We start from the raw sequence: 144,179 nt of genomic DNA on the forward strand, positions 1-144,179 counted from the left end.
ACCGACATAGCTGTGCCAATGTGGCATGCACTACAACCTGCAGTGGGGAGGCAGTTAAGGGGGCTCCTCAACGTAAGGGCATGTTTATTACCTTACCTTGGGGCTGCATTGTGGCTAAGTCAGTGCTCAAAAGTTGGTTAGGATTGCACCCTTTGAGGTCCACTCCATTGGCTTGGTTGAAACCAATGGTAGTTTCGCTCCTTCCCTCCAGACTTGTCTTCTTCAGCAGCCCTTCTTACCTGGCTGCCTCTGAGAGAGAAGCAGACAGCAACACTCACTCCACCAACGGTCATTTGGCCCCTCCCTCTCTCAGAACCTTCATCCTCAGTGGACATTCCATCTGGGCATTAAAACAATTGTGTCACATTATATAAGAACCGATAATTGTATTTGCTTGCTTCCATATAGGGCTGAGGAATGCATATATAACACTGGTTAACACAGTGTCAAATCTTGGAGGAAACTGACCTGCTACAGTAGCTCATTGGCTTGTAGATCTGCTTACCATGAAGGAGTGTATAGGAGCACAGGGACACAGTTGTGGGACTACAGCTGCTGCAGAAGTATGTTTTGGTACACATAGGACACTTTCCATTCTAGTGTGAGCCTAAAATACGATTCTGCAACTATTTTGTATATTTAATAGATTTTAGAGAGACTTAAGAGTGTGTTTTCTGTATTACTGTATCTAGGTGCCGATGCTGTGGGACACTGGGAAGCCCTGTAGACCTAGTCCCCTAAAGACTTTTCTGGCTGTCACCATCCTCTCCCTGCTCTGTTCTGCTCCCTCCCACCCTTTCTGCCCACCCCTGTCACCAGCCTTCCATTCCCCCTTTGCAATGGGGTCCAAAAGAAACTTGTACCTCCTGATAAAATTCCTCTTGGAGGCCCTGTTCCAATGCCTTTGTCTTTGATGAAAAGCAAAAGCGGGGAGTTCACTTTAGACTGGGGCATGTTGTGATTAACCCACTTCCTCCATGAAGTTTCAATTTAAATCACCCCCAAGCTGTTAAGAGCGGAAGGGGAGAAAGCATTTTATAGCACCTGTCCTCTCCACTACCAACAGGTGATCAGAGTGGGTCAAGTGGCCGTGCTTTCCAATTTGAGGGATTGTCACAGGCTCAGGACAACCTTTGGATGAAAAGGCATATTGTAACTGTAGTGACTAAAAGACAAAGTTTTGAATCAGCAGTTCCCTGCTTTTCATCTTGCTCTGTACTGAACTCACTGGGTGGCCTTAGGTGAGCCACTCTTATCTCAGCCTTGGTCTTCCCCTTCTGCAAAATAGAGACAATAATATTTACATTACATGATTTTTAAAACAATTACATCCAGATAACACACATGGAATGTTCTGCACATTCTGAAAGTGCTGTATACATGGTAAGTACAGCAGCCCCCCCCCCATCCATAATTTCACTTAAAGGAGTTTCTCAAATCCTCTGCACCCTCCTTGCACACTTCATTTGCATATCTCTCTTCATTTGCATACACTTTGCAAAAGGAAACTTTTTCTTCCCTTTGTTTTGGAACACTTTGGGAAAGGAAAGAGACAGCAAGAACCTAGAACCTAGAACCTAGAATCATAGATTCTAGAACCTAGAATCATATCTGTTAGAGCAGCGGTGTCCAAACTTTTCATCAGGAGGGCCACATCATCTCTCCAACACTGTGTTGGGGGCCGGCAAAAAAAATTAATTTATGTTTCAAATTTGAATAAATTTACATAAATAAATATATTAGAGATGTTGTTGTTGGCAACCTTCAGTCTTGAAAGACTATGGTATCACACTCTGAATGGTGGTTTTGGCACAGCGTCTGTGTGGCTGAAAAGGCCGATTCGGGAGTGACAATCCCTTCTACACTGGGAGCAAGTGTAGTGTGTCCCTGGTCTGTCTCCCTGGCTATGGGCCTTCCTTCGTTGCCTCTTTGCCTCAGACTGTTGGCCAAGTGTCTCTTCAAACTGGGAAAGGCCATGCTGCACAGCCTGCCTCCAAGTGGGACGCTCAGAGGCCAAGGTTTCCCATCTGTTGAGGTCCACTCCTAAGGCCTTCAGATCCCTCTTGCAGATATCCTTGTAGCGCAGCTGTGGTCTACCCATAGGGCGCTTTCTCTGCACAAGTTCTCCATAGAGGAGATCCTTTGGGATCCGGCCATCGCCCATTCTCACGACATGACCAAGCCAATGCAGGCGTTTCTGTTTCAGCAGTGTATATGTGCTAGGGATTCCAGCTCATTCCAGGATGGGTTTGTACGACCTCCTGATTTTAAAAATAGGCTACCTCAGAAGGCCAGGTGCCAGGGAGTGATACCAGGATGCAGGCATCATGTTGTCTTGTGTGCTCCCAAGCAGTGTCATACCTAGTGGGAGCAATGGGGTCAAATGCCCTGGGCACTGCACCTGTGGGGGCGGTGCCACCAGCCTTTCCCCCTCTATCTGTTTTTCGTGTTTTTTTATTAAGAGAAAGAAGAGAAAGCTCTGCTAGCTTCTTTCCCTTTTTTAAAAAAAACAACAAAAACCTCCTCCTGATGAAGGAGGGGGCGACCCAGAATCCTGGCCAGAGAAGCTACGAGTTGCTTCCTTCTGACATGCTTCTGAGCCCGGGAGACCCAATGGATCTCCTCAAATCTGTGCCCTCTCAATAGTGGATACAGATCCAAGGAGACCCATCAGAGCCACCTGGCCGTTACATGGGATAAGGGAGTGTAAGTTCCTTTATCCTGTGTAGCTCTGGCACTGCTTCCCAGCCCAGCTGAATGCAGCGGCAGCCATTTTGGAGCCGCTGAAGCCCTGGTGCTGGGAATCTCAGGACTGGGCTAAAATAGCTTTCACTAGTGCCAGGCTTCATGTATGGTAACTTTTTCTGCTCTCTCAACAAGATCATTTGGCTACAGTGAACAGTGTTGGGAGGGTGAAACGAGGGTGGAGAGTGGGTCCAGAGGGGTGGGCAGATGGGGGGGTGATGGAATTGAGGATGGGTCCTTTGTCTCAAACATTATTTATTGGAATCATGGCACAAAAGTTGAAGGCCACATGTTTAATTAGTCTGGTCCCATTTTTTCTTTATTTCGAGCATGCTTATCCTCACCAGTATTAAAGATGCCATCTTGCCATCAGTGAGCAAGGTTGTGAAAACAAAGCCATGGATGTTTCTGCCTCATATTCAGTTGTGTCCATCACCACCACCACCACCCCCTCCGCACCTTCCCTTTGCCCCAAGTCACCCACTTTCTCTTCCCCCTACCCCGCCTTTCTCTGAGGCAAAGCAAAGTGTAGAAATAGGGTGTGCTTGTGAGTGTATTCCTCCTCCTTCTCTTGTAACTTGCAGCTACTTCCATTTCTTCTTCCCCTCTGTGACTCTTTTTCCTGTTTTGTAGACTGGTTTCTGGGAACAAGGAGCAGGTTTCGAAAAACAAACCTACGAGAGAGAGAGAGAGAGAGAGAGAGAGAGAGAGAGAGAGAGAGAGAGAGAGAGAAGAAAGAAACGAAAGTGGCTCCCAGTCCCAGAGGAGGAACTCCAGCTCTGCTGAAAGTGTCCAGGGTGCACTCCCCTGTCTCCACCCCTCCCCTCTAGCTGAGTTGTGGTTTCCTGAGGTAAAGCAGGCACAGGAACCAGAGTGCTTTAATTTCTGCCCAACATTGCATATACACAACAGGGATCAAATGTGTACAGCTGCAGGCTAGGCAAAAATGGGTTAACTGTCTCCTTCCCTGATGCTGAGTCCTGGGAGCCGGTTACTCAATCAACTGAGCATGTTACTGCATGCTCAGGAGTATGCTCTTAGGAGACAGAACAATTATGGGAAATCAGTCCCTATCTTAGTTTCGTTTCTTTTTGTTCCTGGGCGGAGAATGGAAGCAAGATACTAAATAGAGGGTATGGGATAGGGACAGGCATTTCTTCGCTCAGGAGGATTCCGGCAAGGTAAGAACTTAACTTCACCCTGCCCTGCAGTTGCACTGAGGCTGCAGTCCCTCACCAAAGGCTGCTGAGAAAACTTCACAGTCAGGGAAGAAGAGGGCAGTCATCTTATGGATTAAGAATTGGTTGAGGTTCAGGAAACAGAGACTGGGTGTCAATGGGTTGTTTTCCACAATGGAGAGAGGTGAAAAGCAGTGTGCCCCAGGGATCTGTCCTGAGACCAGTGCTTTTCAATTTGTTCATCAATGACCTGGAGACAGGGATAAGCAGTGAGGTGGCCAAGTTTGCAGATGACACTAAACTTATCTGGGTGGTGAAGACCAGAAGGGATTGTGAAGAGCTCCAGAAGGAGCTCTCCAAACTGGGAAAATGGGCAGCAAAATGGCAGATGCGTTTCAGTGTAAGTAAGTAAGTGTAAAGTAATGCACATTGGGGCAAAAAACCAAAGCTTCACATATAGGCTAATGGGTTCTGAGCCGTCTGTGACTGTTCAGGAGAGAGATCTTTAGGTGCTGGTGGACAGCTCGATGAAAGTGTCAACCCAATGTGCAGAGACAGTGCAGAAGGCGAATTCCATGCTAATATTATGATGCCATTGTCCAAATCAGTGGTATGGCCACCTGGAGTATTGTGTTCAGTTCTGATCACCACATCTTAAAAGGGAAATAGTGGAACTAGAAAAAGTGGAGAAGAGAGCGACCAAAATGATTAATGGGCTGGAGCACCTCCCTTATGAGGTGTGTACTTATGCCAATAAGGGTTTTGGACTCATAAATTCAGAGTCCCAGTGATAAGCCCCACCTTTGAATCAGACCTCCTGTACTGATACCAGGTTTTGTTCGAAATTCAAATTTGACTTTTTCTCGGTCTAATATCCCTTTGAATGTATTCATTTGGAGGAGTTTGGTTGTAATCCTATACACACTTGCCTAGGCATTAAGCCCCATTGGACATGGCAGTGTATTGTTTGAAACTGACAGCAGAATGATTCTGGAGATTGAAGCGTTCCCCAACTGGTTTCTGGATGTTGCTATTTCTGATGTCAAATTTGTCTTTTATTATTTTGTGTAGAGAGTAATCTGTTTGTCCTGCATTGGAAGTGTTGCTAGATAGTAGTGTATATCACATTGGAGGATGATAATTTTAAGAAGGGAAAAAGAAAACAAACTCCTGAGTTTGTATCCAATCCTATCCAACTTTCTAGCACCAGGGCAGCTGCAATGCAGCCCTGAGGTAAGGGATCAAATGTTCCCATACCTTGAGGAGGCCTCTGTGACTGCTTCCCCACCACAGGAAGCAGTGCCTACCCCATAGGCACTGCAGCATCGGCAATGGAAAATTGGATAGGATTGGGCCCTTTATCTCCCCAATTTCAGCCATCCACCTCTATAGTTCCTTCCCAACCCACAGTACCACTTTGAGTTTTCTTATTAAATTCTTCTTGATATTGCAGGGGTAACAGCGCTCAAAGTTGACTATCACTTCAGGATCAGGGAAAAGCAATCAGTGTGAATAAAATGTTCAAGGGTCGTGACTGGCGTACTTCTGACTCTGACAGCCGTCGGCGGAAACAGCGTTCATTGAAATTTTCACCAGAACAGATGGCTACTGCAGACACTTTTCAGAACCAACAGCAACCCTTGAATTTCGACCTGTTATCAGACGAAGAAGAACCAGTACCATCGTTTGCCATCGTACCAACTTCTGCCATGGTAAGCATAACCATGAGCTCATCCAGTTACAAGAAGGCATGATTACTCATCTTACATAGACAATTACATGTGAGCTTACCCAATTACCAGTAGAAAATGAGCATATGAATCCCTTGGAATTATAGACTAACATCAATCAGATGTTTTGAACCTATCACAGGAAAATTGTAGTATTCTTTGTAATAATAATAATAATAATAATAATAATAATAATAATAATAATAATAATAATAATAATAATAAAACTTTATTTTTATCCCGCCCTTCTCCCTAACGGGACCCAGGGCGGCTAACACCATATTAAAAAACAATAGAATTTAAAAAACATTAATACAAACAGATAAAAACATTTAAAAACACACTACAGGGCCATAAAAACAGTAGTCAGATTAAAAGAGTAAAAGAGCAGATCACCGAGGAATCAAGCCTGTAAAACTAAAAGATGTATAAAAAGTTAAGAAGGCCAGAAACTTGTAACTTTGTAACTTGTGAACAACTGCAATTTAGAGCCTAGATCTTATTCTGAGTTTTTTTTTAAGTGTGTACAGCCTCTGTGACACAAAGAGCTTTGCCAAATTCCTCTTACTTTGCATAACTTGTTAATAAGTAAAATATTTTTTACTTCTGGCAGGCCTCCTGATTGCCCCCTCCACCACCATTGGATGCAGTGCCCACCCCACCAGCACAGCTGCATTGGGACCAGTAGTGGTGGGAGGGGGTAGATTGAGTAGTAACAGCCTAGTTCTGAGCTGCCTGGGGCGCGCAGCTGCAGCGGCGCCGAGAACGGCTCCTGCCGCATCCTGTGTGCCTCAGCCTGCCACAGGCGGCGCCTTGAGAGAAGAGGACTTAGGTAAGGTAAAGGCATTCGTGTAGGGCACCGAGCCCCACACAAGCGCCTTGGATCCAGTGGAGCTGAGTTCCATGGGACCCACCTCCCTCCCTCCCCCAGCACACCTCCCACCCACCCTTTCTCCACCTCCCACCTCCTGATCATGCCTCCTCCCCGCCCTCTCTCCACCCTTCACCTGCCTCCCCCCTCCCAGAATGCCTCCTCCCCGCCCCCTCCCTGCCCCCGCTTACTGTGCTGCGGCTTGGCGGTCTGTGTGACCACTGAGCAGTGGAGGACAGGCACTGGCCCGGCGCTATCCCAGCACCAGCCAGCCAGCCAGCCAGCCAGCCAGCCAGCGCTGGGCTAGCACGGGTGGTGGCCCGGTGGTAAGCCTCACAGACGTCCCTTACGGCACATTTGCGACAGTGTGCTCTGGCAAAAAGCCGGAGCGCTGAGCTCAGGATTGGGCTCTAAGTCAGTAACAGAAATCTAAAGTGTTCCAAACACTTTGAAGTGTTATAGAAATGTTTGTCATTTCTATTATTCTCTGCTCCTCCATGCTCTGAATTTAAAACTGCAGTTTAGTTAAATCACATTTTCAGGAATTTGAATCACTGTGCTCTTGTAATTCAGATTTCCTCAGTGGGAAAATTTAACTGTACCAAGATATTGAGCATACTTCTTTTCTCTTCCCAGCAGAAAACAAAACATACTTTATACAACCAATATGAGGAGAAGATCCGCCCTTGTATTGACCTTGTTGACTCTCTGAGAGCCCTCGGAGTGGAAAAGGACTTGGCGTTGCCAGCCATTGCTGTAATTGGAGATCAGAGCTCTGGGAAAAGCTCTGTTCTCGAAGCATTGTCTGGAGTCTCTCTCCCCAGAGGCAGTGGTGAGAATTTCCCCTTTCCGAAGGTTTTTCCTTTTGTTGAGTTGTGAGATTGCACTGGGCTATAGTGATATGATCTTTGCAAGTCTGGAACCATATATGTGGGCCTTACTGTGAGACAAACACATTTACTTTCATTTCCAAGATTCTCTTGACGTGCAGGCATATCTACTAATGGAAATGAGGTGTTTGTTTACTACCACAAAGACTCTTGATAGTGAAAATATTCTCTTATTAAGAAGAAATTCTCTTATTCATTTGTGAGAAACTAAATGAAGTTGTTAGAAGTCATAGTCTTATAGCCATGTAGATAAATTACACTGTTTTAAGATTAGGCACAAATAGATTTTTAGAAATTTTTGAAATGCTCTTAATCAGAGTTGCTTACAGGTGGAAAATTGTACCAGTCTTCTGCTATTATTTGGCAAGTTCTATAAATCTAATGATAACACCTGTGACATTGATAGTTGGTCTCCTTATGAACAGGTATTGTCACCAGGTGTCCCTTGGCACTCAAACTGAAGAAAACATGTCACAGCCAAGAATGGAAAGGGAAAATTCGTTACTATAACAAAGAGAAGGAGCTCCAAAATCCTTCTGAAGTAGAAAGAGAAATCAGAAGCGGTGAGTGCCACTGATGCCTTTGTAATCAATATAGGTATTTTCTTCGTCACGTATTTCCATCTGCTACTAAATCCAATAACTCTTTGTCCAAGAACTCTGCTGGATCAAACTAGAGGCCCATTTTCTCCAATCTCCTTTGTCATGGTGTTTGCACTTGAGCCTATTTCTTCAAATCCTTAATCAGGCCTACTGGCTTTTACTTTAACTGCTCAGTTGCACAAGGCTGCCTGGTGGTCTATAGGTTTCTTCCAGGGATGGGAAAGTCCAGCATGGCTTGACTCGAGTTGTGTCACCGAGTCATCGCCCCTGTGACCAGACTCGAAAACCTGATAGTGACTCAATAGGACTCAAGTTGTCCCCCCCCCCCATTAAAAAGCCTACCTCGGGGAAAAATGGGACTGCTGCCAGGGAATGTGTGTGTCAGAACTCTCTTTAAACACTGCCCTGTTGTCCCCACCCATCTGTAAACAAGGTGGGAGGGGTGGGAGGGACTGCGAGAGAGCAGGGACAGAAGTGGCAAGAGGGAGGAGGGTCACACGCAGCTGCTGCAAGGCTTACCAGGATGACCTGATCCTTGGCAGCTCTACTCAGAAGTAGTCCCATTTCAGCTGGTCATTCAATGAGGGTTCCTCCCCCAAGTAACAACAGAGCCATACAAGCCGTGAGGTTTGAAAGTGCGATTACTTTGAACAGCTTCCTCCCTGCGTCCCCCCTCCTTTTTCCAACCAAGCATAAGGCAAGAACCCCTTGGGTTCTTCCTTCTGCCCTCCCTCAGGCACAGACAATATGAGAATGCCCCCTTCCTCCAATTAACATTGCTTCTTTCACAGATGGGCAAGACAGTCTGGTCCCGCCTCCCTGGGCTTCTGCAGCCAATTGTAAGGCAAGAAATCCCTTGGTCTCCCCCTCCTGTCTTCCCTCAGCCACAGAAAATATGAAAATGCCCATCCTTTGTCCAGTGATCATCCGTTCCTTTCTTCCTATCAGAGATGGGAAGAGAGAGCTCAGTCCTCCTGCTCATATTCACCCTTTCCTGCCTCCCAGCTGGAACTTCTCTGCTGCTCGCCTGTCGAAATGCTTGCCCCATGAGGTTTTCCACACTGCGAAAACATTAAGCAAGCACTCCCAGACACAGGCAAACTCGAGTCAGCTTGCATGGGGACGAGTGCCAAGTCGGAGCGGGGGGGCTGACTCAAGTCTTTTTCAGAGTCTTCCATGCACGTCACTCACAAGTCACCAAGTCACCCAAAATCATGCATTTTCACGACTCAAGTTCAAGTCACCTCACTCAAGTTCCCAACTCTGGTTTCTTCAAACCTACACCTGGCATAAGTCCAAAGAATGAAAAGCATAAACCTGGCATAAGTCCAAAGAATGAAAAGGGTAGGGATAGGTTAAAAAGGGGGATAGAATTCTGGCATACAATGGTGTACCTAGGATCTGCCACATCCTTCCCCCTAATGGTCTCCTGCCCTTCCTCTCCCCAAACCCTGTCTGTTCTCCCTGACCCCACTGCCAGCTTCTTGAGATCTGTGGCGTCTCTGGGAGCTACTGCTGCATGCCCCACACCTCTGCAAATTTGCAGCAGTGACCCAGAAATGGGGTAGTTGCCCAGTTTTCACATGGCTGCAAAGGGTCTTATGCTACTGTAATGAATGTTCGGGCAGCACAAGGCCCAGATAGGATTGGGCTGTAAGAAATGGAACTGCAACTCAGCACTTCCCAGGTTGAATCTCACCTCTGCTCCCCCCTGCAACATAGGGATGGCAATAACACTTTACTGAGATGATGTAAAGACAGAGTCATTGGTAATGAGGTTTCGGAAAGCACTACATAAATGCTAAGTAGTGTATCATGTAGTTGGCTAACGGCTAATATTTTCTTGGGATCCAGTTCATGCTGCTATCAAGTCCTTCAGTGAAGGGTTGGTTATATATGCAATAAATACTGAAATATTTGCATCTACTGTATATAAGGAACAAATATGAAGTATGGATTAGAATTCCATCATTCTTCAGGAAAATGGAGTTGCTATTGTTTGAGCATTAGCATACAGAAAAGGTGGAAATGTCGGAGGAGTTTCTGTGATATAGCTGTGGGTTGCTTGTAACTGTTGACTTGGTCTTGATTTGTATAATGCCATGTTTGGTTCCATGAATTTAGACAAAAAACTGACCAGAGAAGTTATATTTCTACACAAAATTTTTGCTGTTGAATGTCTAAGCCTTGCTGTTGCCTTTTTCTCTTGCCTCCCCAGCTCAAAACGCAATGGCCGGTGACGGAGTGGGCATTAGCCATGAGTTAATTACCTTAGAAATTAGATCTCCAGAAGTTCCAGACCTGACACTCATAGACTTACCAGGGATTACCAGAGTGGCTGTGGGTAATCAGCCCCAAGACATTGGAGATCGGGTAAGAAGGCTGAACTTGTTTTGGACTGGAGAGGGAAAAGGGTAAGACCAATACAGAGAATCCATGCCAACTTGGAGAATTTTCTGGCAAGACATTAGAAAACCTTTCCATGACTGTTCTTACGAACTAGAACAGTGGTGCTCAAAGTTGTGACTGCTACACACCAAGAATGCGGTCCATGACGCGACCGGTACTTATAGTTCTGGCGCACTGCAGGACTTCATGTCCCCAAATTGGGATGACGCAATGCTCTGGCCAGTCACATTTATGGTGCAATGCCGCAGTAGGCATTGCGCTCAGATTTCCATGAAGACACAACGGCCCGGAGCATCGCATGATCTGGGGACATGAAGTTCTATGGCACACTGCAACTATGAGTGCCAGTCACGGGAGGGAAGGATTCACCAGAACCCTGGATCTGGTCTTCGGGCTGGGGTTTGACTAGCCCTAAACTAGGAGAATGGAAGGTTGTATTTTGGTGTGAAGATCCCTGATTTTGCTATCTTAGTAGGCATATTGTTGCACTACTGTACTTTAATCAAACTCCCAGTCCTGGTCCTTCTGTGTTGACATTCTAAGCTCTAGTTTGGCCTACTTTTTACCTTGGAACTAAGCCAGTGTTGACTCCTCCACTAGATCCAGCTTTGTCTAGCTGTCTTTCTGCCCGAATCAACTCATGACAGTTTTTTGCTTGTCACTTGCAGAGCAAGGTCTCACAAATCTAGTAACTGTTCTTTCATGGTTATGTTTTTATTACAGATCAAAAAGCTGATCAAAACCTTCATTGCTAAGCAAGAGACCATCAGTTTAGTGGTAGTTCCAAGTAATGTGGATATTGCTACAACAGAAGCACTGAAGTTGGCTCAGGAAGTGGATCCAGATGGAGAACGAACACTTGGTAAGGAGAAAAAAGTTTGTGGTGTATGTTGGTTATTTGCTAATTTCTGTCATAGGATAGATACTTGTAGCCCAGTTCTAACTAATGGCCTGTGCTGGTGGAATGCTTTTTCTGCTGGTGTGCTCTGCTGGAAAACCACCATTAATTGCTTTGCGAGAGCACAAGGCCCAGCCATGCCAGCAGGAAGGCTGAAGTCTTTCCACTAGCACTGTTGGTCGTTGGGAGGCCTGCCACAGCACATGAATCCACCATAGAAGTGAGGGAAGGGTAGGGATGGAGTTGAACAGGTTGGAGGATGGCAAAACAGGGCAGTGATGGGGGTGGGTGGTGGGTGGATCAGGCACTTTAACCAGACCACTTCCAGGACCTGATCCGCTTGTGTGGATCAATGTGGACTTGCACTAGTGATATTGCTGGCGCAGGTCTGTGTTGACCCATTGTGGCTGCTGGGGATTACCCTGAGGAGACCTCCAGCTACCAAACATCCCCCACAGGATGCAGCATAGCCTGTGCTGTGCCACTGCATTACTGCATGGGGATTGGAATGTAACTTCCTACATGGTGATGCAGCAGCTAACCCAGCTTCCGCTGTATCCCATGGCGGGCATAGTTTGGTGCTGAACTTCCTCAGGGTAAGGGAACATTTGTTCATTTGCCTTGGGGTAAGCCCCAGCAGCCACCATGGGTCAACTTGGACTGGCACCAGCTCTAGACCTGGTGCAAGTCTGCATTGACCGACCTGTGAAGGCCCAGGAAGATTCAGCAGGCACTGCTACCACTTAACACGCCACCATCCCAGGCCCAATCCTCCCCTCCCATGTTGGTTCCATTCATTCCCCACCCCGTTCCACTTACTCCCTCCTGATCTCTACACTGCCTTATCTGCTCCAGTGGGCATCCAGCATCTGTCTTCCTACGAACCGGGCTACTCGCCTCTTACAGCGATGGCCAGGCTGTCTGCACTGGTGCTGTCTCATTTGTGACAACTGCACTGGTGCTGTCACGTTTGTGGCAGAGCTGTTTGAATGGCCAATAGGATTGGGCCATTAGTTTTCTTTATTTTAAAAGTATATGTCACACATTTTTTCTCTCTCTTTTATTTGAAAAAAAAGTTATATACTGAATTGTCTCCCACTAGGGAATTCAAAAAAGAAACCAGAGTCTATTATTAGGAGTGCTTTTTTCCTGTGGCCATCACAGAACAAGAAATAATGAGAATTTCTGCTCAAATCGCAATATAAAACGATATGATCAAAACATGAAAAACTACTCATTTCATGAAATAACACCACTTTTGCTTACTTTTGAGGAATCCACAAGTAGTTTTAGCTAAACTTCAGGCAGTGAGCACCTGAAGAGTTTGCAGTGGTGGAGAGGCTGAGTAAATGTATCTGCTAGAAGGTGTGCACAAGTGTAGCAACTGGGGGAGGGCAGGGAGAGACTTGAGTGGGTGGGATGCCCAGGTAGGATATCAACACTTTACTATAATCCAGAGGTGAGGCAATTGACAGTCCAATCCTGTGCTTCCCGGCGGCTGGGAAGCAACATGGGGTCTACTTGGGGTATATTGTATATATGTATATTGTATGCATATTACATGTACATAATATGTATGTTTATATGTATGGTAATGGTCTAAAATGATACAGAGTTCACAGTTGAAAAGTTCATTGTGCTTTATTGCACTATTTATACAATTTTGAATAAGAATTTGTATAAAAACACATAACACCACAATTTGCTATTTTAATCAAGAAATTTTTGAAAAAATATTACTAAAAGAAAAAAAACACCCCTATCTATTCTGCATACAGTAAAGCAAAAATCAAAGAGCAGCAGCAAGCACTTCAGCAATAACAGGAGGAGTAAATTATGTCAGGAGAACTGAGGAGACTGTCAAGCAGATCAGATGTCCTTGACACCCCCCCCCCCCCAAAAAAAGTCAGCAGGGAAGAGGCCAGGTGCACTTTAAGGGGGAGGGAGTTCCAAAACATTCCTGAGAAGCCATCACTGAGAAGACCTTTTCACGCATCACTCATAGTCTAGCCTTTGAAAGTGTCTTCTTTGTACAGTGGGTTTTTTCTAACCGTCTCCTCATAACAGGGGTTTTGACAAAGCCTGACCTGGTGGACAAAGGAACTGAGAAGGGTGTTATTGGCGTAGTGAGAAACGAAATCATCCACTTGAAAAAGGGATATATGATAGTGAAATGTCGTGGACAGCAAGACATCCAGGACAACATGGCCCTGTCATCAGCAATCCAGAAAGAGGGAGCATTTTTTGAGGATCATGAACATTTTAGGTACTCTTAAAATACAGAATTCTACTTTGTTTTCTATACATTGTGTCCTTTTGTTATGGTGTGACGGGATAGCCGAGGGATTTAACAAAACCCTGTTCTCCCACTTCCTCCCTTTGGTTTCCTTGCATGAACACTCAACATGCCAGACTGTTGTAGGGAACAGGATCTCTGCACACGACTCTTGTATCTCCATGCAGACTTCAACTCCCTAGACAGTCAAGAAGGTATATCCTTGTGTTCCTTGACAAAGTGGAGAGGGCAGGCAAGAATTAAGACATGGGAGGTACACTCTGGCCTCCCATTTCCTGGACTTCAGCGTGCATACATGTGCATGTGCACTTAGGAAGGTGGGCATCAGGATTCTGTTATGCCCCCTGAGAATCTATTCATGCCTTCATCAGAAAGTGCCAGATTGATTAAGATTGAATATTTCAGTGGCTCAAATTAAAATAAATGAATTTTTCTTTCTGGAGAAAATCAAAAGAAACTTTGTAATTGTATAGCAGTTTCTGAGAATCTGTCCTTTTGCTTTGAGCATTTCACTGTCAATACATTAAATCATGCCTTATTTTAGATTGTTGGACAAGGGATTATAGCGGCCCAGTCGTAGCAAAATCAGTGCACAGCAATGCAGTAGTGCTGGCACAGCTTCTGCTATATCCTGCAGGGAATTTTTAGTCACTGGAGGCCTCATTGATGTAAGGAAACATTAGTGCTCTTGCCCTGGAATAAACCCCAGCAGCCACCATGAGTTAAATTGGCACCAGTCCACATTGACCTGGGAAGGTCGATCAGTCCTAGGAAGAGGAGTCAGGATTGAAATGCATCACCACCAACAAACCTACCCTCCTGCCACTCCTGTTGTCACCCTGTTCTGCCTAGCCCTCTCAATTTCACCCTATACCTACCCTCCCCCTAGCCCATTCCACCTGCTGTGCAGCCCTACCTGCTTCAGCGAGTCTTCAGCCATCCACTGGCGCACAGCAGGCGACTCTGCCCTCCTCACTGGCAGCACACATCAACAGAAGCTGCTTTGTGATTGCCATAAAGCTGCCTTAGGGCCTAATCCTATTCTCCCTGGCGTTGGTGATATTCTGCTACTACCAGCTTTGGGTGTCACAAACCTGCTGTAAAGTGCTAATGGACCAAATGTTCCCTTACCCCGAGGAGACTTCTAGTGCTAGCCGGGCGCCCATAGGATACAGCAGCAGCAATTTCAACCCCTGCTAACTGGTTAAGAGGCACTTTTTCAAGTTGGTGCTCCTCTTTTATTTAGCAGGGGGAGAGCAACTGGCCCACCTCACCCCAGCAGTGTCTTTTCTAGTGGCCGTCTGCTGGTGTTGCATCTTTTTAGATTGTGAGCCCTTTTGGGACAGGGAGCCATTAGATATTTGATTTTCTCTGTAAACCGCTTTGTGAACTTTTTGTTGAAAAGCGGTATATAAATACTGTTGTTGTTGTTGGGTGGAGGATAGGATTGGGCTGTCAGTCAGCTCAATGGATGACACTCTGCCTGCATATGATTGGGCCATAAATCAAATAGAGTTTTCAGCTTAACTCACCTTGCGTGATTAGTTGCCTGTTCTTGGCTGTCCATGGCCATTTGCTGCAGCTATCACCATTCTGAAGCTCTCTGCAGCCATCCTGATTCTATTTTCTGCTTCAACATGGCTTTGGTTTTTATACATTAACACATATACACATATGTGTAAGACATATGAGGATTGCCTCATTCATTTCACAGCAGGCAAATCTTGGTGAGGAGCTGCTGCAACTCAGTTTTATTGCATGAGTATTGCATGCAGAAAGTCCCAGGTTCAGTCCCACAACAACATCTCTGGAAAGGACAGAGAAAAAACTATGTTTGAAAATCTGAAGAGCTGTTGCCAGTCAGTGTCGAGAATACTGACCTAGATGGACCAATAGTCTTACTTGATGTAAAGCAACATCCCATGTTCATGCATTCAGATTTGCGGCCTCCATTTATATGAATGGAGCAGCCCTATCTTGCCTGCTCAGTTTTTACTGAGGATGTAAACTTTGTAGTTTAGCCATTTTTATTTTCCTTGTTCTCTTACAGAATGCTTTTGAAGGAAAAAAAAGCCACGATTCCCTTACTGGCTGAGAAACTTACCAGTGAACTTGTGGAGCACATTAATGTAAGTTAGCAATTGGTGATAGATCTGCTGTTTGTCATCAGCATCTGTCCCCAGACAAATGAGAGCAAGGATAGGTTCCACTCAACCAAAAGGTCTCAGGAGTCAGTATTTACCATTTATAACTGATTCTCTCTTTCTTAGAAATCTTTGCCTGATTTGGAAGAGCAAATAAACTCTCAGCTCCAAAAAGCAAATGAAGAATTCCGCAAGTATGGGAGAGGTGTACCAAACACGGAAGGCGAGAAGCTGTATTTTTTAATAGATGTGAGTAAATGTATGGTGTTCATATGTGTGCACAGACTAGATCTTCCTGCCCTAATAGTGTTGCTTTGTGTCAGCTTCTATTGATGTAAGAATGTGCCCATCCTGGGGCACACAGTGTTGTTAATGAGCCTGAGAGGTCAGAGATTTGTGTAGCTAAAGAATATTTGGTTACAGATCAAAGATATATTATTGCATCATGTACATACCTGTAATTTAGCTGCCTTTCTATCCTGCAGTCTTTCAGTATTGAGGCTTTCCATTGGGTGAATAGTTGCATGGATCCTTGGGGAGATCATTTGACAGTTGTTTGATCAATGTGATTTTTGAAACTAGTTATCCGGATAGCAATGAGGTTAGAAATTAAAGGAATATTTAACATTTTTGGCATCTCATAAAGCAACTGTTCATTGCTATCACTGAATCCATATCTTAGTTGTGGTTTTCTAACTGCTGAGCGCGTACATAAGTTCATTTTGATAATCAACAGCTGTGTTGTACCTTTTAAAAAATGTGCCTTTGTAGAAACTCAAACTGTTTAATGAAGATATTACGAATACAGCACAAGGGGAAGAGCAATTGTTTGGAGATGATTCTAGACTGCTCACCAAAATTCGTAAAGAATTTCAGGCATGGGACAAAAAACTTGATCAGAGTGTCATGAAGGGTAAGTACAAAACAGCTGATGTAAGGAATAGTGCCATGATTATTAATTGCTATTTTGATTGAATTCAAAATAAAGTGCACACAAGAATTTGAAAATGATGAAGATGTTTTCAAGATCCATGTTGTTGTTGGAAATATTATTAGTCATAAAATGAAATGAAAGATGTATGTTATTTGCGGGCATAATTAAGTTATAGTAAGCCTTGACACGGGGAATGTAAATTATGTAAAGGATTCCTGGTACATGAAAGCAATGAATAATCTGCTCTTCCTGATAACACAAAAATTATCTATAAGGCTTCTCTGTTGGAAGGCAGAAAACAGGAAGAGAACTGTGTTGGGTTTCAGGTCCTGGCTGGAATAATGCATTATCAACTCGGGTACAACAGCCAGAAAGGGTAAGGGCTCCAAAGTAACTACAGAGCCTGAACTATGGTAGAAAGCACAATTTCAGTGGGAACTACCCAAAAGACCGGAGGGTGCACCATTTTGTGAATGGAAAGGGAGTGTACAAGGGGTCTCACTGTTGTGCAGCTTGCAGAAGCAGGACTCTCCTTTTGTTCACAGAAGGTACTTCTGCTGATGGGGCACTACTGCTCTGAAGCTCTGGATGCTACCCAACAAGTTGAATCTAACCGCATGACTCATTCTGCATGCCCAAGGGAGATTTACACTTGTGTGTCTTGCAGCAGCTCCATCCTGCTAATTATGTTGAGAACCCATGCTCTGAGGCAAAGATTTGACATCTGAATGGTGTCTAGTGTACTCTCCAGACCAGTAGTTCCCCAACTCTCTGTTTGGGCTTCTCTGTTTGTGGGGGCGGGAGATGGTGGCAACGTGATCACAACACCAGTGGGCACAAATAGGCTTTTATTTTCCTTACCTCTGCCAGTGCCAGCCTCCAGAGGTGAGGGGAGCCTGCTGACCCTTCTGAAGGACTCCCCGTACCTCAGAAAACTTAAAAAGAGCAATTGCGACCCACTTCCCATTTCATGATAGGAAACGGGAAGTGGTTCTCAATCACTATTTTTAGATTTTTGGAGGTGTGGGGACCTCTCCAGAGGGGGTCTGTGGGCTCCCTGCACTCCCCCCCCCCAAGGCCTGTGCTGGCAGAGGTAATATTTTTTTAAAGCCCCTTTGTCCCCAGGAGCAGTCGTGATGCCCCAGTTTAGGAACCCCTGCTCTAGCCCAGGGGTCTCCAAACCCTGGCCTGGGGGCCAGATGCAGCCTGCAGCAAGCCTCTTTCTGGCCCATGGCCAACCTCTTGTCCCCTGAAAGCCTCTGGCCCACTCAACTGAACATGACCAGAACTGTGCTCTGATTGGGTCTAGAGGATCTTCTGAGGGCCAGAGAGGTTGAATAAATGAGCCCATTCATTCATTTAGTCACTCATCTATGTTCCATCTCTAATTTATTTATTTAAATTTTATATTTAATTTTTTTTTTCCGGCCCTCCACACCACGCCAGATATTTGATGTGGCCCTCTGGCCAAAAGGTTTGGAGACCCCTGCTCTAGCCTAAGGTACACTGGGTTGGCCACTCAAAGAAGCCAGATGCTGGACTAGGTGCTCTTATGGTCTGATCCTGCAAGGCTCTTCTTATGCTATATACTCAGGACTCTGCTATCTTATTCTGCTGCATGGTCTTAATGCCATCATGCGTGTGTGAAATGATAGCTGACACTTCAAAACCTAGGTATAGATTAATTACCACTATTCAGAAGTTAATTAATGTCTCCTAACAAGAAGTCTCATTACACTGAATTTACAGCATCCGTCATAAATTCATGAGAGTATTTTTTCATTCTGCAGTTAAAAATGGCCTCTCTCTAGACATGTGGCAATTTGAAGAGCAGTTTCGTGGTCGGGAGCTTCCTGGGTTTATCAACTACACTGCATTTGAGAACATCATAAAGCAGCAGATAGAAGGACTGGAAGAGCCAGCTTTACAGATGCTGAAGAAAGTAACAGGCATGTACATTTGTTGTTTATTTTTTAAGTAATGGAGAAAATATTTCTTTTGACTTTTGAAACCTTTGTTCTTCACACATTGGAAATGAATATTTAATAACAAAGGGCAATAGGTAAAAGGAATGGAATCACTGTTTATTCAGGGTTAAACTCATACTAGAGGGAGCAGCTACTAATAAATGTGTGGGAAAACCAGACAGTCTGGTACACGGTCTGACATCTATGCACTTTCCCTTCAGAAATCGTGCAGCAAGCTTTTACGAAGGTTGCTAAACAACATTTTGCAGATTTTCAAAATCTTTACAAAGCTGCTAAGGTAAGAACCTGTTGTATCATTTCACTTGGGGCAGATCTTACTTTAATCAGGGAAAAGAATCATTCTGGAGCTGTTACCTGCTCAGCTTGCACTTGCAGATTTCTCCCACTCTCACATTTCATCCATGAATATGAACCCTTCTTTTGTAATCATTATCAAATATTTCAACATAAAGAAGGAGCCCAGCAAACAGCATTTGACACCAGAGTCTGCAAGCATCTTACCATTTGTCGTATTCTTATCACTATGACCTGGGACTAAACAACAAGCTAGTGGGCAAGTTGAACTTGGAAAGTTCCATCCATCGTTTAGGTGCTCCTGTTATTACATGTGTCTTTTTGTGAATGTAGCTGGCTGTATTGTTTCTCTTCTCTCTCTTATGCTCCATTTTTTTACATCTTCTTTCTCCCAACTAGCTCCTCGGGATTTTTCATGATAGATCAGCTGCTGCTGTTCTTTATTGCTTCTTCTTTCTTTGAATTGTTTTGTCTTCATTCAGCAGCAAAACTGCTGCTTGTACTCCTGATCCTGTTCAAAGAGAAAGATGGTCTCAGCTCTCTTTTCTTCACCTCTTTACATTCTCAGTCTTTGCTTCTTGCAGTTGGGGGCTGGGTGCCTTTTAATTTCTCATGTGTTTAAAAAATCTACTCTTAATTTTCCTTGGTGCTATTTTTCACGTTCTTTTGTTCCCAAATTACTCAAGCATATTGTTTTGGCTCACCATTTTGGCTTTTCTTTTTTCTGACTTTCTTTTGGATCCTTGCCAATATGGTTTCCATGTCTACCATTTAGCAAAATCTACTTTCACTTATATTCCCTATCTGTCTAATGCAGTGCCATGTTCTGACCTTCCTAATTTCTCAATCTATGCTCTCCCTTCAGTCCTTTTGATTGCTTACTTCTTCCTTCTCTGTATGAACTTGGTTTCTGTGGTTCTGTTGGTTTTCCTCGTACCGTTCTCACTATGCATTAGTTGCAGTTCTATACACTCACCAGGGAATAAATCCCACTGAAACTCAATGAGATTGACTTCTGAATAGACATGCCTAGGATTGGTCTTTTAAATCATGCTTCTATCAATTTTTTTCTTATTTTCCTCAATCGATTGGGATTTCTTAAGATTCTACTTTAGGCCCTAAACTTTATATTCTTCAGCCTCATCCGTTAATTCTTTCATTCAGCATATTAATATTATGTCTTTGCTAATAATACTCAGCTTTTCTTTTCTGTTTTCATGCTGCCTCTCCCACTCAATTCTTTCATGTTGCTTTCATGCTATTTCCATCTGTTCATTCTCTGGTTCTTGTAAAGATAAAATTTCTTTGATGATCTCATTTCTCCTTCTCAGACTAAGCAATTTAGGGTGCAATCCTAACCCCTTATGTCAGTGCTTTCCACACTGACATAAGGGTAATGCAGCTCTGAGGTAAGGGAACAAACATTCCCTTACTTTGAGGAGGTCACCAATAGTGACACGCAACTGCAGGATGCAGCACATGACCCATTGGCACCACTATGCCAGTGCTGGAAAGCACTGACATAAGGGGTTAGGATTGCACCCTCAGTGTTATTTTTTTTAACACCCCCCCCTTGTCACTGTTGGCTAAGCAAAGTGTTGTCATTGTCAAATATTGCTAAAATTCATTGTTTTAATTCTGTTTAGTTCATTCTCTTATTTTGTCCCAATGAGATTATTGTAATGCTTGTTGATGTTCTATATCTGCCCTCTTGTTTCTGTTTTACATTCTGCTAGCTGCAGTGGGTGCACAAGATGTGATCTTATTTCTCTGCATGTTTCTTTTCAGTAGTTTGTTTTTCCTCTTGAGTAAGAATGCTTAAGAGTCCAGTCATCAGACACAGTAAACCAGTGCCAACTGACCGTGTTGCTATTTTGACTTAGTGATGGGGATCATGATATTTGCCAAGATCTTCCCTAGGATGTCTATTTGTATCAATTGGAGACAACACAAATGGAAGAGATACCCTACTCTCTTTACACAACTGCAGCAAAGCCTAAGTACATGAAATGATTGAATATTCTTCTTTCATGAACCCTGGCTCCCCCTTTACCATCTGTTTTAGATTAAGAGCCCCTCAGTGCAGGGCCTGGCCTTTCTTCTAAAGTGTTATGTGCATTGATGGCACTATATAAATAATAAATGTTTCTCTCAAGCAACTAAAAGCAAGGAGTTGTTGTACAAACAGAACATCACCAGTGACTAGGTCCTCCCTGCAAGCTTACAGTGTCAATTGACAGACATAAGAAAAAGGAGAGAAGGGGAAGAAAATACAGTGGAGAAAGAGTAGTAGGGAGTTATCAGATGCCCTGTCCTCATTCATTTTCAAAATGTCTTACTTTTATCCATCACAGAATAAAATTGAAGGTATTAAAGAGAAACAAGCTGAAGAAGCTGAAGCTGTGGTCAAGGCCCAGTTTGCAATGGAACAGATTCTGTTCTGCCAGGATGCTGTCTACAGTCAAGACTTGAACACTGTAAGGGAACAAACAGCTAAAGAAACAGGCCAAGCAGCAACATCTAAAAGGCTCCCAATCAATGGCTTCAAACATACTGAAGAAAATGCTTCCTTCACTGAAATGGCTTATCATTTGAAGGCATACTTTAATGTGAGTTCAGACTTCCTATCACCTCCCAAAGGTTCAGGCTGGGGCTTCTACACATGGGACACTTTTATTTCAGCTATCTACTGGACTGTGTAAAGACTCCGCAGGCACTTGTGCAGAAACTATGTGTCTGCGCATTTCCTATCTACTTTACTTGAGATTAGGAACCAGGTATTAGGCAAGTCTCAAAAAAGTAATATATTTAGTAGGGATGTCATCTACAATAGTCATGCTAGGCTTTTAATGGTGTAAGGCAGGGGTGCCCAAACCCTGGCCCGGGGGCCACTTGCGGCCCTCAAGGCCTTTCTATGTGGCCCTCAGGGAGCCCCTAGCCTCCAATGAGCCTCTGGCCCTCCGGAGATTTTTTGGAGCCCACACTGGCCCGATGCAACTGCTCTCAGTGTGAGGGCAACTGTTTGGCCTCTCGAGTGAGCTGTGGGATGAGGGCTTCCTCCACTGCTTGTTGTTTCACGTCTGTGATGCAGTAGCAGCAGGAAAGGAAAGGCCAGCCTTGCTTTGTGCAAGGCCTTTTATAGGCCTTGAAGTACTGCAAGACCTTCATTCATTCATATAAGTTCATCTTTAATATATTCATTTATGTAAATTTATTCAAATTTGAAATGTAAATTAATTCGTCCCCCGACACGGTGTCAGAGAGATGATGTGGCCCTCCTGCCAAAAACTTTGGACACCCCTGGTGTAAGGTCTTAGAGATAGGAAAGTTGGCAGGGTCAGGATGCAAAGGGCATCCAATACTAAGGTACATGAATGACAGAGTCCTATTAGGGACGTGCCAATCTTTTCCAGCCAGAAGGTACTGGATTGAACAATCAGTCACTTACAGCCCAATCCAAAAGTAGAAAAGGGGTTTTCCTTTCTAGAAAGGTAGAAGAGAGGTTCCATTATTGTAAGTGGTCATTTTGGAGTTGCCATGGTGGGGTTGGCAGCCTGCCCCCATTACCAGTTACCCACAAAAGCATGGTTAAGTTGGCAGAAGGGGCATGTAGTGGAACAAACAGGGCAGGGAGGGGCATAAACAGGGGAGTTTCTGGGCAGGAAGAGAGATGATGGGTGGTGGAATGGGGAAGGTAGTGGATCCTGGTGGCATCAGAATCCTGTCCCCATTCCCCCTCCCCTTCCCTTCCCTTATTCTCCTTGGACATGCCAGCAGAATAGCTGGCATAGATCTGAGGAGACCCATCAGAAGTGGAGGCTTACCCCATGCTAAGTTCCCTTACCTTGAAGAGGCCCTCCCACTGCCAGATGCAGGCCCCATTGGCTCATCAGTGCTGAGGGAGGTTGGATTGATTGGGCCTTTATACAATGAACTGTTTGATTTGGCTTGAATCCAAAGATGCCATTCCGCTAATGGAAAGCTTCTGCTACTCATGACAGGGCCATTTCTGACTTAACAGAAGAGGGTTGTGTGAGAAATAAGACCCAGATCCAGATAAATTCTTCTCTGTGCAAGACTTTGCACAGACTCTCTGAAACCCCCTCTGCAGCCCAACTTGGAAATGTTGTAAAAAGAAAAAAAATCACTTCCTGTTTTGGAATGAAAACTGGAAGTTGGTGGTGGTTGTTCCCCCTTTTTCACAACATTTCCAAGTCTTGGGAAGGGCTGCGGAAGGGGTCACAGGCTTCTCAGACCTTTTGGAAAGCCATAGCTATCCCCATGTAAGTTTTTTTTTTAAAAAATAAACCTTTCCAGCCCAGCAGCAGCGCCTGGCTTTTCCAGTTCCCCTGGGTGCGTCGTGACTCACCAGTTTGGGAACCACTACACTAGAGCATGTTGCATTTAAATTCCTTATTGACTGTGTTTCTCCTACTGTAATGCAACCCCCAATACGTGTTGTGTTGCACTACAAGAAGTTCTGAGTTAGTATTTGAGCAAGTGCTCACAGAAAGACACTAATCAATTTTTTTTCTTTCTGCGAAGGGATTTTTGGATCCAAGTCATAATCTCCAGCAATATCCTCTGAGCAACTGTCATTGGAATGGGATACTGCCCATTTCAATGCAGCTGACATTCAGTTGTTTCTGAAATAGTGTGCATCTTAGTTACAAACTTGTCACCACCAGTCAAGGTGTCACAGGGCATGCATGAGGTGATGGGATCCTGAGTAGGCTGGAATTGCCTCTGAGAGCCCAAGAGATATGGTGCTTGCCTGGACCCCAGGCAAGGGGCTCAAAGACAAAGAACAGATTTCTTTTTGGTCCAGAGGCCATTGTGTGGGCTGCACTTCAAAGTTTCAACTGTGGCTAACCATTGACTTGTCCCTACATGCTACTTCCCAGTTTTTCCTCTCAGTAGACTAACATGCTCACCACCATATTGACAGCCATTTGGGGGGGGGGGCGCAAAGGGGCTCATTCCAACTCAATGCTATTTTTACCTCACAAGGGGATTTCCTCACCAGCTCTGCCTGACTGCCCTTCTCCTCTCCACCACTGTTTCTTCAGGGATTCAAACAGACATAGCTAATAACTTTGGGTGATCTTCTCATTTCAGAGTGCAGGCAAGCGTCTCTCCTGTCAAATCCCTCTGATTGTTCAGTTCTACATGCTGAAGAAATATGGAGCTCAGCTGCAGAATGAAATGCTGAAACTGCTGCAAGAAAAAGAGGAATTGAACACTTTGCTCCAGGAGCGCAAAGACGCTGCTGAAAAGAAGCGGTGTCTCAGCGAGCGAATCGGCCGTTTGACCAAAGCTCGCCGCCAGTTAGCCATTTTTCCTGCTTAAAACGTTTATGTCTTGAACTACACCACAACTGAAATTAGCAGGACTGGTCACACTTCTGTGAGAAAGATGAATTCCATATTTTGTAAACTCTAGTCATGAATATAATCATATAGTGACTGTTATACAATTGTCTGTATATATTGAGATAGTGTGTATTTTATGCACAAAATGTTTCCAACCATGTTCCTTATCCTTTATGCATCCATAAATATGATAACTTTTTGACAGCTGCCACAGATTTCCATTCACTTCCATTGCATTGTTGGGCCATACAAATGTTGGGGTTTCATTTATTATTCCCCTCTCGGGGCCCAATCCTATCCAACTTTCCAGCTGCAATGCAGCCCTGAGGTAAGGGTGCAAATGTTCCCATACCTGGCGGAGGCCTCTGTGACTGCTTCCCTACCACAGGATGCAGGGCACACACCATTGGCACAGCTGCACTGGCACTGGAAAATTGGATAGGATTGGGCCATCAGTTCACTGAATGAAGGGCACGGACAATAGAGCTGTGGAAGTCCACAACTGGCTACTGAGACAATTACAACTATATTATAAGCTGCTTTGCAAAATCACAAGACAGTATAAAAATAATTATATAAATATACTTCAGTGGCAGCCCTCCCTTAGCGACTGCTAGAGACTAAAATGTGTTCCAAGATAGAAAAGTGATATATCCTATAAACACACAGTTTCATCATGTTAAGAAATCGAACCTGGACTAAGCTTAGCAGCTGCCTTGATTGAATTAAGAATTCAATTAATTCTCAGTTGCTCCTCTTGATTTCCTTGAGACAAATTGTGCAAGGGCAATCTGGAGTACAATGGAGAGGGGCAAAACCTAATACTTTGCACATATATTCCCAGATATAAAAGTCACCAGGAACAGGTTTAGCCCTTTCTCTAGTTGTTTCCACACCTCTCCCCTCCCTCTGTCCAAACTATGGACCATATTGTAAAACCCACCCCACATTCAGATGGTAAATTCACTAGCCTTTCAACAGGGACCCTCCGCAGAAACAACTTGTGCTTGTGTGTGTCTTCACAGCTCCCCCGGGGCCTAGTGCCCGCTTAAGGCTGATTAGTTTCCCTTGGTTGACTCACCAGTACAGCAAGCAAAAGTCAGAGTCAGTTCCCAGTCCAATCAACAAAAGTGGCCAAGTCAGAGTCCAGAGCCAATAAGCCGAGTCACAGTCGGTATAACTGTTATGAAAATAGTATATTTTACTTCAAGCAAAAAACACACACACACATTGTTATGTAGAGAAGCAAGGCTTTTTTCTAATGGAACACAGGAGGACGGAGTTCCGGCACCTTTTTGCAGGGGGCCCTCCCCTTCGGAGGCATTCCAGGAGGGGGGGAGCAAAACAGAGGCATTCGCTGGGTGGGTGCTGGGGGGGAGCAGGGTCGGCGGGAGCCTGGCCCCTGCCTGACTGCACAACGACCCCCTCCTGCCCCCATATCCAAGCTGTTGCCTGAGCCCAGCCCACCTCCCTTCCCCTCCCCCCCCACTCTGTTTCCCCGCGCAACTTCCAAGCCGGTGGAGGGCATGGGGGACATGTGCCGACACTGAGGAGGAGGATGGACAGCCAGCCAGCCAGGGAGATGGACTGCGGCACCCATGGAACGCCCGAGTACTGGCTTGGCGGAGGAGGAGGGGAAGGAAGCTGGCTGGTGCAGCCCCCGTGCCAATCTGCAGCATGAGCCTAGACGTGTCTACTCAGAAGTAAGTCTCATTGTGCTCAATGGGGCTTGCTCCTGGGAAAGAGTGCATTGCCTTGCAGCCTGAATAGACAGGCAGAGGAGGGGCTCTGAGGCTGCAGCCCTCTCCACACCTTCCTGGGAGGAAGCCCCACTGCCTCTAGTGGGACTGACTTCTGAGGAGACAGGCAGAGGATTGGGCCCTGAGGCTGCCATCCTATCCACAGTAAGCCCCATTCACTATAATGGAACTTACTTCTGAGTAGACATGCACAGGATTGGACTCTAAGGTTGCCATCTTATCCACAGTAAGCCCCATTCACTAAAGTGGACTTCTGAGTAGACATGCATAGGATTGGGCTCTTAGGCTGCAATCCTAGGCACTTTCCTGGGAGTAAGTTCCACTGACTAGAACAAGACTTACTTCAGAGTAGACATATCTAGGATTGGGCTCTTAATCCAGGCAGAGATATATATCTGCACCCGGTTTCACATGCTAAGGCAGGTGAAAAGGGATTCTACGTGTGTACAACATGCTGTCCAGCCTTGCCAGAGATCCTCCTCATCCTTCCCCCACAAGCATGCCCTCCACAGCCAGCATTTGCAGCTCCTCTCGAGCAATGCACAGCAGCTGCTCAGGGCAGCAGAGAACATACAATTGCATGCCAAGCGACTTCCCAAAGACACAGAGTATTCTGATACCTGAATCAGACCATATTTAATCCCTTGTTTGCAAACGTAGCTGTTTCTATGTGCACCTAAGGACCCCTCTCATGTAAGAATTCCTTTTTTATTCCTACTCCCACAGTTGCTTAGAATAATTTTACTACATGGAACTCATGTAAGCCATTTTTTGGAATCCATTCACTGCTTCCTCTCCTCAAAGTAGTGCCACACTACATACTACACGCTACAAGTGCACCTGTACAGTATTTTTCCCCATGTGTAGAAAAAGTAGCTAGGGGGAAGGGGATGTGGAGATGACAGCCCAATCCTATGCATGTCTACTCAGAAGTAAGTTCATCTTTAGGGGGGAAGCACATAAAAAATATTTTATTTCTCCAATAAAAAATGGTAAATAAATAAATAAATAAATAAATAAATAAATAAATAAATAAAAGATTAAGAAGTTGTGAGTTCCTGTACCTTTTCTTTTACAAAAAAAGCACTGTAGAGAAGGATGTATATTTGCTTTCCATTACTCCATAAAGGATTACCAGTTTCTTGAGATATTAGTCATTATTATTTATATAATAGATTTAGGGCCCAATCCTATCCAATTTTCCAGTGCTGGTGCAGTTGTCCCAGTGGGATGTGCGCTGCATCCTGTGGTGGAGGGGCAGTCATTGGGGCCTTCTTAAGGTATGGGAACATTTGTTCCCTTACCATGGGGCTGCACTGTAGCTACACCGGAGCTGGAAGGTTGGATAGGATTGGGCCCTCATTTGGCATGAGCAGTGTGTATTTTCCATCCATTTAAAGGGGTACTTTCTACCCTCCCTTATTTGCAGAATCCTGGTGGTAGCAATTGTTTGGTCTTAGTTGATGAGTGTGTGGGGGTGGTGTTGGTTTTATAAATGTTTTGTTTTTGTTTGTTTCGTTCTTTTTGATGATTTTCTGGTTATAATTTTTCTGAATAAGTCATTTTAAGGGCCCCTTTGGGGTCAGAAAAGTGGGGAAAGTCCCCAGATAAATACATTGTAAAATAAAAAACAAAACAAAACAAAACACACACACACACACACACACACACACACACACACACAAAGTAACTTATGGTGAGCTGTTGATAATTGTTGGTCCACGCTTTGGCACACTTTTCAAAAAGTTTACACACTACTGCCCTATGGTGGTAGCAGCATTAGCCTCAACAGACTATCAACTGGAGGAGGCATTTTCTATTGGCAATCCTACTGCTGGGGTTAAGGGGAGGAGAAGAATTGAGGAGACACAATGGGCTTCTCCAGCATGGTCAGACTGAGAGCCCTGCCAGCTCCTCACCAGAACATTGAACCTTTGGACTGTTTCAGGGGAGTGGTATTTCCCCAGGGCGAACCCAAGGGCAAGTCATTGCTGAAGGGGATGGACACTGCTTTGGGTCACCACTTTAGGTTGCTGCGAGGGCTCTGGGACCCTTCCACTGGTGAAGGCAAGCCCTGGTGGGTGGACCTCTCTTAGTGGTTGGGGGTGGCTGGTGTAGGCCCATCTAGTCAGGCCATAGGCCCATCTAGTCCAGCTTCCTGTATCTCACAGCGGCCCACCAAATGCCCCAGGGAGCACACAAGTCAGCAAGAGACCTGCATCCTGGTGCCCTCCCTTGCATCTGGCATTCTGATATAGCCCATTTCTAAGATCAGGAGGTTGCACATACACATCATCGCTTGTAACCCGTAATGGATTTTTCCTCCAGAAACTTGTCCAATCCTCTCTTAAAGGCATCCAGGCAAGATGCCATCACCACATGCTGTGGCAAGGAGTTCCACAGACCAACTACATGCAGAGTAAAGAAATATTTTCTTTTGTCTCTCCTAACTCTCCCAACACTCTATTTTAGTGGATGTCCCCTGGTTCTGGTGTTGTGTGAGAGGGTAAAGAGCATCTCTGTATCCACTCTGTCCATTCCCTGCATAATTTTGTGTGTTTCAGTCATGTCTCCCCTGAGGCGTCTCTTTTCTAAGCTAAAGAGGCCCAAACGCCGTAGCCTTTCCTCATAAGGAAGGTGCCCCAGCCTTCATTTTGGTCGCTCTCTTTTGCACCTTTTCCATTTCCACTATGTCCTTTCTGACATACCAGAACTGGAGACCAGAACTGGACACAATACTCCAGGTGTGGCCTTACCATCGATTTGTACAACGGCATTATAATATTAGCCGTTTTGTACTCAATACCTTTTCTAATGATCCCAAGCATAGAATTGGCCTTCTTCACTGCTGCTGCACATTGGGTCAACAGCTTCATCAAGCTATCCACCACCACCCCAAGATCTCTCTCCTGATCTGTCACAGACAGCTCAGAAACCATCAGCCTATATGTGAAGTTTTGATTTTTTGCCCCAATGTGCATGACTATACACTTACTTACAGGAAACAGAGAATGGGTGTAAATGGGCAGTTTTCACAATGCAGAGAGATCAAAAGCAGTGTGCGCCAAGAATGTCTTAAGAATGGTGTTTTCAATTTATTTGTAAATGACCTGGACTTGGGGATAAGCACTACGGTGGCTAAGCCTGCAGGTGACACTAAACATTTCTAGATGGTGAAGTCTGGAATGGATTGTGAAGTCCCAGGAGGATCTCTCCAAAGTGGGGGGTTGGGTGGCAAAATAGTAGATGCACTTCAATGCCAGTAAATGTAAAGTGATGCCCATTGGAGCAAGAAATTAAAATTTCACATATATGCTGTTGATTTTTGAACTATCAGTGATGGATCAGGAGAAAAATTATGGGATGTTGTTGGACAAGTTGATGAAAGTGTCAACCCAATGTTTTGATGGGTACGTCAAAACAGTTCCATGCTTGGAATCATTAAAAAGGAACTGAGAATAAGACAACCAATAATATTATTGGTTTGGGTCCCAAACCAATACCTGCTTTGGGTCCCTTCAGGGAGAAAGGTGGGCTAGAAATATTGCAGTAATCATAATCATAATCATGGCACTGTACAGATCGATGGTAAAAGCTACTTCTGGACTACTGCATCCAGTTCTGGTCGCCACATCTCAAAAAGGATGTAATGGAACTGGAAAAGTTGCAAAAGAGAGCAACCAAAGTGATTAGTGGGCTGGGAAAGTAGCATGAAAACAGGGGTGGATCCAGGGGGGGGGGCATGGATGTGCTCCCCTCCAAACTGCCAGCAAGCAAGGGCGCCTGCCAGGCTGGGGAGCAAAATTGGGTGCCAGGGGAACGCACACTGGGTGGGAGCCAGCAAGATCCGCTGGAAGAGAAGCCCAGGTCCACCCATCAGCAAACCTTGGCCATGGCCTGGTAGACATAAGAACATAAGAACAGCCCCACTGGATCAGGCCATAGGCCCATCTAGTCCAGCTTCCTGTATCTCACAGCGGCCTACCAAATGCCCCAGGGAGCACACCAGATAACAAGAGACCTCATCCTGGTGCTCTCCCCTACATCTGGCATTCTGACTTAACCCATTCCTAAAATCAGGAGGTTGCGCATACACATCATGGCTTGTACCCCATAATGGATTTTTCCTCCAGAAACTCGTCCAATCCCCTTTTAAAGGCGTCTAGGCTAGACGCCAGCACCACATCCTGTGGCAAGGAGTTCCACAGACTGACCACGCGCTGAGTAAAGAAATATTTTCTTTTGTCTGTCCTAACCCGCCCAACACTCAATTTTAGTGGATGTCCCCTGGTTCTGGTATTATGTGAAAGTGTAAAGAGCATCTCCCTATCCACTCTGTCCATCCCCTGCATAATTTTGTATGTCTCAATCATGTCCCCCCTCAAGCGTCTCTTTTCTAGGCTGAAGAGGCCCAAACGCCGTAGCCTTTCCTCATAAGGAAGGTGCCCCAGCCCCGTAATCATCTTAGTCGCTCTCTTTTGCACCTTTTCCATTTCCACTATGTCTTTTTTGAGATGCGGCGACCAGAACTGGACACAATACTCCAGGTGTGGCCTTACCATCGATTTGTACAACGGCATTATAATACTAACCGTTTTGTTCTCAATACCCTTCCTAATGATCCCAAGCATAGAATTGGCCTTCTTCACTGCCGCCGCACATTGGGTCGACACTTTCATCGACCTGTCCACCACCACCCCAAGATCTCTCTCCTGATCTGTCACAGACAGCTCAGAACCCATCAGCCTATATCTAAAGTTTTGATTTTTTGCCCCAATGTGCATGACTTTACACTTACTGACATTGAAGCGCATCTGCCATTTTGCTGCCCATTCTGCCAGTCTGGAGAGATCCTTCTGGAGCTCCTCACAATCACTTCTGGTCTTTACCACTCGGAAAAGTTTGGTGTCGTCTGCAAACTTAGCCACTTCACTGCTCAACCCTGTCTCCAGGTCATTTATGAAGAGGTTGAAAAGCACCGGTCCCAGGACAGATCCTTGGGGCACACCGCTTTTCACCTCTCTCCACTGTGAAAATTGCCCATTGACACCCACTCTCTGCTTCCTGGCCTCCAACCAGTTCTCAATCCACGAGAGGACCTGTCCTCTAATTCCCTGACTGTGGAGTTTTTTCAGTAGCCTTTGGTGAGGGACCGTGTCAAACGCCTTCTGAAAGTCCAGATATATAATGTCCACGGGTTCTCCAGCATCCACATGCCTGTTGACCTTTTCAAAGAATTCTATAAGGTTCGTGAGGCAAGACTTACCCTTACAGAAGCCATGCTGACTCTCCCTCAGCAAGGCCTGTTCGTCTATGTGTTTTGAGATCCTATCTTTGATGAGGCATTCCACCATCTTACCCGGTATGGATGTTAGGCTGACCGGCCTATAGTTTCCCGGGTCCCCCCTCTTTCCCTTTTTAAAAATAGGCGTGACATTTGCTATCCTCCAATCTTCTGGTACCGTGGCCGTTTTGAGGGACAAGTTGCATACCTTAGTCAAGAGATCTGCAACTTCATTCTTCAATTCCTTAATAACCCTTGGGTGTATGCCATCAGGGCCCGGTGACTTATTGATCTTTAATTTATCAATGAGGTCTGAAACATCTTCTCTTTTAACCTCTATCTGACTTAACTCCTCGGTTAGGAGGGGCCGTTCGGGCAGCGGTATCTGCCCGAGGTCTTCTGCCGTGAAGACAGATGCAAAGAACTCATTTAATTTCTCTGCCATCTCTAAGTCTCCTTTTATCTCCCCTTTCCCTCCCTCACCACCCAGAGGGCCAACCGCTTCTCTGGCGGGTTTCCTGCTTCTAACATATTTGAAGAAGCTTTTATTATTCCCCTTAATGTTGCTAGACCTGGGCTCTAGCGTTGGTAGTACTCATGGGTCGTCCCCCCCAAACACAAACACGGGATCCGCCCCTGCATGAAAACAGCACCGAGGCTCAAGAGTAGGAACTACAGCAGCTCTGTTGAAAAGCGTCCAGGGTGCCCTTCCTTTTCTCCAGCCCCCCCGCCCCCCGCCCAAGTGCAGCCCATTCCTGAGGTCAAGAGCGCGCAGGAATCGGAGTGGCTGAAGCTGCTCCTTCCCCAAGGCTGAGTCCTGTCTTGCTGCATCACCGCAGGAGGCAGGACGATGCTGGGAAGTCTGCCTGAGTTTCGCTTCCTCCCGTTGCTGGCTGGTGGATGGAAACGAAACTAGAAACCCGCCAGGAGGCATCGCGGAGAGAGAGGGCTGCGTCTTCGCTCCGGACTCCGGGCAGGTAAGAGCCTCTTCTCTTCTCTTGCTCCTGCCACTCCTAAGTTGTCTTAGCAACCAGGAGTGACGCATTAAAGAGTCACCCCCCCTTTTCGTCAGCAGAAGCTTTCATGAAGTGACATCATCAGCAGGGAGGGGTGTGCTTGTGGGGGAGTCGTAGGGAGGGGTGTTTGAAAAGGGTCTTATTTCCCCCAGATTTCAAGAGTTGAAAGCCGGGCTCTGTGATCTTATTCCCAAGTCTCATTTATATTAATTTTAAACACTTTGAAAGCGTCCTGGGTAGGTGATAGTGTCAGCAGGTGCAGCCACAGTATCATTTCTATCTGTTTGGGAGGCGGAATTAGACCTGGAAGATCCAGGTTTGAATTCCCCCCTCAGCCACGAAGCTTCCTGGGTGACCTTGGGCCAGTCACTTTCCCTCAGCCTCACCTACCTCACAGGGTTGTTGTGAGGACAAAAGGAGGGGAGCAGCTGTGTACACCGCCCTGAGCTCTTTGGGGGAAGAGCGGTATAAAAATGTGATAAATAAATAAATAAATAAATAAATAATTTATGGGAAATATCTTAAACCAGTGTTTCTCAAACTGTGGGTCAGGGCCCACTAACTGGGTTGCGAGCCAATTTAAAGTAGGTCCCTATTTCAAGATTTTATTTTTAATATAGTAGACTTGATGCTGCCATGGTATGTGACTGCATTTGGGGAAATGCAACAGATCTATACTTTTAACAGGCTATTGTGTATATGCTTTTAACAGTGATAGTCAATGGGTCTTACTCCTGGGTAAGTGTGGATAGGATTGCAACCTAGAACTATCAAAAATTTTCCTGCTTGATGATGTCACTTCCAGTCATGACATCATTTCCAGTGGGTCCTGACAGATTCTCATTCTAAAAAGTGGGTCCCAGTGCTAAAAGTTTGAGAACCACTATCTTAAACACCCAAATGTGGTGTTTTGTGTTTTCATGTGGCTGTTTAAAACACAAAGTGGTGGTGGTGCTTTAACAAAACGCACATGCACACCTCTAGTTATAGAAGAAAACTTAAAAAACAAGAACAGAATGAATTAGAAGAGAACACGTAAGGAGGCTGATCTGTAAGAAGCTTACAGAGGTTTGCGCTATATCCAGTGCAGGATAGGGGCTCAAGGTGGCTCAGCCAGAGGAAACTTTTCCCCTTACACCTGGGTAAGGCGCCCTGGCCCCAATGGGTCTCCTCCGACTTGTGCCACCTCCCCACTGTGCCAGCTCCCCACCTGCCTGTCCACTGCCTGCCCTCCCCCCACCGAGGAACACCTCCCTCCCACCTCCCTCCTGCCAACCCCAAGGCCTTGCATCAGCCCAGCTGGGCTGACATAAGGCTCATGGAGTAAGCCGCCAAGGAGTAAGCCGCTCCTTGACATAAGGCTCATGGAGTAAGCCGCTCATGGAGTAAGCCGCCAAGGAGGCTGGATTTAGCCTCTGTGTGTCAGGCTTACTCCTGAGGAGGTGCAAATGTGCTTTACTCCATGTTTGCAAACCAACACATTCTCAGGATTGCGCTCTTAAAATATTACAAGCTAATCACAATGGCAATTCACCATTAGTGATACTGACCTCATAGCAGTGCAAAATCTGTAATGTGGTCAGAAGCCAGAGTTGTGATGGAGACCCCCCTCCTTCCCATGATGGTGCCATTTGTGTTAGTCATTTGAATCCAGCATTTTCTCCAATACAGTGTTTCTCAAACTGTGGGTCGCAAGCCAATTTCAGGTGGGTCCCCATTCATTTCATTTTTAAACTATTAGACTTGATGGTACCATGGTATGTGACCGCATTTGGGGAAATGTTACACATCCGTACTTTTAACAGGCTACTATGTTTTAACAATGTTTTAACAATGAGAGTAAATGGGACTTACTCCTGGGTAAGTGTGAGTAGGATTGCAGCCTAGGATTGTAAAAATTTTCCTGCTTGATGATGTCACTGCTGGTCATGACATCACTTCCGGTGGGTCCTGACAGATTCTCATTGTAGAAAGTGGGTTCCAGTGCTAAAAGTTAGAGAATCACTGCTCTAATACTTTTGAAGTTATTTTTTTTTTCCTGTTGGGAGATGGTTGCTTTGTGATCTGCAACAAAATGCAAATGAAATGTTTCCAGGCTGCTTTCTGAGGTTGCCGTATTTGATGTCAAATTTGTATCCATTTGATGGTATGTATTATCGAGAAGTTCTAAAATGTTAACGATTTTGAAACCTCAGTCTTCAATAAACTTTATTTTTATATTACGTCAAATAGGCATGATGTAAAAAATCATAGTCAGGATGTTACACTTTTTTAAAAAATTGAGAGCTTGGTGATGGGAAACTGTTCACCCCCCACCCCCGCTCCCCGTTTTCCTGATGACATATCCTGTTTTTCTACTGCAGTGATTATTTGACTCGGGAAGAATGTGGTAGATCTAATATGAGTTCCTGAATGTTGTTAATTTAAGAAAAAAACAAAAACAAGTAAGTAAAAACATATCTCTAGCATCCTATCTAGTTGGCCTAAATTCAGTTCGGAAACTGCAACTAGTGCAGAATGCAGAATGCGGCGGCTCATGTGGTTACTGGAGGCAGGCGGTTTGACTCTGTCAGTCCGCTTCTCCAGCGGCTGCATTGGCTGCCCATTCGTTTCCGGGCCCAATTCAAGGTGCTGGTTTTGACCTTTAAAGCCCTATACTGTTCTGGGCCAGGGTATCTTTGAGATCGCATACTCCCGTACAATCTGGCTTGCCCGCTTAGGTCATCAGAGAAGGCCTTTTTATAAGTGCCGCCGCAAGAAATAGGGCCTTCTCAGTAGTGGCACCAATGCTATGGAATTCCCTTCCCCTTGACTTGAGAATGGCTCCCTCTCTTGAGACTTTTCAGTGAGGCCTGAAGACCCTTCTGTTTAAACAAGCCTTCTGAGTTCTCGGCCTCTTTAACATCTTTTCAAAACCTTTTAATATTTTTTAAATACTTGGTTACAGGCCTGATTCTTTTATGATTTGCTGCTCTATGCTCTTTTTACTTGATTACTTTTTATCTGACTACTGTCAAACACAACAGATGTATTAAAACAGTGGCTCCCAAAATGTCGAACACTGGTACCCACTTTTTAAAATCACACTCTATAAGAATCACCTAGCTTTACAAGACTAAAAAAAAGTTTCACTTTACCAGCTGCTCAAACCTCTGTTTTTATCCTCTGTACTGGGGTGCCCAAATCCTGGCCCGGGGGCCTCAGGGGCTCCCAATCCAGCCCACGGGGAGTCCCCAGTCTCCAATGAACCTCTGACCCTCCGGAGACTTGCTGGAGCCCTTGCTGGCCCAACACAACTGCTCTCAGCGTGAGGATGACTGTTCAACCTCTCACCTGAGCTGTGGGATGAGGGCTCCATCGACTACTTGCCATTTCGCATCTGTGATGCAGCAGTGGCAGTGAAAGAAAGGCTGGCTTTGCTTAGTGCAAGTCTATTTATAGGCCTTGAGCTACTGCAAGACCTTCATTCATTCATATAAGTTCCATATAAGTTATGTAAATTTATTCAAATTTTAAATGTACATTAATTCTTTTTTCCCAGCCCCCGACACAGTTTCAGAGAGATGATGTGGCCCTCCTGCCAAAATGTTTGGACACCCCTGCTCTGTACTGTGGTGGTGCTGGTGGGGGGTCTCCTTTTGATGCATTTGTTGTGCTCCATGCTCATCATATCAGGACCATTCTGGTGGCCTTGCATTCCCCTTCACCTGTCTTTCAATAAGAGCCAAGACAGAGTCATCTACTCATGAATGAACATGCATGTGTGGCTCAGTTTCACTTTCTATAGGGCTCAATGCATTTTCCTTATCAGTTTGGAGCAGGGGACTTTGGGGGACCTTTTTTGGCCGGAAGTGACTTTCTTGGCCTAAAAGTCCATTCTGAGACCCACAGACCTTCAGGTGGATGCCTGAAGGGCATCTTCAGGTGGATGCCTGAAGGCCTCTGCAGGGCTCAGAAAAACCTCTTCTCCAGAGAGTGGGGTGTAGGGTAGACCACCCACATCCATGGTTAAGTGAAACTGTAGATATGGGATCCATGGTTACGCTCCTCCCCTATACTCCAGTTTTCAATTGATGCTAGAATAACCTGTTTCCAAGTTCTTGCCTGATTCAAAATGATAGTCAAGGTTTTTTGGTACCATTCTCGATAACCCCCAGGCTCATCCAAGGATCACTTATACTCCCCCATTTAGCCGACCACACCTACAGTTCTTCCCCAGCTCCTCTGGCCCCCCCCCCAATGGTTTGAGTTGTCTTATTACCTTCTTATTGACATTGCAGTGGTTACAGCTTTCAAAAATGTGTATCATTTCAGGGCCAGGGAAGAACAGTCACTGTGAATTAAATGACTTCTCGTCAACATACTCCTCCATCAGTCAGACACAGGAAGACAAAGCGTTCAGAGAAACACTCCCCCAGAGAGACAACTAGTCCACTGCCATTAGAAGGCAGTTTCATGAATGAACAACCAAAGTGGAATTTCATCAGAAACACTCTCTTAGTATCAGAAGAACAAAAATCAGTACCATCTTCTGCTATGCCAAGCACAACCAGTTTACCAGAGAATAGGAGCATTGATCTCATCCAGGCACAAGTAGAAAAGGATTATCTAAAGCACCTGGAAGTAAAAATGAAGGTAAATAAGATACCTTGAACATATCATGGGGAAACTGTGATATTCTTTGTGACTGGCTGCACTTTAGAGCTGAAGTTTTATTAAAGGCTGTGCACACTCCACATTTAAAAATTAAGGTGCCACAAAAAAATGAGTTGTGATATATTCCTCATACTTTGCTTAACTTTGTTTTTATTCATCATGGGGAACAGCAAGGGGTTCTACAAGGCACTTTTGTTAAAATTAACTATAAGGAGCACTCTGCCATAAGAGATTCAGGGATCTCTATGTTTGGAGGCTTGGAAGAAAAGCTTGGACAGGTATCGAATATAAAATACTCTGTCTCTCAACAGGGGCTGAACTAAATCAGAAGTGGCCAACTGCTTAGAACTTAGGAATTGTGCGCCTAGGAACCCTAGGTATACAGCTCGAGACTAGGCCAAAAAGGTTTTTATGCAGGAGGAAGTTCGATGTGCATACCCTTGGTGAAGTTGCTTAGGGAGTGGCAATGCGCAGACCCAAGGGAGCCTGCAAGAGTCTGCAGGTGTCCATCCTCATCAAATTCCCAGCACACTGCAGCTGAAAGAAAGCCCTTTAGGCTGAACTCACACTTTGCCATGAATCTGTTGTTGCCTGCACTCTTCCAGTTGCTAGTCAGCACTGGACAAGATAACCCATTCTTGAAATCACTTACATTGAATAGTTGGGGAACTAAATTCACTTCCTCTGCTATAACTCCAAAACCAGGAAGGTGATGCTGTTGGTGCTGAGAGAGCGGACAGCAGCAGTCATCTTTTGGGTAAGCTGGTGAGATCCTTGCACAGTAACCAGTTAAGATCTAAGTGTGGGGCTCATGTTTTCCTGGGAACCTAATGGCTGGCTCCTTGATGGCTAGTGCAGCATAGTGGCTATAAAACTGGCAGATCAAGCCTATCCATGCTTACTCAAGAGTAGGGCTTACCAACTTCTATGAGATTTGCACCCATGTAAGGACCCAATGCTATCCAACTTTCTCATGCTGATACTGTTATGCCAATGGGGTGTGCACTGCATCCTGTGTTGGGGGGGGGGGAGTCATGGAGGCCTCCTCAAAGGAACATTTGTTCCCTTATTTCAGGGCTGCATTGTGACTTCATGCACAAGAAAGTTGGATAGGATTGGGCCCTAAGTGTGCATAGGATGGCAGCCTGAGTTGCAAACCACAAAATCCCCAGTATTGGTCTGTCACGGGTTTGCCTGAGGCAATCCATTTTCTCCAAACAGGACCTCCACTTCTTTAGTTTCTCTCAACAGGACCTCCCCACCTTCAGTTTGCTCAGGTTGCATCCTGAGCAAGCTGTCAAGGTGGTTTTAGGATTATGATGAAAATCCTCCTCCTAATGCTTCTCCCATCGGAGTTTAGGTGGGTGGCAAATGGGGAGACTCCATTTTATAAAACAGGCTTCCCAGGCAGACTCAGCTGACTGCATGTGTGGATCCAGGGGGAGGGCCATGGGGGCGGCCCCCTCCAAAGCTGTCCTGAAGTGGGGAAGGGTGGTGGCAGAGGGTAAGCTCGGATGCAGGTTTTTTATTAAATTGGCAGCCCAGTGCTTCTTCCAGGCTTTTTCTATGAGCCACCTACTGTTGGGGGGAGGGGCAGTGTGGTTCTCCCTCCACCCTTAGCTAGACCTCCTGCTCTGTCATGGCTGCCCCTCCTTTGCACTCCTGTATGTACTTACCTGTGAGTAAGACCCATTGAACACAATGGGACTTACTTCTGAGTAGACCTGCTCAGTGACCCTGGCTCTTTGCCATCCCCTTGTTTTCAAGCTGTGGCAGGAGCCTGGGGCCCCCCCCCCATCAGCCAATATTTTTTTTAAAGCAGCAGAGTTTATTTGCTAAGCTGGTGTTTTAAACGTCCTGGTGCAGAGAGAGATGTCCCTGCACTGAGCAGGTCTACTCAGAAGTAAGCCCCATTGTGTTCAGTGGGTCTTACTCACAGGTAAGTACATACAGGAGTGCAGCCTAAAAGTCAACTCCTTCCACTAAGAGCATTGTCCTCCCTCTCACAGGCTGCAAATGGGGGAGCATTAGCTGACTGGAAAGGAGTTTGCCCCAGCAAAGCCTCGGCAAGGCTTTTAGAGGGTGAAAGGACCCTGGCACAGTGGAAATGGACAGTTGACCGTAGCCTTTCTATGGCCAAAACGGAGTCCTACTGCTCTTTAGGATAGAGACACAGGTTTCCATCCTCTCCACACTCTCCTGGGAGTAAGCCCCATAGACTATAATGGGACTTACACCTGAGTAGGCATGCCTAGGATTGAACTCTGAGGCTGCAGTTCTGTGCACACTTTGCTGGGAGTAAGCCCCATAATGGATCTTAATTCTGAGTAGGCATGCCTAGGTTTGGGCTCTCTTAGGCTGCAATTGTGTCCACACTTAACTGGGAGCAAGCCCGATAGTCACTATAATGGGACTTACTTCTGAGTAGACATGCAAAGGGTTGAGTGTTTCTCAGACAGCAGACTGTCCCCGTCCCCCCATTAGCAAGAACTGCAATTAGCCAGCTGGAGCTGTTAAGGGACACACACACACACACACACACACACACACACACACACTTAGTAGAACCAACTAAAAAGTCAAAGCATGAGCAAACATTCTAGACATGCCAAGGATTGGATTCTCTTAGACTGCAAGGGCTATCCACATGTTGAAGAAGCTGAAATCTGGCTAAATGATCCTGTTTGGAAGTGTTTGTAACTGGTTAGCTACATCTTTGTTTTGAGTCTGATTTAAATTTGAAATGAGGGCTGGGCCACTTTCTGGGCATATTCACATAGGAGAGATCTGAGTTGATGTCAAATACAAAACTAGAAATATAGGGAGCTGAACCCCAGAAGAGAAGGTGGCGTGTTATGACTGGCTTGCAGGATTGGATGCAGTGATTATAGTCCCTGAAAATATCCTATGCAAATGTGCCATTCTTAGCATTACAGATCTCATATTATAATGATGATAAATGGTACATCCAACTCTATGAACGCAAACACCATTAACTTGTATGCAAATTTAAGGGCACCTACTGGAATGGGGAGCAAATTCAGGAGAAAAGGGATTGCCCACTGGGTGGGGCATCTGACATAGCTGTCCGACTGGGAGCCCAGGTCTACCCACACAGCAAATCTTGGCCATTGAGGCCACAGGTTCAACTAGGAGCCCTGGTCTATCTAGCAGGTAGATCAGGGTTCCCAGTCCAGGCAGGAGCCCAGGTCTATCTGCTTGGTTGACCTGGGCTCTGGAGTTAAGCTAGTGCTCATGTCCGTCCCCCCAAACACAAACTCTGGATCCACCCTGGCTGACTGTTCACCTTTCTCACTGGGCATCAGGTCAAGACCTTTTTAATCCCAAAACCGTTCAAGGGTCTCTGGTAGCTGCTGGTTTGAAATGATATTAGGCTGTTTTCCTGTCTATTTTTTAGTGAATTGTTTTAGGGTGTGTCTCCTTTTTATGTTGAATGATGTACATTGATTTAGATATAATTTTAGTAGCAGATATTGTCTACATTTCAATATAATAGTTTAAATATAAGTAAATAACAGAAAGCACATACTTGAAGTGCTCAGAACACTTTAAAGTGCTTTAGAACAGTTTTACTACCACTATTATTGCTGCTGCTGCTGCAGTACTATCTCTGTGCTTTAGATTAAAGACTTATTTTCCTTACTCAAGCAAAATAAGTATTCCTGTGTTGTAAAATTTTTTAACTGTAACAAAGCAAGAGGCACTAAAATTGAGCACACCCTTTTCCCAGCAGAAAACAGAACACACTTTATACAACCAATATGAGGAGAAGATCCGCCCTTGTATTGACCTCATTGACTCTCTGAGAGCCCTTGGAGTGGAAAAGGACTTGGCGTTGCCAGCCATTGCTGTGATTGGGGATCAGAGCTCTGGGAAAAGCTCTGTCCTCGAAGCATTGTCTGGAGTCTCTCTCCCCAGGGGCAGTGGTGAGAATTCCCTCTCGGTTTTTCCTTTTATAGAGCTGTGAGATTGCACTGGGCCATGGTGATGTGGTGAGTGTTTGCAAATCTGGAGCCATATATATGGTCCTTATTGTGAGACATTTTATTCCATTTTCTAGATTGTCTTGACTTGCAGAAATATATAACAATGGAAATGAGGCATTTATTTACTGTCACAAAGACTCTGATGTGAATATACTTCAGAGGAAGAAATACTTTCTCTTATTAAGGGTGCACTGAGAGACACTTATTAAGACACACTAAGGGTGCAATCCTAACCAACTTCCCAGCACCAAGGTAAGTGCAATGCAACTCCAAGAAGAAGGGAATGAAGATTGCAATACCTTGGGGAGGCCTCCGTGACTGCCCCCCCCAAATGCAGGATGCAGCGCATGCCCCACTGGCACAGCTATGCCAGTGCTGGAAAGTTGGTTAGAATAGTGCCCTAAATGAAGTTGTCTGCCATAGTCTTATAGGCAGATAAACTGCACTGTTAAGGCACAAATAGTTTGTAAGATTGTCATTTCAAAAATTTCTTATTTAGAACTGCCTGCGCTTGGAAAATTTTACCAGTTTTCAGCTATCGGTGAGCAAGTTGTGTAAGTCTAATGATAACACCTGTGACATTAACAGTTGGTCTCCTTATGAACAGGTATTGTCACCAGGTGTCCCTTGGCACTCAAACTGAAGAAAACATGTCACGGCCAGGAATGGAAAGGGAAAATAAGTTACCAGGACATAGATGAGGAGCTCCAAAATCCTTCAGAGGTGGAAAAAGAAATAAGAAAAGGTGAGTGTCCATTGTAATCAATTAAGACATTTCCTTCTTCCTGCATTTCCATCTGCTACTAAATTTAATACCTTTTTGACCAAGAGCCCTGCTAGGTCAAGCCACAGACTTATTAACTCCAATCTCCTGTTCCTTGGGCCAACCAAATGTCTGGGGATATCTCATAAACAAGAGGTAAAGGCATAGCCATTTTCTGCTTTTGCTATTGACATTTAGTTACAGTTAAGCTAAAGTATCAGAATAGTAAACTTCTTTCAATGTGAGATCTGTTTAATAGCGACAACTTCATAATGCACCAAGGACACAAAAAATGGAAGTATGCAATTGTCCTCATCTAGCCGTTCTTGCCAGCTTGTGAGTTTCAATATGCATTTGGAGATCCCATTCCCAAGGGCATCTCCCATCATGTTAGCAAATGTACCCCTTTGCAGCATGGAAACAGGATTGTTCTGTCTGTTCAAGTGAACGAGGAAGATTTGCTGCACAGAAGTCCCCCACCCTGCCAGTAAATGTGCCCACCAGTCATTTGTTTTGAGCAGTACATTTTCAGTAACAGTTTAAATTACAAGTGGAAAACACACAATCAAAGTTTATATTTTGTTAGCACATGTTGGATAGATACCATTTGCACAGTGGGAACTTTCTGTCTTTGCAGAACCCTTTCCACCGAAACGAGTCCATCCTTGCAGGTTGGCCATGGGAAATAGTGCACATTGCACAGGATGATGGGACATGTTTTAGAATATAATCTCATTTCATAGGGAGTGCTGATCCACATTATTCTCAGCCTTCCAAACCAAAGAGTTTGGCATTTTCATGAAAACCATTCAGAGAACAGCAATTTAAATAAAGTTGAAATAGTTAAGTTTCTAACACCAAGCATTTCAAACACCAACATCATCATCATTGGCATCCTTCAGTCTCAGAAGACTATGGTATCGCGCTCTGAAAAGTGGTTCTGGAACAGCGTCTAGTGTGGCTGAAGAGGCCAATTCTTCCAGCATCACTATCTAATTTCTTCTTCATCTCCTGGACAAACACATATTAACCCCTGACCCTCTTATGAAGACAAGCACTTTTGTCCTGGAGAAAATCATCCACAATGATAGCAAAGAAAATTGCTGTAACAATATCGCATCATTGTTGTAACTGATCACTGCCGCTACCAATGGGATGGCTCTCCATTGCATTCGGCCAAAGGGGATTTCTGCAGCCTTCAAAGGAGGCTGTGATGAAGCGTCTCTAAGATCAAGGCAATCCACAGCTGCTCCTGCTATATCACAGAGTCTCCTCCGGCTATGACATTTCTACCTTTCCCTTACACCAATGTTCATAAATAATGCAATTCTGTTTTTCGGAAGAATGTTGGGATTCTACTCCATACCCCACATTTCTTCCATTACAGACAGTAGATGTGAACATTTTGGTATCTATTGCATATATACATACAACCTTTCCTTGAAGGACTTCATAGGAGCATGAATGAGGCTCCTAGGCAATCGCATGTTTAGGTACTAGCTAACTACATGATACTCACACTACTGAAGATTTACATAGTGCTTACTGAAACCACTTACTACCTTGATGCTCTTCTTGCGACAACCAACAAAGTATGACCATCAACATTACATGCTGCAGAGCAGAGCCTGAGAGGAAGAGAATGGCTTCCCTAAGGTCACCCACCTAGTGAGCTCCGAACAGAGGTGAAATTCATACCTGGGCAGTGGTGATTCGCAGTTCAGCCTCTTAGCTGGGCTATATGTTGGTGTTGGAGCCAGTAGTTGTTCAGCTGTTACTGAACAAATAAATAAAAATCTCACATTTGTTCAGTAAGCACAGTTGTTGGCAACCTTCAGTCTCGAAAGACTATGGTATCGCGCTCTGAATGGTGGTTCTGGCACAGCGTCTAGTGTGGCTGAAAAGGCCGATTCGGGAGTGACAATCCCTTCCACACTGGGAGCAAGTGCAGTCTGTCCCTGGTCTGTCTCCCTGGCTGTGGGCCTTCCTTCTTTGCCTCAGACTGTTGGCCAAGTGTCTCTTCAAACTGGGAAAGGCCATGCTGCACAGCCTGCCTCCAAGCGGGCCGCTCAGAGGCCAGTAAGCACAGTGTGTTGATTTGAACTCTATTAAATCAGGTTTGCAAAATGCTGTGTTTGGACTCATATCAACAAAAACTGGCCAAAGAAGTTTCTGTACAAAATGTTGCTTTTGAATGTCTAAGCCTTGTTTTTGCCTTTTTCTCCTGTCCCCCCCCCCCCATCCCTTCTAGCTCAAAATGCAATGGCCGGTGAAGGAGTGGGCATTAGCCATGAGTTAATTACCTTAGAAATTAGATCTCCAGAAGTTCCAGACCTGACACTCATAGACTTACCAGGGATTGCCAGAGTGGCTGTGGGTAATCAGCCGCAAGACATTGGAGATCAGGTAAAAAGGCTGAGGGCTCAACCCCATCCATGTTTCCAGCACTGATGCAGCTGCAATGTAGGCCATTCCCTTAACTTGAGGAGGCCTCTGTGACTTCCCTCCCCACCTCAGGATGCCGCAGATGCCCTGTTGACACAGCTGCATCAGTACTGAAGACTTGGGTGGGGTTGGGTCCTGAACTTGATAACATTGATTCTAACAATTCATGCTAACTTGGAGAGTTTTCTGGAAAGGCATGTGTCATACAGTCACTATATTTTATGTGTGTTTCTCTTCCTTTCTCTACATTTTTGGTTCTGGTAGTTGTGTGATCCTCGTAGTTTTGGGCATTGTCACCCCTCTGCAGTGTTTCTGTTAAACCTCACAGAAAGCTGTCTGACAGGAGGCAGGAAATGCAAATTTGATTCAAAGCAGCTAGAACAAGCCAAACTGGTCTCAAGTAGATGAGACTGAGTGACCAATCAGAGAGACAGACCTGATCATTCCAGAGAGACAGATTTCTAATCATTCCAGCCAGGGAAAACAGTTTCCTGGCCAGAAGCATAGTCCTTTCCTCCATCCCCAGATCAGAGAGCCCACCAGCCCTTGTTGGCTGTGAGTGTAAGGGGTTGGTGGTTCTATCGCCCCAGTAAGATCAAATAAGGAACAGTGTAGGTAGGAAATAGCATTTTTTTGTGGATTTTAGTGTGGTCTCCTTGAACATAACATGTTATAACATTTGAATATGTTATAAAGTAAATTCAGCTTTGCAGCAGCAGCCCTGAGTTAAACACATGCATGAGATTCTGTGCAAGGGAGGGCACCAGGAATGCAGGTCTCTTGTTGTCGTATGTGCTCCCTGAAGCATCTGGTGGGCCACTGTGAGATACAGGAAGCTGGACTAGATGGGCCTTTGGCCTGATCCAGTGAGGCATGCTCTTATGGAATCTCAGCGCCATCTGCTTGTGGCATTTATGATTGCAGGAATAAACCCTTTCCCTGCCAAATTCATTTCTCCTTAGTCTTTATTCATTTGGTTTTGTTATCCCCTTATTAAAACTTTTATAAAACTAACAGATTGACCTTGAGTCTTCCTGGTCCCTGGTATGGGAAGTTCAGTGGATTGTCACATCTCTTCGCTCTACAGGTGATCCTGTGTGAGTGATTTTGACTGGAACCGCTGAGGTTCACTATCGTTCTAGGAGGAGATTTCTGCCCAGGTAGCCCCTCTGGCTAGCCTGGTCTTCTGGGCTGGTGGCAGAAGATTCAGTCTACCAAGACATTTGTGCATTCTGCATTCAGCTGTGTGTCCAAACAAGGGAGAGTAGGAAGGGAGTGAGAGTGCTAACCATTAGACCATATTGCCCTAGATCAGTGTGTGGTTGCTGGCAGCCCCTCTCTTGATCCAGTCAACAAGATAAAACTTTTCCAGGATTGTTCTTGCATAAAGGAAGAATGAATGGATTAATGTTGTGTTTTGGCATCCGAATCTTGCTTTGCTGTCTTTGTTGCACTACTATGCTTTAATCAGTTTCTCCCTATCGAAGTTGTATCCTTCCTTAATTGGTTCAACCTGTAGGTAGCCTTATGAAGGGAAGCAGAAGGAAGGTCCTGAAAGGATAGCCAACAATTGCTTGTAGAAGTTCTGATAGTGCCTTGCAAGGATAGCATTCTCCTTGATATTGCATGCCTCTTCTTTCTCTTCTCATCCTGGATTGTCTGCTGCCTCCTTCTAGCAAACTTTCAGTCCTTGTCCTCCTGTGATGACTTTCCAGTCTCTGGTTTGGCCTGGAACTAAGCCTGGAACTAAGTCTCTAGTTTGGCCTTGGAACTAAGCCAGTATTGACTCCTGCACTAGATCCCACCTTGCTTAGCTGTCTTTCTGCCCCAGTCAGCTCATGGCATGTGTTTGCTTGTCACTCACAGAGAAAAGTTTCATTGATCTGGTAACTGTTCTTTCATGGTTTATGTTTTATTTTAGATCAAAAGGCTGATTAAAACCTTCATTGCTAAGCAAGAGACTATCAATTTAGTGGTAGTTCCAAGTAATGTGGATATTGCTACAACAGAAGCACTGAAGATGGCTCAGGAAGTAGACCCAGATGGAGAGAGAACACTTGGTAAAGAGGGAAAAAATTCTGATTTGGTTTTGATAATTTTCCGCTGTTAAATATGTGAGAGATTTTTAGACCACAGACTCTCATTATTTGGCAATGTTTCAAAACAATGACTCATGGGCATTTGCACTATTTTTTAAGTACCAAATGGATTCTTACAGCCCAATCCTATCAGAGTTCAGCACCAGCACTGCAGCCCCAGCTCTTGTGCTGGGAGTCTCAGCCGTGGCATAAGACACCTTTGTGCCACCCTGGAAGTAAATGGTGCTGACAGGGAGGCCACAAAGGAACCCCTGACCACTGCCGGCAAGCAGGTAAGTGTTGAGTGGCCACTTGGGTGGGGAGGGAAGTAGGAGGGTGTGGGGAAGGCATTTCTGGGTAGGGGGGTGGAACGGGGTAGGAAACGCCATGGAGGGGGCGGAGGCCCATCTCTGTTGAATCCTATCCCCTGTGTCAGACATGGAGCTTCTTGAATCTGCACCAGGTCTTTGGAAGCCCCATTGAGCAGGCTGGGGCATTACTTGGGGTGATGTACCCCTCCGCCAAGGAGACCTCCATCCTGTTTGGATCTAGCATAGGATCCAGCAATAGCCATTTAGAGCCACTACTCCTGTGTTGAATAGGATTGGGCCCTAATTTATATCTCTATCCCATAGTATAACCAGAAGACTGAAAATCTCTTGCAGTGCAATCCTAGGCATGTCTACTCAGAAAATATGTTTTGCATTGTGTTTTGGTTGTTTGTTTGTTTGGATGTTTACTCTTCTCTATCCTGAGGGCAGGTAACTACTGTGTAAACTCATGGAAATATATAACATTTTTAATATTAGGAAGTATTTAAATTTTAAAAGAACAACTATACAGTCCAAAGAGTATCATTTCTCAGATCCATTACAATTTAGCCACTTTCTCTTAAAGCTAGTTCTCATTGGTTTACAATGTTTCGGCAAGTTTCTTAGCCAGTCGGTTCTCAAATTCTCAGAGAAGTTCTAAACAGTTGAGCAGTTCTAAGTGCTTGCGAGGGGAAGGCAGCGGCACAATCCCCAGCATTGTGCTGCTATGGACACAGAGGGGCTTTCCCTAGCAAGCCTTACCTGTTGCCAGGGTCCAGGGGATCCAGGGAGCCCCACGCGGGGGGATGGACTCTGCAGGACTCCCTGCAGCATGGAATTATTGAAAAATGCAATCACAACCCACTTCTGTTTTCATATTTGCAACCCAGAAGTGGGTCATGATTGCATTTTTCATTCATTCTACACTGCAGGGAGCCTTGCAGAGCCCCCGCAGGGCTCCCCGGACCCACTGGACCCTGGCAGCAGGTAAGCCTTGATAGGGAAAGCCCCCTCTGCGTCCGCAGCGGCATGATCCTGGGGATTGTGTCGCTGCTGCACCCCCGCCCCTTAAGGGGGCAAAGTCCAGAGCCCTCAGACTGGGGCGTTGTGATGCCCTAGTTCAAGAACCACTGTCTTAACCTTTTGTCTAGCCCTGACTCTTCTGCTCTGCCCACCTCATACTGGGGGAGAGTCACTCTTCTCTCTTATGCCTCATCAAGAAGGATCCCTAGCCAGGTGTAGCATTAATCCATATTCTTCACCTACCACCATGTGCAAAAGCAATAATCTTATGAGAAAAGCTGAGGCAGTCTGATGAAGAGAACATTAGTACCTTTTCTATTGGATCAACTGGAAATAATGTTGTTGGCTATCTCTATCCAAATGTAGAATTGATTGTGCTGTACATCCAGCTTTTTATTATGCACAATATATTTTAAAAATTATTTTGCTCAAGCCTTCTTCACTTTTTGAAGTCCTCCTATGTGTCGGGGTTCCCCTCCTCCCCCGAGTCCCCAGCTTACCTAGGGAGGAGGCTTCTGGACCAGAGCAGAGGCAGCACCCTTCCCAGCCCTCTCAGGAACAACCCTGGCAACTCCAGGTGGGAGGGAAACAGAGACAGGAAGGGGAGGAGTTGTGGTAAGCCCAGGGAAGGGCAGGCCCAGAGACAGGCCCTTTTTATACCATCCCTGTGAGGGAAGGGGAGGGGCCAAGGGGGAGGGGTCTGCTCTACATAAACCTGGAGGCCAGGGATGACAAGGCAGTTGGGAGTTAGAAGAGCAGGCTGGAGGATCTGCTGCTAGCAGCCCCTGCTCCTGACTAATGAATACTGCCAACCCAAAGAAGGGGAACTGGGTGATGCAACCCCCCCTTCTTGTGGGGAACAAGTCTGAGGCCTCCACAAGGGGTCCCCCTCAGAAAGGCTGGGTGGGCCCTCCCCTCCCCCACAGGGGGGCCTCACATATGTCTTTTGTGAATGTTTCAGTTGGTTGGTTAGCAACCTTCAGTCTCGAAAGACTATGGTATAAGCCTACAGCACCTGGTATTCCCAGGTGGTCTCCCATCCAAGTACTAACCAGGCCTGACTCTGCTTAGCTTCTGAGAGCAGGCATGTGCAGGGTATCTTCCCCACTTTAAGAAGCTGTGAATGTTTAAGTAAAGTGATTTATATAAAGTCCTCTGTTGCTTGGTTCTCTCAGCCCATGGGCTTTGGTGGGATGTAAATAGGAAGGAAAGTTCATCAGGTGAGGCTCTGTTTTTATTAACATTGTTTTCTCCACAGGATTTGGTAGGAGCAAAGCAGTGGGAGAAAGCCCTACAGTCTCCTTACATTATATAGTAATTAGCATTGCTGGGGGGGGGGGCAGGAATGGCATTGATTGGAAAGGAGAGAGGCAGATTCTTGTTTGAGGCCCTTTTGATACTACAATGGGGCTCCCTGCTATATTAGCCCTGCTATGATCTGCAACTCTAACCTGGAAAAGATGACGGAGGCCTTGTGAGAAAGAGTAGAGGTTGTAAAAAAAAAGGGGGGGAGTCAGGACAAAGAGAGTGACACATCATCTGTTCAGATTTATGTCATTCTGCCATGCTTGGAAATAGGAAAGGTAAGCTGATCATATAATAAGTATATGAAATATAATAAGTATCATATATAAGTAAAGCTACCTCATATAATTTCCCACTGGTTTTTCGAATGCAGAGTGTGGCCATAAATGCTAATTTCAGTCATATTATAGTGTAGATCAGGGGTGTCCAAAGTTTTTGGCAGGTGGGCCACATCGTCTCTCTGACACTGTGGTGGGTCACAGAGGGCCAGAGAAAAAAAGAATTAATTTACATTTAAAATTTGAATAAATTTACATAAGTTTACATAAATTAATAGATTAAAGATGAACTTATATGAATGAATAAAGGTCTTGCAATAGCTCAAGGCCGCAAGGCTGGCCTTTCCTTTGCTGCCGCTACTGCATCACAGACGTGAAACCACAAGCCGTGGAGGGAGTCCTCATCCCACAGCTCACATGAAAGGGCGAAAGTCGCTCTCACGCTGAGAGCAGTTGCGTCGGGCCAGTGTGGGCTCCAACAAATCTCTGGAGGGCCAAAGGCTCATTGGAGACTGGGGGCTCCCTGAGGGCTGCATTGAGAGGCCTTGAGGGCCGCAAGTGGCTCTAGGGCCGGGGGTTTGGGCACCCCTGGTGTAGATGCATAGTTTATTGGGAAATATTGCATACTACCTATTCTACCACCAGGGATCTCAAAGAGGCTTGCAACAAAAAATTTAAACAGTATCTATAATACATACAATAAGGCAACAATCAAACAGTCGCAACAAACACTTTAGTGAAAAACAGGAGCAGCAAACTAAACCAAGAGAACAAAGATCTTTAAATGGTGGCAAAAAATAAAATAAAATAAACCCAACAGGGGGGCAGGTGTACCTTAAGTGGGATGAAGTTCTAGGAGGTGTGGGCCAACACTGAGAAGACCCTTTCATGCATCATTCACAATGTACTCTTGGAAAAATTCCTCTTTTTGCTGTGGGTTTTCTAAATATGTCTCCACATAACAGGGGTTTTGACAAAGCCCGACCTGGTGGACAAAGGAACTGAGGAGGTTGTTGTTGACGTAGTGAGAAACATCATCATCCACCTGAAAAAGGGATATATGATAGTGAAATGTCGCGGACAGCAAGACATCCAGGACAACGTGCCCCTGTCATCCGCAATCCAGAAAGAGAGAGCATTTTTTGAGGATCATGAACATTTTAGGTACTCTTGGAATACAGAATTCTATTTGTTTTCTATGCATTGTGTCCTTTAGGGCGCAATCCTAACCCCTTAGGTCAGTACTTTCCAGCACTGGCATAGCAGTGCGAATGGGATGTGTTCTGCATCCTGCAGTTGGGTGTCACTCATGGAGGCCTCCTCAAAATAAGGAAATGTTTGTTCCCTTACCTCAGAGCTGCATTACCCTTAAGTTAGTGCTGGAAAGCACTGACATAAGGGGTTAGGATTGTGCCCATAGTTACATAGTGGTGACTTCCACTGGGGATTTCTTTTCAGATTGTTCTGATTAAATATTTTGTTTGTTTATATACATGTAAAGATATATGTATAAGATTTTTTTGCGATTGCGTGCATCTGAGTCAGGTACTAAAAAGCCATTCAGTTAAGCTTGTGCTTTCATTTAAAATGACCCTGTCAATGAATTGTAACATTTCTAAAAGCTGAAAACATTTGTCGTGATCCTTACCTACATGAGCATGTTGCCTGAATTTGGTAGGATAGCAAAAACCCTGCTTTCTTCTCTCCTCCCCTTAACAAAACCCTCTTCCTCCCTTCTGCTTGCTTGCATTAACACTCAACATGTCCAATTGTTGTAGGGAGCAGGAGATCTGTGCACGCCTCCTGTATTGCCATCCAACTCCCTGGATAGTCGAGGGGCAGATGGAATATGTTCCTTGACCAAGTGGAGGGAGCAGGCAAGAATGAAGACCTGGGAGGTGCACACAGGTCTCCCATTTCCTGGATTGCAGAATGCATACTTATTTACTTATTGTATTTCTACCCCGCCTTTCTCCCCAATGTGACCCAACGCAGCTTACAACAACAATTTCAAAAAATACAAAGAACATTAAAAAAAAACACAAATCATACATTAAAACCCTTCACAATTAAGAATGTCTTTAAAAAGCAATAAAGTGTTAACACAATAGAACATAAGAGCAGCATACTTGTACATGTGCACTTTAGAGGGTAGGCATCAGGATTCTGTTATGCCCTTTGAGAATCTGTCCAGGCCTATACCGGAAAGGGCCAGATGGAATATTTCAATGGCTCAAATTAAAATGAATGAAACTTTTCTTTCTGGAGAAGAGAAGAAGAAACATTATTATCAACAACAACAACAACAACAACAATATTTATATACTGCTTTTCAACAAAAAGTTCACAAAGCTGTTTACAGAGAAAATCAAATATCTAAGGGCTCCCTGTCCCAAAAAGGCTCACAATCTAAAAAGATGTAAAAGAACACCAGCAGACAGCCACTAGAAAAGACACTGCTGGGGGGAGGCATTCCAGTTACTTTCTCCCTGCTAAAAAGATGAGCACCCACTTGAAAAAGTGCCTCTTACCCGGTTAACAGAGGATCACGTAGTGATCACATAGTGCAGTGTTTCTGAAACGGTGGGTCAGGACCCACTAGCTGAAAGCAAGCCAATTTTAGGTGGATTCCCATTCATTTCAATGTGTATTTTATTTTTAACGTATCAGACTTGATGCTGCCATGGTATATGACTGCATTTGAGGAAACGTGACAGATTGGTACTTTTAACAGGCTACTCTGTATATGCTTTTATCAATGATAGTTAATGGGGCTTACTCCTGGGTAAGTGTGGGTAGGATTGTAGCCTGTGGGATCTTTGGGGAATTTTTTTAAACATATCAGCAGCTGCTTGGGAGGGTTAGAAGGGATCTTCTTTATTTTAAATAAATTTTTAAACTTATATTTATTGTAAACTTTTGATTTACTTAATTAATTAATGATTTGATTTTGTCATATGGGGGTGTTGAAAATGTTCCTGCTTGATGATGTCACTTCTGGCCATGACATCACTTCCAAGTTGATGACATCACTCCCTGTGGGTCCCGAAGTGTCATTTGTCATTCTAAAAAGTGGGTCCTGGTGTTAAAAAGTTTGAGAACCACTGAGTCGTAGCAGTTTCTGAGAATCTATCCTTTTGCTTTGAGTGTGTTTCACTGATAATATATATCTATTCAATCAAGCTTCAGTTTAAATTGTTGGGTTATAAAGCATAAAGGATTTTCTGGCTATGGCTTAATAGTTAGTCCCATATGTACACCAGTGCACATGCTGTGCATATGCATAGGGATTGCCTCATTCATTTCACAGAAGGCAATCTTGATGGAGAGTGGCTATGACTGAGTGGTACAGCATGTGTGTTACATGCAAAAGTTCTCAGATTCAATCATCAACATCTCTAGATAAGACAGAGAAAGAAAGACCCTTATCTGAAACCCTGGAGAGCTGCTTCCATTCAGTGTGTAGTATACTGTCCTGTAGCCCAATCCAAAGCACATGCTGCATCCTGTGGGAGGGCAGTCCTAGAGGTCTTCTCCAGGCAAGGAAATATTTGTTCCCTTGCCTGGGGGTGGGTCCTTGCTTCCATGCTGAGACTACTTGTACCTGCACTAGCAATTTAGTCTGAGTGGACCTAGGAAGGCAGATTGAGGCTGGGAAGGTGGACAGGATAGGATATTGGTGGCCCATTCTGCTCACCTCCCTCCTGCCCCTGCGCTGATTTATCAGTGCAAGGTACTGTTGGAAGGCCACTGGCATGTGGCTACTCACAGCAGCAGCTTGGCTGATGAAAATAATCATGTCACCTTCAGCACCAGCTGTAAAAGAGCTTGTGCTGCCAGAATGCTAGTTCCAGGAGCCCAAAAGGATTGGGCCCCAGATGGACCAGTGGTTTTACTCGGTGTAAAGCACCTTCCCAAGTCTATGCACAAACAAAAGGGCACTCAGATTTGCTGCTTCCTTTGATATGAACTGAGAAGCCCTGCTCAGTTTTTACAGAGGTTTTATGCAGTGGCGTAGCTAAGGGGGTGCAGGGTGTAGCAGTTGTACCGGGCATCAAGCTTTAGGAGGGCAACAAGCTGAGCCTTACTAGTGACCAAAATTGTGAAAATCTTTGTATGTACGAATAATACCATTATATATCAATGGAAAGGTAATTTAATGCAGAATGCAATGAAACAAACTGCAATGGAATATCTGTATTCTATCAAAAGTTATGGCCAATTAACCAGAAAATGAAAACAAAATTGCCTTATGGAACAAAAAGTGGATTTTCTTAACTCAAAACTGACCTATGAGACTGAGAGCCAATGACATATTATTATGTTATTGGCATGTTGTAATGACATGTTATCATGATACAGCATGAAAACAATAAGGTGTTAATATGAATCAACTCTCATTCCATGTTTTATAATACAGTTATCCCTGCTAACTGAGTGAAAAGGCATTTCTTCAAGTGTGCCCCTCTTGTATTTAGCAGGGGGAGAATAACCATCACTCTTCAACCCAGGACAGTCTCTCAAACTAATCAGGGGCGCATTTTTTATTTATTTACATAATTAAACTTGATTTTGTCTGGGGGGGGGCTACCAATCTTCTTTGACCCCAGGTAGCAGATAGAGGCCTTAGCTATGCAGCTGACTGGGAGAAGGCAGCAGAGCAAGTGGGTGGTGAGCTGCTGGGGGGAGGAGGTGGGTTCCTCCCAATTTTCACTTTTGTAAAAGCCATGACGTGACGTTTCTTCTGATTGTGAAATCACTTCCGGGGCAACATTTTGAGCTTGGCACCAGGTTGCACGATCATTAGCTACGCCACTGGTTGTATGCTTTGTAGTTTAACAATTGTTTTCTTTGTTCTCCTACAGTGCACTCCTGGAGGGAAAAAAAGCCACGATTCCCTTACTGGCTGAGAAACTTACCAGTGAACTTGTGGAGCACATTAATGTAAGTTAGCAATTGGTGATAGATCTGCTGTTTGTCATCAGCATTTGTCCCCAGACAAAAGAGAGCAAGGATAGGTTCCACTCAACCAAAAGGTCTCAGGAGTCAATATTTACCATTTATAACTGATTCTCTTTTTTTAGAAATCTTTGCCTGATTTGGAAGAGCAAATAAACTCTCAGCTCCAAAAAGCAAATGAAGAATTCCGCAAATATGGCAGACGTGTACCAAACACGGAAGGCGAGAAGCTGTATTTTTTAATAGATGTGAGTAAATGTATGGTGTTCATATGTGTGCACAGACTAGATCTTCCTGCCTTAATAGTTTAAGTCTTTCTTTGTATCCACTTCTATTGATATAAGAATGTGCCCATCTTGCGGGCCACCTTGGGGGCACACATATTAGCAACACCCAGTGCTGTTAATGAACCTGAGAGGTAATAGATGTGTGTAGCAAGAGCATGTCTGGTTACAGATCAAAGATATGTTACTATTGCAGTGCATACCTATAATTTTTTGCTGTTTTGCTATCCTGCAGTCTTTCCAAATTGAGGCTTTCTATGAGGTGCATGATTCCTTGGGGAGATCATCTGTCAGTTGCTTGATCATTGTCATTCTTGAAACTCATTCACCAGATGGTAATGAGGTTGAAAAAGAATAAGGCATATTTAACATTGCTGGCATCTCATAAAGCTATTTTACATTGTCATCGCTGAAACAAGTATCTTGGTTGTGATTTTCATACTGTTGAACACACACATCAATTTGTCTTGATAATCAACATTTGAAAACTGTGCCTTTGTAGAAACTCAAACTGTTTAATGAAGACATTGCAAACACAGCACAAGGGGAAGAAGAGTTATCTGGAGATGATGCTAGACTGCTGACCAAAATTCGTAAAGAATTTCAGGCATGGGGCAAAACACTTGATCAGAGTGCCAAGCAGGGTAAGTATAGAAGAGGTGAGTTTCTGTGGGGGTATACATGTGTTGCATGGATGCGAAGTTTAATCCCTATTATCTCCAAGTTGGTCAGTGAAACCTTGGCAAACCACTGCCAATTTGTGTTGACAATACAGGTGTGTGCCGCTTAACAACTGTTTGCTCAGCAATGGACTGTATATATGACAGTGGTGAAAGAACAATAAAGATGCTCATAATAAGGCAATCACATCTCCCATAGCCTGCAGCAGAGTGTCTGTTTACACAACAAAGAGGCTCTTAATGCAAAGAAGAGGCAATCTATCTCCAGGAGCCTGTGCAGTCAGCTAGTGTCTGGCAGGGAGTGTCTGTTTACAGAAAAAAGACAATAGATTGGACTGAATGTTCACTTAATGACCTAATCGCATAACAGCAAAGATCGGAGAACTAGCCCCCGTTGTTATGTGGCACACACCTGTACTAACATAGATAGACCAATATTCTGACAAAACAGCTTCTTGTGAATAATCAGTGTGCAGAATGGTGACATAATTTATTTCAGTTCAAAATAAAGTGCAAGAAATGGAAAACAATGCGTGGTGTCCAAAGGATCTTGTCTTCAGGCAAGATGTTCAGCCCAGCTTGTCAATGTATGGAAATGTTATTAGACCTAAAAATGAAAGAGCTGAAGGAACTTGCAGGTTTAATTAAGTTAGAATAAAGTAAGAACATAAGAACATAAGAACAGCCCCACTGGATCAGGCCATAGGCCCATCTAGTCCAGCTTCCTGTATCTCACAGCGGCCCACCAAATGCCCCAGGGAGCACACCAGATAACAAGAGACCTCATTCTGGTGCTCTCCCCTACATCTGGCATTCTGACTTAACCCATTCCTAAAATCAGGAGGTTGCGCATACACATCATCGCTTGTACCCCATAATGGATTTTTCCTCCAGAAACTCGTCCAATCCCTAGATATGACAATAACAACCCAATCCTAACTAAATCCCTCCCTCCTAAATGCCTTTGAGTTGGGGCAACTCAAATCAAGTCACCACGAATCAAGTGCCTATCCCTGCCAATTACTCATGCTGTTCTGGGAGGGGAGGGCTGCACTCTCCTCTGCAGCACAAAGTGCAGGTAAACCTTTCATGAAACAGCAGCTGCTTTCTGACCAGTGACCTGAGCCACATACATCAAGGGTTGTGTGCTCCCTCTTAAAGCCAATGGGCATTAACCCTGCTTTACCTGGGAGATTGATCATAGGGGGTGACCCTGGATTCCTAAACCACTTTTGGATATCAGGTGGACTTCACAGTCCAAGGAACTGGTGAAAGTTAAGTTCTTTGTTCTCTGGGAAGGGAAGGGAAGGATGCTTCAGCCAAGGGCAGTATAACAGGATAATGGTTACTGCATCAGAAGGACTCAGTGGGCTTTTTAGATGCTGAGTCCTGTCATAAGCTGGTGATGAGAAAGATCCAAAATAGGGGATCTGGGGGCAAAAAAATGGCAATACACTGACATTCATATGAAAACTACATGGATAGTCATAGCTATCTTTTTTACACAAGTGAAACCATGAGCAGAATTCCTCTTCACACCTTGATTAAGGTTACAATTTGTTAGCACCTTTTGAGGGTCAGATTCTGGGCTGCCAGTTAAATCATCCTTTATCTAAATCAGTTGTTTCCAAACTGTGGTCTGTGGCACATTGGAATTTTCACTCTGGGTGCTACCATGGTGAGGCCTTACCATTCTACCCTTCAGTCTCTGTAGCATTTTGGTGCTACTTGAGGAGCAGCTTGAGATGCTGCTTGGTGTGGCAGAGAAGCCATGGCAAGAATTAGACAACATACACAGGTTTCAGAGAGGTTGAAAGTGCTGGAAGCAGGAGCAAGAATGAAATCAAGGGAGAAGTGAAGTGCTGTCTCCCAGCTCCTGACCCAGCTTTTTATTAAGTCTCTAAACACATGATATAAGGCTACGTAATAGGGAAATTTCTAAAAGGATGTTGACATTCATACTGGCTGTAACCCACCAGCTCTAAAGCTTAACCGCAAGCACATTCCATAGATATGATTTCTTCATAACATCTTCAAGGCTAGCTCTTTCCACTTTCCACTATTTTCCAGGGCACTGGCTTTTCAACACTAAACATAGATAACAAAGCGTTTGCGCAGTCGCAGGTGTGCCTGCCAGATTGCCAAATATACAAAGACATCTCAAAGCTCAGCGCCTGTGCATTCTATATTTACTACAAGTCACCATTTGTCGAACCTGATCTTTGCAGAGCCATGCTGGGGAGCCACTTCCACTGCTTTCTGCCCCAAAAGGCTCTGTGCCACAATTTCCTGGGAGAAGCAGCTCCCTTGATTGTGGCTCTGCAAAGATCAAGCATGACAGATGGTGGCTGCGGGACAGAAGGGATAAGGCCTCACTGCACCATGCCATGCACAAAAATCCTGGTGGGCCAGAGTTTAGAGGCCCATGATCTAAATGAATGAATAAATACAGTAGTGCATGTAGATCCTACAGCAGTCTCTACATGCCAGTTCAACATTCAACTCTCTTTTAGCACCTTTGTAACTGACGTCTGTTGGCTTTCCATTTAAATTTGCTGGGTTAAGTTGGCTTAAACTTACAATTTCAGCTCCACTAGTTTTCGGATTTCAAGCCAAGGTGCTTATACAAGTTAAATAAATGCCTTACAACAAGAAATAGTCAATCTTTTGTTAAAAATTTGGCCTGCTTCCATCGTATTTTCATTTGATATTAATCCCCTTAAATACGCTGCAGGTTCTTATAAGCAACTGGGAGCACAGTGAAAGCCAAACTTCATAGTGCTGCATTTCATTGACAGTTTCTGTCATCAGTTCACGAGGCTGTATTTTTTTTTTCAATTTGCAGTCAGAAAGGACATCTATGATGAGGTGTGGCGATTTGAAGAGCAGTATCGTGGCCGGGAGCTTCCTGGGTTTGTCAACTACAAAACATTTGAGGCCATCATAAAGCAGCAGATTGCAGGACTGGAGGAGCCAGCTGTAGAAATGCTGAAGAAAGTTACAGGCAAGTAACATTGTTCAGAGAGTTTTGTTTCTCGTATAGTTGAGCTGGGAAAGGTGCAGAAGAGAGCAACCAAAATAATTACTGGGCTGGGGCACCTCCCTTATGAGGAAAGGCTACAGTGTTCAGAGCTCTTCAGTCTAGAAAAAAGGTGCCTGAGGGGGGACATGACTGAGTCATATAAAACTGTGCAGGGGTTGGATAAAGTGGCTAGGGGGATGTTCTTTTCTCTCACACATGGAACCAGAACCAGGGGACACCCACAAAAATTGAATGTTGGGAGAGTTAGGACAGACAGAAGAAAATATTTCTTTACCCTGCATGTAATTAGTCTGTGGAACTCTTTGCCACAGGATGTGGTGATGGCATCTAGCTTAGATGCCTTTACAAGGGGATTGGACGAATTTCCTCCATCATGGGTTACAAACTGTGATGGGTTTGTGTAACCTCCTGATTTTAGAATTAGGCTACCTATGAATGTCAGATTCAAGGGAGGGCACCAGGATGCTGGTCTCTTGTTGTCTTGGGTGCTCCCTGAGGCACCTGATGGGCCACTGTGAGACAGAGGAAGCTGGACTAGATTAGCTTTTGGCCTAATCCAGCGGGGCTCTTCTTATGTTTAATCACGGGGGGGGAGGGGGGGGCGGAGAATAGTTCATCTGAGTTTTGAAACCTTTGTGCTTCACACTTTAGAAATGAATTCTTAGAAATAAAGAACAATTGAAAACATTTGAAAGCATTGCTGCTTGTTTAGGCTGTAGGATTGAAATCTTGTTGCAGGGTGCAAACTTTTTATTAATGAATACGTGGGGAAACAAGGCCTTGTTTTTCCTACACAAAACCTAACATCGGTATATTCCTCCCACAGATACTGTGCGGCAAGCTTTTACAGAGGTTGCAAAACAACATTTTGTGGAGTTCCACAATCTTTACAAAGCTGCTAAGGTAAGAACCCATTGCAGGTTTGGGCACCCCTGTTCTTGATCATGGCTATCTTTACTGTCTGCCTCTTATTAAGGTTGCAAGCATATAGACACTTACCCTGCAGTTAGTCTAGAGCAGTGGTTCCCAAACCCTGGCCCAGGGCCATTTGCTGGAGGCCATTGGGGACCCCAATCCGGCCCACAGGGAGCCCCCAGTCTCCAATGAGCCTCTGGCCCTCCAGAGACTTGCTGGAGCCTGTGCTGGCCCAACGCAACTGCTCACAGTGTGACGGCCAACTGTTTGACCTCTCACAAGAGTTGTGGGATGAGGGCTCCCTCTACTGCTTGCTGTTTCACATCTGTGATACAGTAGTGGCAGCAAAGGAAAGGCTGGCTTTGCTTTGTGCAAGGCCTTTAATAGGCTTTGAGCTATTGCAAGACCTTCATTCATATAAGTTCTATCTCTAATATATTCATTTATGTAAATTTATTCAAATTTGAAATGTAAATTCTTCTTTTCCCCGGCCCCTGATTTAGTGTCAGAGAGAGGGGCACCCTCTCTCACCCTGAGACACCCTGTTCTCTGTTGCCTCTCAACAGAGAGACACCCTGTTGTACTGCAATGGTAACAAAAACTTCTCTTCTTGCAAGTTTTTGTTTTGAGGAAAGTATGTCTAAAACTGCAGCCTTAGTCAAACTGGGCATAACCCGAAACATATACTATGACTTCTTGTTTCACGTATTTTGCAAGTAGCATGCAGGAGTTGGGAGGGGGACTACGGTGGGGTGGGAGGGACTGACACTTGCTGTGGTTCAAATCCCAGTCATGTCCGTTACCATTGTCTTTTAATTGGGAAAAACACTTCCATTGGCTACATCTTTCAGAAGTCATTGTCGTAAGAGAACAAACAGTGGGGAAGTCAAGGCTGTGTGTGTCTCAGATATATGTGTGTGCGTATACACACACACACACACACATACTGGGTATTGGGCAAAAAGCTCATCATTCTGAGAATTTCTGCATTTCTGTTTGAAAAATCTAGGTGTGTTGGTTTTAGAAATGGACTGATAGTGCTGGGTAAAATAGCTTTATTTGTATATTGTTTATTGCAAATTTTTGTATCCCTCCCCCCCTCACTGGAATATGAGTGAAATTAAACATCAACAGCTACACCTGTGATTATCTTGATGGCACTTTTGTGGATGGGAGGTGGGCTTTTGGAAAAAATGAACTTTTGGAAGGGATTTGAAACCAGGGAGGGAGTTCCAAGGATCTTTCAAAAAAAGGATCATAGTAAGGAAACTACTATTTACTACTAGACAGGTGGGTTGTGAGTTGTGACAGGTGAGGGGGATCATGGTCACTCCCTTGTCAAGGACTGATCACTTCCTGGTAGGGTTTAGGCTTTTTGCAATCCCTTACCTCCACAAAGGCTATGGGCCAAATTATGTAGGCCATCCCTGAAGGCTGATGGATCCAGAAGGATTCCTGAGGGCTCTGAGGGGTTTTTTCCTACTGCCAGGGTTGGTGACTCATCCAAAGCTGTGGTTTGATCTTTGGACTAAGGTAATAACTTAGATCACTCCTAAGTGGCCACTGCCATGTCATAGAACCAAAGTGGCTCTGATTTACTGAGGAACTGCAGGCAATGAGACCACAGGGTAGATGTCTTGTGTGGCAGTGGAGGAAAATGTGTGATGAGTCTAATCAAACATGGGTTATTGCTGATTGTACAGCCTACTCTGTGGCAGTAATAGCAGTGAAGTCTTTTTTTTTTTTTTTACTGTGTCACCATCGCAACTGTGGAGAGTTGTCCAGCTGAACTTTCCATGTAATGTCTACCCTTTCCCTGGGGTGGAGTGTGCAGTTGCTCACTGTGACAGATTTCTTGGTGCTTTGCAGATGAAATTGCTTGCATTCACCGCCTCCCATTTCTCTGCAAAGGTGATCAGGTGAGTGGTAGCATCTTGGTGGATCCTGGAAGAAATCAGGAATGTTTGGTTTTTTCCCCTCTTTTTGTCCTCACAGCAACTCTGTGAGGTAATGACTGAGATATAATGATTGACCCAAGGTTACCCAGGAACCTTCATGACCGAGCAGGGATTTGAACCTGGCTCTTCCAGGTCTAGGTCCAAAGCCATAACCACTACACCATCCTGGCATGCTGGCTCAGGGAAAGATACGGAATCCTCTCCAGGCTTTTCCACATAAGAAAATATTAAATAAATAAAACTCCCAGCTTCTCTGTAGGGAATAGTTAGGTGGCGTACCCTCACCCATTTTTGACATGTCTTGCTTTTGCCCATCACAGAATAGAATTGAAGATATCAAAGAGAAACAAGCTGAAGAAGCTGAAGCTACGGTCAGGACCCAGTTTGCAATGGAACAGATTCTGTACTGCCAGGATGGTATCTACAGTCAAGACTTAGACACTGTAAGGGAACAAACAGAAAAAGTTAAACGCCAAGAAGCAGCAACTAAAGGATTCGCCATCATTCCTGCTAAAGAAAATGCTTCATTCGCTGAAATGGCGTATCATTTGAAGGCATACTTTAACGTGAGTTCAGACTTCCTATCGCCTTCCAAAGGTTCAGGCTTTGGAACATGGAACATATTTTTTAGATGGCCACTGGGCTGTGTAAATACTCTGCAGGCCTTTGTGTCTGTTCATTTCCTGTCTACTTTACTTAAAATTAGGAACTGTCTGTAAGGCAAGTTCCCATAAAAGTAATACAGGCATGCCCCAGTATCCACGGGGGTTCCATTCTGGAACTGTGGGTCAGGACACACTAGGTGGGTCATGAGCCAATTTCAAATGGGCCCCCATTCATTTCTATGTGCATTTTATTTTTAATGTATTAGATTTGATGCTACCATGGTATGGAACTGTATTTGGAGAAACATTACTGATCTGTACATTTAACATGCTACTATATATATGCTTTAGCAATGACAGTCCTTGGGATATTTGGGGAATTCTTTTAAACAGCAACTGCTTGGGATGTTTAGGAGGATTCTTTTTATTTTAAATAATAATTTTAATGAAATTAAATATTAAATTAAATATACAGGTGGAACCTTTTTATGCACGGGGGTTTCGTTCCCTGGACTCGCGCGATTGGGAAAATTCGCATTGTGCCAAATCAACCAGAAACAAGTGATTTTACACAAATTGCATAGAGTTATGCAAATTGCGTACAGTTAAGCAAATAGTGCTACAGCCTGACACGTGGAGATGGAAGAAAAGTAAGGCAGCGGTTCTCAATTGCCACCCCCCTCACCACGTCCCCGCTCCCCTACTGTACTCAGCCCTTCCCTGTTGCCCGCTGTCCCCACTTGTTTCGCAGGTGGGATGCTGAGCTTTTAAGAGCCCAGTTGTATGCATTCTACTTAGAAGTAAGTCCCATTCTAGTCAATGGGCTTACTCCCAGGAAAGTTTGGAGAGGATTGTAACCTAAATCTAATGCTTGGGATTGCTTGGAAGACTTGCTTACTGGGCTGTTTTGCTTGTGTAGGCAGGAGCACAAAGAGCCTGCAGCATCCCTACCCTTTGTACACACCACCCATCGCTACTACCAGGGGTGCCTGGTTTTCCTTCTCATTTTCGGCTCTGAGAAAGGCAAACCAAACAAGCTGGAGGAAAACGCTCCGTGGGTTTTTTTAAAGCAATTCCCCTCTGTTACTACACTCTCTCTCTCTGTGAGTGAGAGAGAGAGAGAGCGAGATCACACGAGCGTTCTCCTCTTTGCTGCACCCGTTCTGGCTGCAGAGATTTTTTTTGCAGTGTTTTGGGCTGCCTTGAAACCAATCAAGGCACTAGTGTGGGGCAAAGGAGGCAAAGGTGTGTGCGAATTTGAGCCCCCCCCATTTGCGTTGAGATAAATCCGCAGATAAAAAAATCAGTGTATAAAAGGTTGCACCTGTAATAAAATATTTTAAATAATTTTACTTATTTAATTAATGGATTTGATTTTGTCATATGTGGAGGTGCTAAAAATTATCTGGCTTTATGATGTCATTTCTGACCATGACATAACTTCCAGGTTAATGATAACACGTCCAGTGGGTCCCAGCAGATTGTCATTCTAAAAAGTGAGTCCCACTGCTAAAAGGTTTGAGAACTACTGAGCTAGTCAATTTCACCCCATTACATTACAGAGATGCTAGACACTATACCCCATTCAGCCACTAGATGGGGCTGAATGGAATGGAATGTAATTATTATTATTAATTATTATTATTAACAGTATTTATATACTGCTTTTTAACGGAAAGTTCACAAAGCGGAACATTCACAAATTCCATAACATTCAGCTCTAGTCAGTGGCTGAATGCATAATAGCATCTAATGTAATGTAATGGAGTGAACTTGACTAGCTGGTAATACAGTAGGCTGAATGTTTACAAAACAATGGAGATCAAGAGAACAGATCCCCGGAGCAACTCACACCTGTATAACAGCCAAGCTTAGCTTTTAATGGTACATGGCCATAGAGATAGAAAAACTGGGAGGGTCAAGATGCAAAGGGCACCAATCTTTAAGATACATGAGTGACAGAGTCCTATGGGGGATCTGCAAATCTCTCACATTATTCTTCAGCTATAAGATGTTAACCAGTTCCATACATGATTTTATTTTATTTGAGCAGCAGATCCAAATAGGCCTTTTTGTTAGAGGAAAGTTTTTTCTACTCAGAGAGAGGCCATTTCCAACTTAGCAGAAGAAGAGTGTTGTATGCGAAGAAATTCCTAGATCCAGTGACTTTCCAGTTTCTAGAGAACGTCTCCTGTTTGTCCAAGAATCTGCACAGGGTCTCCAAGGAGCCTTTTAGGGCATTCTGTACATCATGGCTTGTAAATTCCTTATTCACTGGGTTTCTCATGCTGTAATGCAACCCCCAATGTCATGTCATGCTGCATGACAAGAAGTCTTATGCTATTATTTGTGCAAGTGCTCACAGAAGGGTACTAAACAATTTCATTTCCTTATGCTCAGGAATCTTTCTATCCAAGTCATAATCTCCAGCAACATCCCCTGAACAACTGTCACTGAAATGGGATATTGAGATGGAAAATGACCTGATATTTGGTTATTTCTGAAATAGTGTGCATCTTATTTACAAATTTGTCACCACCAGCCAAGGTGCCACAGGGCACGCATGAGGTGATGGGATCCTGAGTAGGCTGGCATTGACTGAGAGTCCTAGTGATATTGTGCTTGTCTGGGCCCCAGGTGGCTTGAACACAAAGAAAATATTTTCTTTTGGTTCAGAGACTATTGTGGGCTGCACTTCAGCTCTCCAAAGTCTCATCTGTGGCTTGCCAATGTCTTGTGCCTGCAACCTACTTTAGGAATTTTCTCTCTTAATAGAGAATAATACATTCACCACCCCCATTTCCACAGTCATTGCATTTCAGTTACAAATATGTCACCACAAGCCATGGTCCCACAGGTTACATATAAGATGATGAGATGGGAGTAAGTTGCTTTGAGAGCACTATATCCTTTTTGAGATGTGGCGACCAGAACTGGACACAATACTCCAGGTGTGCCCTTACCATCGATTTGTACAACGGCATTATAATATTAGCCCTTTTGTTCTCAATACCTTTTCTAAGGATCCCAAGCATAGAATTGGCCTCCTTTACTGCTGTTGTACATTGGGTCGACACTTTCATCGGCTTGTCCACCACCACCCCAAGATCTCTCTCCTGATCTGTCACAGACAGCTCAGAACGCATTAGCCTATATGTAAAGTTTTGATTTTTTGCCCCAATGTGCATGACTTTACACTTACTTACATTGAAACGCATCTGCCATTTTGCTGCCCCTTCTGCCAGTTCGGAGAGATCCTTCTGGAGCTCTTCACAATCACTTCTGGTCTTCACCACTTGGAAAAGTTTGGTGTTGTCTGCAAACTTAGCCACCTCGCTGCTCACCCCTGTCTCCAGGTCATTTACGAAGAGGTTGAAGAGTACCGGTCCCAGGACAGATCCTTGGGGCACACCGCTTTTCACCTCTCTCCATTGTGAAAATTGCCCCTTGACACCCACTCTCTGTTTCCTGGTCTTCAACCAGGTCTCAATCCAGGAGAGGACCTGTCCTCTAATTCCCTGACTGTGGAGATTTTTCAGTAGCCTTTGGTGAGGGACCGTGTTGAACGACTTCTGAAAGTCCAGATATATATTGTCCACGGGTTCTCCCGCATCCACATGCCTGTTGACCTTTTCAAAGAATTCTAAAAGGTTTGTGAGGCAAGACTTACCCTTACAGAAGCCATGCTGATTCTCCCTCAGCAAGGCTTGTTCTTCCATGTGTTTGGAGATTCTATCTTTGATGAGGCATTCCACCATCTTACCCAGTATAGATGTTAGGTTGACCAGCCTATAGTTTCCCGGGTCCCCTCTTTCCCTTTTTAAAGGTCAGCGTGACATTTGCTATCCTCCAATCTTCTGGCACCTTGGCCGTTTTGAGGGACAAGTTGCATATTTTATTCAGGAGATCAGCAACTTAATTCTTCAATTTCTTAATAACTCTTGGGTGGATGTCATCAGCACCTGGTGACTTATTGATATTTAATTTATCAATGACTCAACTCAATGCCATTTTTCTCTTCTCTTAGGGCAGTGGTTCTCAAACTGGGGCATTGCAACGTCCCAGCCTGAGAGCCTTGGGCTCTGTAACCTTAAGGGTAGTGGGCAAGGGGAATACAGCAATGTGATCCCCAGGATTGCGCAACTGTGGGTGCAGAGGGGGCTTTTCTCTATGAAGCCTTACCTCCTCCCAGGATCTGGGGGATCTAGGGAGTCCCACGGGGGACTCTGCAGGGCTCCCCATAGCTTGGAAAGAGTGAAAATTAAGTTTGCGGTTTTCACTTCTTCCAAGCTGCAGGGGGACTCTGCAGGGCTCCCTGCAGCTTGGAAGAAGTGAAAACCGCAAACTTAATTTTCACTCTTTCCAAGCTATGGGGAGCCCTGCAGAGTCCCCCAGGGGGCTCCCCAAATCCCAGCAGGAGGCAAACTTGATAGAGAAAAGCCCCCTCTGTGCCCACAGTGGCACACTCCTGAAGATTGTGTCACTGCCTTCCCCCTACCCCCCCCCCAAACTTAGAGCAGCTAAAACTCTGAGAGGTTGAGAACTACTGCCTTAGGAATATCCTTACCAACTGTGCCTGGCTGCCCATTTTCCCTTCTCTGCCACTGCTTGGTTAGATCAGGACTTCAAACAGGCAGACATTATTAATAGCTTTGATTGATCTCATTTCAGAGTGCAGGCAAGCGTCTCTCCTGTCAAATCCCTCTGATTGTTCAGTTCTACATGCTGAAGAAATATGGAGCTCAGCTGCAGAATGAAATGCTGAAACTGCTGCAAGAAAAAGAGGAATTGAACACTTTGCTCCAGGAGCAAAAAGACACTGCTGAAAAGAAGCAGTTTCTCAGCGAGCGAATCAGCCGTTTGACCAAAGCTCGCCACCAGTTAGCCATTTTTCCTGCTTAAAACGTTTATCTCCCTCCCCTTCTGTTGCATGAAGGTAGATTGTTGGGACAGATATTGATGGAAATTCAGTTTATTATCCCCTCTTAAGGCCCAATCCTATCCAACTTTCCAGCACCAGTGCAACTGCAATGCAGCCCCAGGGTAAGGGAACAAATGTTCCTGTATCTTGAGGAGGCATCTGTGACTGCCTGCCCACCATAGGATGCAGTTCACACCCCATTGGCACAGCTGCACTGGCCCTGGAAAACTGGATAGGATTGGGCCCTTAATTGACCAAATAAAGACCCAACAACGTGACTGGAAGTACATGCCTGGCTATTTTGACAGTTATAATGAAACTGCTTTGGTGGGTGGGCAAAGGGCTGTGTAAAAATCAGGTATGCGAATGTACCTTACCTAAAAAAAATGCATATCTCTGCTGCTCAACAGTGAATGTGTTTCAACATAGAGAAGTGATATTCTACAGGTTTCCCCTTTTCAATGATCTGCTCTTCCAGCTCTTTCCAGTTATAACCAGAACACCTACATTTGATGCATGGTCCACTACTGACTTATTTTGTCATGTCTCTATGACATTCCACCCACTCCTGCAACCACACACTGCTTTTTCTCTCAGTTGGCTCAGCACCATCTTTTCGTTCAGTCTGTACTGTATAGAAGTCTTAGAAATGGTGCTATTTACTTCTGCATGCATTCACAAGTGCCGTATAGGGTGTTACATTTTTTGACAGTCAAACTGTATTTGCAAAACTGGAAGTGGAATGCAATTGCTCTGCTTTCACTTTTGATGCTCGCACAGGGCTCCCACATCCCTGGGAGGCTGCAAGAGGCTCTGGTAAATCCAGTCAAGCCCCTGCAGCCCCCTTAGCTATGCAATCCTGGGTATCACATCGCTGCCTCCCTCCCCCGCAAGGACTTACTGCGGAGCTTGAACTCCCTTAGAGAACTGATGTACTATAGGTACAAGCTTCAGGGCTGACCAAAATCCATTGTTAAAGGGGTTATTGACTGTTGTCTCCTTGCTTAGCTCTATTCAATAAGAAAATTAGACAAATGGGTCTCGAGGAAGATCTACAAGGAGCTGCTACACTTGAGACTTCTATCAGGCTCTTGATAACAAGACTAATAGACATAGAAAGGCAAGAGATTTCGGCTGCAGCACAAAAAAAATGTTCACTCCTAAATTTCCATCTTAACAATACCTTTGGTCTACAACCAAAATACCTGTCCTTCTTAGAGTGCCCCTTTGAAAGGAGGGCTGCCTTCTAATGACCTACTTGGTAGGTTTAGAAATGCCCCGAAGGAAGAACGATTTTGCAATTGTGGCCTCAGAGAGGTAGACTCTCTTCCACACATTGTTCTGCATTGTGCTTTTAATCAGGTGCTCAGAGACCAGTATCTCCCCTCATTATCTGGAAACAAAAAAGGTCTCTCTTTACACCTAAAGATCACCTCTTTACAACTGTAAAGATCACCTAAAGATCACCTCTTTACAACTTTTGCTGGCAGGTGAATTTGAATCTGTGACCCTTCCAGTTGCTAAATTTCTACATGTGAGCAACTTGAAGCAGGCTAAGTTGCTGGTTCTAAGCAACTTGGAGTAACTGTGTAAGCAAACTGGTGTGTTTTAACTCTTATTTCCTATCTCTCTTTTAATATATACCTTCATACATGACTGTTTGGAGATATTAGTTGTAAAACTATATGCCTAATAAAGGTTTGTTGTATGTTGTATGTTACTATAGGTACAAGTTCTATCTAAAAAAACACATTTGGCTGCTATGTTTTATTCACATTCTTCCACTGTGTCAATATTAGCTTATGTTACTGACGCAATGCATTTTGTGTTAGAAAGTTGTGGGTGTTCTTTTTTTGCATTGCGGAGTATTACTGACCATGATGAACACTGTTGTACTTTTCCTTTTGTTGAACTTTTTCCCAATGAAGTGTTTTCCTTACAAATGGCCTTGTGCTCAATGAAATTCCCCAGAGCAGTGGTTCTCACACATTTAAGAACATAAGAACAGCCCCACTGGATCAGGCCATAGGCCCATCTAGTCCAGCTTCCTGTATCTCACAGTGACCCACCAAATGCCCCAGGGAGCACACCAGATAACAAGAGACCTCATTCTGGTGCCCTCCCTTGCATTGGCATTCTGACATAGCCCATTTCTAAAATCAGGAGGTTGCACATACACATCATGGCTTGTAACCCGTAATGGATTTTTCTTCCAGAAACTTGTCCAATCCCCTTTTAAAGGCATCCAGGCCAGATGCCATCACCACATCCTGCGGCAAGGAGTTCCACAGACCAACCACACGCTGAGTACAGAAATATTTTCTTTTGTCTGTCCTAACCTTCCCAACACTCAATTTTAGTGGATGTCCCCTGGTTCTGGTGTTATGTGAGAGTGTAAAGAGCATCTCTCTATCCACTTTATCCTTTCCATGCATAATTTTGTATGTCTCAACCATGTCCCCCCTCAGGCGTCTCTTATCTAGGCTGAAGAGGCCCAAACGCCATAGCCTTTCTTCATAAGGAAGGTGCCCCAGCCCAGCAATCATCTTAGTTGCTCTCTTTTGCACCTTTTCCATTTCCACTTTGTCCTTTTTCAGATGCGGCGACCAGAACTGGACACTGTACTCCAGGTGTGGCCTTACCATAGATTTGTACAATGGCATTATATTAGCCATTTTGTTCTCAATACCTTTTCTAATGATCCCAAACATAGAATTGGCCTCCTTTACTGCTACTGTACTTTGGGTTGACACTTTCATCGACCTGTCCACCACCACCCCAAGATCTCTCTCCTGATCTGTCACAGACAGCTCAGAACCCATCAGCCTATATGTGAAGTTTTGATTTTTTGCCCCAATGTGCCTGACTTTATACTTACTTACATTGAAATGTATCTACCATTTTGCTGCCCATTCTGGGTTTGGAGATGCTTCTAGAGCTCCTCACAATCATGTCTGGTCTTCACCACTTGGAAAAGTTTGGTGTCGTCTGCAAACTTAGCCACCTCACTGCTCACCCCTGTCTCCAGATCATTTATGAAGAGGTTGAAAAGCAGCGGTCCCAGGACATATCCTTGGGGCACACCACTTTTCACCTCTCTCCATTGTGAAAATTGCCCATTGACACCCACTCTCTGTTTTCGGGTCTTCAGCCAGGTCTCAATCCAGGAGAGGACCTGCCCTCTAATTCCCTGACTGTGGAGTTTTTTCAGTAGCCTTTGGTGAGGGACCATGTCGAACGCCTTCTGAAAGTCCAGATATATAATGTCTACCGGTTCTCCCGCATCCACATGCCTGTTGACCTTTTCAAAGACTTAGCCATGCTGATTCTCCCTCAGCAAGGCCTGTTCATCTATGTGTTTGGAGATCCTATCTTTGATGAGGCATTCCACCATCTTACCCAGTATAGATATTAGGCTGACCAGCCTATAGTTTCCCGGGTCCACCCTCTTTCCCTTTTTAAAGATAGGCGTGACATTTGCTATTCTCCAATCCTCTGGCACCATGGCCGTTTTGAGGGACAAGTTGCATATCTTAGTCAAGAGATCAGCAACTTCATTCTTCAATTCCTTAATAATTCCTGGTTGGATGCCATCAGGGCCCAGTGACTTATTGATCTTTAATTTATCAATGAGGTCTGAAACAACTTCTCTTTTAACCTCTATCTGACTTAATTCCTTGGTCAGGAGGGGCCTTTTGGGCAGCGGTATCTGCCCAAGGTCTTCTGCCGTGAAGACAGATGCAAAGAACTCATTTAATTTCTCTGCCATCTCTAAGTCTCCTTTTATCTCCCCTTTCCCTCCCTCACCATCCAGAGGGCCAACCGCTTCTCTGGTGGGTTTCCTGCTTCTAACATATTTGAAGAAGCTTTTATTATTCCCCTTAATGCTGCTGGCCATGTCTTCCTCATAGTCTATCTTGGCCTCCCGTATCACCTTCTTACATTTCTTTTGCCACAGTTTATGTTCCTTTTTATTCTCTTCATTAGGGCAAGACTTCCATTTACAGAAGGAAGCTTCCTTGCCCTTTACGGCCTCTCTAACTTGGCTGGTTAGCCATGCAGGCATCCTCCTGGACTTAGTGGAGCCCTTCTTCCTTTGTGGTATACACCTCTGCTGGGCCTCTATTACTGTTGTTTTAGGCAGCCTCCATGCACTCTGGAGAGATTGGACTCTTTTACCTTCCCTTTCAACCTCCTTCTAACCAGCCTCCTCATTTGACGGAAGTCCGCTCGTCGGAAGTCAAGGGTGTGCACTGGGACCCAATTTAGCACTGGGACCCACATTTTAGAATGAGAATCTGTCAGGACCCACTAGAAGTGATGTCATGACTGGAAGTGACATCAAGCAGGAATATTTTAACAATCCTAGGCAGCAATCCTACCCAGACTTCCCCAGGAGTAAGTCCCATTTACTTTCATTGTTAAAAGAATATACATAGTAGCTTCTTAAAGTACAGGTCTGTGACATTTCCCCAAATGCAGTCACATACCATGGGAGCATCAAGTCTAATAGTTTAAAAATGAAATGAATGGGGACCCACCTGACCCAGTTTGAGAATCACTTCCCCAGAGGTTTTCTTTTTATCATTTGTTTTGAATATGGATTGAAACTGTAAAATTTAATATTTGACCCAGAATTAAGACCAATCTGTTATGGCCTCAAAAGATATCCAGAATTCACCTATGAAGAGATCAGACGTTCTCTGTAATACACTATAACAATTCTCAAACTGTGGGTTGGGATCCACTAGGTGTGCTATGATCCAGTTTCAGATGGGTTGCATAGCACCTGGCTCAGCCACCATTGCTAACACAGAACTGAAAAAGGAGAGATTTGTACTTACTGTGAATCCCCCTTTTCAGTGGTCTGCATGTCAGTCCTCCAGTTGGGTAGCTCCTCCCTCTGGCCTCACCTATCTGAGAGGAAGGAACTAACCGATCGGAGGACTGACCCTGTCAAGGGGATCCCACTGGAGAATACAGGATACAGAGCTGTTGGGCAGGGCGGGCTACCGATGGTAGAGAGGCATGGTGCTTTGGCCTGAATAGGTGGGAAGATGGGGTGCTGAAAAGAGGGGAGAGCTGTGAGGTTGGAGATAGATCCAAGTCTGACTTCAGCTTTGACTTCTGAGCTGGAATGTTTGAATTCCGAGCTATGCAATGTAACAGCACAAGTGTGCTGTGTAATGAGCCCTTTGGCTTTGCAGCTTAGGTTTGAAGCCTAAATTGATGTCATGCTCAGAAGTCACATCACTTCTGGTGGGTCCCAACTGACTGTCATTCTAAAAAGTGGGTGTGCTTAAAAGTCTGAGAACCACTGTACTATGATCATATAAGCGGGGGGGGGGGGGCAGATTGACTTTTTGTATTGTTTTAGGGAAATATCTACATTGCAACAACTGATTTAAAAAATTGTGTTCCCATGCATTAGGATTGACTCCTTAGACTAGGGATGGCCAGCCTCTTCAGGTTCCTCGACCTTTTAACAATTGTGTTGTGGGAATTTAAGCAGTGGCAGCTTGTCATCTCACAGATGCATCTGCTAAATTCTTCTCTACACATTTTTTAAAGGCCAGGAGCCCTAAAGTTTAAAAGGTGGCCACCCCCGCCTTAGACCTTCAGCAAAAGGTCCAACAAAGCACAAGAATATGAGAACTGGCCAGAAGGAGACATATTTTGTAAAAAGAGTTTATTCTTTAAAATCATTAGTACACAAAGATGCAAGTTGTATGTCAAACTGGAAGGTAAAACATTTGTTTTTAAAAATTGTAGTAAAGCTTCTAGTTTAAAAATTCTGCATGATTTATAGTCATTTTTCTTAAGTTTTACCATGTCCGCTTTAAATAATCATTTGAGCAGCACTTGAGTATACAACTTACTACATCTTAAAAACCTGAAGTAGGAATTTCTCCAAGAGACATATTTTTAAAAGTGCACTTCAATAGCAGCATTATCAGTTGTCAGTCCATTGAAACAAGAGGGAAAGAAAAACCCAGTGTCCGATTTCATTGTTGTTATAGCTGTACTAATCAGGTTTGCCATGTATGTTCATCTAAGATTTTTGCTTCCACCATTATTAAAATCATACACAAATGTATTATCAAGATTAAGACATTCCTGCTTAATATGTGCATATCAGTGTTTTATTAAATGAGGTAGTCACTTGATTAAGTTGTTTTACTTTACTGTTCTTAACACTTAACTGACAGGTTCAGAAATGTATAAAATATAGCCACAGTGAAAATCTCTTATTAAAGGGGCAGGGGAAATCTTGAATTATTCCTACTTGCTGTTTCTAGTCCCTACCTACACTTGGAAGATGCATCTAGCAAGTTCCTAGCTGCAGGCTACAAGGCCTGTTAACTGTGCTATTGGAATACTAGTTAGTATCATATTTAAGCCTCTTCAGACATTACCTAAGAACAGAAATGTGTGGCTGGGAGTGTGCCAGCTCCTCCTGCTACTGGCATGCCCTATAGCTATGCCCCACCCCCACTCTCCATGCTTAGAGCATTTTTCTGTAGTAACCAGTACTGAACATGGAAAGAATGGGGGTGTGGCTATAGACATGATGTCAGAGGCTGCATTTGCTGGCACATTCCTGGTTTACCTGACCACACAGTCCTGTCTCTGGACGAGGCAATACATATAAAGGCCTACTGTGATCCTGGAATACTCTGTACAACAGAACAAAATGAAGTCCAAGATGTTTTCGTTTACTGAACAAACTCTGATTTTGATTTTAGTTTAACATATTTGGAAGTGGGGGGATTCAATATATAAACCCCTATTTTTGAAATCCATGTTAACACCTGTGAAAAGGGTGATGCATTTTTAGATACCTGAAAACAAGTGAGGTATTTTCTGTCCCTTAGTATTTTAGAGAAATGTCTCCTTTGCACTTGTTACCTCAGGACATTCATCATGTGGTTTCCCTACCTTTGAAAACCTGAGCTAGCCAGCAGCTCAGACATTCACATTACTGATACCCTAAACATTAAATAACACCAAAAATAAGCAACAGGATGCTGTGCTTATATTCCAAACACAGGATAGAAATAGCAATTTACAAATATGATTACAATAATAAAAAACTGGCTGGGAATTCTCAAATCAAGGACACTTCAGTGATTTGATTTTTAAAAAAAGGAGTGCCAATAACCACCTGAGATATTGTACTAAGATAGGTTCTTGTGAAGCCTATACTGTGCTTAATATCCAGTCAGTGCAAATTGCAAACAGTTTGCAAACATTTAAGTTATTAAAAATATGAAGTGTTGAGGACCTAGAATTCATTTTTAAGGCACTTTTTACAGTAGTTAGGAAGATCAGGAAAACCATTCGATTCACCGAGATGCCATTCTTTCCACAGCAGTGACACGTGACAGAATATAGTCATTGGTTTGCCTGTTAGAAAAACACAAAGCATTAACACTCCCTGCATACTACATGTATTGAATTAATAATGCATTGTTATGGGCCCATATAAACCCTGAAGCTGTGTCAACAATGCTGACATATTGAAGGGGAGAATCAGCAAGCAAGTCAGTGAATCCTCATGAAATCAGAAGCTTTTGATTCACCTCTTCTTCAGCCCTTGATTCATAATCATGTCAACAGTAGCAGAGCTATAATTGTTTCTGTTTTGATAAAACAGAAGCAGCTGTGTGTGTACAATGAACAAAACTCAAAAAACCTTCCAGATGCAGGCAAGGACAATTTCATAGCTACTATGCTTGTAACTTGATCATGCAAATATTCCCCCAAAATATTAATATTTATATACCACTTTTCAACACAATAGTTCACACAGCAGTCAAACAATAGTATCGTGCTTAAAGAAACAAGTGTGATAGATGTGGACAAACTGGATTTCAGGCCAGAAGTGATGTACTAATGCACCTGGTACATTAAGCTCCCTACCCCCTCCAAAAGATAGAACTACATTGTGAGTGGAGGCCGGTTACACTTCTTGCCCATCATCACCCTTTATTCCCTCCCGCATCAAATCACTGCTATAGCTACCACACTCTTTCTATTAGAGTTTTCTCCGCTGAAGGATTGTGCCAGCAGGTAGATGTGAAAATCATCATCATCATCATCATCATGATCTAGTGAACACTAGACCTAAATGATGATCTAGCATTCATTCCTCTAGAGAAGGGAACAGACCATCAACAACAGAAGCATAACATGCAGCAAAAGTCAGTAAGAGCCTGACAGTTCTGCAGAGAGTGTACAGAATCGCCAAGCCTCCTTGGCAATCTTTTTGGGTGCAGCCCACAATGCTGACATTCACCATCCACAGGTGGGGAGATATGGCATGGCAGGAGATGGGGAATGTTAGGTGAAAAATTAAAGCTGGGTCCATTCTATGACATTTCACACTTTTAGTCTAACAAAAAGGAGTTAATTTTCAACTTCCATCTTTTGAAGATATTAATGAGTGACCAGTGCTTGTAATGCAACAGAACCACCAACAGCCATCACATCACCTCCTAAACAGGCTCCCATAGCATCAGGAAGAAGCTGCCCTGGTCTTGCAACCTCTACTTTCCACCACAGCTGCTGCTTGGGACAATAGACTGCAAGGCAGGGAAGGCCCACTCTAATCATCATTTTTCATTGGGTATTTTCCCAATTATTTTCTGCCATTTCACAAGGTGGGCAATCCTGATTTGCCCCCACCATGCACTAAAGGAGGAGAGGAGTTCCAAGGTTAAGCCCACTTCAGGGAGTGAACAACTATATGATTGGCTTTAATTAAGAATGGCCCAATTTATATTTGGAGCAAATTGTCTTGCATGTTTATCGTGTGGTGCATGGGCAATGAGCAACAAACTTAAGTTGCAAAAGTGCCAGCACTTTTTAAAATTATTATTATGACTGAGTTACCTGCATATTTCTGTAAATCCAGTCTGTGAACCGAGTCATGTTACCATAAACTCCAGGTTTAAATGGACCAGCACAGCCTGATCCCCAACTTGTGTCACCAACTAGCCACCACAATGAGTCTTTCAGAGTTACCAATGGACCACCACTGTCACCCTAAAAAAAAAAAATACAACCCATAAACTTATTGCAATCTTGTCACAATCAAGTTAAAAGAAATAATCGACTGATTTCTGAACAATAGAAATACAGTAGACCCTCAGTATCCGTGAGAATTGGGTTCTAGCAATCCCTCCCCGCATGGATACAGATATCCGCAGATAAAATGGAACTGGAGTTCCATTTTACAAAAGTAAAAATCAGTAAGAAAATAGCCTTCCCTTTGTATTACAAAACTGTGCCATTTGAAGGGCTGTAGAGCAGTCTTCTGCTGTAAGCCACTTCTGTGTCACATGGCCCACCTCCCTTGGCCCTGGGTTACCCCAGAATGCATCACACGGCCTGGAAGTGGCTTACAGGAGTGCAAACACTCCCCTGCAAATGGTGCAATTTGGGAGCTAGAAGGTAGGGAAGGCTATGTTCTTACCCATCTTTACTTTTAAAAATGTTTTAAAACATCTCACATCCATAGATACTGAAATCTGCGAGTGCTGGATTCCTAGATAAAACAGGTCCACTGTATTTGTAATATATCCATAAACAATTAAATTCAGTGAATCTTTATTGGCATAGTACAACAATCATATGATAAACACATAAACATCCACCAAAAAAAAAAAATCAAACCCATGCATCAACCATATTCATTCCTCTGTTTAGCCATCAATTTCAGGAATCTTGCAACCCTCCAAAAGTCTTATCCTCCACCATAAGAATGCACCCAATCTTATCCTGACCAGATCACCCACTTATCTTTGCCAAAACTGGATCTAAATATATTAAACATGATCCAAATATATTATACAATGGGCAATATAGGATCACAAACACTAAAGTTTCAGTCCCGTCCCCCCCCCCCAGTTGACAGGCACACCGTCTCTCAGCGTAAGGAATCCCATTAAATCTGCCAGTTCTTAAATTTTTCTGACAGTGGCCAGATTTTTAGAATTTTAGAGGGGGAAATCAGTCAGTAGAAATGGCAGAATCTTTGGGGAAAAAATTATTCTACATCTAGAAAATAATTTCTCCATATTTACAAATCAGTTCAATATCTTTTTCAATTATCTATTTGTTATCATTTGCATTTTACAGACCTCAGAGATTCGAGTTAGAATCTGAAATGGTTTCACATTTAACAGAAAAAAAACTATTACCTGACAAGAATCCACTTTTCCTTCTAAGTAACCGGCACAAATCATAGTAGGCAAAATGAGTCCATTATAGAAAAATATGCCATTGCATGTAGATGAATCAATTAATGGTACAGATGCAGCATTCAGTTCTACTGAAGTGTTACCTAAAGTTTAAAAAGGGCACAAGAATGATACATTAAGACCCATCCAAAATCCAGCTGCTAGAACAATATCAGGGGGTCAGCCAAGTGGGGCACTGGCCCAGGGCCCATCTGGTCAGACTGACCTCTGAACCCTCAGTACTGATGGCTATGCTAGTGCACCACTGGGGGCGGGGGAGGCATCATGGAAAACTCAGTGCAGGGCTTTTCCCTGGGACCCCAACACTATTTGATAAACCATAAAACAAAAGCAAGAGAATGTCAAGGTGTTGACAATCTTGCACCTTTTCTGTTCATTTCAACTAGTTTCATGAATATTAGAGAGAGCCAGGATGACCCCCCACCAACACATCCAAGTATTGCTCAGCCACTATACAAACCTGATTCTGGCACTGCTAACATATGGCCATAACAGCTCATTTGACATGACATACTACTATAAGCAATTACAGAATTGTGCAACATTTTCCACTTAGGGGCCTTGTGTACATGAACTGATGCAGACTTAAAAACAAACGCCAGGTTTTGCTGGTAACCAACTTTACCTCCTTGGTGTTTTGCTCCCCATCCAGTTATCCAACACTTTTGTTCCGGCTGAAACATCATTCCAGGGTTGGGCAAACAAACCGGCCTTATAAGTTCTGAGGCAAAAACATTGTCAGTCAGTAACTGTGCCTGAACAGAGTTTGATAGAAGAAGCAGGCTCAGTATAGGGATGATTTCCAAGCACAGCCTTGGGCCTTTCAGATTTAGCGCTAATTTCTAGAACTCTTGTTTCCTAGCATAAAACTAGCTACTTGGATCATAATCACCACATGAAAGTTGTGAAGAGAGAATGCTTTTAGTCAACAGGATATACTTCAAGGCAGAGGAGCAGATGTGAATACAGCAAGTGAAAATCTGACAATATGAGAACAGGCTGAATACATAAGCTACACTCAAGATTTATCCCCTCACCTTCCCTTACATACATACAGAGGATGAAAAGTTGGAGAAAAAAGTCAGGTATTGCCCCACAGACCACACATATTTCATGTACAGCATGATGCACTTAATTTCTGCAATATTTCCTATAGAATGTGAGGTTTTCTACTCTTTTCCAAGTGGGCTCAGAATACCACAGAAACAATTCTTGTGGAGGTTAACAGAGAAACTTACAGAACAGATGGCTGGTCCTTCAAAGCACCAATGACTCTTCACATCTTTATTATAATCATTTAGCATTGCGGTAGTGCAACCAAGTTTATACAATCTTGATTTTTAAATTGCACTGGACATGCTATAGAAAGTCTGGATATTACCCTCGTGTGTAACCTATGTAGTCCTAGCCCTAAGTCTATCCAATTTTCCTTACCTGTATCTGTAATAAATAAAGCATTATAAAAAAAAAAAAGAAAGTCTGGATATTATAGTCGTGTCCCCCCAAAACAGGGTGACCAGGTGTCATAACCGCAAAAGAGGACCAGACACCCCAATATGTAGGACATTCAAGCAAAATGTAGGAATGTAGGACATGACAAAATAAAAGCCAAAAACATTCATCTATTGATTTCATGTTAATTTAAACACTATATTACTTATTATTAAATTTAAAACTATATTATATATCGTTTATTACATATAGGGCACAATCCTAAGCAGGTCTATTCAGAAGTAACTCCTATTGTGTTCAATGGGACTTATTCCCAGGAAAGTGAGGATAGGATTGCAGCCATTAATTACTAGAAGGTTATGCGCTGTCTGCAGGGACCCGCTCACAGGGAAAAGGAGGACATTTAATTTTTTTTCCAGGACATGAGGTGAAAAAAGAGGACATCTGCCCCCCCAATACATACCATCAAAAAACAGAGAAGATTGTAACTTCATAAGGGCAACGTCATTGTTCTTAGTAGATGGATCATAGTTCGGATGAGAAATTATTTTGGCTACTCTGTACCCCCGAGAAGAAGACATTGCCAACTGTGACAGAATTCCAGCATAAACGCTCCATTGGTGTGAATCAGAATATACCCTACAAAGCAGAAGTAAGGCTAGCTTATTTCCACTTCAGTATAACTCATGTTACTGCCGCATCAACATTTAAGTGCCAAGGATGCCAAGAAGCTAACATATTTGGGTTCCAACCCTATATAGGTAGGACAGAAACTATGCATGCACGTCATAGGGATTAACACAGTGGGGTGGAACAATCACTTTTGAGTCAGGACCCCCTGGGGGAGAGCAAAAAAAAACAACTCAAGAAAAACGCACAACAAAGCAGCTGCAAAATATGATCAAAGAGTATTACATGAGACACCTGACAGGTGGTATCTTCTCAGTTCAGTTATGCTCTGTCCATGCCATTTCAACAGGACTCAGGGACACACTGCAAATTATATATTTCTCCTTTTTAAAAGCCGATTTCAAATTCTACATACAAAATCCCAAGATGCACACAGACTTGAAATGAAAAGCCATGTGGAAAAAAAACACCATAAACTGTTTTGGACTCACCCTTCGACACAGTGAGCTGCTGTTACTATCCATTCAGGAGTGATAATGGACCCTCCGCACAGATGAACTCCGTGGGTATGAAGACTGACTTGCCATGGCCAATCACCAGGAAAGGCAGCATTTCCACCCACAATTCTGTTTCGAGCTGATGCACGTTTATTCGAGAGGCCACAATCTTAAAACAAAGGAGATGTTTCAGGGATAGTCTCTCACTCACACAATATGTGGCCTGTTTTACTTCTAGGAGCTAAAAAGGACATGTATGGCTTATTCCATTTTAGGATCATTACCAGCCACCGTATGAGGCAGTTTAGACAAAATAACTTTCCCAAGGCCACCCAACACAATTAATGGATAAGTGTGTAGTTGAACCCAGCTCTCCCCAGTCCCAAGTCCAATGTTATCCACTATACTCTATAATCAGTTCTCTGGTCCTCTAATCAGTATGGTCACTTTTCATCTCACTCAGTATGTACATTAGAAATATAGATAATTTAATTTAAGAGGTTCCAACTTAGCGGAAGAGATAACAGTTGCTCTCCTCTGATATAAAATCAGGGCAATTTTATATTGCAGCCCTTGCCATGGGGCTATCTCAACTGAGCTCAGAATCTCAACAAAAAGAAGGGTAGAACAGGTGGCCATTTTACCATAGCCTATTCCCCCAGTTTCTTAAAAATAATCTGCAACTAGATCTTATTTTACAGTGAGGGAAAATTGGATTCTTTATTCACAATACAGACTAATGTTTATCTAAACAGAGGTAATTAAAAGTAAAATAAAATTACAATACTTACCTATGCATCGCACAGAGACCACGCTTCCTGATGGACACCATAAACTAGAACATGAGCAGAGAGAATGAGTCTTATTTCCACCCATGTTTGAAGATGCAAGCCCTCCTTCACAAGCACATTACTGTGAGCCACTTCAATCCTATGCTACAGGGTTGTACAAGTAGATGATATGGGTGAGGCTAATCATGTAGATCGTCCCTATCAGAGCAGCATCCCTTCTCCCAGAAGGGAACCAATTTTATGATAAGAACCTAAATGTAAGCTCCACGGATGTGGCTGCATTATTCATATGCACACCCCTGCAGCACAGATCACATCATGTTACAGTGGCAGGATCCTGTACTCCTTGGTGCAGGTTGCCAGGCACCAGTCATGAGTTCCATCTGCAGAAACATCTTTCCCCTTCTATTGAGAAGGAACTTCTAGGACTCTAATAGTTAGAGGTGCTTGAAAATTGTGTTATTTTACTCAGAAGTAAGCTCATTGTGTTCAGTAAGACTTGGGCTCTAATCCTATCTTATTCACTGGAAACAAACACCTCTATCTATGGGATATCTGCTTTTCTACTGTCTTGCAATTTATAGCAGAACCATCAGTGGACAAAGTACTGTGCAGTTCTAATGGAGAACTCTAAAACATATCTAGTATGACGTACCTTACCACCTGCTGTGGTATGATTTGCAGGCATGTGGGAGAGGAATCACCCTCTCCCACTGATCCTGCTAAGCTGCCTGGCTGCACAGCTCAAAGCTGAGCTCCACCCAGCTCAGAGATCAGCAACATCATTGTTGAGCATCTGGAGACAGTGTCATGCAGCAACAGAAGAGTCTGCACAGTGGCACGAACCCCTTACAGCAGTGGTTCCCAAAATGTGAGCCATGGCTCCCTGGACAGTCACAGAATCCTTGCAAAAAATTTGCTTCCCTATACAATGTATAGGACTGCAGCCCTAATTGGAAGTCACGGCCAATGGCCCGGTTGGTCAAGGGAGCAGCCAGTTGAAAAAGTCTGGGAACCAGTGCCTTACAGGAGATATTGCTCTCTGCTATTTCAGTTTTTATCTATTATGTTTTCCAATTATGATGATGAGCTGTTGTACATCACATTTTTACTGCATGGAAAGTGCCACAGTGAAAGAAGCCTCTACATGCACTTGTTTATTACAACTTTGGCATAGCTTGGGCTCTATCAATCATACTGATATATGTTGCACTCAAGGGCAGTATCCCTGAACCACAGACATATGTTCAAAACAGGACTTGACAAGAGTAGCCTAATGACTTCAAATTTTATTATGTGGGAGTTCAAAAAACTCTTTAAAAGGCGAAAGTAAAACTATTTTATAGTCTTTTTAAAAAGCAGCATTCATTTCAATATCAACAACTTCTCTGTTGCGTGACACAATTGTGCATTACAATGATTCTATGAACCACACCTATTTCAAGTAGGAAGTATAGGAATCTCACCTTTTATACAGTGTCTTATAGAAGTCTGTACTCCCAGCACTTGTATTCAGCCTCATAAAGCTAACGTTTCCAGAGATAGGTGCAATTCCCTTGCTGTTGAGATAAGTGTTCCTGCAGATGGAAAAAAGTGAACAAATCCCAGCTATTACTTATTACAGCATAATGAGTGCTGAATAAGAGCTTTAGCCAGAAAACAGATCAAGTGCTACTAAATACTTGCTCTCCCCACCAAATCTACTGTGAGAGAGCAGTGCATTATTGTGATTTTTGGGAGTCACATTTCTTGAAAGTGGGCAGAATGTATAGAAATATCATTAAACAATTTGCTTCACATCTATGTCCCTCTATACCTGTGGTCTACCTCAAATTTTACTGAAAGATTTTGTACCATGGCCGAGGTCAAGCTTTGGTTTCTTGGCCACCATTACAGCAGTCACTGCTCGAGTCACACAAAATGTCAAGTGGCTAACAGTCTAATATATTCCCTAGTAAATGCAATAAAGCATTGTCTGAATATGCTGTATGTGGGGCAGCTATAGCTTATTCTTATGCTGTAATGGTTATGTAGCAATGAAAACAGCTTGGTACTACTTTTTAGTGTGGGCAGAGCTATACTGATATAAACCAATGCTTGTAATGTTTTTGGAAAAGGCTACACATTTCTCAAATCAATTTTCTTTTTACCCAGATTTGCTCCATACCACAACTTCGTTATAAGCGCTAGATTACAGAATTAAGTTTATTGCCTCTTACACTGTCCTGCACTAGTGGAAAACTGAGAGTCAACTCAAAGGGCTGACACAACACACTAGGTCTGTGGTTCCCAAATTGGTGGGCTGCAACCCACCAGCCAGGGAAAACCCTGTTTCTGCCCCCTTAAGGGCAGGGAAGAATAAAGGCAGTGGTGTAATCACCAGGAATGTGCTGCTGCCAGGTACAAAAGGGGATTTTCAAACTTTTCACTGCACTGGTCTCCCAGGGCTCCCCAAACCTCAGAATGCCTAAAAGCAGTAATTGTGACCCTCTTCTGGTTTCATGATCACAAACTGAAAATGAGTTGTGATTGCTATTTTTAGACATTCTGAGGCTTGGGGAGTCCTGCGGAGGAATACCCAGGAGGCTGGCGCTTCAAAAAATTTAAACCCCACCTTTCATCCCTGGCAGCAGTGCAATCCTGGTGATCACATCACTGCCTTTATTCTTTGTATGCAGAGACTCAGGTGGTTTCCAGCTTCAGAGTTTGGGAGCCACTGCACTAAAGATTGTAATATTGGGTAGATCCAAACATTTTCACTCTAATTTTCTTCAAGATTTCTTTGCTAACTGTGGAGCATAAAGTATTTCATATTCTATTGACTCCCACACTCAGCTATTTCAGTTTAAGACTTCAGTTCTCAAACTGAGCATTGCCTGCAACCCCAGGGTAGTAGTTTTGCTGAAGTCATCAAAAAGCCATCCATCCTAATTACAGATTCTTCACATGCAACCACCAAGATGCATTCAAGAAATCTATTCAACTGAGGAAAAGGGGCTCCTGAAAAGCAGAGGATATCTAGAAGGGATGCTTCTATATAGTTTTAAGAACCCAACTACTTTATGATTTGCCTCATGTCTCTAGGAAATTTTAAATCCTGAAATATTGTCTAGATCAGCAGGTGACAAACCCCAGCCTGCAGGCTAGATCCAGCACCCATGAAAACCCCTCCCCTGCCTGAACAGAGCTTACCATTCCATGGATGGAGCCTGCTATCTTTCTCTCTGATCTCCCCCAAATGTAGCAACAGCCAGCCACTTCTATATTCTGTTGCCCCAGCAGACTCTGTGCCTGGATTTCCAGACAAACTCGGATGGCTGGCATGGTGTTTGGTGGAGAGAAGAAAGAAAGACAGCAGGCTCCCCCACAGAATGGTAAGCTCCGGTCACACTGGGGAGGGGTTTTTTTTTGCCATGCAGCTGTCCTGAGTTTGGAGACCACTCATCTAAATCAGTGTTTTTCAAACAGTGCCACCAGCGGTATTGAGATGGTGTCAGTGGTACAAATGGAACCCCCAGACTCCCACCACCTGGCAGCAATTCCAGCAACACAATGCAACAAGCAGAAATAGGAGGCTTGGCTTGAAGGGCAGAGCTCCAGTGTGCACTTTTCATGCATTTAAAGCAGCCTTCCCATCCACCCTGATCCGCTTATCAGTGTATGTTGTATCCCATCTGGCCTCCCAATCCACAAGTAACTGGCGATTGCAAAATTGCCAGTTACTTCCGGTGATACTTCCAGTAGGTGGATCACGCAAAGCGGTATCGCAGGGTAAAAATGATGAGAAACACTGGTCTAGATTATTGACTGAGCAGCATTCCAGGTGTGTCAACCCATTTAACAGCAGCAGGTTAACCATTTAACCTCCAGATATTCAGCAATCACATCACTGTCAAACTTCCATGTTGCCAAGCTCCATGCTGCATAGAGCTTGGCGGCCATACTACCATGCACCTTAAAGGGAACACAGACTATAAGCCCTTTGAAAAATTTATTTATGTGCACTATTCTTTAAACAATGCATGTGAGACTCTATCTGTAATGTAATGCTCAAACATGGGTGTATTCATCATGAAAGTATCAACCTACTTACTTGTTATATCCCATGTCTGTACAGGCAGTCTTCCCATAGCCATCGTTCCAGTCATCATGGCATATAGAATACCAGCCTTTGTTTTCAGATGAATAAACTTCCAAGATAAAGTCTGGTCCATAAAGCCTAACTACAGTACAAGAAATTTGCCAATGACTGTGATGTTTAATGACTAATGATTTTCACATTTCTAAAACATTTATAAGAAGAGCAAAAACTTATTAATGCAGTAGTTTATAGGCAAAGTTCCACGTGTCCTATAGATTGTGCATGATCTCTCCAACCTCTAGTGCCACACCACCACCAGCAGTGCATGGCTTCTGCTGGACGAGAGAAGTTACAAATGTCCTTATTTGTCTCTGTAAGCAGCAGCCAGCTGCCATAAAAAGAAAAGCGGGTAAACGCTAGGAAAGTGTTGATGGGACTGCAAGCCCTGGTAGAGGGCTCTTGCTGGGTCCCTGTAGTGAAATCTATGGATTGGCCCTAAGAAACTGTATGATTTGACTTGAAAACAGATTAGAAAACTTGCATCAGCTAACTGCAAATTTTAAAAAATTACTTTCACTAATTAAAAAACACATCTCCAGATGCAAGAAATGGTTGATGAAGTATTTCATTCAATTGTCTTCCAAAGGCTGAAATAAAGCATGCTTACGTTTTATTCTCTGCTTCCTTTGCACATCTGCTTGAGAACAAGAACAGTGCTCTGCAGCCATTGAGGCAATTTTATGTAGCCTGTTAGTGCAAAAGTCTAGGAATTTTCAAAAGATGACGGCTGAAAACAAGTCCCATTAAAACTCAAGGGGATGCATTTCTGAGGAGATATGAATGGGACTGCATTATGCATCTTTTAAAAGCAGCTTAATTCTAGCCCTCATGATTGTAGAAGTTTAAAATTGACAAAGAACTTGACAAAGACTAAAAAGCCAAGAGGCAGTTCATTATGTAAACTTACAAAGTTGAGCCTTATGACTGACTGTTTCCTGCTATAGCCTATTTGCACAGTAGTGGTAGAAGTACAAGAAGGTGTGTGGACAGACACAGCCATAGATAGTCTCTCACCTGTGATCCTAGCAGCAAATTACAACCTACAAATGCAAAAAAGAGGTCTAATGGCTGAAAATAATCCCAAGTTCTCTTGCAACACTTCCAACAGCTGCCATACAGAATCCAGTTTGGGAGCAGATCAACTACTTCATTAAATACTGGACATAATTAGACTGATTTTTAAAAAGAGGGAAGCAGCAGGAAGATAAAAGTCTTCCAATTTAAAAAAAACCAAACTTAGTACACACACTTACCGCAACGATTTTCATCTTCACCATTAGGGCAATCAATCATTCCATTACACCACTGAGCAGGTGTCACACATATTCCTGTAGTGCCACAGTGTATCTTGGAACCAGAACAACTGTCTGTTTCTGTAAAGAAGACAAATTGATAGAGGGAATATATTCATCTACAACCTATTTGGAGTTAATTCAAGTCACATGGACCCTTAAACTGCCTGTAGACTATGGAGCAGCATCAATCCAGTTTACATATTATGGTGAAATGGTTCCTGAGGAGCAGAATTCCATACCCTTGGCTAAGAGGGTCCGCTGTGAGGTGGATTATTTAATTGCCCACAGACTCCATTAGACCCTGCAAAAGGCAGCTGCAGGGAGAGAGCAACCTAGTCTCATACTGAAAGTAAATTAAAAGGAGTTCTGAAATAGGAAACTAGATATCCTTTTAAAGAATGAACATACGAAAAATTTGAATCAAAATAGGAGTATACCTTTAATGAATACTAATACTGAACAAGGTTGTATGAAGAAGAATATTAGAAAAGGAGCAGCATTAAATTTTATTTACTACCTTGTGGCACATTTTATGAAAGGCAGTCACTTAGTCAACCTTTGTTAATCTAAAAGCCTCAAGAAAAACTGTGAAAAGCAGCCTAAGCACAATCAATGCCAGTCACTCAAACATAGTTATAAAGTGGCAGCTTCTGACATGTAAGCAAATGAAAGTCTCTCCAATACCCAAATTCGGGCGCAATCCAAACCTGCCCTGGAGCAGGCACGCCAGGAGGCTTGCGCTGCATCCAATGCAGATTCGTTGGCTGCAGAGGCTCAGCCAGAGGCAAGGGGAAGCTCTTCCCCTTACCCCTGGGTAAGGACTGCTCACCCCAATGAGTCTCCTCGGACCTGTGCCACCTCTGGAGGTGGCACAAGTCTGAGGAGAGCGGAGCAGCTTGAAGCCACTTCGTTCTCCCCAGGGATGGGGGTTGGAATCCGGCATAACCGCCGGGTCCCAGCCCCGCCCCCCAGGGCCACCCATCGCCTACCTTCCCTCCGCCCAGAAACGTGTGCCTCCTACCTCCTCCATGCCCCCCATGCCTACCTTCGCCACTTGTGTTGGCACGGGTTCACTGACACAAGCAGCAGTGAGGAAGCCACCACAGAGGCTTCTGCTGGTCTCCGTGCATCTGCGCATCTAGATGCGCCGATGTAGCTTCCTCCCACGGAGGCACAAACGTGCTTTACGGCACGTTTGCGACCCTCCCGGGGCACTTATGCCGGCCTAAGTGCTGGTTAGGATTGCACGCTTAAATGCTCAAGAATTCTGTGTTCCATTTTCATAAAGGGCAGGCTAGTCCTGCTTCAGATTGGGCTGTTAAAACCGTCACTGAAACTCACCTGCTTCCTGAATGTGCCATCCTCTTTGTGAATCTAAAGGCCCAATTGGACCCAACCTTCCAGCACTAATGCAGCCGAGCCAAAGGGTGTGCACTGCACCAGGGGGGCAGTCATGAAGGCCTCCGAAAGAAAAGGGAACATTTGTCCCCTTTCCTTGGAGCTGCATTGGCACTGGATAAGCTTGGGCCTTAAATGTGTCAATCCAGAGCACGTACAGCACCACAAATCCTGCTTCCCTTTTGTTCTGTTAGGTAAGTGAAGCTGATCTGTGAATGGTCAAAGAAAGTCTAACATTCTGGCAGACTGCTCTGGGTATACAAAATAAGTGGCCCTAATGGCCAGTAGTTGAGTTTTACTTTTGGATTAGTTGATAAAAGTTTGGTCTACCAAAGACAGAAATGGGTCTGCATCTCAAAAAACCACATTCGTCCCTCCTTCTTCATGCAATACTGGGGCAGTATTATCAATTAAGGGGCAGATATTCCTTTCCTTTTACTAAGAAGCTATTAGGCTAACAAGTGAGACATTATGGAAGCACCCAGCATGCATCTTTCTCCTTCCTTGGGCCTTTTTTCTGCAATTTGTCCATGCTGGTTTGCACCTTTGGAAATGAACAGACATACTTGCAACATAAAAATAAGTGATCCTGTCTATTTAGACAGTCCAAGAAAATGGTGTTGAATTGGTGTTGAATTTATGAATGCCAGGGGCTGTGGCTATAATGGTGATAAGGCAGTAGTGCTCCTCCCCAGTAATAACAACAGGTATTTATATACCGCCTTTCTTGGTCTTTATTCAAGACTTTATTCAAGGCGGTTTACATAGGCAGGCTTTATTTAAATCCCTTATTAAATAGGGATTTTTACAATTTTGAAAGAAGGTTCTTTCTTTCAAGAACCACTACATTCAGGTGTTTCATTCCGATCTGGCTTCGCATTCTGGCCTCCATCCTCCCACGTTCAGAGCAGATGGAATAGCTCAGCTTCAGCTTGTCAGCTGCTTCAAGGTCGCACGGTGCCGGTGGCCTCGAACTGGCGACCTTGTGGATGTTATCTTCAGGCAGACGGAGGCTCTACCCTCTAGACCAGATCTCCTGCCCTGCAGTAGCAGCTTGCTTAACCCTTAATACACACAGTCCAATCTGCCTTGTCAGTTTCATGACCCACCAAAAACTCGGTCACAACCCACTGGTGGGTCCCGACAGTTCTAGCAATTTGAAGTAAACTAGAGGTGGAAGCTGACTGAGGTTTTTATATTGCTGGGGGATACCAAAACCCTCATTTTGTTAACAGTTGTCATACAATGGAGACAGAGCATTACAATGGAGATTGAGACGAAAGTGTGTTGAAAACTTAAGAGTGGCACAGGTATTTGTCTCAAAACCCAGGGTGCCTGGCAAAGAAGTTGGAGTTTTGAACTTTTTGTTTTGTTTGATTTTTGTAAAGAAGAAATACAGCATCAGTTTAGGAAGGAAAATGCCGAAAAAAGAATGGAAAGGAAGGCTAAATGAACCAGTAACTGAGACTTGGCATAGAACGTTCAAAGTCTAGTCTGCATATATCCAGCTGGAGGCCAAAGAAGCATTGAGCTGAGAGGTTTCAGTAGCAAGAAGCATGAACACAGGTTGGTCAGGTCACAGAGCTGCAGTCTAGCCACTCAGCCAAAGTAGGAGAATGTTCACAGGATACTGCTGCAAGACTCCTTTATACAATATTGAAAATCAAGATGAAAGAAGATGAGTTTGGGGGAATTTGCTGCTGACTATGAATTTTCTGAAGACAAGCCCATACTTGACACTAGAAGCAACCCCGGCTTGAAGCTCTTGTGCATGAGAAGGATTGAAAATCCTGTACAGGTGGAGCCTATTTATCCGCGTTAGTTCCATTCCGTGACTTGGCGCGATTAACAAAAAACATGTTGTGCTAAATTCCATAGAGTTACGCAAATACACTGCAGCCTGACACTTCCAGATGGAAGGAAACTAAGACAGCTGTTATCAATCCCCTCCCCTCCGCACCGCACTCAGCCTTCCCCATTGCCAGCTGGGATGCTGATCTTTTAAGAGTCCAGCCCTATGTGTTTCTACTCAGAAGTAAGCCCCATTGTAGTCAATGGGGCTTACTCCCAGGAAAGTGTGGAGAGGATTGTAGGCTAAATCTCATGCTTTGCATGGTGGGAAGGCTTGCTTGTGTCCATGATAGCCTGCACCATGGGGGGGGGTGTCACCATGAGACACACCCACCCCATTTGCATTGAGACAAATCCGCAGAAAAAAAAAAGGGATGCCATTCTGCCTTGCTAAGGGGGAAAGCGCAGAGTGGCAGCTTCTCCAAGTAAGCAAAGTATACAAAATGGCAAGGAGCCTGCAAAAGCAACTTATAAGCTCACTCCAAGAAAGACAAAGATTACTGTGTTACCTGAAACTGGTGTGGAGACATCTAGTGGCAACATGCAAACAGTACAAGCTTCTAAAGAGGAAAAGACAAAAATCTTGTGTGATCCCAAAATCTGCATGTTAGATTTATAAAAAAAGAAAAAGAAAAATGATTTCCTTGTACCTGTTGAGGAGATGCCTTATCATCCAGGAGAACTTATGCATGAAGAGCTTTCAGCTGCTGCTGCAGTATTTATTTATTTGTAACAAGTATTGATTTTGGTAATAAAGGTTGCCTTGAATTTTCAGCAACTGATGCAACTTGAAACAGAAACCCTTTGTTCAATTATACCCTGTATGTGAAGAACTCTTTAGTACTAACATTGTGTTTTCTTTCATGATGCCAGAGTGCCAAGAAAAATATGGGGAAGTGTAGTTGTAAACCCCACATAGATACACAAATGTCATGCTGCTAAATAGTTGTGTTCCCTTTTTAATCTAGGCAAGAAGAGACCCAGGTCAGACAAAGCTAGTGATCATTTATGGAAAACCTTGTTACTGTGCAGTGAGCCTTTGCTAGAGCTCACATAATCAAACATAAAAACATAAAAAAGAAAGCAGGATAATAAGCAACAGCAAGTTGCTTAGCAAGAAATATGCAACAGCAAGAACAGCAAGAAGCAAGAAATATGAATCCCAGCACAGAATCCTCTGCTCCCCACATCAGCAGCCAAACAAAATTGTTTCCCAAAAAAGCAGAATGAAAACACTGTCATTATGTCTGTTTTATATGAGTAGTAAAAGAAATCAAAAAATGTTTACAATATTGTTCAGAAATTCACTTCAGGCTAGTGAAGAAGATCCTGTACACTGATAAGAGGCCACTGTTATTCTGTGTTATGACAATATCTGTATTCTATCCTCACTATAAGCAAGGTCCAACACTCAAGCTGCATCAAAGCTCTCAGCTCTAACCATTTGGTGAAAATACGTGGTTAGAAGCTTGGAGGGGCTCCAAATCACTTCTAGAAGAACAGGCTTTGCTACATCCAGATGTATTCATACGTTAATTGATCTTGGAGAAAGGGATGCTTCAACTCCATATGTATAAAGTGTCTATAGCTGTAATGAGATCTGATTTACCCAGAAAACTTAGGGGGAAAATGTTGATTTTTTTGATAAATTATGAAAACTTAGAAGTGAATTCTTTGAAGGAATAGATTTGAGAGATGAACCTGACCCTATACAAGTGCTAAAGAAATTCTGTGTTTTGAAAAGGGATTTCATATATACATTTTTGGAGTATCAGTTTTTAAATTAGACTGTTTTCAAAAAGACTCTAGAAAAAGTTCTATTCAGCTTCTAATGCGAATCTTTCAAATGCCTTGAAATTGGGTTTGCTTTTGCTATGATCCAGGAAGAGTGTGTGTGCATGTGTAAGTGTAAAGTTTTGCAACTACCTAAAGGGAAATACCTTTAAGTAATTAGGATTTAGGAAGGTACAGACCCCTTCAAAGAAACCCAGAAAAGGAACCTGCAGATGTAGAAAGAACAAACCAAGAATTGGTTGCAATTCTTATATTCACTAACCTTGCACTTAATCTACCCGTTTGCATGAACGTAGGACTATTTCTTCCATGGATTTAGAGGGGTTATATCACTGCTAGAGAGGGGCTTAATTCTCCAAGAAGATGTTGTGCTCTGTTTTAATCCTTGCTGAATACCTTGATTTATTATATTTTACTAGATCTAAGCATTTTGCATGTCCCTTCTCTAAGTTACAGTAGGAAGGTAATCACTGTAAATCATACAAGAATGTATATCTTAACATAGTGTTCTGATAAACACCTTAGACTGATATTCTTCTAAGCAGGAGTATATGAAGGAAATTAGTTGAATGTTTAAAGTTTGTTCAACTAATGTGACCAGCTCCACATATCTAAGGTGTAAGAACCTAATTGGAAATTGCCTACTTGCTTGGGGGGGGGTGTGTGTGTGCATGCACCTGTGAAATCACCCTCCTCCACATTCATCCTATTGAATAAGACACATTTGAGTGTGAGCGATCTGTAAATGGTTAAAGCAGAAGTTCTCATTTTGGTCTCTGGAGCCCTTTATACTCCTAAAGGGGAGCCCAAACTGATACATGTATGGGGAATCCTGGAGTGCCTGGGGATTCCTGGGGAATCCTGGAGATGCATGTATGGGGAATCCTTGGTACAGCACCAAGCTCAACGCTGAATACTGGTGAAGAGCCAGAACAAGAGGAGAATGAGGAGGAAGAAGAGCAATGAACAAGGGAAGCAACAGGCATGGACAAGCAAATGGTCATGGAGCCCCTGAAGGGGTTTCAGGGAGCCCAAGGGCTCCTAGGAGCACACTTTGAGAAAAGCTGTACTGAGCAACTTCCTGACAGACAGTACTGTATGCAGAGCGGTTGCCTTAGGCCAGTAGTTCACTCAAGTTCCTCTCTGAACAACCACCACTGATCAGCTGGTACAAGTACTAAGGGCAGGGGAACATGATGTTCAAAAGTGCATTTGTCCCTCTTAATTCAAGACTGGGACTTTTTTCTATTAAAAAGCAGATCCGGGAGATAGGTCTTTTTTTGGCATAAGAGTGTCCAGATGTGGGACATTCCAAAACAAAACAGCCTCCTTCACACCTTTTTTGGTACCATGACTAACATGAGCTGGTCCACAGCTTTAGAAACGGGGTGAAGAGACCAACTTTGAACAACACAGGAGACCCCTTGCTCATACACAACCCCAGGCAGACACACAATGCTTAAGTTGTTTAGAATTGTTTTATTTTTATTTATTTAAAATATTTATACTCCACCTTTCTCTTGACAGAGCAAATGCCCAAGACAGCTTACTATTTCAGCCTTTTTTTTTTTTAAAGGCATTTTTATGTCTTTGGGTCACATTTTTTTTAATGCTACATAAGCTCAAATTTCCTTACTCATTTTTCTTGTTTGCAGTGCCTCGTGGGTTTCTACTCCTACACCAGCATTGGTCACTATGTAAGAAATTACTTCCCAAACGATTTCAGAGTTCTTTTTGGTTTTTAGAAAGCAAACAGTTAACAAGTCATTCTAGCAGCCTGGGAAAGTTAGATGAGTTTTGGAAGCCCTAAAACTACCATTTTATCCGTAATAACCATAGATAATGGGATATAATGTCAAAGATGTCACTGCAAGACCATTACACTAAGTTCATTTCAACCTTAATAAGCCTTAAGGTGCAGAATACAGGTGTGGAGAAAAGAAAGGAGGGTGACAAAGCAATCATAAGCTAGGGTATATTTATAATTTTAAAATGATTTGGTCATTGAGTAGAAAAATCACCATTCAGGTTTAGCAAGACATGAATTGTGTCATGTGATTTTTGGCAGAAGATTTCAGATAGGCATAAAAAAAATGCATCCTTACCAAAGTACCAGATGAGGACACCTGCAATTGCAGCTCCTACTAGTATTATTACTATTGACAAAATGAGGATCAGAGCTTTTCTAGTTTCTGCAAGTTAAATGGGAAAAATGATAGTGTTATTAGATTACAGAGTCTCCCTACACTTCTGTTAGCATCATTTTAAAGGTAAGACATTTTTAAAAATTCCATGACCTTAGCAACTCACTGAACCTCCATGCTCCGAAAGGAAGTCCCATCCCCCCTCTCATAGTTAAAAGGAAAAAACAGAAGCCTGAGCAGCTGACAAAATGAAACTTTTTTAAAATTATTTTTAATCTCATGAAGTTAGGTGGGTCCCAATAGAGTGTTGTTTAAAAAGTGGGTCCCGGTGCTAAAATGTTTGGAAACCACTGCTCTAATTACATGAAATCTCAGTTAATAGCTTGGAAGCACAGCTTACTTGGCATACAGGTCTTTGAAGATGATGGGGTTGGCTGTACTATTGTTGGCACTGGAGTTGACTGATGAGTAGAAACTCTTGGGACATAGTGTGGCACAGATGGAGGATAATGTGGAGGCACCGATGGAAGATAGTGAGGAGATGAAGAAGGCAGATACACATTATAACCACCGAAATGCCTTGGAGGACCAAAGTTCTCTGGCTGATAGGCATAATTTTCGTAGTATGGAGGGGGCCTCTAAAATGATTGAGTGAAAGAACATTAGTACAAAAAGCAGGTGCAATGATCAAGGAAGTGTCACAGGGAACAGTTCAAACAAGATACAAACCCTGATATCTCTCACTTTACGGTGTCCCATTAAAGTTAATGGGGCAATTTTCAGAAGTAGCAAATGCAAACCATATTATAAATTAAATGAATTTAGAGTGCAAAATAGATTTGCATAAAACCATTTTGTGATACACCCTCTCATCTCTGGTTTAATGTTGAAACCAATGGTCTCACTAGGTGTTTATGTTTTCAGAAGCATGTGTTTTAAGATGATGGAGTTATGAAAAAGTGTGTTCAGTGGAAGTGAACATGTTTTTCATGTTGAATGGATCAGGTTCCAAATGAGACCAAGCCATATTCAGTATAAGGCAACTACCTATGTAGAAGCTGAGAAAATATCTTGACCAAGTAGCATATATTTTCAATGGTTTTTAAACATTTTTTTTTCTTAACCTGCAAAAGTTGTGATGAACTGTTTTTTCCAAACTACTCTTGCCATAGTAATTTGAGGCTTTTATTGCAATTCTCAGTGCAATTCTTATCATCTCACAGTGTCAGTGCAATTCTTTAACTTAGCAGTGAAAAGACTTGTTCTCTTTTTTTATTCACTTGACAAAGCCCCATTCTAAACTTTAATTAAGGATACTATAACTACCCTCCTTAATAGTTGCTAACTCTATATTGTATTTAGGGTTGTAAATCACACTAGCCCAGCGGTTCTCAAACTCCCAGGGAGTTTGAGAACCGCTGTAAATGTGTGCAGGGGAGCGGGAAAGGTAGCGGGGCGGGGTGGAAGGCAGCAACATGATTCCCAGGATTGCATCGCTAAGGGGGGGGTACAGGGGCGGGCATGTACTTAACAGTCCCTCCAGGAGCCTCCCAGGGGTGCGGGAGGCCCTGCACAACCCTCCGCAGGGCTCCCCAGGCTTTAGAAATTGGAAGTGATTGCACCCCACTTCTGGTTTGTGATTGTGCCCCCTTAGCAAAGCGATCCTGGGGATTGCGTCCCTACCTTCCACTCACCTCCACCCTTCAAGGGGACAGGGCCCTCAGGCTGGGGTGTCATGACTGCACTAGGCCATTGATTCCCAAACTTTTTAGACGCTCTAGTGGCTGCTGCCTAATTTATAAATGCCAAGGAGGAATGTGGCTGTAATGGTGATTGGGCATCAGTGCTTCCCCACCCCCGCCGCCCAAGTAGCAGCTTGTTCAACCCTTGATGCACAATCTGCCCAATCTGCCCTATCACCAAAAATTGAGTCATGACCCATTGGTGCGTCCCAGACCCACAATTTGAGAACCACTGCACTAGTCCAATCCTACAAACTGGTAATATCCTATAGAGCAGCCATTTTCAACCACTGTGCTGTGGCACAATGGTGTGCCACGAGTGGTCCACAGGTGTGCCACAGGAATTTGGGGGAAGGTCATTTATTAGTAGGACCAATGGGGCATGTCGGCCCCCACTGACAGCATGACATGCCTTGTCAATTGTCAAAAACCTGATGGTGTGTCTTGGCGATTTTAGTGCCTTGTTAGTGCGCCATGAGAAGAAAAAGATTGAAAAAGGCTGCGGTAGAGTATCTTACTAGGCTTAAGAGTTCTAGACCAGGACTGACAACCTTACTTTGTTTCCATGATCTAATCTTAGTAATTAATGATATTGTGCAACAAATTACTGACACTGCATTTCTGAGGCACCAATAGGATCATTACCAGAATTTTTTTTAAAGATCATATTAAAATTTAGTTTTAACAAGAACATCCCCAAAACACTTCTACAAAGATCACAAAATGGCACACCTGTGTTTGAAACAGATTCACTTACCTCATCTGATGTCATCTTGACTTTCAGCAAATAGGCCTTTGGCAACTTTGTGATAAACCTGTGAACAGACCACATTTGTGTTTTTTAGTAACAAAACATGGAATTGTATTTTTTTAAAAATTGCCCACTTTATCAGGAGAATCTGTCACATGGAAGCAGACATACACATGGCATGAGTTTTCATGGCTTGACACCCCATTTGTTGGAGATGACTGCATAAACTGGTAGTGCCTTGGTATCTGCAGGGGCCATTTCCACACACACACACCCTAATAGACACAAAAATTTGCAATCTCCCCACCTGATGTCCTCCAACTGCGACCAGAGCTGTGTATTCAGAGACTTTCTGACAGCCAGGGAGGCCAAGTGTGGCCTCTCTGATGTACAGGAGGCCCTCTAAGGCCTCTGGAATGCCAAAAATTGGCACTTCTGGTTCAACTTCTGGTTCAACACTCATAGTGCCTCACTTCTCCCACTCATTAGCACCTACAGTGGTGGTAGCTGCAACAGAGCCAACACATTGCCTTTCCCCAAAGCCATGGCCCACATACTGGTCTTTCCTTCACCACTGTGCTTCCAAATCCACTGCTAAGCACCTGCATGACTGCATCTCCTGCACCTCCTCCCACACTGAGACGGACCAAGTCTCTCTATTGTTGGCTGCTAAGATGGAAGGCACCCAAGGCAAGATCCTCACAGGGAAACGCTGCAGCGACAGTGGTGGCTTCTTCCCTTGTCATAGCCTTGGGGCTATGTGTTCGATCTTCCCAACACAGTAGTCCAATAAGAGGCAAACTTCAGAGAGAAAGCAGTTAGATAGGATAGGGGCTATCCCAGCCTGGAACCAACATTTCAAAAATGCAACCATCTTTGGATGCGCCTTCCTTGTAGGTTACAAACACACAACCTTTCAGACAGGTATCCAAGGTCAAGTGAAGATGGCAGCCAAATTTTCCAGATGGTCATTTACCTGACGCTGTTCATGGGCCCTCATAGGTCCCCACACATGGAGGCTACTCACCCTTGGTCTGATCAACTTTTTCCAACTGTTCTTAGACATGACACTGCTATTTAGTGCAGCTGATTTGGCACTTTGGGCAAAGTCTTACAGGTGATAAAAAACAGTTAATGTTCTTTTGAGATTTCAGAGAGGTTGGCTTTGGCCAAAGTGCGCTCTGACTTCTTGCCTGTTTTTACCATTTTCACCTTGTATGTAATTTTTAATACCGTTTTGTTACCTATACTTGTATTTGAGTTTTATTATGTTATAAGCAGCCTTGGTTGGAAAGTCACAAAAAAATTGCAGACTATAAAGCTTTTTAAAAGTTATCAGAACCAAGGTATCATGACAAGGTTGGCAGGAGAACCACTTCTGTCCAGTCACAGAAGAAATTCAATGGAATCCAAAGTGTCACTATTTTCTACCATATCATTTTTTTATTCACTAGCACACTACTATAAATTGTCATGTGGGTGACACTCTACCAGCATGGCTGAGTAACATTTCACAAAACTTGTTTTTCAGTTTTGAAACTTGATTTTAAGAATGCAGTTGTAATTTAACTGACCTGAATACTTGTTGCTTGGTCATGTTTAACAGTTGGGAGGGGGGGAAGGGAGAATCACAAACATGAGAACTTCCCTTAATCTGCATATTAAAAAAAAAAATCAAAGCACCACAATCTGTTAAACACCTTTAATAGGGACAAGGTCTTGCTCTGCTTAACATCCAATCAAAGATTTCTGGATAACTCTAAAGCTTGTTTAAGATTTGATGACACTTTAAGTACATTTTCCAGTTTCCAAATCTGTGCATATATCTTTCTTACAAAATCAGCCATGCAAGTGTGACAGTTTTTCAAACACATGAAATATACTTCTCAAAGATCGGCGTGAGCCTCAGGGCGATTTACCCATACACCAAACACAGTCCAAAAGGAATTAACCACCATCATACTACTCAAAAGCAGCTCCAGGGGTACTGAACTTGTAAGTATGCTACCAGAATGTTCCCTTTGGGCATGCACCTGTATGTGTGACGTGAAGCACCACACATACATTAACTTCTGCACTGTAAAGCGACATGCATTTCCACTATTTTTTATTAATTTATACAAAACCCCAGAAGTGTCAGGAACTGAAACTTGGTTTCAATTGAAACTCAATTGAAACTTGGTTGCTACAAACACAGTGTGGGCTTTGGTCAAGCTCTCACTTCATTTTCCTGTTTTTCCCCATATCTGAACAAGATAAGAAAACACACACACTGCAGGAGAATCACTTTGTGGTCAAGGCTGTGTGTCTTCCATGATAACATGGCAAGCAGAGAATTTGGTTTCAGCATCCTTAATCTCAGCTTTCATTTCTTAAAAAGGCAAAACTCTAGCCCAGCAATTTTCAGCCATGGTGCTGCAGGCACATTGGTGTGCCATGAATGGTCTGCAGGCATGCCACAGGAGTTTGGGGGAGGGTCATATATTAGCAATGCTGTTGGGGGATGCGGGAGTCCCTCTGCCAGCAGTGCTGTAGGCCTTGTCAATTGTTAAAAAGCTGATGGTTTGCCTTGACAATTTTAGGGCCTTCTCAGCATGACAATGAGAAGAAAAAGGTTGAAAATAGCTGCTCTAGCCCCTATGGCTATGAGGAAAGGCACAAAAGTATGCAAAGGAACAAGGAGAGTCTCAGCAGGACTTCCAGGAAGCCAGCTTTAGAGCTGCATAATCCCCCCTGCAAGCAGAATATCATTTGTTAATGCTACGTAAATATAAATGTTATTATGGCTTGCAAAACTGATTTCTACATTGTTAGGCTAAATGCCAAATAATTCTTCTGCAATGGAGATTTTTGGGTTACCAGTCCAGGATGTTTCCTTAAATGGGAGCAGATATCTCTAGAGTTAATCATCAGATTTGGGGGGGGGGGGAGATGAGGAACTGATTTAAGGGATATGAAAAAAATGCCAATTGCAGGTTTTTGAAAGGGATGGGAGCCTTGACGTTGAGAGAAGGAAGCAAGAGCTAGAAGCAGGAGTGTATATGGTGCAGAGGGCTTCTTTCTGGAGGCTAATATGAATTTGAAGATCTACTGCATTGTACTTACCTGCTGTAAGTAAGTACATTGTACAGAGTGCACCTGCTGCTTACCTTTGATGCGCTACCTGTATATTTGTAACAAACCAGTACTGTAAACATACCATAAGCCTTAAATACTCTTTCCTTCAAAGAAAACCAAACCTAAACAGCGCTGCTTCTGAATGTCTCAACCAGCTGAGAATGTGGGGAGCATGTATTATGAATACTCATATGTTGCTTTTCAATCAAAAGTAGTACACAAAATTGTATCCATGGGATCCATGTATTCCCAATATTGGGAATCTCTTTTTTAAAGCACACAGTCACTCTGTAACACTTTGAAGTTTTACAGCACAATACAAATACTGTGTAATTCAAGCATTCCAAATACTGTGTAATTCAAGCATTCTGTTCTCTATGAAAATGAAACGGTTAGAACTCCTCTCACAGTATTCAAGGCTTGTTTCCTCCATCATGAACATCAGCTAACTGGCAAAAAGTCACTTTATAAAGCAGCGCTCCTTTGACAAGGGAAGAACATCTGTCACTATTCACCCCAGCATAGTGTCTGTTACAGTGGCTGCATGCTGGTGTTTCTTCCATATGTTTTTTAGGCTGTGAGTCCTTCTGGAATAGGGAACAATTTAGCTATTGATTAGGAAAATATATATACAACATTTCCATGCTGAATGAAATGCCCAAGGTAGCTTACAAAGTTCTATAATAAAACTACAATGTATCACAACAATAAGTAAAACACATCAAAAATGAGCATTAAAACACTAAAACAACTCAACACATATCACTGAACCATGGGGGAGGACAAATTAGTCCAGGGAAGCAGTCAAACCATGGCACTCTTACAGAGGGCAAACACCCATCCATCAACCAAATGGCAGACAAAACAAGTATGTTTTGAACCTTTGCCAAAAAGCCATGAAGGAGGGAGTAGTTCTTAATTCCCCAGTGAGGGAATTCTATAATTGTGGTGTCACTGCAGAGAAGGCTCGCCCCCCTCCACCCCAAGCCACCATCCCTCTAACTTGGGACAGAGGCAGGACTTCTGAAGGGGAGAGCCGCTTCAGATGAGCGAAGAGGGCAGGCTAGAATGTATGGGAGAAAGCTGTCCCGCAGAGTGCCTGGACCCAAACCATAAAGGTCAACATTAGCATCTTGAATTGGGACCAGAAATGAATGGGCAGCCAGTGTAGCTGCTGAAGCAGTGGTCTAACAGAGACAAGTCATCTAGCTCCTGTAACCACCCAGGCCACTGTATTCTGCACTAACTGCAGCTTCATAAATGCTTTGTGAACTTTTTTTTGTTGAAAAGTGGTATATAAATATTAACACCACATATTTTCCATGAGAATCTTTTGTCTGCTGAAACCCAGATTCATAGGACTCAGATTCATAGGACTTCCATATGAGTCATCTACACACTCAACTCTATAATTCATAGTTCTCACTATAAAGTGAGACAAGGAAATACAAGTCAAAACCAAACACAAACTACTGAAATAAACAGCACAAGAGCACGTGTCTGCAGCAACACTATCACAATCCTTGTTATTACTCATCATCCTTTAGACACATCCAGTGTTCCTTTTCAAATCATGGGATTTTTAAAGTTAATGCAACTGCACAATTTTCAAGTACTTACTCATGTTTTTACTATCAATTACAGTATTATAGTATTGATCAATTGTATCAATTATCAATCATCCACCAATGAGGGGTAATCCCAGGCTGTTGCTGAAGGCCACAGCTGGCAGTAATCAGCCAGGCAGAGAGATGCCTCCCCACAGCAGAGATAGCATGAGATGGGCCTGGCCTTTCCATTTTTGCTTGGGCCCAAGTTCTCATCGTGGAGGGTAGGTACTGGCCTCAGCTGTTACAGCATGTAATCAGTATGTGAAACTCCTTGCCACAGGATGTAGTGATGGCATCTGACCTAGATGCCTTTGAAAGAGGATAGGACAAATTTCTGGAGGAAAAGTCCATCATGGGTTACAAGCCATGAGGTGTATGTGCAACCTCCTGATTTTAGAAATGGGCTATGTCAGAATGCCAGATGCAAGGGAGGGTACAAGGATGCAGGTTTCTTGTTGTCTTGTGCACTCCCTGAGGCATTTGATGGGCCACTGTGAGATACAGGAAGCTGGACTAAATGGACCTATGGCTTGATTCAGTGGGGCTGTTCTTATAAAGGGTAAGTTAAGTGACCACTGCAAAATTATGTTCAGTGGTTCAACAACTTACATCAAGGGTTTGTTCCATACTGCTAACATGCAATCAGATTCTTTGGAATTTTGATAGTCCCCCAAATATTGCTTTCAGTCAACAACAGTACAATATTTGTTAAACAGATGGAACGCATGTCATGATGCAGTAGTTATGCTATATGGTCAAACATAGGAAGAGAGTATTCCCTAGCACCCACTAGGAAATCCAGATATTGTTCAGTACAATAAGTTGCCAAGTATGTAAAACTAAGTTCAGCATGTGTTTTTATGCTTTTACACATCTAATTGAAGTCAAAAATGGCAAGAGCATTTAGAATTCTCAGTGGTCAGTTTCATTAGACTTTTTGTAGTTAACCTCACTAAAACTTAGCGTCTACAAAATTGTCGAAAATGTATGACCACCTTCCCCTTTCTCCAAAAGTGTTTTTAGTATATTTCAAACCAGTTTTTCTCAGGACCCACTAGATGGGTCGTGAACCAATTTCAGGTGGGTTCCCGTTCATTTCAATATTTTATTTTTAATATATTAGACTTGATGCTGTCATGATATGTGACTGCATTTGGGGAAATGTGACAGAGCTATACCTTTAACAGGCTATATATGCTTTTAACAATGACAGTCAATGGAACTTACTCCTGGGAAAGTGTGGGTAGGATTGCAGCCTAGGACTGTCAAAAATTTTCCTGCTTGATGATGTCACTTCTGGTCATGACATCACTTTCGGTGGGTTCTGACAGATTCTCATTCTAAAAAGTGGGTCCCGGTGCTAAAAGTGTGAGAACTACTGTTTTAAACTACATTTAGTACAGGAAGCCATGCACAATATTCAGGCAGGGAGAAGGGCTGTGAGGTAGGGACACAAGTATGAGGAATGATTCCAATAAATATGCCTTATAAAGATTACAACTTCAAAGGGAGCTTCTTGGCAGCCAATGAAAGCTCAAGGAAAAAAATGGTAAGGGAAAGAAAGCAGAGTTTTATCTTCTGTACTACAGAAGTGGTGTGAGAAAGGGAATGGAAAGTTCCAGTTCCAAATAGCAGCAGAAGTCATTACCTAGAACACTGGATCCCTACAGGTGGTTCATGAGACCCTGAGAAGAGGTCCGTGAGATCTCAAAAAAAGAGATAATCTTCGATCACTTCAAGCATCTTGCCAAGCGAGTGCTCCTGCACAGACCACTAGAGACAGTGGTGGAGAACAGACTACCCATAGCAGCTAATGAAGTGCCAGCTGCAGCTCTGGGCAATCCATTCTCTGCCATTTCTGGCAGTCCATTGGGGGGGCATTTGCTTAGCAGACGCACAAACCACCGAGAGCATAGAATGGACTATCTGCAGCCACAGCTTACAACAAAGATAGCAACCCAGAAATCCTCTATCAATCTAATTATTACAAATTTAATTGCATTTTTTGTGAGCAGGGGATGGGGTGGGGGTTCATGTGGTCTGAGAAAATTCCAGTTTTTGCCTCAGTGGTCCACGAGCTCTTAGAGGCTGGGAACCATTGACTTCGAAGAACTACAATATAGTGTGTGCATGCTTGTTAATTGCAAGAGTTAAGGCAAAGTGTTTAAGACAACTAAACACTGTTCCAGCACACACGGAAATGAGTAAACTAAATTATCCCTGCTAGCAGCATAACCTTACCTCCAAAGTTCTTTGAATAGATATATGTGTCTACCTGTCACATGATGTATGCAAATGTCAAAAAAGGTAGACACATTTTACAAAGCTAATGTGTGCAAGAAATGCTTGCATTTTCTTGCTTTGGGTGTTCCAGTTTTTGTTTTTTTAAAATATGATCTGTTGGCTCTTGACTGCATGAAGCTTTCTGGCCACTGAAACTTTGAAATTGCACCCTTCTTAATGACACTTGCTTACGCTTAATATTTTGATCTACTTATGTTTTCTGAAAACAGTAGCTGCCCTAAAAACCAAGGTCAAATAACTACTGCAACCTTTACATAACACAGAATGCAATTGTCTTCTTTTGCCAAGTCATAGCAGAACAGAGACAGACCATATGGCACATGCTTCGTTTAAGATATGCTTTGTTTTTAATAAGAAGAAATGAAACTATTCAAGCTTGTCCCAGAAGACCAATGGACAGAATCACAGTGCCTTTCCCTCTTTTTGACCTGTATAAAATGACTACAGTGCTTAGAAAAATGACTACTTGGAAAAATCAAAGGCAAATGATATATATGTTACAAAATCTCAGTTTTCCAGAATTGAGAACAAAGTAACAAACTGGGGGAAAAACTGATATGAAAAATACCTTGAAAAATTGAGGCCCAAACCACACATGCAGAAATCCACAAATTTACATTTTCCACAGAATAAGCACACATTAGTATGGACAACTCATATGGACTTCCTTATCTTTTTGGCTTGAATGGCCAAGCATCTCTCTGCCACTCATTGCTCTCTTTATCCATGAGTTTGGATACTTCCACATGAGTTTTCGAATAAGTGGTTGCAAAACCCATGCAGTTCTTCAGTGTTTGTCCCTTGTGGTGGCAGGGTCCACTATTTTGGATCAGAGTCCCCATTTCTCATGGTCATGGGCTTGTTCCAGGTATAGGCAGGTGATTTTCAAGTCGCTGTGCAGTGTGTCAAGTCAGCCATTGCTTCTGTCAGCCCTTTGGTTATTTGCTGTTGACCTCCAACTGAAGACCTTTATATGCAAGCGTATGGGCATCAGCACACAGAATGTGGCTTCTCTCAACTTGTCGGCGATTGGGCCGACGCCGTACCGCTACTGGATATCATCGTTGGAGATGTGGTCAAAATGAGCGATACCACTGATCTAATGCAGCATCTTTGTCTCCACAATGCCAATGCCACGTTTGGCTTTCTCTTGTCGTCAGACAGCATTCAGCTCTGTAGAGTGCGATTGGCCTGATGACTGTCCAGTAGATCTTCAACTTAAGACAGTCGCTGATCTTCTTGTCATAAAGGACACCGGTCATCATGCATCACTTTGTCCAGGTTGCATTTACTCGTGCAGTGGTTTTGAGACTCAGGCTGCCGTCAGCCGTGGTTGTCAAGCCAAGGTATTAGAACGTCTCAGTACATGGCAGGTAGGTGCCATTTATGCGGATTGTCCCAAGCTCATTGGGGTTTGCCGCCATGTACACTGTCTTCTTGACGGTGAGGCAGAGGCCAAACAGCGCGAGATGGTCACTCCAAGCTTGTACTTGCTGCTGGAGGTCTGCCTAGTTGTCGGACATGAGAAGAACGTCATCTGTGTAGTGTCCATGGCACCAACTTTAGAAGATTGCGGGTGATCACGTCCATCGCCATGATGAACAGCAGCGGAGAGAGCACTGAGCCTTGGTGGATGCCGACAGTAATGAAGTTCTGTCGAAGTTCCAGCAACGGCTTGCACAGGACTCTTCGGATCTTTGTACAAGAGCTTCACCCACTGAATGAGTTCTTCTGGCACTTCTTGGCTATGCAGCATGTACAAGATGACGCTGTGCAGCACACAATCAAATGCCTTTTCAGGATCAATGAAGGTAACGTACAGTGGCTTTTGCTTCTCAAGCAGAAGATGGGTGGCATGCACTGTGTCTGTCTTTATGCCAATAAAGGTCTTACTGAACTGAACTGAACTGAACTGAACACTGTCTGTCATGCTGCAGCCACTGACAAAGCCTGCTTGGTTTGTCGTGAGTTGGACGATGTTGCAGATGCAGTGGTCGAAGACCCTCTTGAAGATTTTTATTGTGTGAGAAGAGACAGAGCAGCCGGTAGTTTGCACATTCAGCAGGGCTGCCTTTCTTCTTTCAGGCTGGGACAGTTGTGCTGCGTTGCCAGTAGGCAGGCATCTTCTGCTCGGCGATGATCTGGTTGAAGAAGCACATGTGCCAATTGATCGGGTTCCAGCAGTGTGATTTCTAGAGCTTGGCGGCAATGTCATCAGGACCCATCACCTTGCCCGGCTTCATTTGTTTCAATGCCTCTGTGACTTCTTCAGGCACGATTGGCTGCATGGGTCCATGAGTGGCGGCTGTTTGCAGGCTTGGTGGATGCAGGAATTCCTCTGTGGAGATCTGCTCGAAGCATGTACACCAGCATTCAGTTGCCTGCTTCTGATCACTGATCAACTGCCGTCTCTTGTTGTTCATGCTGCAAAATTTCTCAATATCCTCAGTTTGGCGGTACTGTGACATGACGAGCTGGTAGATGTCGCGCTGACCTTCAAGTATGTCAAGCTTTTTGCAAAACCCGCATGGTTCTTGATATCCACAAGTTTGGTAGGTGTGGCAGTGACCTAGATTGGTGCTGGCAGAGGCCTTCTTTGTCTCATAGGGGAACAGATCAAAGTGCTGTTGGCTTCCCCCCTCCACTCCAGATCCTATGCTGATTGAGCAAAAGCCACATTCACTGCTGTGCCTGCTACTGTTCACAAACAAGGGGCAGAGATGGCTGCTCTGTAAAGCAACAACAGCTCTTTTTGTTGTTGTTGCTTTACAGAGCAGCCATCTCTGCTCCTTGTTTGTGAACAGTAGCAGGCACAGCAGTGAATGTGGCTTTTGCTCAATCAGCATAGGATCTGGAGTGGAGGGGGGAAGCCAACAGCACTTTGATCTGTTCCCCTATGAGAATAGGAAGGTACCATCTGTTCATGTTACTCTATGTACGCCTACTTGGAAGTAAGTCCCATTATCCTGAATGGACCTTACTCCCAGGAAAGTGTATAGGATGGCAACAGACAGAAAGTGAGGAGACAGTGACAGCACTTCTCCTTCCCACCTTCTTCATTCACTCTTAGCTGTGTTCTGCTATCCTCTCCCCCATTCCAGTTAGGGGAGGACAGGATCATCTTAGTGATAAGAACAAATCAACACTAAAAATGAATATTTTGGAATATCAAATAAAAACTATATTCTTCTATTGGATAGAGGTGACATTTCCTTCTTAAACATTTTGTTCTATGTCTTAACTATACTGCCTTTCTAGCTCTCCGCCTTAATTCCTTACCTTTGAGATATCTGTTCAATTTCAAACATGATTTTTTTATGAAGTGCCAGATGTCATACTGTAGCAGAGAAGACCATTAAGAGGTCCCTCTTCTAATAAAATATTTTGTTACATAAACTACAGTCAGAACAGTTTTCACAGTATCTGTGCCATATTTCCAGGCATTATTTCCTAGCAATGTTAAGTGCCCAATTAGAGTGTTGTCATATATCGCACTGCTATAGGATTTAAAAAACAAAATTTTTAAACCAAACACCAAGTCTTGTGACCAAACATAATTGCCATTTTGTTCAGTAGCACAACACAGAAGTCTGCACAACTCATGTTACTGTCCATTGAAAGCATGTTTTCTAATCCTCGTTGCTATTTTGCACAGAAAAAAGACCTGTATCTGGAAATCAACTCAACAGTGCAGATTTTCCACCCTCCCAACAAGCTGTTTTCAATGTCAATATTTAGCTTCAAAACACAAAGTAGTATGTTCACACACTGGCATTCTATCTTTTGTTGAAAGCACCTCAGCTAGTACTCGGGCTACATATGGTTCCATCTTAGCACTGATATAGCTATGCCATATTTTAAAGTACTGCACATATACATTCTGAAAATAAGGCATGCCACATTTTGCTCTGGTAGCCTTCTGGCCACAAATCCCAACACAGTACTAACAAAAATTAAAGTACAAACAATAAAAGCCTGATAAAACCTGTGGAAAAGAAGAAATGGGCAATTGAAATAAACTCGCCTAAAGGCCAGAGGACACTCTTGTGCCTAAAGCAAACTGTCAAAAAGACACACACCCCTGAATCTACTGAATCTTTTTAGTCTTTTGAAAACACAGAAATAGATTAAATGCAACAAATTACACCTCTTCTGGAAGAAGAAACTGCTTCCCATTCCTTAATGATAAAGACCAGCCTTGCTTAAGGACATCAGAGCTTGTAGAGAGATAAGACATGAACTGACATCTTTGCAGCTCACACCACTTAGCCAGCACAAAATAGCAAATCCATTATATAGATGCAGAAAGATCAAAACTAGCTAGGAAATATAGCTTATTCTAGTTGTGCAAACAAGTGGATAAAAGGAGAACTACTTAAATGCTCAGTTTAAACTAAATCAGAATCTAGAGTTCAACCTTCTATGCCTTTTAGCCATTGATATTCAGTAGATGTTCTTCTCAGCATGCAACTACAGAGGCAGAAAAGCTGTTTGCTTGCTGTATTTCAGCCACATCAAGACACAAGACCTTTGTTAGAAAAACAATTGGTAACCCCCAGCTATAGGCTGGCTAGAGCAGGATAAGTCAACACATTTTGCATCTCCTTCCTTGCATCAACTTCCTGAACCAGGAAGTTCCCAGTCATCTCCTGCAGCCTGTTGGCTTCCAGGCAAAGTTCCAGCCTTCTTTTTAGCAAAATACCTTCTCCCCATTGTCTCTCTAGCATTAAGTATTTCTATATTCCATAGAACAGCAAAAGATCATGAAAGAAGGCCATATAAGACAACTGTAAATGTGAATGTCTGTTCTTGCTGAGTTATGGAACTCACCTCCATGACAGAACATCCACACTGATGGGAGAGTCAAAGGATTCCCCATACATTTTCTAAAAATGGCACAAACCCATGTAGAATAGCACAGCCCTGTGCTCTAACAAACATTTCAGTTGGCTCTGGTTTGGTCCCAACCGCTTTAGTGTTGCAAGGTCAAGAGCAAAGTTCAAAAGCAAACTCAGTAGGCAAGAGTGGTGATCGTCTGCAAGCTTTATTTTGCTGCCAGCAACTCAGGGACTTTATTCTTTATTTTGCTGCCAGCTTCTCAGAGACTCCTGTCCAAAATGAAGAGAGCAATGAGAGCCATGTGGGAACTCTCAGAGCCCTCAGAGAAAAGCAATTTTCCAGTGTGAGCCTCTCCCTTATATTTGATTCTGGCTCCTTTGTCTCAGGAGTCTTACATCTCTCATTGGCTGGTGTGTGACATCAGAAATGGAGGCTTTCTTAGGATTGGCCACAGATAAACTTTACAAACATTTGATTGGTTGGCTTCAAGTTACAAGCTCCAAAAAAGGCAAAATGTACATTTGAGACATACAGAAAACATTGTTTCCTATAACCACTAAATGGCACTGTTTACTCATTTATTACTGGCCTTTGGTATGTCTTTGTTTATTTCTGACCCTGACAGAGTTACTAATGTTATCTTTCCAAATTCCTTCTGTCTGGTCTCATCAATCACTGTGGGTTTTCTGCTAGCCTCTGTTTAAACTGAGCCCTTTGGTCTTTTCTTTATTCCGTGTGTAATTCTCTATATGTGATGTACAGTGGTATAATTTCATTTATTTACAGGACAAACTAAACTTATTGTACAAAAGGATTTTCCTTTAGAACTCTTTTCTTATTATTTTAACTAAATTCAGCTCCTTCTGTCAGCTTAGAGCAAGGGTGCCCAAACCCCGGCCCCGGGGCCACTTGCGGCCCTCGAAGCCTCTCAGTGCGGCCCTCAGGTAGCCTCCAGTCTCCAATGAGCCTCTGGCCCTCTGGAGGTTTGTTGGAGCCCACACTGGCCTGACACAATTGTTCTCAGCATGAGGGTGACTGTTTGACTTCTCGTGTGAGCTGTGGGATGAGGGTTCCCTCCACTGCTTGCTATTTCACATCTGTGATGCAGTAGCAGCAGCAAAGGAAAGGCCAGCCTTGCTTTGTGCAAGGTCTTTTATAGGCCTTGAGCTATTGCAAGACCTTCATTCATTCATATAAGTTCATCTTTAATATATTCATTTATGTAAACTTATGTAAATTTATTCAAATTTTAAATGTAAATTAATTCTTTTTTTCCCCTGGGCCCCTGACACAGTGTCAGAGAGACGATGTGGCCCTCCTGACAAAAACTTTGGACACCCCTGGCTTAGAGGCTCTCATTATGTTTTGCTGGCTTATTAGGGACTCTCTCTGGTCTGTATCTTAGAGTACTCTTTTTTAATTGGCAACAGATTTACTGTCTTTGCCAAGGCTGCCAACTGTCTTATCTAATGTTGCTAGTTTTCCCTCATTAAAAATGTCTCTAACCTGTGTATAACCCTTAGTTATCTGTTCTTGGTGCCAAGAGAGATATAACTCTTACTAATTAATTGTTGCAGGTACATCCTGCTTCCTGCCTCCTCCCCAGTTCTCTCTATGTTGTATCTAATCTCACTTTAAGTTGTAATTCTCTAGTTCCAATTAAAAGTATCTAAATCTGTCACTTTTTTATTACAAAAAGAGTTCTTATCTTGTGAGGAATAACTTTTCTTAGAGTCTCCTTGTTAGACTCTCTTAATTAACTTTGCCAGACATCTGCCTTTCAAGGTCACATCTTCAGACTTGTGGCTTTAAATAATAGTTTCCCCCTTTCTGTGTATTTCATGCTTTGATCTAACTATTCTGACAGCTAAAATTCACTACTATGCCTTTATATATTGATTACATTTTTAAAAAACAATCTCTATAATTATTAATGCATTAAAGAACTTCTGGCATGCAAGCATGCTAACTTAGTAAATTATTTGACACTTCTGTGATGCTCTGGTGTCTCTCAGTGCTTACTAGACTATATTTTTGATTTACCACTTGTTTCATTTGCCATACTAGCAATTAAGCTTCAGATATGAATTCCAGCTTCATACTCCCTTTTTTCATGAAGCGGTTCACTTTATCTGATGTCCTTGACAGTTTACCAAGAAACATTCCTTAAGACTAATTTACAGCCTGTCCCTGTTTGCAGACCAAAAATGCTTTCTTTGTTCCAAACATATAAGCATGCTAAACATAACATTTTTCCTTATTTCTTAAACATAGAAACTAATAACTAATTTAGCTATAAACACCCATAACATAGCATTGACATTTGGTTCATTTACATAAGTAAACATTTGAACATTTTCTCTATTAAACTGCTAAGCATTTGCTCTGTTTAAATGATTTGTTTTAACTTGAATGGCTGGCTTTCATTAGCCTGTATCATTAGTGCTGAAGCAAAAGTCAGGGTGTGGATGGAGTATTTTAACAAGTTTATTTATTCACTTTTTTCCTATATACATTCACATTATTATTAAATTATACAAGTGCAGTACCACAGTTCTCACTGCCTATACCAGCTGCTACAGAATACAGGAGCACATCCTCCAAAGCCTCAGGGACATGATCTTCTGGTAACTGTGAGTCCCTGAAGCACTTTTGACACATTAGGGACAGATGCTTTTTCCGCCAGCCACATCTGACAGTGCAGTCCTATGTTCATCTACTCAGAAGTTTCACTGAGTTCAGTGGGGCTTATTCACAGGTAAGTATGTACAGGATTGCAGCCCAAGACTTTCAAATATTCTTGTTCAATTTCATTGATTAATTTTGAGAATACATACAAAGCAGAACATTAAACCTAACACTGTGCTCAGCCCAATCCTAACCAAAGGGCCCAATCCTATCCAACTTTCCATGCTTAGAATTTTGCCATTTCTGAAAAATCCAGGGCTACATGAACCCTCAGCTAAGTCAATTTAAAGATTATAAATTTCCACGTAGTTTCTGAATCTGGCTGTGGCTGACAATGCAATTTGGGTTGACAGAGACAAGGGAAAGGATGTTTTCAATTGCAGTCAAATGCACAAACAAAACATTTATTTGCATTTAACTTATCTTCATTTACTGTCCAGAGACACACAGTTTAAAGCCAATATTTCAAGCATAACCTTTGTCCTGCTGAAAGCAACACAACTAAGGCCCAAATTCTAACCAACTTTCCAGCACTGGCATAGCCATACCAATGGGACGTGTGCTGCATTCTGCAGTTGGGTGGCACTCATGGAGGCCTCTTCAAAGAAAGGGAATGCTTGTTCCTTTACCTCAGAGCTGCATTTCCCTTATGTCAGTGCTGGAAAGTGGGTTAGGATTGCGCCATAAGCCTTTTAAGTGCAAGTATGTTGGTTTCCATTGTTTGTGGAGCACAATGCCAGTCAGCTGGAAAGGAGACCTATACAAACTGCTCAGAATACACAAGGATATTATTTTCTATTGTGCTCTACCAGAATGCCAAACAGTTAATGTGGTCATTAAACTACAAGGAAGAACTAAAACAAATCAAAAGCTGGCTCTACCAAGATCACATCATGTTCTCCCTAGCCAGTAGTTATCACAGGGAAACAAATATCTTTCATGGTAACTATTAACAGTGCTCAGATTTATGGTCACAGTCCTTTATAAACCCAACTACATCCTGAACCCAATGTACAGGCACACCTTTAGCAATTCCAGTTTTCTTTCTTCCTCAGTGTAAGGTCTCATACAGGGCCATGTATGCACAGAACATTCTATTGTACGTAATAACTGCTTCGACAGAATCACAGACCTACAACACTTACAGTTCCATACAGTGCCTGTTTAAATCTCACTGAGTTCAGGGGTACTTACTTATAGAGCACTGCAGTCTTAGGGCGCAATCCTAACCAATATTCCAGCACTGACCTAGCTGCAATGCAGGCCCAAAGTAAGGTCACAAACATGCCCTTACCTTGAGTGCATGTTACATTGGCACAGCTATGTCAGTGCAGGAAAGTTAGTTAGGACTGCTCCCTTAGTAGATTTCTGTTATTCAATACCACAGCTGTGAGATTGCTCAATATTTAGTGCCTTAGGTATACCGGCTACATCCAGTTATGGAAAAGGATTCAGGAGTCAACCTTGAGGCAAAATCTGGAGCCGGAGTCCCTGAGGCAGTTCATGGCTGAACACAGTCACGTTCTGGCAACTCCTGCGACGCCGCTGGAACCGACCGTATTGGCCTCTGCCTTTCCATTGGACCATTTCAGCGATGTGGAGAGGGGGGATTTGCTGCATGGGAAACAGTCTATCCTCCATTCCTACTTTACCCAGGCTTCACGCACTGGAAAGGACAATCTGTTCCAGAACCACCATTCAGAGCGCGATACCATAGTCTTCCGAGACTGAAGGATGCCAACAACAAGGTATACCAAGTACTTAAAACAGATGCAGAAATCTGACCTGGGCACCAACAACTCAGTTCAGTTGGATAGCTGACTTGCTGCTGAAACTAAGCAGGTTCAGTACTAAGGACATAATCTGCACTGCAGAAATACAAGTGTATTTCTGGGCCCTATTCAAGGTATTGGCTGAAAGTTTTTTGAGCCCAGCACATCTGAAGGACCTCATCTACCCACATGAATCCGCTCACCTTTTTCAGACTTGACTGGAGGCTGTGTTTTGCAGTGGCGTTCCTGGGGGTCCCTGCACCCAGGGCAGCCCCCAGAATTCTGCTCCCCACCACCCATTTTGCCCCCCTTCTCTACCCCCGCGCATGTGACCCAGAAGTAATTGCAGTGACATCATTGTCACCGCAATTACTTCCACACAGCTGCCTCCTCCGTTCCCCCTTTGAAAACAAGGGGGAATGGAGGAGGCAGGCCCCTACGGAGACTTCCATGCCGCGGGGGTCCCCATGGCAGCAGTCTGGGGCTGCTCCTGGAGGATCGCCGCCTGGGGCATTTGCCCCTCTTGCCCCCCTGGTACGCCAGTGGTGCTTTGTGTTTCCCCCATACATGTGCTGAAATGCAATTGAGAGAGGCATGGGACTAGGCTATGGAACTCCCTACTCCTGAAGACTCATTCAGCTTCTTCCCTATTGGTTTTTTAGTGCTTGGCTAAGCTTTTTTTTCACCAGGCATTTCAGTTAAACTGATCACCCCTTCCCCACCAAGAGTTTGTCCCCTCTGACTCTTTGTATCTTGTTGTCATATATTACTGTATTTCTAACTATTTTGAACTATGTATTTTTGTGTTTGTTTGATAAAACTTTTTTTCAGAATTTTAAAGGCTCAGCAGGAGGCAAACTGAGAAAGTTGCTTAGGGGCCTATGAATGTCTAGAACAGATCATCCCATTTCCCAAGGGCAACTTGAGAGAACATAAGAACAGCCCCAACGGATCAGGTCATCGGCCCATCTAGTCCAGCTTCCTGTATCTCACAGTGGCCCATCAAATGCCTCAGGGAGCGCACAAGACAACAAGATACCTGCATCCTGGTGCCATCCCTTACATCTGGCATTCTGAGGTAACCCACCTCCAAAATCAGGAGGCTGCACATACAACACGACTTGTAACCTGCGATGGACTTTTCCTCTAGAAATCTGTCCAATCCCCTTTCAAAGGCATCTGGGCCACATCCTGTGGCAAGGAGTTCCACAAACCAACTAGGCTACAAGCTCATGTTACCATAAGGCTACAGTCCTCGGCCAATTTAGCCAGCCCTATTGAACGCACCGTGACACACTAAGCAAGAAATGCGGGGGGGGGTTCTGTTTCCCCCCCCAGGGGTGGGAGGTGGTGCCAGGCAGAGCTGTTGCCTTTCAGACCGCCCCGCTCGGGCCAATGGGGAGAGGATACGCTCAGGAGTGCGGGAGCCCCACCCAAAGCCCTCCTACGAAGCAGCCAGGGGGGCACCAAGCCAAAGCAGGCGCCTGCCATGGAGGCAGCTCCCAAAAGGGGCGGACCCCCCAGCAGAGCCCCCAGACACCGCATGAAGCGCCTGCGCTCTGGCATTTCTCCAGAACCTTTGCGTTTCCAACCCACACACCTGCGAGCGAGGGGGGGGCAGCGAAGGCAGCTGGTGGCACAGCAGCGCGTCTGGTCTTCCCCCGCCCCTCACCCTGAAGGAGGATGGAGAGCCCGCGCTCTCCAAGAAGCACCTGGGCTCGGAGCCTCACCTGGGCTGGGCGCGGAGTCGCAGCGCTTCCCCGGGACGCGAGAAAGAGGCAGGCAGGCAGGCGCGCGCGCTCAGGGGCGCCTCCGCTTCACAGCTGGGAAAGCGACAGCTGCGGGAGGAGGTGGCTTCCTGCGCGCTCGCCGCCCTCCCCCTTTATCGCCTCGTCCCACAGGCGGGCTCGCTCAGGTGAAGCGAGGCTGGGGACGGGGCGGAGAAGCCGGAGCTTGCCTTCCTCGGGAGGGGCCGGCTGACCGGCCGCGGGACTCGCTTCCGAGTAGACACGCCCGCTGTAGCCTCCGGGGAGGCTCAGGTGCAGCTCCCGCCTCACCTGCATGACAAAGGCGAAGCCGCCCGTGCGAGAGGCTGCGCCAGTGAACCGCGCAAAAGCAGGGCGACTTTGACTCAGCACCGCTCAGCCTGCGGGGCGGGGCTCTGCTCTGGAGCCCGTGACCAGAGCACCTCTGAGCGTGTTCAGAGTGCGGATGACTTGCCAGCCCCTCCCCCAGCTGACAGTAGGACCAAAGACCTGCCTGCCTGTCCTGGGCACCTTTCAGGTTGAGACTTGAGGCACTGTGGATGAGATGGTTGTAGGATTGCTTCTTGCAGACTGGCAGCCCCATCCTAGGCATGTCTACTCTGAAGTAAGTGCCATTAGCGTCCATGGTGCTTACTCCCAGGAAAGTGTGGTTAGGATTGGGCTGCATGATGATGGGGCTTTGTGACCTGATTCCAGAACCGTTTTCAAAGGATTCAACCCCTCAGCCTAGAAATAAAGAGACAGGGCCCAATCCTATCCTATTTTCCAGTGCTGGTGCACAGCCCAAGCCTAGCCACACTTTCCTGGGAATAAGCCCCATTGACTCTAATGGCACTTACTTCTGAGTAGACACGCATAGGATTGGGCTGGCAGTCATGACAGTGGGTCATGCACTGCATCCTGAGGTGGAAAGGCAGTCACAGAGACCTCCTCAATGTATGGGAACATTTGTTCCCTTACCTCAGGGCTGCATTGCAGCTGTACCAGTGCTGGAAAGTTGGATAGGATTGGGCCCACAGTAATTTAGTGTGAACTATGAAAAGGGTGCACCAACACTGGAAACTACTGCACATCAGCTTGAACTACTCCCCCTTTGCTCTACAATAGTTCTAATGCTGGTTGGGCACTGATAGCTTGAAAAGTGTACAAATAAAGTTGAAGCTAGGGAGATGTGGGGTTAAAAATCGCACACAGATCAATGTAGTGGTGAAATTGGCTAGACCAGATTTAAGCATTGTATTGTTCTAGTTAATTTCATTCCTAAAGCCATATTGTTCCCACCACAGAGAAAGGCAGTCTGCTCCTTAAAAACAAACAAAACCAAGTGTTTGCTCAGTATCCAAAGCAGGGGGGGAAAATCTATATTTTAAACAATAAAGTCTTGTAGGAACTGACAGTGCACTGATGTGGATTAATTAATAGCTGTGTGTGTGTGTGTGTGTGTGTGTGCGCGCGCGCGCGTGTGCAGCCAACTTTTCACATGTAGTTCGGGCCCAATCCTATCCAACAACACATGTTCCCATATCTTGAGGAGGCCTCAGTGACTGCCCACCACCACAGGATGCAGCGCACACCCCATTGGTACAATTGCACCAGCACTGAAAAATTGGATAGGACTGGGCCCTCACTCAGTTGTGTGTTCCATAAGTTCAGGGATGCTTGGAAAAGGCTTAGAGTCAAATCCTATCCAACTTTCCAGTGCCAGTGTGTAGTCACAATACAGTCCTAAGGAAAGAGAACAAATGTTTCCTTACTTTGAGGAGGTCTCCGTGACTGCTCCACCCCTTGTAGGATGCAGTGCATGCCCCATTGTCACAACTGCATCGGTGCTGGAAAGTTGGATAGGATTTGGCCCTTAGTCTGTAATCTGTGTGCACTTATTAGAGACTGAGGGTGCAATCCTAACCCCTTGTGTCAGTGCTTTCCAGTACTGACATAAAGGCAATGGAGCTCTGAGGTAAGGGAACAAACATTCCCTTACTTTGAGGAGACCTCTGTGAGTGACACCCAACTGCAGGATGCAGCACACATCCCATTGGCACTGCTATGCCAGTGCTGGAAAGCACTGACATAAGGGGTTAGGATTGCACCCTAAGCCTTACTGAATCAGTGTCATCCAATCCTATTTTAGGTTTATTCAGAAATAAACGTGTAATACTTTTGGCTGTATGCCATCTGGAGTAAATAGGTTGTAGGTTACAGGTATAATGGGTAATAAGATTCTTTCTTGTTTCATAGAAATCCAAAGGAGACCAACATCCCCAAATACTTTTTACCATCCTTAGGCTTCTTTTTGTTTTGTCTGGCCATTATGAATTGGCAGTGGTTGAAGAAATAGATCAAAGTGACATGGTTTTAAAACAACAATCTCATATTCCCTCTCACATGGCTGGGTGTGGAAGATGATGATAGCCTCATGCTCTCATTTCCTGAATATGAACTGGAGGACATAGTGAGATCACCTTTAAAAAATACAAGTAAGTCAAGCAGAAATGTAGTGCCAACTGTGTCATTCACAAAACACTCATGACTGTTTAGGTACAATGAAGTTTGAAAAAGAAAAAATAACATATTATCCCAGCTCTGTTTACATTTACATAGGGGCCCCATTGATTTCAACTGACCCTATTTTTGAGTTGGAGGACTTAGGGTGAGGCTGCAAAAAAAAACATACTTATTTGGGGCATGGTCGAACATAGTGGAACTTATCTCTGAGCAGATGTGCATAGGATTGTGCTACCACAGTGGGTGGAGTATATCACATCACTAGTGTAATTAATGGGCCATAGCTCAGTGGTTGACCATATGCTTTAATAATAATAATAATAATAATAATAATAATAATAATAATAATAATAATAATAATAATAAGCACCACCGTTGATATTTGGTATTTGTATACCACCTTTCGTGGTCATTGGATCAAGCCCAATCCAATGCATGTCTTCTCAGAAGTAAGTCCCATTAGAGTCAATCCCAGGAAAGTGTGGATTGTGGATTGGATTGGGCAGTTACTCCTCTGACTTTAATCCAAGGCTGTTCACATAGGCAGGCCACAAAGAAGTTCTAATCTTTCATGAACAAACAACATTCCCGATGGATATTTCACTGTCTGGTATCAATTCTGGTCACAGTTGCCTCCCATGCTGACTGACAAACAGCTCTCTCACCGAAGGGCAGCAGAGATGGCTTCTTCTCTCTCAAAGAGCATCTAGAATAGCTCCGCTCAGCTTATTAATCACTTCTTGAGATCTTGCAGCTCACAGAAGCTTCTGGTGATCTGAAAGTGGTGTTCTTTGGATGTTATCTTTGGGTTTAACAGCTGCTCTACCCTCTAGACCAGACCTCCTACCCTCTACATATAGAAAGCCCCAGTTCAATACTTTGTATTTCCAGTTAGGGCTTGTATTTCCAGTTAGGGCTTGTATTTCCAGTTTGGGCTTCACCTCCACCCTCTGTGAAGCCCTGGAGAGCTGTTGTTGGTCAGTCCTGCATTAGATGGGACTCAGTACAGGTTGGACATCTCTTATCCAAAGCGCTTGGGACCAGTATTGTATTTTTATGTATTTTGGAATACTTGCATATACTTAATGACAGATCGTAGGGAAGGGGCCCAAATCTAAACACAAAATTCATGTATGTTTCATATACTCCTTATACATGTAGCTTGAAGATAATTTTATACAATATTTTTAATAATTTTGTGCATGAAACAAGGTTGTGCATGAAACACAGTTTGTGATTTTATTTCTTTAGACACAAAAGTAAAAAAAGTCATGTTGGTGCTCAAAATTTGCGTGTTTCAGTATACTTTGCATTTTGAATTTCCGGATAAGGGGTATTTAACCTGTATAAGGTTAGATGGGACTCAGTCATATGTTCCTATGAAATCTAGACTTTATAGGCAGAATGATGCACAAGCTAGTGTGTTTGCTGTTTTTAACATCACTTACTGCCCAGTCATAGTCATGTTTATTCAGAAGCAAATCCTGCTTCATTCCTTGGAGATTACTTCCTGATAAATGTGTACAGGACTACATTGTCGGACTGCTTGAAATTAATTGGAAGAAAATGAAAGTTAAATAAAATTACATTTCTTTTTCCCTGGCAGGATTCCTCTATATGCAGGACAGGTAGACATTCATAGTGAAAATTTTCCCATCATGGAAAGAGAGGTGGTTATGCAGCTAGTGAAGGCTTTGGTAGGTGCTTTGCCTGAAGGGAAAAGAATGCACATCAAATGTAGTAATAGGTAAGGCTGCAATCCTAACCACACTTTCGTGAGAGTAAGCCTCATTGAACAAAATAAGACTTACTTCTGAGTAGACCTGGTTAGGCTTGTGCCCAAAATCATGTTAAGCGGGAGCTTCTTAAAGAGCGAGCCTGGCTCCAAATGCACCTCTAAACTCTTATGATCAGATTAGGGAAAAGGTGGGAAAGATTCCACCTTTCACAGACATACTAAATCCCTCTAGCCTCCAGACATTCTTGACCACAGCTTACAGCCACTGGTTCTGGAGGGTCACAGCAGTTCCTGAGTGCTAAATTTTAGAGTGCCAATAGCACTTTTGTAAAATAATCTTAAACATTTTCACTTGCTTGAAGGTGTAATAAATGTTGCTATTTATTTGTTAACTCCAGGGAAGGCTGTCCTGGCTTGCTAAGTGGCAGGCTAATTTGCAAAGACTTTAACTAGCCAAGTGCCCTTGAGTCATTGCAAATTTTCTGATAAATGTGATTTGAGGATCTTTTCTTCAGTCTGTAACAATTGGTGTCAATCTTGTCATTTCTCCTCCAAAATAACTAGTTTAAGCAGCATCTTCAAAAAGTTCAGAATTGTGTTGTCTAATATTAAATTCCCTTCTGTCAAAAAAGTGTTCCAGTTTTGTTCCCTTGGGGCAATACTTGTAACAAACATATTCTTCATTTGTAGTATTTGAATACTACTAAAATTACCACTGGTCTAGCATTTTCTTAGTCATCTTTCCATGTTAAACCTAGCTAATTTAATTCAGCAGATTCCTCTTTAGTGACAAGCAGAAGTAGAACCAGATCTAAAATAATGCAGGCAATTCTGTGATTCAACAGAAATAGTTAAGTGGATGACTCTTTTAAAATCTGAAGAATTTATGAAATCTATGGAATGGAACTGATTTTAACAGCTTCAAAAAACAACAAAAAATGGATGTTTGCTGATACTATTGGGTGAGGTGTAATTCATAATGGAGCTATCATGGGAGTGAAACCAGATGTTTAGAATGCTGTTTGCAAGCACAGCTAATGCATTATTTGTCCTCTCCATCCGGATCCAAAAGTTGAAAACAAGTTTCTAAATATACAACGTTTCCATCTCAGAAAGAAGTGCAAACCTTCATGGCTATCTCATGCTTGTTTAGGATTTAATATATAAAATGAATTCATTTAATAAATACCACTCTTTATGGGAGATAACAAAAGGGTACACAACCTTCCATCTGCCATATCTCTTGCATGACTGTGAGAGTGGAGTAATTTACAGTGCCCCAGAGAAGGCAAATTTCTCAGTTACTCCCACACATTGTTCTGTAATTTGGTTTAAGTATGTAAGGAGCTATTTCCCATCCCCAGCAGCACTGAAACCTTCTTTTAGGTACCTCTAGGTCGTTGTAAGCAGAGTTTACCACTTAAAATCCATTTGAAATGCAAATCCATGCACACTACTTAAAAGCAAATCCCCTGAACTCAGTCAGACTTGTTTCTAAGTATACTCTGCTAGGCTCAGGCTGCTGCATACCTTCTTTATTATTTTATGAGTATGTGAGAGAAAGTTGTTGTTGTGAGGACAAAAAGAGGGAACTATGTACACCACCCTGTGCTCCTGGGAGGAAGGGTGATACAAAAATGTAAAAAATAAAGATAAAGCACCTGACAGTTCTGAACACCTTCATTACAGAAATGTAGAGTTTCTAATTCCTGTAATCCTCATCCTGAATTATAACATGGTAATATTACCAGTAACAATGGACTATACTACATGCTTGTTGTAAGTCACTATCACCTACCCTATCTGCATAGGGGAACAATAACTCTGTCAAAGAGTGGTTTGTGACAGCCCTGCAATCTGGTCACTGTCTATGTATACACCCAGTAGGGACATGGGAGAAAGGTTAATTCTCCCTAGCACCTGAGTCCTAATCTAATGTGTCTTCCCTTTTTCCATTGCTAGAAACACTTTTAAAAAACCTACATCCCTCTCCATTGAAAAAGCTACAAGATTTCATTTTCATACTACCCTGACTTTACCACTACCTAGTAAAGAACTATGTAATGCTCAAAATCTTCCATTATTTGCCTATGGATGCTTGTTAGATAACAACTCTGTTAAAATATATAAAATACAAAAACAAAACAACCTGAAAATGTCTCCTTATTAATTCAGTGGGGTTTATTTCCTGCTCAGGACTGCAAATTTAAAACTCATATGATTGAAAAGCTTGTATGGCATCACCTTTTGTGGCGGTGTTTTAGAACACCTGTTAAAAATACAGAACAAACCCTAGACAGGATAATTAGAAGACTTAATGTATTTAATGTTTTAATAATCTCTCCCTCAGGTTATTTCTTTCACAGCTTGAACAGCTGTTGCTCTCACTGCTTGGATTTGCCCCAAATGCTTACCCAACAACTATCACAATTAGGAAGTGCTTGAGATGCATAGATCTTAAACATAAGAATGAGTGTGCATAGTAGTCACTCACGGACACAGGAGTGTATGAGGATCATTACAGGTTGCATCTCAAGGAAGGGTCACTATGGCAGGTGTGAATACATGTGCCTGTCACAGGCAGGAAGGTAAAGCTGGCTGTACCTCTTTCGAGAGACTTCCTGAATGTCTCAGGTGCTGTTCAAAATATGAGCATCCTATTGCAATTTTTAGGCACATCTCCCACAGATCAACTTGCTATGAATCTCTCACAGGTATAGGAGTCTTATCAGAGTCTGTAGATATGCCAATCCTAGCAGCCTTGACCAAATCACTTTCTCCCAGTGTAAGGATTTAAGGATGAATTGAAAAAGCTTTCATGATCTTTAAAGGTTGCACTTCTATACAGGTAATCACCTGGGAGTAAATCCCATTGAATTCAATGGAGTTACTTCTGAGAGGACACACACAGAATTGTGTTGGAAAGCTCTAAGTAGTCCTGAGCCAAGATACCTTAAGAGGTCATCTGTTCCTGCATGAGGCCATCCATGTCTTTTGACTGGCTTCAAAGGTCCTGTTTGCTGGTCTCTCCTTTAACTGAGATGCATGTGGCAGGTAAGAGAGAGGAGCGTTTCAGCTGTAGAATTCCCTTACCCAGGTGATATGGCAGGCACCTTCTCCAGTGGCTTTTAAGCAACAGTTGAACCCTAATTTCACCAGGTTTTAGAGGCTAAGGTCTCAAACCTATACACACTGACCTGGGAATAAATCCCATTGCACTCAGTGGGGATTACTTCAAAGTAGACATGTATAGGATTGTGCTCTAAATTATAGCTTGTTCAATGAAGACTTATTTTTTTTTTAGGCTACTATGTTAATTTTTTTCATTGTTTTTATATTACATTACTATTTTGTTATTGCAAACTACCTGGCATTAGTTTTACGGGGAGAGACAGACATTTAAAATAATTAGCAATTAAAGAACATTCTGTTGATCAAAAGGAATCAAAATTATAGACAGCAGTAGCAGTAAACATTAGTTATGTCAAATGATTATGTTTTAAACAAAGGAGATGTTCCACCAAAACCTAAAACCTCGTAGATGCTGTCAGCCAAAGCAATTCTTCTTCAGTTTGTAGGATTTTTCTCAGTGGACACTAAGCCACTGCTGGAGACTTGAAAGTTTGCCTGATTTTTCTAGTTAAACTGGGGTGCAATCATATGCACACTTTCCTGGGAGTAAACTCCACTGACTATAATGAGACTTCTGAGTCATGCATGGGACTCGGTTGTGAGTTAAGTAGGACAAGAAAGCCTCTTGGAGGGGGTTCTTCTGTTTATGCCTTCTGTCTCTCTCCTATACTGGGGGTGGGTGGGTCTAGTGAGGTTCTTTTTTTTAATTATGTGCCCACGGTTTCAACCACAGAGTTTTTCTGCCTCTACACTAATTTACCTGTTCATGCCTGACCTTCTGCCTGGTTAATTTTTTATTTCCTGCTTGCTCGCTTGCTCTCTCTCTCTCTCTCTCTCTCTCTCTCATATTTCCTCCTGCATGTAGTTGTAGTTTTCCCCATGATGTTTCCTTAAAATGAATTCTCTTCATGCAACTCTTAAAGATAAGGTGCCTTCTTGAGTTTTGGATAGAAGAATGACAGAATTCCAACTGTTCATCACATTATTCCATATGAGACAGGATTTGTCCTACACTGAATCAGCATGCCTATATCCCAGAACAATACATGCGTTCAGCAAGAAGGTAGTTATACAGAATAAGACTGGTGGGACAGAGAGTACAGAAAATGCATCCTTTTTCATCTTCTGCTTCATCAAGGAGATCTCAACATTGTCAAGATCTCCTAGTGTTCCAGAGACTACAGCTTCCCTTCCAAGAGAAACAGTAACTTCAGAGAAGGGATTTTTGTCAGGATCACAGCAAAAAAGGAAAAGGTTAATGACCTCCATTCTGAATACCACAGTTCCAATCCTCACTCATCCGCCACTACTCTTTAATCTTAAGCCATTTCTGCCCAACATTGCATATATGCAACAGGGATCAAATGTGTACACCTGTGGGCTGGGCAGAAATGGGTTAAACAAAAAACAATGCTATAGGGTCAAACTATGCTTTTAATGTAACATGTAGTTTGACCCTAAGGCTCTATGTGAGATGTACAGTCTGTGTATATATCTTGGTGCTGCATATACAGCACCAGTTACATTTTAGACAGTAGATGAGGTGGTTAAAAGGTTCTATTATACAAAAAAAATTCTTAATATTTTATAGAAAACATTTCTGTGATGCCTGCAGTGTTAATCCTTGTGCCCTTGAAAGATTTAAGAATGTTTTCTAAAAGTGTCCATCATTATTTGCTTCTGTATAAAATGAGCCACCTTGACAGAATTCCTTTCATTCAAGAGCACTTCTACTGCAGATCATTCATCTTATGTAAACAAATGTAATGTGTGCATTTGTTAAACTAACCAATGACAGTGGTACAAAAGGAGCATGACCAAGTTACAGGTTCTCTACAAGCCCCTGCTTTATTGGAACTTTAGCTTAAGGCAGAGTTGAGGTCAACACCACTGATGTGGTCTACTGATCTGCATCACACTGGGAACATGATGAGCAGTAAATCCAGTTCAACAGGCTGTAAGAAGGTAAACAGGTGAAAGAAGGGTACTTTTCCCATACTTGGAATACTTCTCTTTATTATCGTTAATTTATTAGAAGTGTGGGTTAAAAGCCCCATGAACTGACTTTCATATATAGGATGGAAACTTTAATGCAACATACTGTATACAGTACTCTTATTTTTCTTTCAGAAATCTAGCCCAGAAAACAGGGACAACAAAGTTCACGCCCCTTCCTCAAAAGGGGCTTTGCCCCTTTTATGTCTCTCTTGTGCTGGGGGCCATCTGGGAAGCCATTTTCAGTGGACCTCCTTAAGCCATTTCTGCCCAGTTGCATGTGCACAACAGGAATCAATGTGTATACCTGTGGGGTGGGCAAAAATGAATTAACCTGGAAGAGACAGGACACACAGATCCAGACTTAGTTCGACTTTCTTGCATGCTCTGTACAGTGTGAGGGCCAAACTCCACATTATTACTAAACACGTAGTTTCCCCTTCCATTTGTGCCTTTTCCATAAATAGCATCTGGAGTGGTGGTGATCCCAGCTGGGACCACAGTGAGGGGTTTTAACCTCCTCCCCTGTTCTGTGGTCCTGCATGAAAATCCTTCACCCCTGAAGCTCCTATTTGCCCTAGGAGGGAAACTGATGTTGATGCCAATGGTTGTATTGTTGGCCCTTTTGCCAGTATGGGGGCCTACCAAATGCCCGTTATTATTACTTCCTGGGGTTGGCTCTATAGTATTGTTCTTTCTTCCACAGATGGTGAGGTGCTCCTTTCTAAGCTGTTTTCAGGAGAAAAAAATATTAAAGGCTTGCAGAGTACAGTATGTGTGAAAATTTAATGTATTTGCATATGTGTTGGCAACCTTCAGTCTCGAAAGACTATGGTATTGTGCTCTGAAAGGTGGTTCTGGAACAGCGTCTAGTGTGGCTGAAAAGGCCAATTCAGGAGTGACAATCCCTTCCACACTGGGAGCAAGTGCAGTCTGTCCCTGGTCTGTCTCCCTGGCTATGGGCCTTCCTTCTTTGCCTCTTTGCCTCAGACTGTTGGCCAAGTGTCTCTTCAAACTGGGAAAGGCCATGCTGCACAGACTGCCTCCAAGCAGGACGCTCAGAGGCCAGGGTTTCCCACTTGTTGAGGTCCACTCCTAAGGCCTTCAGATCCCTCTTGCAGATGTTCTTGTATCGCAGCTGTGGTCTACCTGTAGGGCGCTTTCCTTGCACGAGTTCTCCATAGAGGAGATCCTTTGGGATCCGGCCATCATCCATTCTCACGACATGACGAGCCAACGCAGGCGTCTCTGTTTCAGCAGTGCATACATGCTAGGGATTCCAGCTCGTTCCAGGACTGTGTTGTTTGGAACGTTGTCCTGCCAGGTGATGCCGAGAATGCGAGAATGCGTTGGAGGCAGCGCATGTGGAAAGCGTTCAGTTTCCTCTCCTGTTGTGAGTGAAGAGTCCATGACTCGCTGCAGTACAGAAGTGCGCAATCCCCTCTCTTCCCCCTCCCCCTGCATCCCCCTTTGTCTCACCACTGCTCTCTCTCCAATTTCCAGATACCCACAATCCCCTCTCTTCTCCCTCCCCCCTGCATCCTCCGTTTGTCTCAACACTGCTCTCTCTCTCCACCGGATAGATGAGCCTCGTCAGCCTGGAAAGGCAGCTCATCTAAGAGAAGGAAAACTCTGATCCCAAACCTCCACTGCCTTGTGGCTACATCCAGTTGTGGAAAAGGCTTCAGGAGTCAACCTCGAGGCAAAATCAGGAGCCGGAGTCCCTGAGGCAGTTTGTGGCTGTACACAGTCACGCTCTGGCAACTCCTGCGACCCCGCTGGAACCAACCGTATTGGCTTCTGCCTTTCCATTGGACCATTCCAGCGACATGGAGAGGGGGGATTTGCTGCATGGGTAACAGCCTATCCTCCATACCTTCTTTACCCAGGCTTCGCGCACTGGAGAGGACACTCCAACTTCGCCATACGGCGTCGGCACAACACGGGAAGCAGCAGTTACCGGTTATAAGTCTTCACTCGATTGGCGTAGAGCGTGACGTCAGGGGCTGCTTCCGATGGTGGGAGAGATCATTGCATTTCATTGGGCAGCTACCACCCGCCTTAAGCTGGGCAGTCCCTAGTCAGTAAGGTGTATTTGCATATTCAGGTAAAAAAATATATAAATTTATGTATGCTGGTAAGCATAGGCAGAATGGGAAATTGTTTTATTTATTATTTATCTCCCACCTATTTGCAGCAGGATGGTATCCAGGGCTGCCAGGACCATGAGGCCACCTGAAATGTTTGTGTGGTTCAGCACCCTTGGACAACCTTAGAGGGACAGTGAACAGGCAAGCTTGCAGCCCGATGTTCCACTGGGCACTCCAGTCCTGACTGGCTGGGTCAGGATCAGAGGTGGATCAGAAGAGAAGTCAGAAGAGGATCTCAGCAAAGGCAGCCTCCTCCCTCCACTGCTGCTGGAGAAAGAAGGAGAAGGGGGGAAAAGCTGCCACAGTGCCAAATCATGTCTCTGCACCTACTTGATCCTTACAAAGTAGGTAAGGCAACCTGAAGTCTGTCTGCACCTTCACTGCACATTTGAAGACCCATTGAATGCAGCCTTCCTGCTCTACCCCTTTTCAGTTTGCAAAGAGCAGAAGCTGGAATCGCTCATTTCCCAGCATCCCCTGTGCCTGTTCATTTCAAACAGAAGAGACATAAACCAGGGAGGATGCATGCAGCGGTCTTCATAAATAAAGGGAAGGGGGATGGAACTTGCCTGTTTGCCCGCTTGACCTCCAGAGGGCTATGTGCAGGCACACAGGGGGAGAGGCAGCATTAAGTGGCAGATTCAGGTGGCGCAGCAGAGGCACACACTGTCTTGATTGTACAAAGTGGCAAAGTAACTGGAAGTAGCAGTAATTACAAATATTTACATTAAAAACATAGTATACTATATTCATGAAAACACAAAACAGCAGTCAACAACAATTAGCAGAAGGAGAGAGGTGTATGGAACCACTTCCCCCTACCTACAAAACAGGGCAGCTGGAAGACTCTTCCTGCAGGTTCTGCCACCGGTGGAAGCCTGGTTGGTGGTAACCCAGGAGAGGGACGTCTCTGTGGCAGTCCCCTGCATGTGGAACTCATTGCCATTAGAGGTTGGGTTGACTCCCTCTCTGCCTATTTTTTTTTTTAATTGAATAAAGATATGGGTACAGGAACCAAATATACATGGGTTAAAAGTAATGCAAAGGGGAAAAACATTGGGAATTCGCAGAACTGTAGTTATTACCATTTTAAATCACCATCAGAAAAACATTAATTACTACTTTCCTCCATTCTATAATGTCAATACCAATTTAACAAAACTTTCAATCTAATCTAGTCTATAGTTGTCATGAACACTAATATATTTACTTTCGTCTATTTTGATTTTACTTGAATGACTTATAATCGTTTATCTATCCATCTGTAAAACGGATTCCATAATTGCTGTATTATTTCTATTTTACCATCCTTCAGTCTTTCAGTTAAGACATCCATTTCAATAATTTCATATAATTTCTTAATCCACATATCTATAATGGGAATTTCTGAGCTTTTCCACATCTGTGCATAGATTAATCTTGCTGCAATAATTGTATACAACAGAATATGTCTTGTAGCATTGTTACAGCTTTCAGGAAAAATATTCAATAGGAATATCTCTGGTTCAAAGGGTATAACACATTTAAACATAATTTGAATATTCATATGTACTTTTCTCCAGAATTCTTTTGCCTTAGAACAGAGCCACCACATATGGTAAAAAGATCCCTTCGCCTCCTTACACTTCCAGCATTTATTGCATGAACCAGGATACATTCTTGCAAGCCTGTCTGGACGTAGGTACCATCTATAAAAGATTTTATAGATATTCTCTTTCATCGTTGTTGCTTTGATTATAAACCCAGTGCATTGATGGAAAATAACTATTTAAAGTTAATGATGGAGATTAAGAACAACTTAAACAGATGGAATAGATTGAACTTATCGTTGTTGGGGAGAATAGCAACAATAAAAACAAACGTGTTACCGAAAATACTATTTTTATTCCAGACAATTCCAGTGATATTAAAGAAATCATTTTTCCAAGAATTGAATAAAGTTATGGCCAACTTTATTTGGCAAGGAAAAAAAGCAAGAGTGAAGGTGAAACTATTGCAAGATGCTAAAGAGTGAGCTGGCCTTGGAATGCCTAATTGGGAAATTCATTGTTATACAGCAGCAATGAACTGGATAAAAGACTGGGCAGAATTGGAAAAATCTAGAGAGTTGAAACTAGAATTACATGATTTGCAGATTGTTCCCCATGCCTTTATGATTTATGATAAAGCTAAATACCACAGTTACTTTAAACAACATTTGATAAGAAGGGCACTGTTATTTGCTTGGGAACAGCAAGATATAAAGTTTATGGGAAAATCCTGAGATGGGTCAAACCAGTAGAAATTAATACAAAGCCAATGTGGATACGGGAATCACAAAATAAGAGATATGACGACAATAGACGATAAAGCAGATCTTTATTCAAAAGAAGAGTTATTGGAGAAAGGGATTAAATTGGATTGGCTGGCAGAATTACAAGTTAAAACAAGATGGATGGAAGATAAAAAAGAAGGAATCTACCCATTGGAGACAGAATTTGATAAAATATTCTTATCAAATGAGGAACACTATATTAAGAAGATGTACCAATATTTGTTAAACATGAAAATGGAAGATGAGTCGGTGAAAGAGGTGATGATCCTGTGGGCAAAGAATATTGGACATAATATAACAATGAACAATTGGGAACAGATTTGGAAAAGAAATATGAAGATAACCTCTCTGCCTATTTTTCAGTGTCAGCTGAAAACCTATTTATTTCCTTGTGATGGGGAGGGGGATTAGTAGTTTTTGTTTTGTTTGGATTTATTATTTGTTCTCTGCTGCCCTGATGTTTTCATAATTGGATTATTATTTTTGTTGATCATCTGTGTACGCTAGTGTGCTTTTTAATCCAATGTTTTAGCTGTTTATTATTGTATCCCAGACTGGCAGTACTTATGCTGAATGTTTAGGAAACCCCAGGTGCCAAATGATGTAGTTGAAGTGGCCACTCAACAAATTTGAATGGCTGCCAGCCATTCAGTCTTCATTCCATGGGCCCTAATCCTCACTCCATGGGCCCCAAGGGAGGTGTCACTTTGCCTGGCCATAACAAGATACAAAACACTGAAAAGCAAGCCTATTAAAAGTGGACAAGACTGAATGGAGTGAATAATTTAATGTAAAATTTTGATCCAATTCTGGTCCTTGTTTGTTTTTTCTCCGGTTGTCTTGGCCCCTTCTAAGGCTTGTTGACATTTGGTGAACAATCCTAGGCATGTCTACTCAGAAGCAAGTCCCATTAGGTTCTCAGTGAGGTTTACTCACAGGAAAGTACTGCAGCCTTTGACCACTAATCCTTCTTCTGGGTCCAACAAGGAGGAACTAGTGCTTGACAATGTAGATCTCCGTTTTGGCTACAGACACTACCGTAGATACTCGCCTATAAGGTGATAAATTTGTGCCCGGAAATGAAGGGAGAATCACTCCCCTCGTCTTACCTAGGCAGGCTGAGAGGGCAAGGGGGCCATCTGCACCCTGCCTGCATCAGGGAGGGACTCTGCAGGAGGAGGGGCAGCGGCACCTCCTGGGGTCTTCTGTGGGGTTGTGGGATTCCTGGCAACCCTGCCCATCCAGTCCCCCCATTGCACAAGGAGCCGGAGGAGCCCTAGAAGAGGCAGGGCGGCGGGAGGACAGCTTGCTGGCCTGGCGCTCCCCTGCACCCACTCAGAGCCGCTGCACGCAGAGGCAGGGAGCAAAGTGGGGGCGTCCTGGCTGCCGCCGCCACTGCCACCGCCACCAGACCGATAGAGGCAGGGAGCATGCAGGGAGCGTCCTGTGCTGCCTGCTCCCTGTGTGGAGGCAGCGTGCCTCCTTCCGTGTCCGCCACAGATTCCGCCGTGCTCTCAGGAGTGGGCAGCGAAGGTCGCTTCCCCACGCTCCCTGCCCTCCATCAGTCTGGTGATGGCTGCAGCAGCCAGGACGCCCCCGCCCCACTCCCTGCCTCCAGGGACAGCAGGACTTAAATGAGTGCATGCAGCAGCTCTGAGTGGGTGCAGAGAAGCACCGGGCCAGCAGGCTGTCTCCCCACTGCCCTGCCTCCTACAGGGCTCCTCCGGCTCCTTACACAATGGAGGGACCAGACAGGCGGGAGGTGAGGCTGCCAGGAATCCCACAACCCCACACAAGACCCAGGAGGTGCTGCTGCCCCTCCTCCTGAAGAGGGTCTCCATCTGAGGAAATCGGGTGCTGCTTTCCAGTTTCTTTCACTCCCCTTCCCCCCATCTGGATCTGACTCCCTGCTTGATGAAATAAAACCCATGTGCAGCTAAATCTCCCCACTGTGAAGTGTTCTTCCCTGGGAAGAAGTGTTCTTTCCAGTTTCTTTCACTTCCAAGTGTTTTTATCAAAGAAGAATATCTGTAATGATGTGGCCCTTCTGCCAAAAAGTTTGGAGATACCCGATCTATGAGATAGATCATAGTTTTTAATAAATTAGAGACTGTATTAAAAACAGTTTTTGCTATGCTAGGTATACATACTATAAATACTATGTATGTACACTGTGCTTTTAATACTTACTATGTTTTTAATAAATTAGAGACTGTATAGTTCTTAGGTAACAATTACTGGTAGGTTATTTTTCAGGAGCTGGCCTCAAGTAAAATCAGACAAAACTATAGTCGGACACCCTCCTAACTTTAATCCCCGACTTATCCGAGGGTCATAGAAAATTCCATGATATTTTTTTTACTCAAAACCTGCCCTTGGCTTATCTGTGAGGTCGACTTATAGGCGAGTGTCTGCGGCGATTCCAGTTTGATTGCTGTCTAGTCTGGAGTACCTGGTTGTCTGTTGCCCACACGTAATGACACTGGGCACTCTCTCCAGGCTCATTAGGATATAGCACCAGTACCTTGGCTGTGTTCTCTGTTCTGGTAACAGTGGGAAGAAGGCATATGTGGAAGCCACTTGCCCAAAGCTCCTTCTGTGACCGGGATGTCTCAACAAACCAGGCAACAGACAGGAATGCCAGCAGAATGGAAGTCATTCAGAAATACAGTTCATATATTTCTAAAGTCCACACATATGCAAAATATTTCCTGATCTAGCAAGGGCCAAGAGGCAAAGCAGGGGCTGTTTCCTCTACCAGCAGTTACTGAACTAGGAAATAACAAACAGCAAGGATACCAACATGCTGAAGCAAGACACGGGACACGCACTAGCAAAATGCTGAGGTACAATTTACTCATACCTTATGTGTAAGTCATGCACATCTTTTTTCTTCCTCAGACCCACAAAGTGACATGCTGGATGAGGTCACTAAAGTCAGCAGTGGGAAATCTGGGTGCTTACGGCAGCTTCCATCCCCATTGTGAATTGTTGCTTGACAGGTGTTTGTAAGACACACACACACAGAAGGGGGCACTGTTTATGTTTCACACTTCATATGTCACACATGTGAGTATTTCCCCTGCTTTTTGAAACACTGTACATCTATAACAAATGAAGTATGTTCCAACTGGCAAAGTGTAAATATTGCTTTGGGATAGATGGGTAGTAGGACGGTAAGTAGCAATGTATTATTTTTATTAAGATTATTTGTATACAGTGGGCCCTCAGTATCTGCAGGGGATTGATTCCAAGATACCCCCCCCCCAAAAAAAACACCAAAATCCACCATTAAATCCATGGTGGGCCAGGGTTGTGGTGCCACAGAGACTCACCTGGGGCCCACAACAGGCCCTCTGGAGGTTGTGCCGGCCTCCCAGTGACTTCAGAAGGCTTCCTGGACACAACCAGAAGCCACTTCCTGTTCACATATGTGACTGCTGGTCACATCCGGGGGTGTTCTGAGGACAGGGAACACACAGATAAGGAAAGCCCACTTTACGTAGGAGAGAGAAAGATGGTTCCTTGTCCCCAGAGGGATCACAATATAAAAAAATATGCAGAAGAGGCAACAGCTACCAGAAAGGATGCTGGGGTAAAAAGGGATAGTTTCTCTCCCCCTGCTAAACAGAAAAGAATACCATTTTAATGGTTAGCAGGGGTATAGCACATATTATAACCCCAATACTGCCCAAACCTGTTCATGTAATCTTGATACAAGTGATGAAGGCACATGTAGAGCCAGTTTTTATATAACTGAAAAACAAACACAAGATTGTTTCTAAATCTCACCAGAAAAACTGTCTTCTTGGCAGCAACTGAGGGCCAACCAAGACATGACGTCAAGGAATCTGTGATTAGATCTCTGGCTGTTTTTTAGAGTGTAATTTCTGACTGGTTGGGTGTGTGGCGGGTGGTGGTGGAATGAATCCAATCCCCTCTCTCAGTGCTGTGGCAGTCCTATCACACATAGCCAAAGTTAGTGCCTAAAACAGCACCCATTCCCAAAAGCACACAGCAGCCTTCAAAATGGCTTCTTGTCATCCAGATGTAAAACTGAGGCAGGACAGCCAGCAGGTTACTGGGAGCTCAGGGGAAAGCCCTCACTGAACCTCTGTGGAACCCTTGGCCTACCCCCTTCTAGCACATGTGCAGGTGTGACCCCGACTGGGTGGGGCCCTCAGTCAGTGCCCTACCTGGTCCGCTTTTGATGCCAAACCTGTACATAGGGCTCATTCCGGTCTCCTGCAAAGCGTGTCACAAATTCTAGTGGCTTGGACTGTCTTCAGTCAGGCAAGGCATTAAAAAGGTACCTATAGCTATCAAGGCATTCTGGCAAGTATGAACAGCATGCATGCAGCATTAATGACTTTTCACAGTAACACAAGTGTTTTAAAAGACCATTTTTCTCAGCAAAAAGAACTGCAGCTCCCCTCTGAGAATAAGAAAGCCCTTTCATACTTTGGGACAGCAGTCAGTATTGTCAATTCCGAGCAGTACAGCGTTGATGAGAGAGTCTGAACGCACTCGCTTTATCTTAAACATACCTTGTGCCAAAGGCCAAGCAGAGGTTAAACATTACAGCAGTGCGGGAAGCAGGGCAGATTATTATGATTTCACAACTACCTGTGTAAATTTCACGTGCTGACATTTTCCATTCTCCACTCAGATTACAGGAACAGCTAGCAGGCATTCTTGGTAGACGAGAAATTTCCAGAGGGGGAACTGTGTTCATCTGCCACAGTAAAAACAACAGTCTTGTAGCACCTTAAAGCTTAACACATGTATTTCAGCATAAGCTTCCATGGACTAAAGTTGACTTCATCAGATGCATTAAATGAAATCCTCAACGAGCAGGTGCACCCATGCATGAGGGAACGGAGAAACAGGACAAAAAGTTGTCAAAGCTGAGTCACTGCACATAGCTCACTGCATTTCTCAGTCTTCCATGTTCATTTGTCCTTTTCCTTCACAGATCTGGACCAAAGGTCCAACCTTGACACTGAATTAACTCAAGAACAGCCAGATAAAAGGCTTTATCTACCCCTGCTAATTGGGTAAGAGGCACTTTTTCAAGTGGGTGCTCCTCTTTTTAGCAGGGGGAGAGTAACTGGCCCACCTCATCCCAGCAGTGTCTTTTCTAGTGGCTGCCTGCGGGTGTTCTTTTCGCATCTTTTTAGATTGTGAGCCCTTTTGGGACAGGGAGCCATTAATTATTTGATTTTTCTCTGTAAACCGCTTTCTGAACTTTTAGTTGAAAATTGGTAGATAAATACTGTTAATAATAATTTAATAATACTGTGCTTGTCATTGCACTTTACACAATAACGATCACTGAATATAGGTGACTGCACCTCTTGGACAGATCCTACAAAACCCCACCTTTTAAACACTTTTTCTTCCTGACTGTCTCTGTCTGTCTGCTCATGCACTGAGGGATATACAGTCTTTAGGATTCTACAGGATTCTTTGTTGATGTTTTCAGCAGTGTAGCTCATCTTAGGACAGAACGCAAGCAGGAAATTAAATAAACCTCATCACTGAGAATGGATTATCTACTATGGAAACATAGTCCCACATCTGATCAAAGTTGTTTTTTTTAAATTCATAATAATGTGAACCATTTGTATAATGCAGTGGTTCCCGAACTTTTTAGCACTGGGACCCACTTTATAAAATGACACTCTATCAGGACCCACCTAGGTTTACAAGACTTTAAAAAAATCTAGAAAGAAATAATATTTTTACTTATTTACATGTAATAATAACCAGAAAAAAGATGCTTCAACATTTATCTCGCTATATTTACACATGCTTCCAAACTGCAAGAGCTCTTTGCAGGGCAATTCTGATTTTTGAAAAGTGTCTCAGGCAATTAGTTATCTGATTCTTCCATCACGTGTGTTTTCATCAAAGGCTCTGCTCAGCTGCTATAGGACCGACCAAAAATCAGGTCATGACCCACCAGTGGGTCCTGACCCACAGTTTGGGAACCACTGGTATAATGCCTTTTGAGTATGCCAAGTGTCTTGATTTTATTGTCTTGATAAATCTTTACAACCACTCTCTTCTATGAGCGAGTTGAACAGGGTAGGGTGTGTGAAATATGGAGGTGGGGCAGGGTGGACAAATCTGGCCCAATAGGGAGCAGGTTCGGTGGCAGCAGCACATGCTGATCCTGGTCCCCTTCCTGGGCCTGATCCTCCTGCACAGATCAATGCAGACTTATGCCGGTGACACTGCTAGCACAGGTCCAAGTTGATCCACTGCAGCTGCTGAGGCTTACCCCTGGGCAAGGGGACAAATGAACTCTAGCAGCCCAAAATCCCCCATGGGATGCAGTGTAGCCCATGCCAACGCTGCTGCATTGCCACATGCGAATTTAGTTAGAATTAGGCTGTAAGACCACCTGGCAAAACTACTAAATGGAGCCCAAAGATCCATTCACTTCAAGAGATTGCCACCAGAAATAAACTCTCCGTCACCACCACCATCCTACACATGTGGAGACACTTGGCACATGCAGGTCTTGTGAGAGCCCTGACTTTATATTTATCACCTTTCTGGAGACTAACAGCACAACCCTATGCATATCTACTCAGAAGTAAGCCCTATTCACTTCAGTGGCATTTATTCCTAGGTAAGTGTGTAGAGGATTGCCGCCTCAGCTACTAAGTACAGTACCTGTGAGTTCTAGCTCTCTGTCTTACATAAGTTAATACCACCCTGGGTTGCATTCATGCTACACCAACGTAGCTGCACAAAGTAAAATAGAATCCGAGGTCAGTGTACAATAGCTCTACTGGCATTTCAAGAGATCTCTCAGGTTACAGTTGCTGGCAACAGGTGCTGAAGCATGTTTACAGTGTCAACAGTTCTGAAATGTCTACAGTTGCATAGGTCTATAGGAGTTACATTTTTTTAATGCAAAGGTTACACCTGAGAGGAAGGCTGGCCCAAGCTCTCCTGTGGCCTGAGGCAGCATGCCAAGTGCTACTCCCCTTACCAGATGATGTGCCAGCCTTTGCTCCTCCCACTCTGCAATATTCTAGTTCAGTAAGCTCCTCCCCTCACCCTCCTCTGCCCCCCTTTCCCTTCCAATCCAGGGAATGGTCGGAGAAGGAGGATAAGTGAACGCAAGTAAGCAGACAGAGAGAGACGAGAGTTTCCCATCTAGGTATGGCATGATCCTGAACACTTCCTGATGCAGTCCCAGGTCTGCTGCCTGTGCTCCACCAAAAAATTTCCAAAACCCTTACCGCATCCCTTGTCTGCTGTTGTAAAACCCAAAGGTCCTGCACTTCCAAGTTTGATAACTGGGTGTCAGGAGCACAGTAAGGAGGAGAATCGTCTCCTTCTCACTTGAGCAAGCAGGAAGCAGATCATTTTGGTCTGCAGTGCCGGCCTGCATTTGGGGCAGGTTGGAGGTAGGTGGTGGTGGCACCAGCACACTCAGAATGAAAGGCACTCTGAATCCTCAGCCCCCATGAATCCCCTGCAATCTGCCACTGATGCAACCCGCATGGGTGGGCTGGCCACGGTTAAACCTCATTTTTGCAGTCCCAGGTAAACATCAAAACCAGGAAATTCATTGATCCATTACAAATGGGCCACTATGTATGACTGATAGGATACATTCAGCTTGGTGAGTCACAAGTTCCACAAGCTTCCTTTTAACACACTAATTGAATCAAGAGGAGAGGCAGGGATAGTATAGTTTTCCTGCCTGTTCTGCCTCTCTCCCACTTGCAACAGTGAGCAGGACATCAGGTGTGTTACACAGCCAATGGGGAAGGAGTGGATACAAGGACAGGTGGAAAAACACAAGCAGCAGAACCGGATTGCCTCATTTCTGGATTCAGTGGGGAATGTAATGGTATCACGCTGTCTTCAGGTAGCTACATGGTAATCGTAATGAAACTATCGCAGCTGAAATGATTTCTATGATCATTTTGCTAGTAAAATGGTCTTTGAGGAGAAATGAGAGAACTGTTGAGAACGACATCAAAATTAAGGCCTAGTTTCCAGTGTATTTTATAACACAGTTGAAGTTACATTCTAACAGCCCAATCCTAACACCCTACACAGCAATGCGGTGGTACCAAGATGGCATCCACTGCATCCTAAAGACAAGGTTTTGCCTACAGAGGCTTCTTTGGCGTAAGGGAACATTTGCTGCCTTCCCCCAGGGTAAGCCCCCCATGCTCTCATGGGTCAACTCAGACCTGTGCCTATGTAATCACTGGCACAAGTCCACATGGACCCATGAAGGTGGATTGTACCACAGAAGGGGATTAGGATTCAGCAGGCACTGCTGCTGCCAAAACTGCCCACTTCCTGGGCTCAATCTGCCCTCCACCCTGCCCCTGTTGCCACCCCATTCCTGTTTGTAGTGCTCCGGGTCATCTGTGTGTCCCTTTTCCTCTGACAGGAAATTTTTATTTTTGCTTTAAGTAAGTGTATTTGTATTTTATATGGGTCCATTCCCTATGATTAAAAGCACAACCCTCAGATGCCATTCGCCTGCTACAATCCACCATTTTGTCTAGAACCGCGGTGACAAATCCCTGGCCCGGGGGCCACTTGTGGCCCTCAGAGGCTCCCAATCAGGCCCTTAGGGAGTCCCCAGTCTTCAATGAATCTGGCCCTCCGGAGACTTGCTGGAGCCTGTGCTGACCCAACACAACTACTCTCAGCATGAGGACAACTCGACCTCTCATCTGAGCTGTGGGATGAGGGCTCCCTCCACTGCTTGTTGTTTCACGTCTGTGATGCAGCAGCAGCAGAAAAGGAAAGACCAGCCTTGCTTTGTGCAAGGCCTTTTATAGGCCTTGAGCTATTTCAAGACCTTCATTCATTCATATAAATTCCATCTCTAGTATATTCATTTATGTAAATTTATTGGAATTTTAAATTTTAAATTAATTCTTTCTTTCTGGGCCCCTCACACAGTGTCAGAGAGATGATGTGGCCCTCCTGCCAAAATGTTTGGACACCCCTGGTCTAGACCACTGCGTCAAGTTCACAAATCATCCCTGAATTATGGCTAAAGACAGGATGCCCTGCCATAAAACTAATTTTAGGAATGTGCCAACAATTCTTATCTAAGAAGATTGCCAGTGTTAGATTCCACACTTGTTTACTTACTAATTCCCCCAATTTGAGTTTATTATAAATGTGCGTGACACATGTGTGTACATGTGAATGAGCAGTGTTGGCAATAAACTGTGAGCAAATGAAAAATGATTGTTCTTCCAACTATAAATCTAAGGGTGAGGGCAACCTTCTGGAAGGACATAAATTAATTCAGGAAAAGCCAAACTTTGACCATGACTCATATGTTGTACCGGCTTGTCTTGCTCTTAACAGAGCATGAATCCCTCGCAGTGATCCACTGCAACCCCATGAATCAGGTTCTCAGAAGGAAACATAGCTAGGAAGAACTCCTCTGCTTTCTGTTCTCTCTGTTGTATCATTTCAGTTCTGGTGATAGGCTGGTTCATATCGCACTTGTGTATTCTGAAATACATCCTTTAGTTTATGTCAGAGGGTCTTGAACTGAGGGGGGTTTCCTTTTTCCCATGTTGCACAGTCAAAATTGTGAGAGTGCCTTTTAAACAATGACCCAGCTTTTATACCTTTTTGGTGTGATTACATCAACATGGGAGAGAAAGAAGATAGGATTGGGCCCTTAACAGCCAGGGAATGGGGCATGTCCAAGGTGGAATCCTGAAGAGTTGAGCTGAGCACTACTGATTTTCCCCTTGAAATGCTCCCTCACCTCCACATTATTTCAGCAAACATGGGTCTGAGAACACACACAACCAAGATAACACACCGTTCCACCCTGTTAAATGCGTTGTGATCCCTAGTTACTCTGCGCAGTGATATGCAATGATCCACCTGCCCCACACCATTATCAGAAGTTATTTTACTCAACAGGTGGTTGTGGTTTATTTAGTTTCACAGTCGCTTGTCAACAATGAAGCATACTTTTGTTGTGCTTTTTCCTGGTGACATCAGGGGTGGCCAAAAGCTGACAAAGAATTTTATAGTTTACCAAGATTATGTTGTTTGTACCCATGTGGAAATGGAAAGTTGATCTTGTTAACTGAGCATGAAGGTGAATAGATCAACGCTCTGAGCAATTCTATTTTCTTTTGGTCATACGATTGCTTGCACAATGCATATTTTAACTTTTAATATTTTTCTGTGACCACTCACCTAACAAGTAACTCTTAACAGTAAGTGACCGGTCACATGCTTATGTTGAGCAATAGAGGAAGATTGTACAGTTATTTTATGGTAGGACACAATAAGGGTGCAATCACATTTACTTGTGGCTAAACTCCACAAGAATCACGCCACAAGAAAGCATGCGCAGGGCTGAGCTGCACAGAGACTGCAAACGAATTGAACACACTATTTCTGTACCAGGAAGGTTTGACCACACAGCGGACTACAACTGCAACTCCCTCTTTCAACTAGGCAAGGACCAGGAGGTGTGGTCTGGAGGTTGAGCTGTTGCCTTGCCTGAAAAGTTAAGCAGGATCAGTTGCTCGGATGGGAGATGGAGAGAGACTGAGAGGCCATTGGCATATCTCTGCAGAGGAGTGGAGCATGGGGAAGTCAGCTGACAAAAAAAAAAAGATAACTTTGAGTAAGAGGTCTGAAGCTTGGTGTAGCTGCCTTCAACCACAATCCTATCCACACTTACCTGGGAATAAGCTGCATTGACTATAATGCGACTTCTGAGTAGCCATGCATAGGCTTGGAAAAGTGCAAGAAGTTGGCAGCCAGGACGTCAACTGCACTATGAAGGAAAATATTTGGAGAAATAGAGATTTTATGAGACTTTCTCATGGAATGATATTTAAAAAAAACAAAAAAAAAACCATTGATAAATGGGACATGTTCAGACTGACTATGGAAACCACCTTGAATCTATGAGAAAAATAAATAAAAGGTGTGGAACCAATATTGTAATTGTAGCACTGTGGATAACAATGGCAATTTTAACACTATGGGCTGGTTCAGACTATCAACAGTCTGGATTTGGAATGCAGCCTGAAAGTCACTGAGACCTTGAGTTATCCTCCCTTTACTTCTCTGCTTGCACACTGCTGACATTAGGGTTTATTTATTTATTGCACCTGTATGGTAGGCACATGTTGGCACATGTGTGCTCCTAACAGATTGTTTTTATTTGTATATTTTTTTCATATGTCTATACCGCCTTTCAGCAGTGTTTCCAGGGTGCTTTACAAAAACAAAAATACATTGAAGGATAACTTAGTAAAAGACAACAACGCAACATGCAAACATGGATATGTGTGTCTTGAACCAGGACTTCCTGCAATCTCGTACCTTGCAGTCAGCACCACCCATGCCCTGACCCTTCAGCAAACATCCAAGAGAAAGAGTGCCCTCTAGTGGACAACGTTGGACTGGATGTGGTCAGCCGAGCTCCCTTTCCCAAGCCCATAAAGGAAGAACAAGGATCTTGACAAGAGGTAATACAGGACAGAAACATGTACTTTTATCATTGCTTTTTGTTTACAAAGAGCCTTAAATCACAACTACTTCACAATATATACCGTATTTTAAAAAGATTTTTAAAAGCTGTCAATCCCTGGATAGCAAGTTCACAAGACAATGTTAAGAGGACACTGACTCAACACCACAGTATCCTTGGCTAGTGTCTGCAAACTTCATTGCATTGACTTCACAGACCACCAGGACTGAATCAAATAAAATATAATGACCACAGATCTATTTATATGCCTTTTTATTTTTCAAAAGTCACAGCACAAAACATTTGCAAATATCAGTTCACCCTCTTCCCAAGCAATGGTGCATATTAACGGTGGATACATGCTTCTTTCAACACTTGTTGCAACCCTCTCCACTTTTGTAGTCAAATTTTTCATTTAACTCAAGCATGTAACTCACTATTTCATATCATTGTTTTAAACAAAGGGCCTAGGAGAGGGGGGTAAAGGGGGTAATTTGTACCCGGGTCCAGGGTCAAAAGGGGGACCCAGCAGACAAAGGAGGGGGCCCAGAAAGTTCCTGGGATCTTACATTTCCCTGTCTACTCAGACTTGTGACCTGCACGGGATGCTGGCAACACTACCACTACTGGGGATGCTGGGGACACTACTGATGTCACCTGGGTTGGTAGACCTGGGTTCCAAAGACTTTTCCAGCTGTCTCTACCCTCCCTCCCACTCTGTTTTGCCCCTCCCTGCCCCTATTCTGCTTGCCCGTCACCACCCTCCCCTGCTCTGTTTCACCCCTCTCCCTTTGCAAAGGGGTCCAAAAGAAACTTTGTACCCCCTGAAAAAATTTCTCTCAGAGGCCCTGTCCTCATCCAATTCTTAGTCTTCCCTTTTAGTGCTCATGAAAGCTTTCAATCCATTGGTGAAAGTCCTTACTTCACATCATGCTTAGCAACAACAAGGATTGTTTTTTCCAAAGTTTGCTAAACAGCAGAGAGTGTGGTTCTGTTCTTCTGTGGTGTCATGAGAATGTGTAATCTGAGAATCTCACTGTGGAGAACAATTACTCTGTACAGTGTATGAATGGACACATGCTGGCACACGCCTCCCACATCCCACATCTGAACTGAATTTCAAGTGGTTCTTCATTACGCTTGCACAGTCTCCCACTCTTTTGCCCTGCTCACACTGTTCATCGAAACAGGCCTGTTGCTGTGTCTAATGGCCCCAGGGGGTGACTTCTGAGAAGTTCAGAATACACTTTCCTGTGTCAAACTGTTCAACCTTTATTAAAACAAACCTACCCATAACACAGATAAGATGGTAGAATTCTGGATTGCACTTTTGAATGCAGTCTCATATTTTTTAATACTGTATGATGTGAGATGACCTCTCTGTATACAATTGGGAGTATCTCACACTCACATTGGCAATTGGTGAGGAGCAAGAAGTGCCAACACAGGCATTCTCCTTCCCCTCATTAGAGCCAATTGGGATTTATCCCAGGATCCCTCTAGAGCTCCTGAGAGTAATTTCATTGGGTGCTGCAGATTTATAGTAGCCTAGTGGTCCCTTAGAGTTGTGAAGTGACTCTAGATTTTCTCAATTCTATTTGCTTGTCACACTAAGAGTTAAGAAAATTGAGTAGTACTACATGACTCTAGTTCCCTAAGTGAACTTCCAGTGTGCCATGAATCTCATGTAAGCCAATGATGAGCCAGAACAGATCAACCAGGGAGGTGTTAGCCCATGCCTTTATAAGTCCACTCTCTGAAACCACCCCTGTTATCTTTATGTTTTATTAACTTTTTCACAACTGTGACTCACAATCTAAATGCACGATTCATTCCCGTCATATCATAAATTTGCATGCAAGGGTGTGTAAATCTGTCTTTACTTATTAGTTACCTAAGCAAATAAAAAGATTTACTTCCTCTAATTTTATAGACATATATTTGAAAAATACTCAAAATAGCAGTGATTTTGCCCCCTTCCTTTAAAAAACAAAAAACAAAAAGCCCTCTTTGATGCTACCAGGTTGGACAATTACTTGGTCAGTTTCAAAGCTCCCAGTTCTGGGCAAGAAAACTGAGCAGGTTGCATCACCTCAACTCCAGTTTCCTGGATGAAACTTATTATCTGGACCCTTTTCAATCTGGCTTCAGGCCTGGTCTTGGGCTGGAAATAGCCCTGGTTGCCCTGCTGCATAATGTACATTGGGAACTAGATAGGGAGAGTCCTGTTGGCCCTGCTGGATCTCTACATGGCTTTCAACACAATGATCATGGTGTCTTCCTGGGTTAGCTGGTTGAATTGGAACTTAGAGGCACCATCTTATGTGGCTGTGGTCCTTTCTGGCCAATAGTTTCTAGAAGGTGGTGTTGGGGACTTCTGCTCTTCTCCCTGGCATTTAGGATCTAGTATAAATGTTCTAAAATAAATAGTATAATAAAAAATAAATAAACCCAGCATCCTCCAACGTGGGACCCCAGTAGTCGAATTCCATAAAAGCCAGCTTCCTATATGAGCATCTGTGGTTGTTTTTCATCATTCATGTGTAGTTTAGGCCTTAATACTTAAAAGCCAAAAAATCTGTCCAGAGAATGCATTTCTATAGCATAATGCACCAAAATGAGCACACCTTTAGCAATAAGCGAGCAATGGCTTGAGATGGCTTTTAAGGGTTGGCTTTAAAAAAAAGATGCTGCCTGAATATTGGACTGTAACAGTGTAACCGCAGATGACCAAAAAAGGCAAAATAAAACTGCTATGGGAGCTGATTGACATTAGCGCAATAAGAAAAGGCTACTTCCGTGGCATTACAGAATTGTGTTGCCCAGCAACAAAAGAATCATTATTAGCTCCCTAGGTTATTATTAGCTCCCTTTCACACCAGAAAAGAGATGGGGCATCTATTCGAAAGGCACTTTCTGCAGAGGACTGAATACAATAATCAATAAAAGAAAAGAAATTCATGGTTCTCTGCCTCCTTGTGCACAATTCTATGCTGATTATTCAAAACCTAGAAGAGATCACATTTGTTAATAACCAATTGAGGTTAAAGGTTTCAGTAGCCCAAGGGATCCCACTGTATTTGTTTATTGGTATATATCCAATAGTTCTATTCAAACGTACATGTATCATTCTGTTCTTCCTCCAATGCCAGTGTCAGGTTGTACTGAGACATTGTTGAAGACCTGTGTGTCTTGCGTAGTTAGTGGTCTGCACAAGTTATTCTCAATGGTTAGCCTTTGTCTTTCATGATTGGGTAAGACTTTGGGAGAAATTGCTGAGTCATGCTTTGTTAGCTTTCGCACATGTTACTAAGGATGCCTCACTTGCCTCATCAGATCTGGAGATGTTCTGGGCACCAACCCAAGGTCAAGTGCCTGGAAGAGGCCACATCTCAAGGGAATTGCATCATATACTTTTCCCTCAAGAAGCTGTATAAAAGGGCTTGGAAATGCCATTAGTTATACATCTGGTGTCGGCGTAGGAAAACTGCAAGCGTACCTGTAAACTTGCCCATGAAAGGATCACATCCATTAAGAGCAGGTACCACTTCTATGCTGAGGAATGAAAGAGCTCTGTACTGTGTATAATTCTGTCAGTTTCTAAATAACCTTGCCCTTCTGGCAATACAGGATCCAGGGCAAACTTCTGTGCTGGACCCCTCATGGCACACAGACACCCAGCTGGACACTGTCACTACCACCAGTAGGTTCAGGAGATGGTCCAACAGAATGATCTCTCTGATCGCTAAGAGCCCTCAACTAGTGCCCAATCTAACCCCTGACCTCCTCCTTTTTTACAGGAATGGAAACCAATATTCCTCTTATGATGGGGTGTTGACTGGCAGAGCAAGAGGGGAATAAGAACACCGATTAGCAAGGTGAGGCATGAAGGTGCCCAGAAGAGGTCCTTTTCTTCAAGATCCTGATTAGGAGAAAAAAGGATGTCTTCACCCAGAAAGCAACTTAGCAAACTCTGTCACTGTACAAAGCTACTGCAAATGAGAAGAGAACCAAAAGCAGAATGCCTCCCCTCCAAGGCTCTGTGTATTAGTGGGGGAGCCATATATTTCTTCTATTTTTTGCTATAAGATGCAGAAGAATATGAATAAAGAAAATTGTATATACAAATTCCTGAATGGGACAGCTGTTTGCATATACGACTGTTGACTTTCTTTTCAAAAATCTGGAGTATCCACAAATGTTTGTTGCATTGAAAGCCAAATTCACACAATTTATAGTGTGATTATGGTTATGCAGTGAACTAAGAAACTGCTCAAGATGTTTTCTCTGTGACTAAAGAATTGGATTTTTGGAGGGGAAAAAGAGTGCTGTCCAGAAACACACTCAGAAGGTGTGTTTCTGGACATTTCATCATACCTAGAAACAATGCTGAGATTAGAATTTCCTGGTGATGGAAGAACTTTCAACTATATAGGTAGCACAAGAGTTATTTCACCAGTGTTATAACTGATTTGCGTAATTGAGACTAAAGTCCTGTTTGTGTAGACATTTATAGCTGCTTGTTCCTGCTGCACCTCTGTTCTGTAAACCTTCAAAGAACTATGAGAGGCAGAAATCTGAGGTGAGGGAATGGCAGGCAGGCGCAGGGGAGAACAGAGGGAGGAGGCAGGCTGTACAGCAGATAAAACAGTAAAAGTTGGGGCAGGACTAGCAGAAGAATCCAGGAAGGGAGGAACCAAGGGGGTAAGAGTAGAGGAGTTGTAGTGAAAATCCCAGATTTCCCCCTATTTCTTTTGAACATTTCTTGCCCATTTCAATGCTCTCTTGCCACCTAGTCCTACAATGCTTTAGAGGTCAGCCAGTTGCAGTGTTGGTGGCCTTTGGCCAGCGCCCAAACTGGCTGATCTCTAATGTCACCCCTCATTTGCTGGGGAATGGTTCTGTGCTCCACACTTACACACTCCATTTGCTTTTGCACATCCCATGTTTCTCCAAAATCAGTTCTGAGTTTAAACACATCATCATATGTCACCATCAGATCTAATTTCTCCTTGGAAAACGAAGACACGAAAGAAGGGCCAAAAGGAAGTAAGGCAGGCTGAAAGACTGTGGGAGCAGGAAAGGAAAGTGAGGACTGGCATTCCTCTGCCCAGTTGGTTCTACTTCATCTTTACCCACTGTTTCTTGGACATCTCCCTAGGGATTCCTAAGGGCTATGTTCACTTTCTAACACAACATTAGAGGGCACCAGGCTGTCCCTAAGGAATATAATCTATGGATCAAGGCTGAGCCTATCACATGAATGGTTTTGATCTGACTTCTGTTCAGTTTTTTAGTTTATTCTGTTTCGTTTTTCAGTTATACCCAGTTGCTATACTAA

The 144,179-nt window shown here is 43.6% G+C and overlaps 3 protein-coding genes and 1 pseudogene across 5 annotated transcripts; 2 read left to right on the forward strand and 2 right to left on the reverse strand.

Annotated features, from left to right (window-relative positions):
* The first annotated feature begins 3,848 nt into the window (after positions 1-3,848).
* On the forward strand, positions 3,849-27,073 carry LOC136645763 (interferon-induced GTP-binding protein Mx1-like). Of its 2 annotated transcripts, none has more exons than XM_066622160.1 (14): positions 3,849-3,926; positions 5,377-5,635; positions 7,161-7,356; positions 7,840-7,977; positions 10,235-10,389; positions 11,149-11,287; positions 13,391-13,589; positions 15,670-15,748; positions 15,890-16,012; positions 16,535-16,676; positions 18,488-18,646; positions 18,886-18,962; positions 21,334-21,588; positions 24,098-27,073. In XM_066622160.1, exons 2-14 carry the CDS (start codon positions 5,441-5,443, stop codon positions 24,326-24,328), a joined length of 2,088 nt encoding a protein of 695 aa, XP_066478257.1. In that variant the 5' UTR covers positions 3,849-3,926; positions 5,377-5,440; the 3' UTR covers positions 24,329-27,073. The 2 variants fall into 2 exon arrangements, with proteins under 2 accessions (XP_066478257.1, XP_066478258.1); XM_066622161.1 differs by having other exon boundaries at positions 7,164-7,356.
* Positions 27,074-32,284: 5,211 nt separating this feature from the next.
* LOC136644295 (interferon-induced GTP-binding protein Mx2-like) lies at positions 32,285-72,746 on the forward strand. Of its 2 annotated transcripts, none has more exons than XM_066620032.1 (15): positions 32,285-32,372; positions 34,775-34,855; positions 36,726-37,046; positions 40,819-41,014; positions 41,682-41,819; positions 44,089-44,243; positions 46,204-46,342; positions 50,243-50,441; positions 54,143-54,221; positions 54,362-54,484; positions 55,023-55,164; positions 58,046-58,204; positions 59,070-59,146; positions 61,437-61,682; positions 66,393-72,746. In XM_066620032.1, the coding sequence occupies exons 3-15, from the start codon at positions 36,756-36,758 to the stop codon at positions 66,621-66,623; spliced, it is 2,175 nt and encodes a 724-aa protein (XP_066476129.1). In that variant the 5' UTR covers positions 32,285-32,372; positions 34,775-34,855; positions 36,726-36,755; the 3' UTR covers positions 66,624-72,746. The 2 variants fall into 2 exon arrangements, with proteins under 2 accessions (XP_066476129.1, XP_066476130.1); XM_066620033.1 differs by having other exon boundaries at positions 40,822-41,014.
* A 2,776-nt stretch (positions 72,747-75,522) lies between these two features.
* TMPRSS2 (transmembrane serine protease 2) lies at positions 75,523-96,383 on the reverse strand. The gene is made up of 12 exons (XM_066621297.1): positions 96,375-96,383; positions 93,301-93,538; positions 92,862-92,948; positions 85,672-85,791; positions 84,371-84,500; positions 81,744-81,854; positions 80,278-80,321; positions 79,481-79,655; positions 78,823-78,998; positions 77,533-77,628; positions 76,848-76,990; positions 75,523-75,690 (listed from the first exon to the last, which is right to left on the reverse strand). The coding sequence occupies exons 1-12, from the start codon at positions 96,381-96,383 to the stop codon at positions 75,523-75,525; spliced, it is 1,497 nt and encodes a 498-aa protein (XP_066477394.1).
* A 7,140-nt stretch (positions 96,384-103,523) lies between these two features.
* On the reverse strand, positions 103,524-105,270 carry LOC136645042 (uncharacterized; annotated as a pseudogene).
* Positions 105,271-144,179: the final 38,909 nt, after the last annotated feature.

The sequence above is a fragment of the Tiliqua scincoides genome, chromosome 3, assembly GCF_035046505.1.
Source record: "Tiliqua scincoides isolate rTilSci1 chromosome 3, rTilSci1.hap2, whole genome shotgun sequence".
NCBI classification, from domain to species: Eukaryota; Metazoa; Chordata; class Lepidosauria; order Squamata; family Scincidae; genus Tiliqua; species Tiliqua scincoides.

What these genes read in the sequence shown, in the direction of transcription:
- LOC136644295 (XM_066620032.1), top strand. Translation starts at nt 36,756, where the DNA reads ATGACTTCTCGTCAACATACTCCTCCATCAGTCAGACACAGGAAGACA. An exon ending in AGATGGAGAGAGAACACTTG is followed by an intron (nt 46,343 to 50,242) that starts GTAAAGAGGGAA and finishes TCCACATAACAG; the next exon opens with GGGTTTTGACAAAGCCCGAC. An exon ending in AATGCTGAAGAAAGTTACAG is followed by an intron (nt 58,205 to 59,069) that starts GCAAGTAACATT and finishes TTCCTCCCACAG; the next exon opens with ATACTGTGCGGCAAGCTTTT.
- TMPRSS2 (XM_066621297.1), bottom strand. An exon ending in ACAGACATGGGATATAACAA is followed by an intron (nt 81,855 to 84,370) that starts GTAAGTAGGTTG and finishes TTCCATCTGCAG; the next exon opens with GAACACTTATCTCAACAGCA. An exon ending in GCAGCTCACTGTGTCGAAGG is followed by an intron (nt 78,999 to 79,480) that starts GTGAGTCCAAAA and finishes TCTGCTTTGTAG; the next exon opens with GGTATATTCTGATTCACACC.
- LOC136645763 (XM_066622160.1), top strand. Translation starts at nt 5,441, where the DNA reads ATGTTCAAGGGTCGTGACTGGCGTACTTCTGACTCTGACAGCCGTCGG. An exon ending in AGAAAGAGAAATCAGAAGCG is followed by an intron (nt 7,978 to 10,234) that starts GTGAGTGCCACT and finishes TTGCCTCCCCAG; the next exon opens with CTCAAAACGCAATGGCCGGT. An exon ending in GAGGATCATGAACATTTTAG is followed by an intron (nt 13,590 to 15,669) that starts GTACTCTTAAAA and finishes GTTCTCTTACAG; the next exon opens with AATGCTTTTGAAGGAAAAAA.